Raw genomic sequence first — 128156 nt, 5'->3', positions numbered from 1 at the left:
CACACGCACACGCACACAAAGGCACACAGGTACTGTAGAGGAACTGGGACAAGCCACATGCTGCTTCACAGATTTCTCTGCACCTGGGACAAGCACAAGACCTTCACTGTGTGTGTGTGTGTCTGTGTGTGTGTGTGTGTGTGTGTGTGTGTGTGTGTGTGTGGCTCTGAAGGTGAAGTGCGGGTAAATCTCACAGGATAAACAAGATGTCTGGGTTCCACCACACTGGCTTTTCTGATTAGTTTTGAAGTGCATACAGTATAAACACACACACTCACACATTCAGAGAGAGAGAGAGAGAGAGAGAGAGAGAGAGAGAGAGAGAGAGACAGGGCTAAAACAGAAGCCACTCAGTGTGAAGGGACGGTGAGGAAACATTATGTCGATACGTTTAAATGCAAGCTGCAAGTCATGTAGTGTAGTCTTATAACGCAGCTCCCAATCCCCTGCACTGAGCCGCCCACCCCGGTCCTCCCACAATGCACTAGAGCAAGGCGGCTCTGTGGGGGATGAGTAATATGCTCTTTGTGGGGGCAGGCTTTCGTCCAAGTGATTCTTTTTTTTTTCTTTTCTTTTTTAGACACTTGATTACAATTTGCTCTTTTAATGAAAGCACTTTCGGCGCACTGTACAAAGAGGTTGTAATAATATTCATTCAAACGCCTGGAGATGTCAGAAGTACAGTTTTAGAGAAAAGTCACGTTGGCCTTATTATTCCACGTCGACCTTTCGCTGTAAGTCTGCCCTGTGTTTAAATTACAGTACATGAAGTGTTGTTGTGTTAACATTTTGCGGCCTTAAAGCGGCAGTACGCAGAATGTTTTGGCATCATTGGGCATAAATTTCATAATAACCTTTCAGCATATTGTCATTCAAGTGTTCTGAGAGAAAACTAGGCTTCTGCACCTCCTCATGGTTCTGTTTTCAGGCTTTAGAAAATCTAGCCCTTGACGGGAGACTTTGGCCAATCACAGGTCATTTTAGAGAGAGAGAGCGTTCCTATTGGCTGTTCATTCAATGGAGGCAGTTGTCAATCACTCGCGAACTCTGATCAAAGCGGTCAAACTAGGCAGCTCTGATCAAATATTAATCAATATTCTGCTACTGTAATGCCTGTTTCCCACCTCAAATGTTTTCAGAAACATCTTGTAGTGTACTGTTTAGCTGTAAAATTAGAAAGTTTGCTCCGGCTGGTAGGCAGTGCTTGATATTTCCTCAACTGATCTCAACATGGCTGCCGGGTCACAAACTTTCTGAGCACTGGAGGACACCAGAGGACTTAGAGGCACATGATTTTGATGACCGTTTTATAAAAATAACTTTTTTTTAATCATGTTTGCTCTAGTCCTTCCTACTGTTGCTTTAAATGCCACGCTGTGCACGGAGCGCTAAAGAATTGCTAGAGGTTTCTAATTTAATTTCCGTCATTGTACTCTTTTGTGGCTTTAATGTGTGCGTGTTTGTCTCCGATACAGTTTGTCCTGAGATTCCTTGAAGCAGGTTCTTTTGCTTTGTAAGCTATATGCCCCGCAGCAGAAATAACTGCTATGATAACCTAGTTTTGTATCAGTGTTGAGCGCATGAGTGTGTGTGAGTGTGTGTGTGTGTGTGTGTGTGTGTGTGTGTGTGTGTGTGTGTGACGGAGGAAGGTAGACAAGGTGAGGCATACTGTACTGAAGCTCTGTGATGGCTGCTGTCTGTGTGGTGAGGGGGTTTAGGGGCACGGCAGCAGAGGGTCATTGCATTACCTCCTACTGTATAAGGATCCATGCGGGGCATGATGGCAGTCTTCAGAGTCTCCACCTGATGACACACACACACACACACACCTACAGCTGCTGCAGCAGAGCTTGTTAGCTGGAGCTCAGCGCACATGAAAGACTGCTGTCTTTACGTTTGGCAGCTACAGCGAGATCTCATTATCTTTGCAGATACTGATTTCTAGACGAGCAGTCCGATAATAAGCCTCCTTATCATTCTTTTGTTCAGCGGTAAACAGACATTTACTCAAATACAATTTTGAGGTACTAATACTTTATTTACGTATTTAAAGGAACAGTGAGTAACATTTAGGGGGATCTATTGGCAGAAATGGAATATGGGCGATAATGAATAATTGAAATATTCAATCAAACAAAGGTAAGTGAGGATAAATTAAGTTCTGGCAGGTGGAGGCGGGGGGCTTTTAGAAGCTTAGATGTTATGGCCAATTAAAAGCATGTAAGTGAGCACGTAAGTCAAACCGTAAGGTAATAGCTGTCCCATTTCCCTCTTGCTCAGTATCAAAATAAAAGCTTCTGGCGGCTGTTCAGCAGGTCACTGCATCTGCCTTGGTGTGTTGGATCAGCTCAAATCTGCAGCCCACACTGTTTGTGCATGAATGCAACATGTGCCTACATGAGATACCAACATCAGTTGTCCTCTCTGATATAACTTGGAATAGCCTAAATGAGTGAATCACCGTCAAAAAATGCTCTCACTTCAGCATTTATGAAAGCGTTTGTGTTATTTATTCCCCCTGCATGGAGCCGAGCCGCTCTGTTTCTGGGCTGTGTTGTTGAGGAAAGAGAGCCATAATGGCCAGGTAGGGAGGAAAGCAGCTCTTTAGCGCCGGGGGTTACGATTGATGAGGCTCATTGTGGCAGAGCAGGAAGCTAATGAGTCAGAACCACAAGTCAAGCTGTCGGGAAATCACACCGCCCCAAAAAAAGCCCAACGTTACATCTTCAACACCAAACAAATGCAGAGGGAGAGACAGACTGGAAATGAGACACCAGAGAGGAGAGCTTATGCCACTGATTTACTTCAACTGTAATTCATTTCTTCAACATGCATTTCAGCTTAACCATGCACAAACTGCTATCTGAAAGTGAGTGTCAGCACAATTACACACAGACAGACAATAGGATTATGGAGCTTTTAAAACAGTAAGGAACACCTGATGGAAAAAATATGCAGACAAAAGCACAAAAATTGTAAAATGTGTCCTTTTTTAAATTTTCTTTAACAGTTAAGACTAAAATAAATCACATCTTCTTCAATCCTCCTCCTTTCTACTTTAAATGGCGAACAGTTCTTAACACATCACGGACCAGACTAATGGACTTCCCTTTTCAGTGCCATATTACACCACCTTTGGTCCTGATAACAGCTACTCCAAAACATGGCACTGAGTCAAACATGTACACCTGTAGCACCCCACTGTTATCAGTGCTTTTTGCAACTTCCCAAGTTTGATGGTAGAAGTTTAAAGCAGCATTAGTTAGCAGAATAAGCTGTCAAACTCCCAGCTCCTGAGAGGATAACTTTTAATAACTTTGGCGAGAACCTGACTTTTCATCCAGCGCAGCCCCGTCTCCTAAAAAATTACATTCCCATACAACTCGACTGCATTCTCAATTATGTTTGGAGGGAAACCTATTTTGTTGCAGATTACGTTTCTCTTTGACATATCACAAATACATTTGTAATAGTACACGGAAAGCCGCAGCAAGTGACGTAGTACAATGAGCGACGCGCAGAGCAGGTGTAGTAGATTGAGCGATATATGGTATAATAACGTTATTGAAAGTTGCGTGGTATTGTAACGAGTTTAACAAGGGGGAAGTCCACTATAGGGTCCAACAAACACAGGACTTTCCCCTCAGTAGACCTGCTGTTTGAGTCCTGTGTGGAACTAAAGGTCCATGTTCATTTATTGTTCTTGCCTAAACCTAACGAAGTATTTATGTTGCATTGTTGTTTGGTTTTGTGTCAATTTACAACATTAACCACATGTTTAAAACTGTTTAGGACTGTAACCGTAATCCAATAGAAAATATGGTTTCCTCAAAACATAATTGAGAATGCAGTTTAGTTGTATGGGAACGTCATTTTGTAGGAGACAGGGTTGTCCAGCGCCATCATCAGGTCATGATTTCAATTTGTCCAAAACTTCTGTTTATGACCAAATACCTGCAAAACTAATGATATATCACACTTTTTTAGAGACTGTGGGATTTATTCAGTCATACGCTACTTGTGAAAGTAGAGCCAAAAAGTATAGAAGCAAAGAGACAAAAAACACTTATTATATTTATAATATTTTATTGTTCAACACGGGCCATTTTGTTAGAATATGACAAAAGAACAGAAATAATTTAGTTTTACTTTGATGAAGCACTTTTTAGGCGGATGTTTTACTGGCATCCGGTAGTCACTTTCAGTCCAAAATGGCGGAAGCGTAGCTCTGCTTCTGGGCGCTGATGTTGCAATAGAACGAACAATTGACTTTCACTTCTTGGCAATAAGCGTTCTTTGCTATCATCTTGCATGGCAGCTGCATTCTCACGATGTCATAAGATCACGCGAGAATTGCGGGATTACATATCACACGAAAACACGTCTTGTCAGGCTTCAAGTAATGCGTTTGTGTCCGGAAAGCCAGAGCACGGACCAATCAGCATCCTGTGAGGCGCTACGGGCGTGGCTTCTGTGTATGTGTGAGGCGACACGGAGAGGCGACTGTTCGTTCTAAACAACAATGGCGGCTCCTGAAGTGGTTAGCGTCAGGGGCACCTTAATATTACTTGAGCCCCAGGGCGCTACAGAAGTTTTGGAGGCCCTTCACAATATACTACGGCAACTTTGATTCAGAACCTCCTGCCAATCGACAGCGATAACTAGTAAATGGAGTGCCCTCCACATCAGTAAACAGAATATGAAACTCATATAAGACAATACGGCAACTATCAGTCAAGACAAAGCTAAGTTATTGATCCTTTAAAACAAAACTAGCTATAGGTAAATTATTATTGTATTATTTACACATATCACATCCTTCATCTGAACATTTAATTTTTTTGGAAATGTTTACTCAGTAAAATCATATTCTGTAAATCAATAGAGCAGATTCAGAATCAGATAAAGCCCATGCATTAAGGTGTCATTGGTTAGCATAGATGCTGAAATAGCATCAGTTATATCACAACTGGAGAGTATTTTCTTCATTGAAAGAAGAACAAAGAGTGGCACTGAAGGCTTTTCTTGATGGAAAAGATGTTTTAGCTCTTCTCCTGACTGGCTTCGGCAAGAGTTTGATTGACAGATGGTTCATCCAATCGCCTGCCAAGTATTTTTTGAAAGAGCCTGCCCTTTTCCAAACAGCTTCAAATGATGGCTTCTCAGATGGTTCTGTGTAACAAACCATCTGGCAGGGCAGTATGTAAAACTAATGGCATGTCACACTTTTTTAAAGCCTGTGGGATTACGCTATATAGTTGTACGCTAGGTAAAAGCTGAGCTGCTGATACATTCAACTCTCTATGTAGCTGCATGCTTACATGCCAATAACACTGAATATTCAGTTTGCATAATACTAATAATGCAGTGGGGAATGAAATGTCATTTTTGGAAATCAAGAACAAAAATGTTTCTTTTACTCTGCTTCTGCAGTTTCACTCATCAAATAAGATCATTTCTGCCTTTAGAGCAGCACTGCCTCTGAAAAATATTTGTCAAACCAAATTGCTAGTTAATCCATTCCCCATGTTACACTTTGGCTCACGTCCACCAAGTTTGCACTGCACTTCCACTCACTGAGCAGTTGGAAAATCCAGCTGGTTTTATACGTGCTGAGGCAAACATGAGCAGGAAGATCGTCCTTCAGCTGGAGGACAGGGATGTTGTTTTGAAGATGACCATGACCTCTGACCTCCCAGTAGAGGCGGAGGTGGAGCCAAATACAGAATCTCCCCTCAGGGTTCAAACGACATAAAAAAACAAACACCTTCACTGACATACAAGTCTATAAAAATAACATAAAATTTCACTCATCCATGTTCAGAAGAAAGAATATTGACATAAATCCTTTCCTGCAGGGATTCTAGTTACCTCGCAGCCCACAACTTGTTGTTGGTCTGTTTCTTCCTTTATTATGACTTTGTGGAAACAATCGAAAGATGTGACCAAAACAGATGACATACAGGCTATAACCAGAATATGATTGACAAATGAATATTTGTCTTGTGGAGCTCCTATCCCAAATTTCTTCCTGATCTGAAGGCTCTCTAATAACCAAAATAATTAAAAGTGTGATCTTAAGGCACTAAGGAGTCCACAAAAGAAGATGATATTTTCAAAGAAGCATTCAGAAAACAGTGGCTTAAATATCTTAAATCTCATTTAGTACTTTTTCTCCGGTGCTATTGCTGCACACAATCACGGGAAATGAAGTCGTTCCATCCAAAGGAAAGCATCCTCCTGAATCATTATCCACTTGTGAATCTGATTGGGAGTCATTTATGCTCTGCAGTGCCCTAGCAGCCTCTCATCTACCTCGGTGAGCCTGCCCACCCATTACATGCAAGCACTTGACAACACTTGAGTGCCCTATAATGTGCAGATGACAAATTTCCCTCTTTCGAGACAATTCTGTCACTCTTAAATGAAGTTCAGGTCCGGGTTGTTGAGCAACTCATTTAGAAGCGCACTGCATCGATCACCTCAAAAGTGCTTCATGAAAGGTAGAACTTTAACTTTATTTAATATTCCCTTCTGTCATCAGTCAAGTCAATAAAGTGTCCATAATAAGAAGCATCCAGTTTACCTTAATGTCCCACAGCCCTGTTTCGTCTGACGTCCCGGCTTCTAAGTATAGACACTTGCCCTGATTTAAAGGGTTTGGTTTTGGGGGAATTGTGCTATTTTTTTTCCATCTGGAGTGAATCTCATGCATGCCTCTATTGTGTTTCTGTGAGAAGTTACAGTGTGCTGAACAGTAAGATCGGCCTGTCTCAGCTCAATTATTGACAGTGTAAATCCCCCCTCTCAAATGCATAGGGTTTAATGCTGATTGATATACATTTCTTTGTTAATGGTGAAACTTCATAAATGCTTAAATTACCACATGTAAGTTATAGTTCAACCAGCTACCAATTTCTGGAGAAGTATAAATGCGTATACTCCCCTATCTGAGTGCCATAGGAAATACTGTCTTGTTTGTACTGAGTGATAATTGGATAGTGCATCTTGGGAATAGCTCAATATTTTGAGAAATACGCTAATTGGCTTTGTTTCTGAAAGTGAAAGAGGAGGATTGATACCAATATAAAGTTAAGCTGGCATCAGAGGGCAGTTATCGCAGCTTAGCATAAAGACTGGAAGCAGGGAGAAAGAGCTATAGCCTATCAACAACACTAAATAGTTCAGACAATAGAAATAGAATCAGAGTAGAATGGACGGTTCCATTCAAAACAACGTAGCAGGATGGTCAGGGGCCGGACATTTGTATGTGTACTGTTGCCATTGTGACCGTTGTAGCGGACTAACTTCCATATAAACTATAGCGACTTAGTGGATTGCATGCAATGGAATGATGCGTCCGCGTGAGTTCAAAATGTTTTCTCAAAAAATGTGTTTGAGCAAATAATTTGCACTTTTTGTGTGGCTTTATGAGTCTGCTTCATAGACACGCAAAGATGAGAGGGAGAAGATACTGAAGTTTCTGAAAAACACACATACACAGATACACTCCCATACACAAGGTTGGTGCATCCTTGCGTTCCTTGTTGAGTTAACGTCTGTGCGGAATGAATCAGTCAAATTCGAACGAATGATGCTTTCTGTCTGAACACAACTCTCTGTTCAGTCCGTACACAGTTTGAGGTTTCAGAGGGAGTTATGTGGTAACTATTTCATGATGAAAAACAGGTCTACCTTCCCACTACTTCTGAGAAAGTGTCTATGGCTGGCATGCAATGTCACATAGCGATAATCAGTCTTATGCTAAGCTAGGCTAATTACCTCCTGGCTGTAGCTCTCTATTACATAACAGGAGAGTGGTTTTGATCTTCTTTATCTCACTTTAGGAAAGAAAGCATATTAGTGTGTATCCAAAAATGTAGAACTATTCCTTTTGATGAAATGAATAAATTATTGTGTCTGTGTGAGTATCTCAGCCCTCCATCCGTTTCAGCTTTAGCTCTCTCTGTACGTTACTCTGTTCCAATATGTTTTGCCCAATTATATTTTTGACCAAGGGACCTCCAGTAAGAAAAAACATCACAGACGGCGTGAGAGATTCTTTAAATCTAAACCTTAGAGAGATCTAATTTCTCTAAACCTCATGCATTTGGTGGGAGGTAGAGTAAAAGCTCTCACCAAATGTGTTTTTAATGTGTAATATCAAACTTTTCTTAAAAATAACTTTGTAAATCATTGATTTATTTAATCCTAGCAACAAAACAGACACGTGAACATACAGTATTCACCATGCAGGGGAGCACAGCTGTTGTAGGCGGTAGCCCTTTTTTTTTTTTTTTTTCTCCTTAAACACAGGCGGAAATGAGGCGTTCACACATTTATAGATCATTTCTGGTGATGATTTTGAATCCGTCTGTGGCCGATGGGAGATGCAAGAAGAGGCGTAAATGTTGGTGGGAGACTGTTTGCCCCGCAGCAAATGGTGTGTGAGCGTGAGTGCATGTGCGAGCGTGTGCGTGTGTGTGTGTGTGTGTGTGTGTGTGTGTGTGTGTGTGTGTGTGTGGTTTTCATGAATAAATGACTAGTCTTTGCATTAAGGTTTTAAAACAAAATTATAAAGGTGAAGAAACAACAATGGGAGCCAGATGTGAGGGGAAAAACATTCCAAAATGGATAATAATCACCTATTTACCAATGAAGATAATAGTGATACGAGTCAGACTAAACTAATCATGCTACGGAAACCATGTTCTTTTATTCTCACAGCTCACAGTCCCAATTTGCTCCCGCCCCCACCCCACCCCCCACCGGCAGCAGCAGATGTAGCCACAACACTTTACTGAGCCGTTCTGCTGAGCCATGAAAATCGCAACAGAAACAGGGGTGACACCAGATAACCTTGATATCATTGTCACATAACATGCGCACACACAAGGACAGACTCTGCATGTCACTATATGGCACCTTTTAATCTCTGCAGGCAATGAAATATTAATCCATCAATAAATAGTTCAAATTAAAAAGGGATTTACAAAAACACCATAAAACAGTCAATAAGTACATCATTTAATAATTTACTTTTTATTTTTGAAAATACAGTTATAAATAATAACAAAAATAAATAACTGGATTCACAAATTGAATTAAGAATACAGGTTTTAATCAGGAATTTAAAAAGGCAACTTCCTTTCCCATTTGCAATTGCACTTCCTGGCATTTTCCCTGTTGCTTTTTGAACGTACTTACGTACATACATACATACATACATACTTACATATTAGCTATTAGGATAAATGCAGAGGCTAAATGGAGAAGCTAATAGCTAATGGGTTTTGTAAAAGCAGCAGAGAAATGCAAATGTGAAAGGAAGTTGCCCTTTTAAATGCCTGATTAAAATCTGTGTTCTTAATTCAACTTGTGAATCCAGTTATTTATTTCTCTTTTAGAACTGCATTTTCAAATACATTTTTAAATTCCATTATTTGTTTATGAATTCATTAATGTATCTTTAATGATGTACTTATTGACTGTTTTATGGTGGTTTTGTAAATCCCTTTTTAATTTGAACTATTTATTGATGGATTAATATTTCATTTGTAAAATCTTTTAATAATTCTTCTCTTTATTGCTCATTAAAATGTCAAATAATTAATTACTTTGTAATTAAGTCCATTTATACATCGATTAATAAATTAATTTGTAAACAAATTGATCATTGCCTATTTTTATTGTACAATTAGTTATGAATCAAATAAATTCTTTATTACTATTTCCGTGACTCTTGTGGTCCTCCATACACTATGGGCTCTTCCAAAAGTCTAAAAGCACGCTATATACAGATGACAACATGACCTTGCAGAAAGTCCCTTTAAAAGGACATTTTTTATACCTGAGCAGATCTTGTGATTAGAAACACAAAGCAGACTGTTCCAGCACCCTCCAGGCATTTTAGCAGCAGTAGCCCGGAGCACACATATTATCCAGCCGTTAGAGAATTCAGCGGGGAGAAAACAAGAGAAGATTAGGCTAATGAATTCAGCATCCATCCTCTAATGTGCACGTTTCAACTTTAAGCCAGCACCTGTTTCTATGATGTTTTCCTTATTAATGGGATGAGAACAACTTTACATTGTTATTGTTTATTGAACAAACAAAATGTATGTGACAGAAGTCGACATGATTCAACATCTTCATACTATAAAAACAGTTCACAATGGGAGATTTTAAAGGCAACAGATTTATCACTGGCTGCATGTGGATGGCATTGTTTTCACCTTTAGACAGATTTATTCACCGTGTTAGCGTCACAACCGTGCAACATGCAGTCAGGAAACTTTACAGATGTGTAGTTGAGATCAAAATGAAGGCCGAGTTCGGAGTTGGGTGTGGTCCGAGCAAGGGTGCCGTAAGTATGGTGGTAAGAAGTGGGGAAGGGGCCCACATCTGGTGTGATCCCATCACAAGATGGTCTCTTGTGTTTGATTAGTGATTTAAATTCACTTGTGTACCTGACTCTCAGGGTGACAGATATGAATACATATGCATGTGATGTGTATTTGCATGCACAGGGTGCCCTTTTTGTGTGCCAGAGTGCCTCTGTTCCAAAAGTTTAAAAAAAACTAATTAAAAATGATATACGATGTATTTGTAATAACCCAAGTTACTAAAAAATTAATCTCTATATCGTCCCATCGTCACTCCATTTGTCTAGGCATGAATGGGAAGTAATTTAAAAGAAATATGTGATGTCGTTGTTTATTTAATATTTCTATTTTTTATTCTTATATGGGAGACTTGCTTTATTATGCTTTATTGTTGCCCAAATTGGGCACTTAACCTGCCCAGGTGTAATTCTTTGGGCCAAAATGTTTTTTATTTGCACCCCTGTGCATGCCACTGTCACTGAGATTATCCTTATAAACCAGATAAACACTTCCTATGTAACTTCAAAAATATAGCTTCAAAATGAACCTTCACCAGAGAAAATATGGAATACCTGAGGATCCCTTCTATGGACCATTTCACCGGTGTAAAGGTAAACACTCCAAATGTGTCCCAGTTTATTTCCTGTTGCAGTGTATGTGATGGTGCCTTCACATGAAACTCGTGAACTTGTTTTTACAACATGGGAAGTCGTGTACACGATGTGCTCGACGTGTTAAGTCATGAGAACACCGCTGCTAAGCAACGGCTAGCAAGCGGGTAACATAATGCAGGAAATTCAAAGGCATAATGACAGAGGAAAAAGATTAGGCCGTTTCAACATTTTCCTCACATATTATAAAATTACCAAGAAAAACTTACAATATATTAAGTTATTATGCACCGAAAACTGAACTTCTTTGGCCTTCGCCATTTCTGACAATGTCAACAAACACTTCACAACTCGTGAACTCTGAGCTTTCAGAAACTTTCCACTTATGAGGTTGTGAATATCACAAGAGGAGGATGTTCATATGGACTCTTCTCGTGAACACGGTAAACACGACCACATTTGTAGGCACCATTAATACACAAGGAGAGCAGGATGATTAGACACAGGTGGAACAAATCAGGGCGGGGCAGACAATTGGTGCTTTCAAATTGGGTCGTGTTTACCGTGTTCACAAGAAGAATCCATGTGAACGCCCCCCTCTTGTAGTATTCACGACCTCGTAAGTGGAAAGTTTCTGAGTTCGGAACTTGTGACGTGTTTGCTCCATGTTGTAAACACGGGCTCACGAGTTTCATTGGAAGGCACCTAGTGATACGAACAAGAACATCCTGAAGATCCTATAAATTAGGACAGGACTGTGCATTTTTGCGGGGGGGGGGGGGGGGGGGGGGGGGGGGGGGGGGTTACCCCTTCTGTGCCTTTTTTTTTACTGTATTTGTGTATTTTAAAATGAAAATGGAAAAAATAAATGTTGGATGTTTTGTTGATCACTGACACCAATTTCATGTTGCTAATACAATGCTTTTACTGCAGCTATTCACTTCCTATTGTTTTCTACTGTACATTCTATTTCACTATCAAGGACCACACCATCAACAAGTAACAACTTACTGTAATAGGCAAAGCCAATGCTGAATGCATCATTACCTATAATACCACTTGCAATCTGATGCTAAGCTTGGGGGTATTGACCACCACACACTTCCATACAAAAACAGTTAATGTTGCATCGATTATATTGATTTGGTAACTGGGATACGTTCACATGCCTCACAGTGAAAATGGGATTTTGATCCCTTGAAGCGCTCAGTTTCCTTGCCTGATTGCTGGGAAGATCTTGCTTCATTTCGCCTCTCTATTGAGGCGGGCGCTGTATAAATAGGCACACTGGAAATAGACCCTCACTCTCAGAGGAGCATCTCAGGAGAGGGCCTGGACCAACGGCCAGATTTCTAACACTGAGATATAGGCCATACATTACACACATCTGGACGCTAATGATGTTTTGCGGAATCCCTTCACATTTTGAGTTGTAAACAGTAGTTTAAAATCTTTTGAATCAGCATATCTGCCAGATATAACAGTAGTCTTTAGAGGAAACTTTGATTCAATGAAGTTGTTTTAAAAATAATTTTCCTCCTGCAGCCAAAAACATGTATTCATTTACTATCCATTTATTCTTTTATGCCTCATTTACTGTGTGCCATGACGTCCAGCAGTTATCCTCAACAGTGTGTGCAGGTCTCTTTACTTATTCTTCTCCATCGCTTGTTCTGAGTAATGTTGTCACAATTATACGTTGTACGTGAACAGACATGTTTTCCCCAAAGACTTCCATGTTCCTCACAAGGCGCTAATGAATCATGATCTCACAATGTCTTTCCATATCTATCAGATATCTGATGACTATCTGACTCCTGGATATAACGTGAACTTTCTTATTACATTTTTTATTTTTTGATTAGGCCTGAGAAACTTCACTTGTCACTGTCAGAGTGATATACACAGTAAGAGGACTAAACCTATCTACAATATAGTCTTTGATTCAGAGTTATTAGGGAATCTTAGCTATTCATTAAAAATTGTTAAAGGACCAGTGTGTAACAATTTGGGGGATCTATTGGCAGAAATGGAATATAATATTAATAAGTATCTCTTCTTTACTGTATAATCACCTGAAAAGAATCGTTGTGTTTTCGGAGCAGGTCCTCTTCACGCAGTCCGCCATTTTGCACCACCATGTTTCTACAGTAGCCCAGAATGGCTTGGGCCACTTGGGCCGGTGTCGATAACGTTACTCGCTCCTGACGCCGCCGCTCTCTCTCTCTTGCTTCATTACTCACTTCCCATTGTACACTCTCACTATAAGCACTGGCTCTGTTCAAAATGACCAACACTACTCCTATAGCTTGCTCTAGAGAGGGTCATTCACGTTTTTGTGTCGGCCACCACAGCTTTTGGCACACGGGAGAGGCTTCAGTTGTTTGTAATCTGCCAACTCACTGTTAGATACCACCAGATCCTACACACTGCTCCTTTAAGCAGTTATTTTTTTGGCCACTTGGGGGAGGAGAACAAGCTGCAACTAGCACAACATCGACATATAATCATTTTTGATGGCAAACCTGTTAGCGGTTAACGGTTACCTATTTACATATTGAACAGACACAGAGCAAAATTCACATTCATTTGGGGTCATGGAGTCCAATATTAACTCTCCTTTTAACTCTATTTTGGTCTCCACCTTGTCCTTTAGCTGCTAAATGCTCCACTATGTTCATCAGTTCACTAGTTTTTTTGTCTGGGTACCATTAGTGTGGGTCAACGTATCCTCATTCAACGGTTCATATGATATCTCACGAAAAGTCTGCGTTTGCATTTTCCAGCAACACATGTTAATTTCCACTCGTTACATGCATACAGTCTTTTCAAAATATACTTCTGTCTTCACAGGAAACTACATGGTTAGGTTTAGGCAACCAAACAACTTAGGTTTAGGAAAAGACGGTCTCTATGAAAGTACAGTGTTTTTTGACCCACCCATCCACCCCAACCTCCTTCCTACATGTCATTTGTCATTCTTTATACTTACTGTTTCAGGATTACATGGATTACATACTAATTGATTTTGTGGAATATATATACGAATTACAGTGCATTAGTTTCATAAGTACAGCTACGAACGGTGTATGAGACCAGACGATTTGGGTAACATGTAGTATGTTTCTCTGAGCTTGAAAACAGCTGAGTGCTGCTACTGTAAACAATGCTGATGAAAGCGGTGAGTAACAACCAAAACAGTTAATTTGCAGGTCGTAAAACCAAAACAATGAACTAAAGGACGCTAAAACGCTCTGTAGAGCTGAGGGCAACAAGTGACTCCTTTCATTTCATCCATTATTGATATAAAAATATCAATTAATGCAGCTTTAAAAACATTTTCATCCAGTTAACTTCAGTCAAGACGTAGAGGTTTCTGATATAATTCAGCACTTTGGCAGAATCAGACTTTATATGGATCCAGGAGAAAAAAAGCCAGCCCAAACAGTCACAGATTTTCGCAACAGGATATATCATTTACTGCCAGGTTGGCTCTCATTTTTGATTAATCATGTTCCACTCAGAGCGTATGGATATTTTGACTGCAAAAATGTATTGGCAGATGGGTTTGGAAATAGCTAAATGTGCTCATGTTTCCTGTATCTCACAATAAAGCTCGCTATTTGAAAGATGTCCTATACTTGATGAGTCCAAAAATGTGATGAGACACTGACAGGGTTTGAACACATCCGCTGTGAGTTATTGGGGGGATGAGGACTGATCATCATGTCAGATTAATTTACAATGGTCCAGTAACACTACCCATACACACACAGAGGTCGCTGATTCTGATACTGGTGGAGGGCCTTTGGATATTTATTTATTTATTTATTTATTTATTTATTTATTTATTTATTTATTTATTTATTTATTTATTTATTTATTTATTTATTTATTCATTCAGTAATCAACATTTCAGTTCCCATCTCAATGTAAATGTGCCAGAGCTAATGAGCTCATTTTCATCTGTAGTCCCTGGGCATGTTGGCCTCTGACATTTCAAAATGGTGCTTTTATGCCAAATAATAAAATTGTTTTTAATAATGAATGGGGTATTTTTTAGCATTAAATGGAGTATATATGGTGTCATGTTGGCAGAAGGAGATAGAGACGGAGATGGAGAAAAAAAAAACATAGGAAAGTCTCAGAGGAGTAAAATGGCTGCCGAAAGGAATCTAACCCAAATCTCCTTCATTTTCCGTCCCTTGAGTGGCACAGCACTTCAAGGGAAACTGATTTTCATGCAATTGTCTTCTGATTAAATCCTGATCTATTTTTACACCTCAGTGATGAGATAATCTTTGTTATAAGTCCTATTTTAACCTGAGGACTTTCAGCACTGGCCCATACGTTTGAGATATAGACTGTATATAAAGAGGGACGACATGACAGCTCCCCAAAAGTGAAGCCAAAACATCTTGATCACCCCCTGGTGGCTGGCTGCAGTATAGCTCAAAAATCCCGCCCCCTTCATGTTAGCGGATGTCATTTTAGGTAGTTCTTATCACACTGATATATGTTCAAGTGTTCATTTTTCTGATAAGTTTGGTTTTAATCAGTTGATGCTAATAAAAAGGGGGTGAGACGTCATGATTGACAGCTGTGATTGACAGCTGCTCTGAGTGAAGTAGTGGCAGCTGGAGGTTTGGGAATTGTACGAGAGAGGAGATGTAACTTTAACTTTCCATAACCATCACAAGTCTGTGTAATAGAACATGTGTCAATTTGATCATAAATGTAGTTATAGAAATATTATGGTTAGTTTTTGTGTTTTTCTAGCCAAACAGCTGGCGTGGTGCTAACGTAGCAGTTAGGTGGCTCATGCTAGCAAGCTGCTCGTAATTGGCTCGAGCGGGTGTGTGGGCGGGACCTCGATACCGTGGCTCCAGCCCCCTGATCACTACTGCGCAGGCTCCAAATGACGTCAGAATCTCAAGATGGCAGTTCCCGTATCCGGGATATTTTGGCTTCGCTTTTGTACAGTGGGAGATACTACGTCCATCTAAAATATATATACAGTCTATGGTTTGAGGGTCAGCAGCACCACCTGATGTAACCATAGATGCTTACGAACTATTCAGCCATTACAAACTGGAGCTTAGCACAACTTCTTTGACACCGAAATCAGGGTGCGGCTTTAGTTCGGGTATAGATTGGGTCAGTTACTAATTGCAGGGTTAGTGGTTCAATCCCCAGCTCCACATGTCCTTGCAGCCCAGTCACACAGCAGTTCGTGAAATTTAATGTGTTGATTCGTGTACATAGACACAAATTTTTTCATAATGGTCAGCACAAAATCAATTCATATGTAATCCACATAATTGTAAACAGGGAAGTATAAAGCAAATAAAGGGAAGGCCGCAAAGGGAGTAAGTCGGGGTGAATGGGAGGGTCAAACAATCACAGGACTTTCACCCAGGAGTCCAGTGTTCATGTCCCGTGTGAAACCACAAGTCAAAGTTGATTTATTTGTCATGTAACTTCCGTACTTAAGTTACGCCACTTGCGGTGTTATTTTAACCCAAACCACCATCTTCCTCTAAAGCTAACTAAGTCGTTTTTGTCATATAGCTTCCGTACTTAAGTTACACCACTTTTATTTAAACTCAAACCGCAATCTTTTCCTAAGCCTAACTAAGTAGTTTGTTTCCTAAACCTTACCAAGTCGATCCTTTCCAAAGCCTAACTGTAGTTTGTTGTCTAAACTTAACCAAGTTGATCTATTCCTAAACCTAACTAAGTCGTTTTAGCAGAAATTGACATGCTCCTCACGTATTGCTGGACTTTCGTAGAAAAACACACTAAAAATAAGTTTTTGAAAGTCGTGCCATGTAGTGTCATGAAAAAAACGGAAATTGGTGTCTATGTACACAAATCAAATAGATTTGTGACTATTTCGTGAACTGCCGCGAGACTGTGTTGGTACTTGAGCGAGACACTGAGCCTCAAATTGCCTCCCAAATGTAAGTCACAGGACTGTTAGCCTCCTTTTAATTGTCCTGTGGTGACAGAACTCAACTCTGGAAAAGAGCGATGGAGACAGTGGGTGGTAAATTAACTTAAATGTCCAAAGGAGCGCTATTTACAACACCACTTTATCAATCACATTATCTCTTTAATCCCACCGGTAAGAAAACAAATATATACGTTTTGATTAAATCATTAAACACTATTATTAGTATCCTCCCAGAGTAAATGAATCCAGATTTGGGATGATAACTGGGTTTAAATGAAGTACATTTGTGGGCCAAGGTGAAAGAGCTCATTATCCTTCGTCATTAGTGGTTTAGTCCAAGAGGTGGATCCCATAATTCTCAGTAGTCTCAATGGCAATTAACTTTCCTGGGGTACAATCCGTGTAAAAAGTACTTCTTATGGTAAACTCAAGAGGCTAATAGGAACAGTATATAGCCTACTGTGGGCATAGGTCAGTGGGTTTGAAATACCTTCACATGTGCCTCAAGAGTAGTAGTTCCCATAACACTGCCAGATGGAATACAAAACTCTATTTCATAAGTTAAATCTTTTCCCCTTAAGATGTCCTTTTGCTGCCAAATCGCCACCCGAGTATCCAAATACAGACGGCATTTTCTCCAGACAAGACCAGGCGTCTGTCTGCTAACGAGTTTTTAATTATATGAGGATTAATTCTGCTGGGATCAGAGCCGACAGGCATGGACGGATCCCCCCAAATATGCTGTTGTTCGTTCCCACAGCCTGAAGAACACATCGTACACAAGTACCTCAATTTGCAAATGTAAATGTAAACAACAAAGTATTAATTCATTCTGGCTTACAGAACTAACAATATTCATAGATAGACTGAAAGAAGTTGAAGGTGTATTTGTATGTCTTCAACAGCATGTTAAAGAGATAATCTGTGACTTTTCTCAGAGTAATATGACTCAATAGTGATTCAACCCACAGCCAGTTTCTTATGGCGTTTACATTTCCTACCATACCTCTCTGGAAAGACGTCCTAGCACACAGGAAAGGAGGTATTTGTTTTGTTTCAGTCAGGACCACTTTAGTCAAAGAACTTTATTTCCATTGCAGTAATATATACATTATATTTGGCGGTATGGCTCTGTTCTGGGACCTCCCTGCCCATCCACGCGCATACATGGATCCACGAGCCTACGTGGTAGCATGAGGCAAGGAGAGCACTCCTCCTTGCCCTTCCATGTGCATACATGGAAAGCCAAAGGCAGGGAGAGCAGCAGCAAAGACCCCCCCGGGTGCAGAACAGAGCCAGCATCAATAACACAGAATGATATTGGTTAGTTACACACAGTATTAAAGGAGGTGGTGGGGTGGAGGTGGGTTGCGAGCGGCTTTGTAGAAGAAGCAGCACAGGTAGCCAGGTTGAAGGAGCTTAAATAAGGCGCCCTGTATGAAATTTGCCAATGAATGCCTAGAAGGGAATCAGCTGATCTGTCAGATGATGCATCAGCCGATTGGCCGGCCTAAGATCGGCCGCCATCAGCTGACAGCTGTCATATGAGCAGCGCTTGACTTCATGGCCTGCCTGAACTAACGCTACGCTCGATTTTTTAAAGTCGCAAACGTTGGTTTATTTAGCCACTGGGGGGCAGAGGGATTCAAAAACAGACATATTCTCCTGTTAAATAGCTGTTATGTATAATCTTATCAAGTAATGCGTTTCTGTTCAGCAAACCAGACCACAGACCAACCAGGAGCTACTGGCAGCTACAGGCGTGGTTTAGTGTGTGAGACAACACGGAGAAACAACTGTTCGTTCTGGTGGCTCCTGAAGAGATTGGCGTAGATGTTGCAAAAGCAACAGTTATATTAGAACTGGAGAGTATTTCTTCATTGAAAGGAGAACAAAGAACGACACTGAAGGCTTTTCTCGATGGAAAAACATGTTTTCATTCTTCTCCCGACTGACTTTGGCAAGAGTTCGATTGACAGATGGTTCATCCAATCACCTGCCAAGTATTTTCTGAAAGTGCCTGCCCTTTTCCAAACAGTTTCCAATGACGGCTTCTCAGATGGTTCTGTGTAACAAACCATCTGACTAGTCAGGTGAGGTGTATTGCTGAGAACCCGAGGAAGTGCAGTGTCGAGTGTGAAGCTGTTTGGAAGAGCGGTTCCTTGAGAAAACTGCAAGCAGCAACACCGGAAGCCAAGCAATCGGCCCGTTCCGAACAGGCACGTTTTCAACGGGCACTGCACTAGTAATGTAATAAGACAACTCTTTATAATCCCTTACACTACTCTTTCCTGGGGAAAAAAAGTGATCACATTACTGTAACAAGTTACGAAGTAATGTGTTAACAAGTTACCATATAATATACATTGGTTCTCAGCTGAAAAAAGTGGTTTGGGGGTTTAGATACTCTTTAAGTAAAAGTAGTACTACAATGTAGTCTTGCAAAAGTTTATGTTTAAGTGAATTTATGTAAGTATTATTAGTAAAATGTACTGTAACGTGACTATCAAAGTACTCATTATGAAGAGCGGACCATGCCAGTGTATTATGATATATTATTGATTCTGATACATAAGCAGCATTTTAATGCTGTAGCTGGTCGTGATGGTGCAAATGCTAATGCCTTATTACTGTTTGGTGATTTAATCAGTAGACATGCATCATATTGTATCATTTGTATGTAAAATATTAAAGGCCCTGTGAACCCATAGTCCACCCACACAGGTGTTTTCACTTATTGCCTAATTAGTGCTGTGCTTGATTGACAGCTCCCTCACCCTCATGTTGATTCTGTTGTTGCTAGGAGGGGCCGCTCACTCTGTTTGTTTTAATACTGTCTTTATTGTACACATGTTCATATACAGAGGTAAAAACAGATACATAGATGATTAAAAAAAAAAAGAAGACAAAGCAAAAATAATGCCAGAGTTTGTGTTAATATGCTTCATATTATATTCATTTAATAACTTATAGGTCATAATGGCTTTTTTGTTTTTAACATTAGGTAAGATGGCACTATATTGTTTGAATTCATTAACAAAGTGCAGGAAAGTTGGCTTCTTTCTAATGAATATGGAATTTTCCAAAAAATAATAAATAATTGTATGATACACAGCATGTCATTTTAAGTATTATCTTGATTAAAATATAGCATTACATCAAACATATTTATTTCAACATACCTCTTAAGTTCCTTTTGTAGAAAGATGGCTACATCAATCCAGAACATTCTTGATTATGTACAGTGAAAAAATAGATGGGAAATACTCTCTTTTTCATAGTTTCAAGTCCACAGAAATTACACTTATAAACAATATTCAGCTTGAATCTTTCTAACACAAGTTTCTATGTAATATATTTAAAGACACTTCCTTAAGTTTGTTATTGATACAGTATTTATAACAAATTTTCCAAGTTTTCTTCCACTGTATATCATTAAATAAGGACGACGAAAAACATCTAGATGAAGGGACAGTAACATAACTGAGTGTGTTCCTAATTTACGTTAAAGTGCTTCTCTTTCAATATATTAGTGGCACCAATATAAATATTTTCCACACATTCTTCAGAAGTAAAAGGTCGATCAACAGTACCAGGGTTTTGTAAAAGGACACTTTATGCTATAGCATCAAAAACAATAGCATACTCCTTTGGTTTTAGGGCAGCTCACCCTGTTAACATTGGTGTTGGTACATTTGGTGACATCATGCAAAACTCAGCATTGCTCCACCCAACTTACTCCTAATTAGAGGTCTAATCAGCCAGGGTAATTGAAATCGAGTCTTTAATTTGCGAAGTAACTATCTGTAAAAGCAACAAGGTGGTTTGATTTCCAATGCTGCACAATGGCCTGACTCGACAGAAACTGTTGTCTCTGCAAGACTTTAATTTAATTTCCTTTCCTAATTTAGTGCATTGAGCATGTGTGTAAAAAATTATGTTGTTCCTTTTGGTTTATGTCCTCTTTAAAGACTATTTTTATAAGTACAGGAAAATGAAAATGTTAATACTCTTAGACCTTTCATAGGACCTTCTTTGCATGAAAAACAAGTGTGAAGTGAGCTGGCTCTGCTGATAGACAGACATTTGGAGGATTTGAATAATGTCTCAATTTCCGAGCTTTATGTCAAGCTGAAGACTCACTCATTTCCCAGTAAATAATTATTCAGTGTAAACTGGCATTAGACATGCTTCTGAGTGTCCTATATTTAGAAAAACGTCTTTCCAAATTCCCAATTCACAGTGAAATAATTCATTCAATTAAACAGATTGTCTTTGAGTACAGAAAAAGGAACATCATAATACCAAATATAATTGATTCAGCATATTCATTACATTTCGAGGCTTTGCCAATCACGGCCCTCCAGTGTGAATTTAATATTTAAAACTGACGTGATTATTGTTTGAAATACATGTACGAGTCAGAAAGTGAAGACTTTCCCAGCTATGCAGAGGCCTTTCACTTGGAGCTGTAGTTCTTTGGTACCAGGCCAAAGTTAGAGACAACACAGTTCACGGTACGGTATACTGTGAGTGGATGCTACATGCTATTAGAGATGCTGCATTGCTAATAAAATCAAATGAGAGCACAGGAACAAATGTGCCTCTGCTGGCTGTGTGGAGAAACGGCAGGTTGTCACACAGATAATTCAGTTTCCACAATATTTTATAAATCAAATGTTATTGGTTTAGTGATATGGCAGGACGTTGGCAGCGGTTGATATTTACTGAGTCCTCATCACATGATTCTGAGCTCATGACTGGGAGCTCTGCAGTGTCTGATGTTATTAGACTATAAGTAAATAAAAATACCACAAATCTATCTTCTTATCTTGTTGGTTTCTTATTCTGTCAATATGAAGATACAACAAGGTCGATGTTATTCATCATTACAATAAATTATTAGTTCTATGTTATTATAAAAAAAATATAGATGCATTTCTAAGCCCCCTGAACCAATGCAAACTGCGCCTGTGCCGCTAGATGCCGCCAGATCCTACATACTGCACCTTCATACTTGCCAACCCTCTCGATTTTCCCGGGAGACTCACGTTTTTCATTGTCCTCTCCTGGTTTCCTCCCAGGGTCCCACTTCTCCCATATTTCTCCCGATTTATGAAAAATGATCAGACCTTTTTTCCTTTTCGTTATCAAGACCTGGTGCTGTACAGTGTTTATAAGCCCTACTGTTTCCCCCCCAACAACACTACAGCTACAACTAATGTTGTTTACTGGCAAAAGAGAGCTGCTCACAACACAACTTGGTTTGAGCTGCTCGACCTGCAGCGCCCAAAGTTTGACCATCGTGGCGCGGCACAAGCCATTGGAAATAATGGGTTTCAGAGTACAGTAGTTCTTTTGTCGGGTTGTGTCTCAAAGTGAGTGAGAGACGGAGAGAGAAATGGAGAGTACTAAGAGAGTGAGTCCTCTTCACGGAGTCCGCCATGTTTCTACAGTAGCCCAGACCGGACAAATCAAACGTCATTAACTTTTCCTGCTTGGACCGGAGTGATAACGTTACTCACGGCCGTCGCCACCACTCTCTCCCTCTCTTGCTTCACCATTCACTTCCCACCTCTGCTCCAAATGACCTACTCTTACAACAACTGGCTCTAGATGGGGCCATTTCCGTTTTCGCGTGGCCACCGTAGTTCCTCTACACGCTTGGCACACGAGAGAGGCTTCAGTAGGTTTCAATCTGCAACCTCACCACTAGATGCCAAAAGATTTGCAAAATTTGCATTTGCAGGTCCCCATAATGCCTGACTGTATTGTCAAGTCATGAACAAAGTATTCCGTAACATCACTTGTAATCAAGAGGCAATCGATATTTAAAACTGCAGTAGGCAGAAAGTTTTTGGCATCACTGGGCAAAAATTCCATTCTATTATGCGGCTGGAGCCGACCCCAGCTAACATTGGGCAAAGGCAGAGCAAACCCTGGACCAGTCGCCAGATTATTAATAACCTTTCAGCATATTGTAATTCAAGTGTTCTGAGAGAAAACTGGACTTCTGCACTTCCTCATGGCTCTGCCATATAGTTTATTGAACAAAGTTGCAGCAGACTATATGAAATGCTTTCTGCCTGACAGTGTGGCAGCTCTAATGCTCTAATGTCTGTTTCATGACACAAGGTCAGTGCTGTTTTTGACTCCACCACCTAAACTCACTGTAGACATGAGGGAGAGAATTAGCCTTTAAGAATCATCTCTTATTTATTTTTAGCTGACTCAATATGAATATGTTTTGCTTTCTGTTCTGACTTTTTCTGTGTATTAATTCATCTTTTCCCATTGTGTTCATTGAAGGTGGCGGTGTTAATTATGTTTAAAGAAAAGCTGTCGATGTCATTATGCATAGAAGGTTGAATGTTCACCTCTTATATAATACCAAATATCCACTGTCTTTGGGCTACAAAGCGGAGGAGGCGGAGGCAATCTGTAATGCTCAAACAACCCATGCAACGCTGCAAGAAATCAGCTCCTTACCAGCTTACCTCCATTGTAAGAGAGTGATACTGTATGCAAAACAACTTTCTGGGACTAAAGGACTGGCTTTAGAAACATTGTTTTAAATTAAACTTGAGCCACAGATTTTGTGAATCAGGGACAAAAAAATATGGAAACTGCTTGCTTTGTGTTTCCATCCCTGACAAGCATCAAACTGTTCCTTCAAATCTGACTATAACACCATTCCTCTTTCCTTACACAACGTGCCCTTTTTTCTGTGGCGCGAGCCAACACTCCCCCATGTGTTTGCATTACTTTAGCCTGACAATCTGACACTGGGATTTCCTACAAGCAAGTGTAGTGTGTGGGCTGCTTTGTTGAGCTGAGATGTGCAGGGTCATGCGTGAATGCGTGGGAGGGATGTACAGTATCGGCTTCTAAGTATATTCACTGGTACACATTGAACTAAAAGAAGTATTGGCAGCCAAGTCAACTTAACTTAGGAAGAAATTATCACTCACATAGATGCACTGTTCACTGCAAATATGTCTACATGTCTCTCAACGGGATCTCTTAATAATCCTGAAATCTGGGTTTCTCTCCTTAAGAAGGCAATACAACACTGGGAATATAGGAGTTCTGCTCTAAGACAAATTATGTGATCTGTCTATGCCATCTAGTGGAGAATTAATATGCCTGCCCCACAGAATTGACTCTGACAAATGTTAGTTGGGCAGCCATCCGACCAATAAATTTAAATAACCAAGAGGCCTATTGTTATTTTACAAGCCTTCTGTTATTAATATTATTTGATGTATTTTTTTTTCATTCTTTTTTTCTAGTCACCAAATAATCAATGAAAGACTTTACAATGTTTACCATCAGTGTTATAAAATATATAAATGATAACACATTGACTTAAAAAACAGCTACATACATGTTTAGGGTACAATGCATCTTTGTATAAGCTATGAAATCCAGCTTTACTAGGCGACCTTGAAGGCAACAGTTACCATGACAACAGTACACAAACGGAACAGCCCAGCCTGAAGAGCCTGAAGTTAAACAGTCTGTCTATGGTATGTAGCTATATATATAGTATGTACAGCATCATATCAGGCGGTAGGTTGGGTTTATTTTATTAACATTAAATTAAAGAAGTGTTTAAAACAGTTAGCTGTATTCTAACCTGTAGCTGCAGCAGCTAAACCCAGTTTGTTTATCATGAGAGACGGCTAACAGCTGTTTAGCCCACTTCCTGGATACAATGTCTAATGTAATGTAACACGTGATATGTTGCTAAAGTACACAGACGCTCAGTTGAAGGAGCTTAAAGAGAATATTCAGGAAAACAGCTTTTCTGTGCTACATGTTATCATAAAACCAGCAATCAGTAGTGTATGTACCATGTTGCCTTCAGTTACCCACCACCATACACGCAGTTAAATAGGCATGGCAACTACTCAGTCTACAGATCAGTAGGCCTGCTCATATGCTGCAATACTACTGGTCCCCAGGTTTGCTGTGTGTCAGTAATTATATATTAATAATGAAATAATATAATATAAATAAATACATTTAAAAAAAGAATACACGTAAACTCTAAATGTAGGCCTTTGTATTGTATTGTATGACAGTAACCTGGTATTTTCAGGTGGAATTTCATTCATTCATTCATTCTCACTTTGCAATATCATTTTCCACTTGTGCAATTTTGTTAATAGTCTGTTTATTGTCAATACTGTATATACTGCTCCTATTTTTATACTTCCTTCTATTTAAATGGTTCATATTTTGTTACACTTTGTTTAGCTCAAATTTCTTCACTGCGGGACTAATAAAGGAATATCTTATCTTATCTTATCTTATTGTAATGTATTTAAACTAGTCTGACATTGGGTCCCTCTACAAGACAAAATGGATAATAACATAATATAAACAATACATAATAATAAAGATAATATAGAATAGGATAATTTAACCCATTTGTGGCCACAACTGACATTTTGAATTTCCTCATACTATATTTAGTTTAGTTTTTGGGGCACATGTGACTATTGTTTTTTCCCATATATTTTCCATAGGAACATTTTTTTTTTTTTTAAATATGCTGATGACACAACAGTAGTAGGATTGATTAGGAACCGTGACGAATCAGACTACAGAGCTGAAGTCGAGGCCTTAGTGGTATGGAGTAGGGAGAGTGACCTGGTTTTAAACATTGAAAAGACAAAGGAAATTATCATTGATTTCAGGAGAGGTGAGGTAGTCCACCCTCCGCTGGTCATTAACAACCAGGTAGTGGAGAGAGTGGCTAGTTTTAGATTCTTTGGCACCACCATATGCCACACTGTGAAGTGGGAGGACAACACTTGCCTTATTATCAGCAAGGCCCACCAGAGGCTTCACTTCCTGCGCCAGCTTAGAAAGTTTGGTGTGTCTAGAGAGGCAACGCTCCAGTTTTATAGAGCCAATGTGGAGAGCGTCCTGGTCTTCTCTGTCACAGTCTGGTACGGCAGCACAACCGCCTTGGAGAGGAGACAGTTAGAGAGAGTGGTGCGAACTGCCTCTAAAATCATAGGATGGGACATCCCATCTGTGGCCTCCATCTACGCCACACGGATCAGCCGCAGGGCGCAGAAGGTGATTGCCGACCCCTCCCACCCTGCTGGTTGTCTCTTCCAACTCCTTCCTTCTGGAAGGAGATTTCAGAGTCCTAAGGTGTAGGACATCCCACCTCAGGAACAGCACGTACCCTGATGCTATTAGGCACCTCAACTCTATTGCATAGGCACTTTGCAGGAGGAAATTAAGCTCCAGCTGAATTTAAACCCACACAATGTTCCAACCTGCAGGCGTTTTCACTTTTGCCTGAGTGGACCTCTTCTAAAGATCTTTATGATTCTTATTAGCAAGAAGCCCTTTTCACTGCAGCCATTTTGACATATAATAGCAGGGTAAACACAGGTGTAATTGATAAAGTTAATTATGGTCCCATTCTATTTAGTGTGTCTCAGCCATTCCAGTGAGCCAGCATGCACAATAGCAGGGCCTTGGCTCACCTAAATGAAACAGGGCCATAATTAATGTTATTAATTACACCTGTGTTACCCTGTAGTGCAATGTCAAAATTGCTGCGGTGAAAAGGGCCTTTGGGGGTGTGTAGAGTTTTTAATACTAAAATTAGGGCTTTCAAATGATTACAATATTTAATCGCGATTAATTGCATGATTGTCCATAGTTAATCGCAATTTATTGCAAATTAATCACACATTTTTTATCTATTCAAAATGTACCTTAAAGGGAAATTTGTCACGTATTTTATACTCTTACCAACATGAGAGTGGACAAATGTGCTTGCTATATGTAAACGTATGTATATATTTATTATTGGAAATCAGTTAACAACACAAAACAATGATAGATATTGTTCAGAAACCCTCATAAAAATATGCTCAAATCATAAAATGGTAAACTGCAGCCCAACATGCAACAACAGCTGTCAGTGTGTCAGTGTGCTGACTTGACTATGACTTGCCCCAAACTGCATGTGATTATCATAAGGTGGGCATGTCTGTAAAGGGGAGATGCACATATCTTGAGATCAGAGGTCAAGCGACCCCTTTGAAAATGGCCATGCCAGTTTTCCCTCGCCAAAATTTTTATTTTTTTATTTTTTTTTACTTTGGAGCGTTATTTAACCTCCTTCCCAACAAGCTAGTATGACATGGTTGGTACCAATGGATTTCTTAGGTTTTCTAGTTTCACCCGATACCAGTATCTTCACTCTAGTTTTAAAACTGAGCGAATTTGCGGTAATGCATTATTATTGAGTTAACTTTGACAGCCATAAATAAAATACATTTTAAACATGAAAACAACAAATTGCCAATTGAAAATTAGAGGTTGTAAACAATATAAAATGCTCTCTGTAGAAATATGTATTGAAGTTGACACTGAAGCAAAAAGCAGACAGGAGTTCCAAAGCTGAGGAGCCTTGACATCACAGACTGAGTCACCTTTAGTCACAGGCTATAGGTGGGAACAGCCAGGGTCCCACTGCCGAAGGAGGTCAGGCTGCAATCTGGGTCATATAACGTTTAGATATAAGTTTAGAACTATAGTTCTGTACTAGACCCAGTTTTGCCGTGAATGACTTAAATAGCTTTAAATTTTGGGTTCATGCTGTTTGCCATCCACAAAAAAACATAATTTTTTTTTTCTGTAACCCGCAGCCAAATGAAACACTGAGCCAGACGGCAGAAGTAACCACATCCCAGTAAGTATTTGTTATAATGCCATGCGTCACACATAATACACATTGTACATACAGTCAGTGATTGATCATGTTTTCAACAGAAGGACCAGAAATTTCTTCATGCAGCATTGTTGCTTCAGAGACTGATAGTGCTGCCAAGTCACGTAAACCAGGTACAGTGGGAGAAACAATGAGAACATAGCAGACTCAATTTTAGACTATAGAAGGGTTTTTTTCAAACACATTTTCTTTATTATGTTGTGTGCAGACATGAGGAGGAGGGAGATTCGACCGAGCCCATTCAAAGTGCCAGACGGTAACAGCATTTTCCTGCTGAGTGTAAATGAAAGAGAAGAACGAAAAGAGGTTGGTGTGTGTATTTGAGTACAACTCTGTAAGTTATTTTACCTCCACTGCATGCTATTCGTGTGACACAGTGACTTCAAAAAGAAACAAATGTATCGCTATGTTTAAAGTCCTGTTGCTGTTCTCATCCGTGCCCAGGAGATGCGTAAATTCCTGGCTTTGCCAATTGGTGAGAAGACAACCCACGCTGCACGAATGACGGCCAAGCTGAGGAAAGAGCTGAGAGAACAAGTGGAAGAGGAGGAGGAGGAGGAGGAAGAAAAGGAGAAGATGAAGAAACAAATTAAGAGTAGGACAGTTCTCCCTAAACGAACACATGGCAGACATGAGCTGAAGATGGCCATGTTGAAACGAGGTGAGTGGAGAGAGAGTAGAGTGCACGCCATGGCTAACCTGCTAATGTAAATGATAACTGTTGTCTGTCCTCCGTCTCCAGAAAACGTTACAAAAGACAGCAAACATGACTTGATCTCTATGGAACGACAGAAGGCAGTGTTGGAGGTAAATGATTTCAAGAGTTGCTAAGATCTTAAAGGTACAGTGTGTAGGATTTGGCAGCATCTAGAGTTGTGGTTGCAGATTGCAACCTACTGAGTACCCCACCGCTCATTCCTCCCTTTCCAAGACTGCGGTAACGTGAATCACTGAGTGCAAAATCGTGATAACGCCGTTCACCTCGCACACAGGTCATCCTAACCATAATAACACTACTTTAGGAGCAATGGAAGTCAGACGGCGGCTGGCGGTGCCACGGTTTTGCACTCTGCAGCTCACGTTACCGTAGTTTCACAAGCGTGTCAGAGAACGTAAGGTAACGTAAAAATGCGAAAGGCTCTCACTAGAGCCAGTGTTTGGTTTGTCCGTTCTGTGCTACTAAACATGGCGGAGTCCGTGAAGAGGACCCGCTCCCTATGTAGATATGAAGGGCTCATTCTAAGCTAACGAAAACACAACGATTCTTAGTTCAGGTGATTATACACTAATGAAAACATAGTTGTGAATATTATATTGCATTTTTTCTAATAGCTCCCCCTAAATGTTACACACTGTTCCTTTAATAATGGGGAGCCATGTCAACAATCTGGATTCAGAGAGCGAGCGGGCGAGCAGGCGGGTGTCAGCTCTGTACAAAGCACTGGAACAAAAACACTGATACATCTCCGACAGTATCATAATAATTCCCTTTGCATGCCTAGTTTGATAGTCTGTACATATGCAGTCTATAGATAAGATATATTTTAATAAAATACAGTTGTACCGACAGAATACAGTAGAGCACAGAAGCCGTTTCCATACCACGAGGCAGACAAACGCTTGCGTCTGCCTGTCTATTCGCATGAGGAGTGCAGAGACCCGCGGATCCCAGCAACATCAGTAGAGTAGGCGGTCCTTCATGTAGCCCAGGACACATTCGCGTACACACTGCTAAAAGAATGTGGTCATAAGTGGCCCAGACGACCTCTGAATGTGGTCTGAGTGATCGGATCTCAATGCGTCCTCAATGCATCTTGGGTGCGTTCACACCTGTTCTTAGAGCTGTCCCCTTGTGATCCGATCACTCAGGACGCATGTTAATGCCAGGTCTGAACAGGGAAGACAACCTTTTTTTAAAGATATACAGTTGGCCTATATCTCAGCATTCCATTCATTTCTGTGAAGAAAACTAAATTAAACTGTTATTTTTAAAGTTTGGATTATTATTTACGATATAAAATCTCACAGGATAAGGACACGGTGAAGACCAGAAGTTATATTCACAGAACCTTCCCTCTCTGCTAAACAGCCCCATCCTGCATTAGAAAAGTTAAAACAACCAAAGAGCTAATAGAACAATGGTCAAGCATCAGGGAGAAGAAAACACTTAATTTGTCAAAAAAGAAGCATATTAAGTATAAATGATTGTTAAAAATAAAAATAAATACATAATACATACAGAATTGTATTGAAAGTTCCTAAAGATAACAAGAAAACTCATGTCTGAAATAATCTGCTCAAAATTCATCCAAATCACTCGTTTTACACAAACTTCCTGCAGTTATTGCATTCAATATTTGGGTTAATTGTACAGTTTATCTGCTGTGCTGTACTGTTATTGTTATGCAGAACATATGATATGAAATATCCATAAAATGTGTCACTTCGTCAGTTTACCTAATGATAGAAAAGGGGTCCCTTAAGGAAAACGGTTTGGAACCTCAACAGGTCTTGTGGTGGTGTACTACTGCATATCTGAAAAAGCCTTTTGTGGCTATGTGAAGTCTTGAGGCTACATTAGCCGCTACTAGCAGAACACATCCGAATATCTGGGTAAAGTTGCCGCCAGGAGGAAAATTGTGTGAAATATAAAAAGTCTGCTTCGTTTTCTCCCTTCCTCAGTTATCTGTGATGACGAAGAGGTCGGAGATTTTGAGGATGGACAAGGCCATCGCGAAAGAGGAGGGACAGCTGAGACAGCTCGAGAAGATCATTGAGAGAGACAACCTCAACTTTGAAGAGTTCCTCAGGGACAACGAGAAGAAGTCTGTGGAGGCCAGGACGTTGTAAGATATGACATGTTGGCTGCAGATTGGACGTTTATAAAGAGCCACGTTGCAAACAGTTGTCTCGTCTCTGTTGTCAGTTTTGAAAAGGAGGCCAAGTCCAAGCACCAGAAGAATGCTGAGATCAAGAAAGTGACTGCTGAAATAGGGGCCATAAGAAGGTAGCACTCTGATAATATTAACATGTCTGAGTGTGCACATTACCCATGGTTTAGTGCATAAAAGGTACAGTGAGGGGAACTATAAATAAAGGTGAATAAATTGGGAGGGACAGTTATGTCATGTGGATTTAAATCTGGTCTTTGTTTTCCATAGTGACCTCGAAAGGTTAGAAGAAACCCTGATAGACTACAAGAGATACAAGGAGCTGCTGTTCCAGTTGTCTCCTCCATTGTGGCAGGAGGCCCAGAGGACCAAAGCTTTAAAAGCTGAAGTCCCGTCTGATGGAGACGCTCAGGACAAGCAGAACAGGGAGCCTGAGGAGTCTGCTATTAGGAACGGCAAGTACAAAACCAAGTGAATCAACATGGAATAGATTATGAGGACCATTAATATCCTGATATTGTTGTTATTAATTCCAATTTAAACGTACGGATGGTGCTGGTAGTGTGATTTGAATGATATCATGCTTGCACACAGGTTTGGAGAGCAAGGACTCCGGTCCAGGTCGAGAGCTGCCGTCCATCAGAGAGACCAGGATGTCCTCAGCCTACAGCGACACACTGTGAGGAAACACAAACACACCCTCCTCCGTCACAACATTGATGGCTGCTTTGCTGCACATCCAGTATTATCCTTTCCATTCATACACATTGATGCAGTGCTAAGTAAGATGGGCCATTAAAGGACCAGTGTGTAACAATTAGGGGGCTCTATTGCCTGAAATTGAATATAATATTAATAAGTATGTTTTCTTTAGTGTATAATCACCAGAGCTAAACTAACTCTGTCTTCTGCTCCACTGGCTCACTTGTTAGCTCACACACATTCTCCGCCGCTCTCTCTTGCTTCAAAACTCACTTCCTACGTACACACACACACTCTACCTCTGTTATTGTCCAAATGACTTACGCTACAGCTGGCTCTAGATAGAACCATTCAGGTTTTTGCTTGGCACACAGGAGAAGTTTCAGTTAGTTGCAATCTGCAACTTCACCACTAGATGCTGCCAGATCCTACACACTGCACTTTCAAGTGTTCAGCATGAGGTGAAAGAACCATTAAAGCAGCGTTGCGTAGAAATAGAGCAAATATGATTAAAAAAATATTTTTATAAAACGGTCACTATATCCTGACAGTAGTGCATGAGACAGATAATCTGAAAAAAAACATGTTCCTCTGTGTCCTTCGATGTTCCTAATGGCATCTGCAAGATTTCACAGACCAGAGGAAAACAACCAATCAGAGCCGAGCTGGAGCCTTGCTGTCAATCACTCACAAACTCTGATCAAACGGTCAAAATCAAACAGTCAAACTAGGCAGCGCTGATCAAATATCAATCAATATTCTGTTACTGTAATGCCTATTTCTCTCCTCAAACATTTTCAGAAGCATCTTGTAGTGTACTGTTTAGCTTTAAAATGAGAAAGTTTGTGATCCGGCAGCCATGTTGAGATCTGTTGAGGAAATACCAAGTACCGACCACCAGCCGGAGCAAAGCTAATAGGAACCCTCTCTCTCTGAAATGACCTCTGATTGGCCAAAGTCCCCCGTCACGGGCTAGATTTTTTAAAGCCTGAAAACAGAGCCATGAGGAGGTGCAGAAGTCTAGTTATCTCTCAGAACACTTGAATTACAATATGCTAAAAGGTTATTATGGATGTTTTGCCCAATGATGCCAAAACCATTCTGCCTACTGCAGGATTAATACAAATAAAAAACATAGCTGTAGAAATCATTTTACCTATTAAAGAATGTCCTTGTATAAAGTATATCCTTTTTTTCTTGTGGCTATACAGTATCTTTATGTGATAATATAAACATGCTTTCACAATTCATTTTCACTCTGTTGAAACAAACAGCATGCTGGTATCAATTTAAAGACCTTGCAGTAAATTGATTTGAAATCCTGTTTACATGCTGCTGCAAAAACGTTCTCCTGACCCCGAACTCCTTATTTGTCCTTTCAGGGTCACAACCTCTAAACTGGATAATGACAGCTCAGAATATGAGGTCAGTTTTCCCAAACTGAAAATCTAGTTCTCTGACTTAACATCTCTTTTCATCTTGAGTATTTTTTTTACTGTACTATCTTGGCCACCTTATTTGTATCCTCTGCAGGATGAGCCAGAGCTGTACTTCACCGATCCTCAGCAGCTAATGGATCTGGTGACAGAGCTGACGGAGCAGAACTTGTCCCTCATTCAGAACTCCACGAGGGTGGAGGAGACACTGGAAGAGCTCCAACAGTCCATGGAGACAACCAGGAAGGAGATGTAAGCATAATGGCTCAAGGGTCAAGGCTCTGTGAATTAATTTTGTCTGTTGTGTTGGCAGACTAATTTGCTCTCCTGAACTCTGCAGGTGTCTCACTTTTTTCAAACCTATGGTATTATTACCCTTGTTTTTTATTATTATTTACTCCCGTATCCCCTCCACTTTCCCACATCCATCGGATGCTGAATCCTTTCAATCTGAAGAGAAAAGGATGAAGAGCAGCTAACACTGCAGATAAACGACATGAACCGGAGAATCGACACAGAGAAGGCCAGAGGCGCCAAGGTCAGACAGAAAGTTCAGCTCCACGTCTCACTGAACACAGAAGATCAGGTGAGGAAGCACAATGTGTTTGACTTCATTTTAATCAAAGATCTGAATGGTAACAGCTCCCAGAAATCATGTACAGTGGCATTAGTAGTTTGAGCAGTAGATATGTGGTCTTGTCGCCTCTTCATTTCTTGCTCCTCTTGCTTGCAGGATGTGATGTTGGATGCTCTGGGCGAGAAGATGGTGGAGGTCCACCACTGCTGCGTGGATGACAGGATCACCAACCTCAGCACCTTGGAGAAGCTGGCCAGCATTGAGAACCGCATGTCTTTACTGCTGCAGGACCTCGAGAGCATTCCTGAAGAAAGCTTAGAGATGATGAAGAAGATCAAGGACAGCGAGAGGAGGACCAGGTATGTCTCAGTGAATACACTTTCTCTTGACTGCAAGAAAAAAACATTTGAGAGAGCAACAAATTCAAGGTAATGTCAAATGGCATTCTTCAAAACATAACTCCGGGAAGGCTTTGCATTGCTTGTTGGGTTTTTCCTTCAATATGTTGTTTCCAAACTTGATTTAAAAAATACAGTAACGTGTTATTTATGACTTCATCTTGTTGCAGGCAGCGTGAGGAAAAGCAGAGAGAGCAGAGTGAGAAACAGCAGGAAAGGATGAGGAGGTATTTGGAGAGGTCTCTGGCTGACTCCAAGAAAACAGTAAGTCATTTGTAATATGTGGCACTGAAATACATTACAGCTCATTACAAAAAGACAAAAATCGTGTCTTGCTCTATTTTTTTTAATACATTCTCTTTTAATGAATTAGAACATTAACAGAAGCATGCGGTGTATCCCTGATTCAATTGCACACTTTGAAATGAAAACCTGTTCATAAAGACTGAAATTAAATTTACATTAAAAGCAAAACAACAACAACAAAAAACAGGAGCAATGCTTAAAGTCGTGCACATTTTCTTTCAGAGCGGGAGAAAGCTAATGCCCAGATGCAAGCCTGTTCACCAGAAAGTCCAAGTCAGCCACGTGGACAACACCCCCGCTGAAGATGAGATGAATTCCTACCTCTTCACCTATGACGACATGGAGTAAAAAAATAAAATAAATAATGTTTAAAATGTTGGATATTTGGTTGCCTACACCACATTTATGAATCAAATAGAATCAATAAATCATCAGCTGGAATTATTAATTAACACAACTGTTGGATATTAGCACTTTAAATGTTTGGATTATTATGATCATATGCGCATTCATTTATCAAACACGTTTCCCCTACTACAACTCTGTTGCTACAGGTCTAAATTATTACAGTGAATACACACATCAATGTATGGAGGACGGAAACCGCCAAAATCAAAAATAGATGACTCGATAGATAATAAATAAATGACATTAAATGTATCAAAAACAATATTAAAGGGACTGTTTGCAAGAATCAGAAATGCTTGTTAACAGCCACACCTGTGGCCGTTAAGTCAACGATAGATATAACTTTGCGGTTTTGGTGCTTCCGTATAGTTTGTGTTGGAGTCTTGTCTGAACAGTGTAGCCACATGCAAGTACGCATGGGACACCGACCCGGATTGATTTATACGTGTAGGAAGTTACAAACAGTCCCTTTAAAAATACATTTTGACATTAATTAATTGATAGAATGTGACATAAATTGATATTTCTGTTTTAATTTGATTTGCTTATTTATTTATTAATTTATCTTTGTATTAATTCCCCTTATTTATTTACTCTTCTGTTTAATTTTCCCTTTTATTTATGTATTTATTTGTATTCTTTTAATTATTTATTTATTTTTGCATGTATTTATTTATCTATTTATTTATTTATCTTTGTATTAATTCCCTTTATTTTTTTTATTCTTCTGTTTAATTTCCCCTTTTATTTATGTATTTATTTGTATTTTTTTAATTATTTATTTATTTATTTTTGCATGTATTTATTTATTCATTTATTTCTGCACGATTTCCCCAATAATCTGATAGCTTATATTGAAATGTGCCTCTATCTGTGCAATGCAAGAAGCAATATGATCAACAACTGTCTCTACATTTGGCTCCAGGTCATAATTTAGGTCATAATTTATCCAGAATGACCTGAACCCTCCAGTAGGTGGTGGTGTTGAACATTGCTCTGTGCTCTCTCTGGGTCTGTCATCAGCCAGAGAGGAAGGAGGATGAGGAAGTGGCTGCTGGAGATCTGTGGACTTGGAGATGTAGCTAGACCTCCACCAGCAGCTGTCAGGACATTAACTAGCTAGGCAGCTAGATAACAGTACTATCTGACAATGCGATGGGTAACTGCTGGGCATACTGTGTGGGGCTCTTCAGGAGAGAAGCCAGCCGGATCCAGAGAGGAGGCGGGTGAGTGAAACATGGCTTTAGCAGCTAGAGGAGCTAACCAGCTAGCATTAAAGCATCACATGAACCGGCGGATCCGGTTACTGCTAACGTTAGCTACAAGTTGGTTAGCCGGTCAGTGGCACCCCTGACTGTCTGATCAGACTTACTGTCCACTCTGTGTGTGTTGGCCTGGTAGTGATGTTGATAACCAGACATACAGGTCAGTGGGTTAGCTGACTGGTTGGGCTGGTTGTTTGGTCTCTGGAGGGTCTGACCTGCAGCAGTCAGAGACAACACGACTCAAGACCCCACCCAACAGTGTCAACAGAGGGCACATGGAGCTAGTGTAGCGACCTCTATTAATAACACCAGCATTCAACATTCAAGAGTTTTATTTCCCATTGTCACCTAATATAAATACATTGTAATGCTGATCAGTTTACAACAAGTGAGCTTTAAGACAAGAAAAAAGGTAGAAAAGGCACAAGGTAATTACAGTACAAAGTAAGTAGCACATTCAACTCAACACAATAAATAAATAAATTATTAAAACATCAAAATATAAAACGCCCTCAGTGTAGTGAATAAATAAACTAAACTACCCTCTGCATAGGAACGATCCTCCAGAATACAAATATACAGTATATATGCTCCATGACCATGTTAAAAGAACTTGTAGCTCTCATGAAAATATTTAAAAAAAGAAATAATTAATATATTTCAGACAATTACACAGTGGAAGGAAGCATATTGCACAGCATTTCAGTCCATTCACATTGAGCTACAACTGGTTAAGAAGTAATTGACAGTGATTGCAGACTCATATTTGGACCTTGTAGTTTGGTTCAAAGTCTTTTTATTGGTATTCTGTACAAAATCCAATAAATCACAGAAATAATTGTATAAACAAATTACCCCTCCCACCCACTAATAACAATCCCTATAACAATATTACTGCCTTATTAAATAAGCAGAATTAATGTCCTAAACAATTACATTATACATATAGATGAATTCAGTCCGATAGAAACATAAACGAAACATACAAAAAAAGGAAAGGACCAAAAACACAAAAAGATAAGTAAATTAAAAAATAATAATAATAATGATAAATAAGTTAAATAAAATAAGTTTTTTTTTTTTTTTTTTGGACCTTGTAGTTTAATGTGTCTTTATGCATAAATACTGGGACTCAATTGTCTGTTTCTTGTGTTATTTTGAGGCCGTTATGTCATCAAATTTAAGGTTAATAATTTATGTTTTTTAGTCTTTTTGCTTAGGCCTGCTCACTTGGTTATGTTATGTTTACATATTGGCGCTGACAGATACAGTGCTGTAGTAGTTAAGGTATTAGTCTGGGGTTGGCAATCTGGAAACATCCATTATAATTTTGTAAACGTCCACTTAAACCATAAGGTCATGTTTAACATTGATAATCAAATGATTGTGATTGATGATTGTGAAATAAAAATATTTTTATTTGACCAAAACATGAGGTTAACATGTTAAAGCTTAAATCAATCTTAACTTAATTAAAGGCCATAAGCCTAACGAGAGCAATAGACCTATTTCACTGCAGACATTTTGACATGTAGCACACAAAAAAGCACAGGTGTGATCAATAACGTTAATTATGGCTGCTTTGATTTAGGCCAGTCTGTTCCATAGCCCTGGTATTGTACATGCATCACTAAACTGAACCATTGTTAATATTATTAGTTCCATCTGTGGGGGGTTTTTTTTACGTTACAAGTCAATAATCAAGGAGAGGAAAACATGCACATTCTCAAAATTGTTTGTGGTGCTGGGAGTAGATCCCCTCCAATATGTACTTTTTCAAACAAGTCGAACAAGTCAAATATCTGCCATGAAAAAGGTTTTTTTCAGCAGTAGTTTACACTATAAGCTTCAGTGTTTATTAACCCATTAACTCTTAAATTCCTATACACCTAACCATCACAGATTGAGCTACAAATGAAAATACCATTGCATGTAAACTTATCTAAAAGTGATTAACCACAAAACAAATTTTTGTACTTAATTTATTTTCCAATCATTTTTACATTTCAAAGTTATTGATAATGAGTTAATGAATTTTATTTCTGAGACTTAGGGCCCAAAAGTTACAGGCCAAAATGTAAAGTTCTTTGTTATGACGGCGCGACACCATCAGGCCAAATTGCACCACATTTGACACTGCATTCTCTTGGGTCCTGAGCAATACACCCCGGCCAAGTGTGAAGTCGATTGGATGAGCGGATATGCGAATAACACACAGAGGGACGGACGGACAGACAGAGACTCCTTGCCTTATAATTAGATGATGTTGTGTAAAACATCTTCACATAGTCTGGCATCAGATAACCTCCATACAAACGGATTAAAAATAAAAAAGTACAAATAAATGATCATAATGTTGGCCAAAGCTACTGATCTACCTGGAACACTGTAGCTGCTGTGTTGTTTCTGATGACAGTAGTGTATAATGTAATCATCATACAACTCTGTGATGTGAAATTTCAGCTTTTCAGATTAAATGTTTAAACCGTCGTCTACTTTTTCCGAGGTTTCAGATTATTGCCAGCATGTTCATACTTTCTTAATTTATCCAACAGGTCAAAATACTTCCGAAGCAGTACCACAGGGGAACATTACACAATAGAGGTATGAGTCATACATTTACTAGTATTGTTTTCTGTTCTTAATGATGACTAATATCTAATTGTGTCTTTTTAATTTTGCAGTTTGAAAATCTGGTAGAGAGCGATGAGGTAAGTCTTATCATGTTATGATGATATGTTTAAATATATAAGAGCTTTCAGTACCTAAATTGGGAAAATATTTTTAGTGAGATTTCTCTCTACTCTGTTATTCTACTGTTTAGGAACCAATGACATTGTAAAAGACTGAGTGAGTGTTTTCTAAGACGTATAGTCTAATTAAAAGCTGCATTATGCTGCTGCTCCCAGGATACAGTTTACTTCCAGACTCTCCATCAGACAGTTAGCCTTCCTCCAGTGATGGATAGAACATGATGGGTGCAGCGGCAACTGCGCAGCATCACTGTGGGAGTAACTCGATTACTGTCTACAGAGTCCCAGACTAGAAGCACTTGAGTCAAACAGTACTGTAGCAGGGAAGATGCATTTGACACTGATTGTCCATCGCTGTATGGTGAAATGTTGTGTTTGTTGCATTGCAGGCTGAGAGCCCACAGCCTTGCCCGAGGTAAGAGATCTGCTGTCAATCTAAAAAATCATCTTTGACAAAAGAACTCTTTCTAAGTGTGTTTTTTTTCTTAGGCCCATCAGCGAGGATGAGATCAAGCATCTCAAAGAGCACCGCTACACTGCGCTGTCAGACAGGCAGATCCTCATAGACGAGAAGCTACAAGTGGAGGTAAGACAAAAACCTGTCTTTGTTAGATTAACAGCCACCGTTATTTCATTTTGCCTTATTTTTTTAATTTGCTGCATTGTTTATTTCTGTTTTGTAATTTTCTGTTCTGTGTTTTTTGTGTTTTGTTTCATTTTCGTTATTTTCTGCTCAGTTAGAGGCACAAGAGGAGAAATTGAGGCTAGAAGAGGAGGCTAGAAATACCGCCCAGCGCGAGACCGCCAGGTTGGCGCGTGAACGAAAGTTGAAGGAGGTGAGGCGGCACTGAGCGCTCCCTTCTGCCACTTTGACTAAAACAACTTCTCCTCTAAACCCGCTGGCCCCTGTGCAGAGGCTTCCCAGCGTCTCAAGTCCTCGGCCTTCTGTGTCTTAAAGGGACGCAGTGATATTTTCTCTGTTCAGTCCTCTTTTTGTCCTCATTAACATGTCCTAGTTATCCCAGTCAGGGAAACTGTTATCTGTTGTCTCAGTGCGTCATTTAACTGACAAACAACTTGTTAGCATTCCTAATCATCCTTTTGACAAATAAAAAAAAATCAAAAGGTACATCATAGCTGCAGTGGAACAATGCTAACTATCAGTATTTCAGTTGGGCACTTCAGGATGGAATAATAGCCAGTAAATGATGTTTAATATACAGCAAGGACTAAAGTGTGAACCCCCTGAGACCCACGATCCAGAACGACTTTACTGTCTTTCAGAGGCTGTAGCAGGTTCAGTTTTAGAGCTAGGAATCCATTGGTACCAGCCATGTAATGCTAGCTTGTCGGGAAGTACGCTAAATAACGCTCCAAATTTAGGCTAAATATTGGCAAGGAAAAACTGGCATGGCCATTTTCAAAGGGGTCACTTGACCTCTGACCTCACGATATGTGAGTGAAAATGGGTTCTATGGGTACCCACGAGTCTCCCCTTTACAGACACGCCCACTTTATGATAATCACATGCAGTTTTTTTTAATGTAGTATAAATGTGTTATTTTCGTAGTATTTAAATATTTCTGCATACTGGGGTCCCTCAACAGTCTTGGAATTGCATAAATTTGGTATCACAGTAAAGCTGAGACTCTTGTGGATCCAATGAGCCCAATTGTTTTCATGTGTGATGATGTCAGTCCCCATAGTAGCCATTTCATTTTAGTGAGACCATTTTTTGAAACTTGGTTTCACTGTATAAAATGACCTGTGGTGACCTCTAGGATAATCACAGCCTCATGAAACTTTACAGCCACAAACTAATGACCTAGATCATTCAGCGGATGGATGGCTTTCCTACGTAGATTGACAATGAGGGGGTTTCTGAACAGTTTCCAGAACAGAAGTGCTTGCCATCCATTTGCCGAAAAATGCAATTCTTGCAGAAATCTCCAAATGTCAAAAGTTTTTGAAACCAAATCACAGCATGGCTTTTTCTATGGTGTTCCTCAAAGTCTTGGTGTCTTAATGTGCTATTTTGGAGGGTTATTGATCATTTTTTAATCGATTCTCAAGTGGTAAAAAATGGTTAAATTTAGAACCAAATCTGTGTAACAAACGTTATCAACCCCAAAATTGCTTCAACAACTTATGAGACATAAGTGAGCATGACGATGGACATCATATACCTCTATCATAATGTTCTAAACACTTATACACTTTTACAATTTATTTTAATTAATTGATTAATTTATTCATGTTTATTTCTGATTTATGACTAGAACCATTTAACTAACAAATTAATCTTCAAGTTCCCAGCTTTCAGATGATGTACAACACTTCTATGTGACATCTACTGCTGACCTGCTATCTCCCCCTAAAGACCCCCTGTGCCACCTAAAAAAAGGACAAAAACGGGTCTATTGTGGGTCTCAGAGGGACAGAGACATTAAACTTGCAATGACCCACATTCATAGGTACAAGCAGTGAAATGAGGAAAAGACGAGGCCCATGCTGCAAATAATACCATTACTTTTGACTGGCTTTTACAGTCATTACAGTCCCCACATCATGAATATAGAAAGGTGGACTATTGGAATATAATAGTATTGCAGCGAGATTAATGTCATGGCTATACTGTATATTTCCTATACTGTTTCAGGGAAAGGCCTGCTGCAGGGAAATGGCTTTTCATAGTGTGTGATATAATGAAAACGGGACTTGTAAAGTAAAACAAAAACCTGCTAGGATTGAGAGTTCTTTGCTTTTCATGCCACATTCCACTGCTTCTCTGCTGTTGCTTTGTTTTATGAAAGTTATTTGCTCACATGTTTCCTTAATAGCACCAAAACTGATAAATGTTTTTTTTTTTTATTATTAATTTAGTCTGTATTTCATCACGGGAATACGGGACTATCTTTTGACTTGATGTGTGGGTTTATTGTTAGCAGCTGTCTGCCCAGAGGACACGGGGGAAAGCAGATGGCTCCGGCGGTGAAACTCAGCAAAGAAAGTGAGTCACTTCAGTTCATTAGACAACAGGATAGCTGTGTAGCTGAGGACAAGCTGCGGTCATGAGGCTCTGCATAGGCTTTAGTAGGGGTACTAAAGGAGATATACTTAGTAGACTGTAATGCTGACAATAAAGTTAAGAGTCTTTAATCCATGGCAGCTGCAAAGAGAAATTTGAGAACCAGAACTAATAAGTATTAATCAACAACTCTATCAGGACCTCAGATGTATGATATTTACATTTGTTGCTATTTGGCAGACAGAATCTTGCATTTTTATTTTTTAACAGAAACATTGATTTAATGATCTTTGTTCCTGCTGTGTGTAGGCTGCAACACAGATATTAAAGAGGACCTATTATGTGTTTTCCCTTTCCTTTAGTGTGTTATATAGTTGTTTGTGCATGTAAAAGGTCTGAAAAGTAAAAAAGCCCAAAGTCCACGCCAAAGGGAGTTACTCCCCCCTACAGAAACACTGCGCCTGAACTGCTTAAAGCGCCTTAATTGAAGTCCCACCTTTTCTTCTGTAACATGGTGATGTCACCAAGTAACACATTTGCATTATACCTGCCTAGTGGCTAGTTTGGCACGCTCTTAAACAAAGCTAGTTAGAGCGGAGTCCAAAGAGTTGGTTCGGTTGACCAATAACAACAGAGGGCAATTTAGTATTACACTTCCATAAAGTTGAGGAGACACAATTTAAGAAGAATGGTCAAAATCAAAGTAGAAGAGTTCGAGATATTCTGACTTCTTGTCCTTCGAAGCTTCAAAAACGCTCGTTCCTAATTTCCCATAATACAACCAATTGTGTATACAGTGTTCCCTCAGACAATTATTCCCAACGGCTGGAAAAAATTAAACTAAAAACCACTAAACCTCTAAAAACCTTAGCAGGAGGTATTTTATCCAGAGCCACTGCATTTTGTGTAAAAGCAATGAGTGACTGCTGTTACAGTTGTGTTGTTGTGTTGATTGTTGTTCTAGACCAAACTCTGGGGAGGATTTTGACGTCTACCTCCAGAATGTAAAAGCCCAGTCAGATGCTTTCAGGGGCAACAGTAAGTTAACCATCTGTCCTTGATTATATTACCTCTAATAATATATAGGTGGTAAAAGAGTTACACCCTTTTGTAATAATTCTTATAATAATTCTTTGTTTCTAGGACTGCCATCCGACACAAACGTGGTGACTCCCAACACAGAGTGCAGCTGGGACTTCACCACCAAGACCCGCTCCACCAACGATGACGGGACCTCGCTGGATCTGGAGTGGGAAGACGAGGAAGGTGAGTTACAAACATTCCTGTAACATCCTCATTGAAGTTCGATCACATCGGGGGACCAGGTCAGAGCATTCTCTGCCTCCAGAAAAGGGCTGTGGTTATTTCTCAGCCAAGATCGATTCTGTTTTTCACTGACACTGCAGCAAAGATGGGGAAGAAGAGGCAGAGCAGGCAGTTTGTGCACAGTGCATACAGTAAATCTCATATGTATCAACCCTCGTCAAATGTTTAAATAACAGGTGTGAAACCAGTCAGTATGTAAAGGATTCTAGTTTGCCATTCAACAGAAACACATTCCTAATTGTGGGCATATTCAGTGCAAACATCAGTGTTATTTAGGAGGGTTGGCATTAAATTCTGCTGATCTCTTTTTGGTCACCACTCTATTCGTTTCATCTTGGTCATCTCAGTGCTTTCACCAGACGTGTGGGGATGTCACTGAGTTTTACTGATTAAAATTCCCCTCCTGATATTGGACCAAAAGTTCCTGACGTATAGGAAAATATGAATCGGCAAAGATTTTAAATAATAAGTATTTTCTTTTCACGTCAATTTTGTCTATTGAAATACACTTAATATCAAAATGTGCACCCCCTATTTCATTTTAATATGATTTATACAGGTTTATTTGTATTATTATGCACTGTTTGAAAGCAAGGCACTGTGGGACTGCTGGCCTCATGGAGACCACCGGTATAATTTACATCCCAGGGAATATTCACATTTATTTCTCACTACAAAAGCTACTGTTTTACCTCTGGGTCTTGCAGAGGTTGGACCAAGTCATTGTTTTACAAGTCAAAAGTATGTCTCAAGTCTTTGCACTCAAGTCCTAAACTTTGAGTTTCAAGTCCTAAACAAGTCATAATGTGCTCTTCACACCAAATGTAATGCCATTTTAACAACAGCATACAGTAACTGGCGCCAACTGGTGTTCAGTAACATAACATTAGGTCTTCTTGGTTTTCTCCTGCAACTTGATCGGATGCTGGTGGATTGGTTCAAACAAAGTGGATCTGGGGAATTTAGTAATCAAATGCAAGTCTCAATAATATTCATCAAAAATAAAGAGTCAACAAAAAACACCACTTTTTGGGGATTCAGCAATAAACAACAAAAGATACAAATTCAGTTTGTTCAGTTCAGTTATTTCTTCTGGCAGCTGACCATCTACGTGCACAAGTCATCAAATTTGTGACTCGAGTCTGACTCCAGTCCAATTCCTGTGACTCGAGTCCTCAACAGTCAATTCAGCTCTGACCATAAAAAAGATCCTGTATATAGATATATGGCATCTAAGTTAGGCTCCATAAAAGAAGTGTAATATGTAAAGTTTTAATCTTGGGTTGGAACAGGTTATTTCTAACCAGATTACTGCCTGCAGCAGTTCTTGCCTCCTGCCGTCAGAATGAAAGCTTGTGTCCTTGCGTTGCAGGAATCAATCGTGCTCTTCCAGCCTGGGAGAGGTCTCGGACGGAGGAGGACATCCTGCGCGCAGCCCTGAGGCCCGGCGCCAAGCAGTTGAACAGCGGGCCGACCTCGGCCTCCGAGGACTCCAACGCGCTGGAGTGGGAGAACGATTTCGTGAGTACCAACCCAGAGGACAATGCAGACACTGAATTCGAAGGGTTTGTCAATCCCGTCCTAGACACTCCCTCTGAGGACGCCTCGGACTCTGGCCTCAGGTTGGACAACCAGGACAGATAGTGTCCAGCACCAAAGGAGACGTGTTCTCTTCATGTCAGAGCTCACCAGCTTTTTGCCTCATGAAATGGAAATTTACTCTTCATATTCTGAGACTCTGATGCTGCTGGATAGGTTGTGTATCTCTGCACTACAGTACAGTGTAGTGATGTTTTAATCAAATACTCATTTTATCAGTGCCTTCATTTGCCATGTTAGCCGACCATTTATGCATTGTAACTTCAACAGATCAGTTACCATTTGACACATTGTTCAGTAAGTGCTTATTTTCAATGCACAGTGCCCAGGTGGTCATAGAGAAAATGCCAAGATACTCTGAAGTGAAACTTTGTAAAAGCAGATGGCAGCAGACAGTCACAGTGCCTGGTCAGTATTCCAGCATGTCTTTCGGTGTGTGAGCATCAACAAACAGAACAAGTCATCTCTCAGCCTTGAGTCTCTCACCTTTCTCACCCTTTCAGCTCTGCCCTTCAGTTTTATAAAGTTGTTGCATGATGGCAAAAAAGGAACCAAATTCCATATAAAGGAATAAATATTTGACTAAATCATTTTGATGAATCGGTGTAATGATCAGGGGGGTCGTTTCTTCATTCGCTTGGGGGTGGTGATGGGTTATTATCATCATCTGAGTCATTTCAGTCATACTTTTGTATGAATTCTCTCACTGATTGGTTGACAGTGATCTAAACCTGTGTGCACAGCATGTCATCAAGCAGCAACACCCTCAAATAAGGCATGGATGTGGTGATATGCCATCAGTGCATGCACTCTGACAAGAAAATGACCTCCACTCCTGTCAGGCAGGCCTAAGAGTGATGTTGTCAATATGGGACCTATCAAATGTAAAACTGCATAACTGTAATGTGCATTTTCTGATATTTGAATAGATCAACAAATAGGGTATCTATGAGACATGAGTCAAATGAGTTATTTACATTCAAAACGGCTTTCATATCTGATTAAATATGTCGATCTTTCAGGGGTAACAGCCTCGTGTTCACAAAATAAAAATAAATAAGACCAATATGCTCAGTAGTTTTATGTTTCTAAATATGCACATGTCCATTAATGAACATCTGCCAACAAGAGACCTTTTCTAAAACTACATAATTAAGCACATAAAACAACTCCTCTTCAGAGGCCCATTGGTCCATCATAGGACATCTGGGTTTAAAACTGCCGTTTGTCTTTATTTCTGACACTTCCATTTTATTAGAAGATCTTTTTTATGTCAAATACAATAGCACAGAATAGCAACATCATTGCCAGGCACCATGACATCCAAGCCACAAACACATTATGGATTATTAAGGACAGCAGGTCTTTATGCATCTTTACATTATTTGCATACAATTATCCATGATTGGCAAAGCATTCAGCAGACCACAAGCCACGTTCCTTATTCCAACACATATATGATATCAATTGGCCTTTTTCATAGACGGCCAGCTTCTAAACGACATATTTTGAAATACCAGTCATTCTCATCAACCGGTTCTCTGGATCATTATTCCCACAACAGCCTGGAGAGTATAGAACTATATAGAAATGGAAAAATCCTAACATTTAAAGGGGACATATCACTTTACTTTTTCAGTTCTTGTGCACACACATTGGGTGTCTTGAGTGCTTACCAACCCACAAACTGTGAAATAAAACAACCCAGTCAGTTTTTTGTGGGCTGCCTAGATCAGAAAAAATGTGATTCAACAAGCCAATCAGATTTGGCTCCCCTTCCTATGTCACATGCAGGCTCATTAAAATATACCGTCCTGCATTTGGGTATCTCCAACCACAGCTTGAGAACTATCTTTGCAAAGGTGCACCATAGTTTACTCGTAAACCAATCAGAGCAGATTGGGCCTTTTCAGGAGGGGGCCTTAAAGAGACAGGCGCTAAAACGGAGCGTTTCAGACAGAGGTTGAATACAGGTATATTCAGACAGTCAGTATGAGAAAAATAATGTGTTTTTTGAACATTAAAGCATGTAAACATGTTCGAGTAGAAACACAATTTACAAGTATGAACCTAAAAATGAGCATAATATGTCCCCTTTAAAAAGCTGCAATAAGCTATGTTATATATTGGTAGCACTAATTCTGGCTGTTATTCTCGATCATTGTCACAAATCGAAACAACTGGGTTAAAGCTAAATTATTAAACTGTTAATGTGGATAATGACTCAAATACCAGGGAATAACTGCAGAATATACAATTTAGGTGGGACACAACAGGAGACAATCTTCACTAAAAACTCAAATCTACCAAAATTTATCAGCTTAAAAAAAAGGCAGATTTCTGATTGGTTGCTGGCATTTGGTGTTCGGCATGTATTCAGGAGACAAATCATTTTTAAGTGTAATGACTTTTTATTTAATCTGATATGAAATCCAAACCAGTTACTCTGAACTAAAAACATTCATAAATCCATAATCCAATTGTTGTTTACTGCTTATAATGAAAGCAATATTTAGTGTGAGTCTGGATGAAAAAAGATCAAGGTCACTTTGTCATGAACCTATAATAGATCCAACGCTGCTCTCCCAAGGAATCTGTTGTATACAATATTTATATCCTAATATTTCATTTATTTTTGATTGTGTTTCACATTGATTATTCAATCTGTTTGAATCAAAAGTAGCTCACTGATTGCACTCCAGCGTGTGGATTTGTAATTTGATGTTAGCAGCTCTTAGAAGACATTCACTGAAATGAGTCACGTGTGTGAAGAGGAAACTGATCTGAGCACTGCTGTTGAAGTGTGTAGACGAGACACGGGTTGATTTGCAAGACAATTTCCTCCTTAATATTTGAGTGTGTAATTTTAAAATAGTCTTGTTTTGAACACATTTCTATATTATGTTTTACTGTGATATTTCTGATTAATCACTGCAACTTTCTGTAAAAACAAACTGTAATTTAACATTCCTTGTCACACTGAGCCTGAGAGAAAAAAAATAAAATGTAGAAAAATGTATCAGGCATCACATGCACTCACTGTAATGTCCACATGTACATGGGGTATCAAGGACAGCTGGGATTGATACATTTTAACAAAAACATCACCACCTTAATCAGTCTGTTGCTGGAAGTAAATTGTTTATGTGAATTTTGTAATTTTCAAGGTGATATTTCACAGTGGCAGAATGTTTGAATGTCTCTAGTGCACACACTTTAAGTACAGGACTCAAGGGTAACAAACCAAAGTAAATGGTGACTTCAGAGAACCGCAGGCAGCACCTAAACCAAGTCAAAGTTGTATCACAATACAGATTTAAAGGGGACATATCGTGGAAAAACTCACTTTTTCAGCGCACACACATTTGTGTATCTGGAGTGCCTACCAACCACAAACTGTGAAATAAGACAACCCAGTCAGTTTTTGTGAGCTGCAGATATCAGAAAACATGTGATTCAACAAGCCAATCAGATTTGGCTCCCCCTCCTATGTCACATGCAGGGAGGGGGTCTTAAAGAGACAGGCGCTAAAACAGAGCGTTTCAGACAGAGGGTGACTAAAGGTATATTCAGACAGACGGTAGGAGAAAAATAATGTGTTTTTGAACATCAACGCAAAGGACGTATATTGCCAAGAAGTGAAAGTCAATGTCAATTGTTCAATCCATTGCAACATCAACGCCCAGCAGTAGAGCTACGCTTCCGCCATTTTGGACTGAAAGCGTCTACTGGACACCAGTAGAACGTCCTCCTAAAAATTGCCATATAAAAGTAAAACTAAATTATTTTGATTCCATTGTCATATTCTACCGAAACGGCCTGTGTTGAACAACACAATATTATAAATATACTAAGCGTTTTCAGTCCAAAATGGTGGCAGCAGGTGTTGTCAAAAAAACACAGGAGTTTTGTCTCTTTGCTTCTATACTCTTTGATCAAAGCATGTAAACATGTTCTAGTAGAAACCTAAAATACAAGTATGAAACTGGAAATGAGCATATGTCCTCTTTAAATAGTTAGTTCTCTACTAAGAGCTTGGGATGTTCCACAGAGGTGAAATATCATTTTAACAGGAGGTACTATATGGATGCATTATAAGACAAGAGATGGGGCTGCCCTTAATTTCTTTTCATTGCACTGTTTCCTTGATTGTGTTTTGTTGCAGCTCAGTTGGTTGAACATGGCACCACTGTGGTTCAGGGGTTTGAGTCCCTTTCTAGGAACCCATACTGTTCAAAATACTGTAAGCTCATCCACCAAAGGCTATTTACACTGTACAGCTAATCATTTTTTATTAAAGTTGGTACTAGTATCTTATTCATGATTTCTGCTCATTCGTATGATTCACAAAATCATATGACTTTAGTCGCGGACAAACAACCTGGAAACCTCCTCAATTTCTGTTGAATGTATTTTTCCCTGTAAAGACATATGGTGCAACTGAATTTAACTAGCTGAGAGTTCAGTGTCAGTACATGAGATGCAGTGAACATACAATATATAAGGAATTAACAGATCATTTTTAAATAACTGTCTTTAGGGTTTTCACACCGCACAGGTCACATGTGGCACAGACTCATTTTAAAAGCTAAAGCAGAAGTTACATACAGCAACATACAACGAGCATTAAAATTAGTGTTTCTTCTTGAAGAGAACCTATTATGCTTTAGTGCTTTTCCCTTTCTTTTAATGTGTTATATAGTTTTTTGTGCATGTAAAAGTTCTGCAAAGTTACAAAGCCCAAAGTCCAGGCCAAGGGAGTTCCTCTCCCCCACAGAAACACTGCTCCTGAACTACTTGAAATGCCTTGCTTGAAGTCCCGCCTTTTCTTCCGTAACGTGGTGATGTCACAGAGTAACACACTTGCATAATACCTGCCTAGCAGTTAGTTTGGCACGCCCTCAAACAAAGCTAGTTAAAGCGGAGCTGGAGCGGAGTCCAAAGGGTTTGGTTCGGTTGACCAATCACAACAGACTCGGGTTTGGAAGCATCGCTAGATGCTTCAAGATGCAGGAATGGTCTGTTGATAATCTGTAACTTAATGTTCCTTTTTGCTGCTCTGTGTTTAAAATACAACAGTGATTCGACAGTTCATGATCCAAGTGTTACTCATTGGCTGCTCTAAACACTCTGTGCCTGGTAAAGCTTTGCTGCCAAAAAAAATCCTTTGCGAACAGGAAGTGATGCATTTCATATTTTGAAGTAAGTCGAGGAAGACGTGGACACCGTGGCTGAATAGTCAAAGAAAAATGTGACCCATAAAAATACTCAACTTGTTGGATTACTCAATATGTTTGTTCGGTTAAAGATACAGTAAGTGCCCTTCTGATCCTGAAAACAAAACAAAAAAGATACAGAAAGTGACACCCTTTATGAAGCAACAATGACCAGTTAATGCAACAATGTGATGTAGTTTATCGCTGTGCATTTTAATCACATTGCAACAAGATATTTGGCAGTTGATGCACAAACGGTTACTAAAGCGTTTTTTTTGTAAGATCAGGAAAAAAAAATTTATCTGTTGTAAACACTCCTCTGTCCCTTGACGGTGGTCACTAGGAGGGAATTTGTTACAAAACTAGACTAGATTGTGCACATATATAACATGAACATGAACTCTATAAGGGTGGATTATTTTTCTTTAAAACTTTGCACCAATAGAGACCGAACAGTTTGACAAGATGATATGTGCTTCATTTGCAGCTCTGTTATTAAAAGTTGTCTTTGCATATTTGCGTTATAATGGCATATTTATTACAAGAGATTAGGTGGGTGAGAATAGATTTTTGTACATATAATAATAATATATAATAAATAAATTAAAATATTTGATCACTTGATACCAGGGGTTGGGTTTTTGTATGACAAACTTTGCATTAGGAGGCATGAGTATATAGAAGTGCAATTCCCAGAATCGACTCACCGTCACTATGTGTTGTTCATTGTGAATATTTAATCGGATCAATGTAAACTAAAAGCTGCATTGCGGCAACGCAGTGGAACTGTGGTTGTCACAACCTCTTCTGTTATGTTATAAAAATAGCCTCTAAATCAATTCTTCTCCTTCTTATATTTGAACATTTGTGTCTACTTTCAGAGGCTACTGTAATGGGGATGGTGACTAAAAGAGATTTTGGAGATTTAAAATAAAATAGAGTACACCTTTGTAGATGGAGAGGCAGAGATGAAAACTGAGTCATCTTGTGTGGTTTAAATATGACACATAGTCTGATGACTTCAGATTGTGTCATCCACGGTGAACTACTGTAGTAAGGTCACGGATGCACAGAGAAGCATCAGTTCTTTCCATCAAAGCTCAGCCTGACATGCAGTTAACAGTAAACCTACCATAATTTGTACAGCCCCCTTTTTATTGGCAGAATAGTGTTCATCCACCTTTTAACAATAACATACCGTAGGCTACAGCTGTACAATGAACATTTCAGTAGACGAGACTCCTACACAGGTTTGGAAAGTTGTGAGAATACAACTCTTGCCTGTATAGAATAATTCTGATCTATAGAGCGCTAATTTATGAGAATAAATTAACTTAAAAATCAACCAAAATGTTCTAATTTTCAGTCAACTAAGAGTGTCAAGGCAGGAAAAATACTTTGCTAAAAATAGAGTTAATTGAATGGAAGTCTGGTTTAGCCACATAAAGCTTCAGTAGGCATTATATTTTTAGCATCATTGGGCAAAAATTCCATAATAACCCTTCAGCATATTTTAATTCAAGTGTTCTGAGAGATAACTAGACTTCTGCACCTCCTCATGGCTCTGTTTTCAGGCTTTAAAAAATCTAGCTTGTGACGGGAGACTTTGGCCAATCACAGGTCATTTCAGAGAGAGGGCGTTCCTATTGGCTGTTCATTCAGGGAGGCATCTGTCAATCACTCGCGAACTCCGATCAAACGGTCAAACTTTGGGCTGATCAAATATGAATCAATAATCTGTTACTGTAATGCCTATTTCTCTCGTAAAATGTTTTCAGAAAGATCTTGTAGTGTACTGTTTAGCTGTAAAATGAGAAAGTGTGCTCCGGCTGGTGGGCGGTGTTTGGGATTTCCTCAACGGATCTCCACATGGCTGCCGTGTCACAAACTTTCTCATTTTACAGCTGAACCGTGCACTACAAGGTGTTTCTGAACACATTTGAGGTGAGAAATAGGCATTACAGTAACATAACATTTATTCATATTTGATCAGAGCTGCCTAGTTTGACCGTTCAATCAGAGTTTGCGAGTGATTGAGTCTGTGAAATCTTGCAGATGCCATTAAGAGCACCCACAGAGGAACATGTTTTTTTTTCAGATCACCTGTCTCATGCACTACTGCCAGGATATAGTGACCATTTTATAAAAATACATTTTTAAAATCATTTTTGCTCCATTTCTACCCACTGCTGCTTTAATCCCACATGTTACATCTCTGCCTGCAGGGGATGGGAGAGGCCAACACTTCAGGGATGGAATCAAGAGAATAAAGTTGTATTACTGTAATAGTGCATTTTACTACTTGGTAAATTTGGATGTTGTAAATATACCTTTAACAGCCCTAAAGTGTGTGTAGGTCTCCCACTAGTGGTTGAACATGCACACCACATTTCATGAGGAATCTCAAGACTGAATGAAGACTCCCAACATTGTCCTGCCAGAGAGAGAGAGAGAGAGAGAGAGAGTAGCGGTTCTTCTTCTACGGAAATGGGTGTGGAATACCAATTATTAATTAGTTTAATTAAAGTCAAATGGGTTAATAACGCTTGGTAGTGTTGAAGCGTGGAACAAGTGAGCACAAAGGACAACAATACAACAGACCGCAGAGCTCCAGACTGAGTGGAGCCAGCAACTTGTGAGACGTCCCAGAGCCGCAGCACGACCACCGTAAGAATCACAACTTCATGCACTGAAACGTGATTAAAACGCTTTTAAAAGTTTAGCACTGATGTTTGAATTGTTAAATTTCCAGTTGTTATGGAGTTAATAGCCGTGATAATCTAGCTATTAACTGTCAAAGGTGGAAAAGGTTTGTTCAATCGGAACATTTATCTTTGCGCAAGGAAATCAATGTTTGGAAAGGTTCGCCATTAAATATACTGCTTTTGGAAAAAAATATATATAAAAGAGCTGTTATAGCTTTATTGTAGTACGTTTTAGGCAATTAAATTGTTACATTTTCCGCTGTTATGGTGTTAATAGTCGTAATAATCTAGCTATTAGTGTGAAAGGTGGAAAAAAAGTTTGTCCACTCGGAACAATCTTTGCGCAAGGAAAGCCATTCAATGTTTCCAAAGGTTCGCCATTGAATATACTGCCTTTGGAAAAAATATATAAAAGCTGTTATAGCTTATTGTAGTACGTTTTAGGCAATAAGTAACAAATCCCCTCTCTGCTGTAGCACCAAAGCGAGCACTAGTTTGTCAGTAGCGCGGAGTGATCTGCACTCCGCCTCCCCAGCAGTCTACTAGTGTGAGGGGTCTGGAGGACATGGCACGGAGAGACGGAGGCAAGAAACCGGGGAAAACCAGAGAAAACCTTTGAGTAGGGACTACAAACACTAAACCTAACAAGAAAACACAATTGCCATGGCTTGTGTGCACTGGTAAAGGTATGTGACTAAGCGAGTATGTAATTAGTTTCATTATAAAAGAGTGTAAATGAAGTGCAGTGAGCCTCATCAGCAGAGGCTCACTGGGCTAACGGCTAGCTTAGCTTAGCTTAGCATTAGCCTCGGCTGTGAGGAGTTAGAAAAGTTTGAGGAATGGAGGAAGAGGAGGAAGAAGAGGGGTGAAGTCACTTTAACTCACCCTTCAGAGGTAGAACACGATAGGTAAAGTTACCTTTTAAAGAGGAAACAACGTCTTTAAGAGTAAAAGTGTTGAACTAGATGTTGAGAGTTGAGATGTAAGTTTAAGTTAAACTAGTTTAACGATAGCTCAGCTAGGTAGCATTAGCATGCTACATACCAGGGTTAGCTAACTGAAATAATGTGTTTTAGTGGCATAGTTACATTAGAGAAGCGTTAAAGTATATCTTTGTACTAGTGTTTGTGTAGTGTATTGTTGGGTGTTTCTGAGTCTCTTCTCTGTGTTTCTCTGGGTGGGGGTGCTCAACGTTACTACTCCATATTGTCTGTTCACTTCAGACTTGTCAAGCATTTACAGGTAGATCTCACACCGAGAAAGTGTTGTTCTTGAGTTTTTCCCAATGTGTAGACTTTGTTAAAGCATGAATGACGGCCTTGTTAGTTTAGCTTACTCAGAAGACACCAGGCTGTGATAAACAACTCTTTAATGTCCTGATGAAGGTCCTTGTTGACAGAAACGTTGACTAATAAAGAAGAAAAGTGTGTGCAGGAGCAGGTCATGTTTTCTTAAAAGTACATATTGGAGGGGATCTACTCCCACCACCACAAACAATTATGAGAATGTGCATGTTTTCCTCTCCTTGAAACAACGTATTCAGGCCAATATAACAGCAGATGTTTGGATGATATTTGTTGAATTACCACTACCAGTCTGCTTCTTTTCCAAATAGCATGGAGTGGTTTGGGCTTTTTGGAAAGGGCTGCAGATGAGTATTGATTCTCAGTGTGATAGTATATCACATGGTTTCCAAAAACACTTTGCCTCTCTTTTGGACTGTAGTCCTATTTATTTAGCAAGGCTGTGATTGAACAATGTGTCAACATTTTTTTTAAACATATAATAATATAATAATAAAAAATAATAATACAACTTTATTTGTATAGCACATTTCCAAACATAGTTACAAAGTGCTTTACATAAGTTAAAATAGTGCAAACATCAAGATAATAAAACAGTACAGAATAAAAACATACTCTTTGTTGTAAGTTTATATCACACATGCTCAGGAATTCTGAGGACTCAGTGATTTTTGTAGGACGGATCACAAACCATCTTTAATCACGTTACAGTTCATTTAGGCAATGATCAGTAAGTCAGGGGCTTCACTTACCCCAAAACCCCCTTTCAAAATGTGGCCATGTGGAAGTATGTTTGGGCCAAGATTGATTTTATTTTCAGCCTTTTGATGTCTTTGATGGTGAAAACACAAAGAGCTATCAGTGTGAACTGTTATCAGCGTGTAGAGATGATCAGCTTTATCTGAAGGGTTAGTCATTCAGATGCAAATCGGCATGTCCATTCAGGTTATATCTACGACGTGTTCGTCAAACAGTTTGTTTCTGCTCGTTTCAGGAAGATTGGACATGTCCTTATGTCGAAATCTATTATTTGGCATTGCTCACCCTTTACAATGAACTGATGAATCACTGCCGATCCAGTCTAAAAGAGGCCTAGCTGCATCCAGATCTCTGACTGATCAGGATATGTGGAAACAGCTGCTGGAACATAGTCTGGTAGTGAATGTCAGAAAAAAAACCTCACAGGCTGGTCATTTTTGTGTATGCCTACATGTTCCACTTCAGGAGGTTTCCCTCCGCTTTCATGTGCATGTAGAACAATGAGTAGTGGAAGTGGGTGCAGTGCTGTTGGACAGCTGTGTGCATGGAAGGGAGGGATCGGGGCAGAGATGGGATGAGGGAGGAAGCAGCTCTTTGTGGTCACATCCTTTTTGACTAAGGCCGGTTTCACAAGCCCCCAAACAGCTGCTGCTGCTGCAGGCTACATGTGTTTGACTGTCTGCTGGGGCTGCATGATATGGACTAAGTGTCAGATATCACAGCATTTCATTAGTGGAGTTGTGCGTCAGGAAGATGGTTTGAAACACTCAGTATCTCTACATGAGTAGGTGGAAACAGTAGTTTGTTGGGGGGCAATCATTAGACATCCTGAAGCAATACTACATACATTTTTATGGAGGTGATTCAGTGATACATTTTTGTGTGACTCATGGTTGCGCAATGAGACATGGCTGATGGATACTTTTAACCATAATTCATATTATTATCAATATAGTAAATAAAGGGAGCTTTATTTATTTCTCACTAATTTGAGTTTAAATTTTATTTATTTAAGGTCAGATTAGTTATTTTATTTTCCTGTCTGGCGGCACACAAACCAGGCAATAGGTTGCATCTTTTGCCACGACAGCATTTACAAATGGCTGTACTTATTAATGAATAGATATTTAATGTAACAGGTGCTTTGTCTCTGCTGGCATCCTCACTATTTAATATATATTGTCATATTGCCCAGCCCTAATATGAACCAAATACGCTGACCAAAATAGAGATTCTGGTCATTATGGCATTTTAAAAATAGTGCCGGGAACAGTTTATGAATTAATGAATATCTATTCCCCCTTATCACCCCAAGCACCATGAGAGAAAATGTGTTTTACTAGTTACTTCACATTAATTCACAAATCAATCGCAGTTTAACTGTTTGAAATTATCCATTCCACATTTTGACACTACAGCGTTTCATATTGCTGAATACATACAGTTCTCATATTAGACGCTGTCTGCATGCATGTTGGTTGGGGCCATTTGTTTGGCTGTAAGAGTGTTTCTCCTCATGTTTGTCTTTTCATATGTATGACTGTCTGCAAGTTCTACATGCGAGACCTATCAGATAATTGCGTCATCCAAGTTTCAGCAAAGACTGAGTCTCTTTATGGAAGAGATGTGTCAGATCAAAAAGGGGACAAAGGGCTTTTTCATTATCCCGTTTGTCACATACTGTGCTGAGATTCAGACTTTATTTATAATTGGATCTAAAAAATTTAATATTATTTACAAATGTTAGGAATATTTGCTTGTTTATCAATATAATGCCAAACAAATGCATGTGTTTCTGATCTTTACACGCGTCTGCTCTCTTTTCTGTTTTGCAGAAGGCTGGTGGAGTAGAACACTGACTGTGCTCTGGTTGGAGAAGACAACCCGGAGAGGAGCTGGGACTTGTTGTTGTTGAGAAGCAGCGTCTTCCTTATTTTAAGTCTGTCATCTTGCACCGGTGAGACCTGCTGCATCGCGTCAGTTCGACAGAGGTCCTGATCTCCGCTCCTGCAGCCTGCACCCCCCTCCCTCCATCAGCGGTGGTGACCCGACTTCGGACCGCTTGCTGCAGGGCCCTTCCTGAGCAGCAGCAGCTGCGTCCTGCTTGCTGACTCCCCTCCCTCCCCTGCTTCCTGTCCTTGGTCAGACAAGGCTAAAGCCTCCTCTTCCCTACCCCACCCCTCATCTCTGTTGGCCTCTCATACTTACACACACTCACATTCACACACTCAAGTGGTTTCTCTTGTTGACCACACGTTCCAACATTGTTGTAGGCTACTAATTGAGATCATCAGCAGGGGACTCCTCGACCCCCTTGGTCCCCCCTGGAGTGAGCACAGAGGTCCTCCCTTTTTCTCTACACTGCAGCATCCAGCATGACCACCATGTCCAGTCTCTTCTCCTTCACGAGCCCCGCAGTCAAGCGCCTGCTCGGCTGGAAGCAGGGAGACGAGGAGGAGAAATGGGCGGAGAAGGCGGTGGACGCGCTTGTGAAAAAGCTGAAGAAGAAGAAAGGCGCCATGGAGGACCTGGAGAAAGCTCTGAGCTGCCCCGGGCAGACCAGCAAGTGCGTTACCATTCCACGATCACTGGACGGCCGGCTACAGGTTTCCCACAGGAAAGGTCTGCCTCATGTAATCTACTGCCGAGTGTGGCGCTGGCCGGACCTCCAGTCCCACCACGAGCTCAAGCCCCTGGAGGTGTGCGAGTACCCGTTTGGCTCCAAGCAGAAGGAGGTCTGCATCAACCCATATCACTACAAGCGAGTGGAGAGTCCTGGTAGGTACTCGCACTTTCTCCAAATAGGGTCAGTCAAAAAATATCGACTTAGCTTCAGGTTATTTTTTAATTCTGGAAAGTTAATGTAATTAACACATACTCATAACGACATTATTTGTCCAACTGAAACAAATTATATTTAAATTCTCAACTCTAGATGAAAGACTTAAATGGCAAGTGTTCCCATTCACATTAACTTTTGCAAAAAGGGGTGTTCATTAAGGCACAGTCATGTAATGTAATGCAAAATATGAGACCTATTAGACCAGTGTGGAGCTGTGCACTTCCCATAGCTGGAACTATGAGTAAACTGGGGAGCTGGTAAACAAATCCACAGAGGTCAGGAGGCTGTCATCACACGAGCCTGTTCCCCCACCCCCTCCATTTCACAGAAAATCAATATCACTAGCTCTTTTGGAGTCTTATTAGATTATATGCTTCTAGGCACTCCAGATGGGGTGTGGCATCAGAGAGTGGCTTACTAAATGCATAAACCACTCAGGCTAAACTCCCAGCACTTTCTCATCACTACCGCTTCTCTCACTCTCTTTCTGTCACTCACACACATCACAAACACACTCCCGGATGACCCTGAGGGGACAGCCTTTCTGACATTAGACTGGTTTGGGACTGCCAGCTCTGTATTGAGCAGTTCAAGGATATTATGGATCTTATGTCGGTCAGGAGAGGCCGCACGTCGTATCATTTAAAGCAAAGCTCACTGGGTAGTTTGGAAGGGACAGCCTTGGAGCCATGACACTTAAAGTCACTTTGGAGATGATAATCAAGGCTGGGGAAACACACTCTATCCTAATGACGAAGTTGAAAATGAAAATAAATGTGGATGACCTCTGTGGTTATATCTTTACCAAGGTCTAAAGTGGCTTTTGAGGAATGCAGAAGTGTTGGCGTTTGGCATTGTTCTGTATTTCAAGACATATGTTGGGATTATGTGTATTTTTTTTGTTTATCAAAACAAAGAACTGCTACTGATATTGGCTGTATGTTAAAAATAAATGCTTCAAAATTTGATGAAAGTAGAATTATATTTCAGAAATTGTGAGGGGCTGTTTTCTGACCTTTTTATTGGTCAAATGGTGAATCAAGAAATAAATTGGTAGTTCCATCCCTGGTGTTACACACAAGTGTGCACAGCGGCTACTTTTCTGAGAGCATGCCCATCAAGAGCTTCTCAGCACTGGCAACGTTTCCTTGTTAATAATGGAATGGATACATTATTAACATGGAAACGCATTTAAGTACAATAAAAAACATACTTCAAACAGGTTTTCTGTTCAGACGTGTGTGGTAGACATGGGCTCCTTGCATATAAAGATCCCTTAGTTTTCTAAATGATAAGAAAATACCTTTGCTTCATTCCCACGCCATTCACGCCCAACTCATTTTCCTCCCCTGCCTTCTCTGCTCCACCATCCAGTGCTCCCTCCTGTCCTGGTACCGCGGCACAGCGAGTTCAACCCACAGCACAGCTTGCTGGTACAGTTCCGCAACCTCACCCACAACGAGCCGCACATGCCCCTGAACGCCACCTTTCCAGAGTCCTTCCAGCAGCCACACAGCGGGGGCGGCAGCAGCACCGGCGGTGGCGTTGGAGGTGGAGGTGGAACTTTTCCCATCTCTCCCAACTCTCCTTATCCCCCTTCCCCAGCCAGCAGCGGTACTTATCCAAACTCTCCTGCCAGCTCGGGGCCCTCCAGTCCATTCCAGCTCCCAGGTACGCCAAATACACTCATGTACCTGACCCTGGGCACGGTGCCAAACTATTGTGTTTTTCTGGATTGTTGCTCTCAAGTAGCCAACAAGAGGACACGAGTCTCTGGTGATTTTTGTTTTTAAGTTGTGTAATGTAAGGAAAAATGATTTCATAGTGTTGTTACTTTTATCAGAGAAATTTCATTTTAATATGCGTATCATTTACAAATCTCCCAGTCTAGGGAAATTGTGGGTGTAGCACATTGAAGCATTGATATTAGTGAATTTTTTACTAGAATATCACACAATTCCATCTTCTATAATTACTAATGGTTTTAAACTAGGGCTGTCAATCGATTAAAATATTGAATCGTGGTTAATCGCATGATTGTCAATAGTTAATTACGATGAAGTATTTAATACTCTTATCAACATGGGAGTGGGCAAATATGCTTGCTATATGCAAATATGTATATATTTATTATTGGAAATCAATTAATACAAAACAATGACAAATATTGTCCAGAAACCCTCACAGGCACTGCATTTAACATAAAAAATATGTCCAAATCATAACATGGCAAACTGCAGCCCAACAGGCAACAACAGCTGTCAGTGTGTCAGTGTGCTGACTTGACTATAACTTGCCCAAAACTGCATGTGATTATCATTAAGTGGGCATATCTGTAAATGGGAGACTCGTAGGTACCCATAGAACCCATTTTCATTCACATATCTTGAGGTCAGAGGTCAAGGGACCCCTTTGAAAGTGGCCATGCCAATTTTTTTCTCGCCAAAATTTAGCGCAAGTTTGGAGCGTTATTTAACCCTCTTTACGACAAACTAGTATGACACGGTTGGTACCAATAGATTCTTTAGGTTTTCTAGTTTAATATTATTCCATATTAGATAGTCTAGATTTAGAACCAGCTTTAAAACTGAGCCCACTACAACCTAAAAATTGCAAGTTGTGTTGATGTGTAAAAGAGATTAGTGGCGTTAAAAGGAATTTTTGTAAATGCGTTAACTTCATCACTATGCAAGGAAACATGCTTTTAACAGTACTCTAACCAGGTCAAATTCTTATATTCATCCAAATCAAGCTAAACCCCCAAATGAGAACAAAGGAAATGCCAGCTAAGCAGAGTCCTCCACAGCCAGCACTGCTGGCTGCTGGCAAGGCACTAACTCAGTGGACCAGGCAGCCTCTCTTTGTCATTGTTGCTGACTGGAGACAACAGATGCATCTAACATGAAGACTTAACTGAGACATTCCTTTTCTGTCATGTTCAATAGTCTTGATATATTGGAGAAATACCTTTTGACTATTTGGGTTGTACTTGTGTGTGTGTCTGGTGACTTGTGCTCTATTCTGCGCAAGTCCAGATCTGCTGACGCATCCGATGGCTGCAGGCAGTCGGGCAGAAAAAGTTTTTCACTGCAATTTAGGATTTTAGGATTTGTGCTGAAAAGCCCTGATGGTTATTTGTCTATACTCGTAATCATCGAAATTTCCTCACTGCTATCTAAGTGGCGGTTTACTGCATTGTTTTTTTCTGTGTGCCTCACTATGGGCTTGGAAAGCTCATATTGCATCTCTGTCGGGAATGGGTTAGCATGTGGCTTAGCAAGTGAGGGATATGTGAAATCTGACACCATTTCCGGGGTACAGATCCTGTGATGATTGTCCGAGTCTAGGGAGATGTGTGTTTGTGTGTGTGTAAGACTATTTGCCAGCAGCAACAACTGGTCTCATCCTCACTAACTGCTCTCTTAATGTCTCAGCTGACACCCCACCCCCAGCCTACATGCCCCCTGACGAGCAGCTGGGCAAGGAGAGCCAGTCCATGGAGACGAGCAGCAGCCTGGTGCCACAGAACATGGCCAGAGGAGGTGAGGAATAGCACTACACCAGTAAAATACCCGACTGTGAGAGGATGAAATACCAACCGGGAAGTACAGTTTGAAGACTCATGGAAGTCCAAGATGCTGCACAGCAGTTATGGGGCTGTACACATGCCGCGACTTAAAACATGTGGAAAACACCAGCCGGGGTTTTTTTGTTTTTTTGTTTCCAAGGTGCTTGAGGGGTTGCGCTCCTGTTATGCCTGCCATTACTAAGAAAACAAAACCTATGTGCTGCAATGACGACGATTAAGTCGCAGTAATTTAGCCGTAAAAGCTTCACTGACTAAGCTAAACATGGTTAAAACAAAAATGGCTTTGCAGCACCGTAAATCCCTCACAGTAGCTTTACAGCTCCATTTGTATGTGTCAATTTGGCTCACCTTTCAACCAGATGTGACGTCCTTTGACAGAAAGGGTGAAGCCAGTAAAATAGTCCTTGGGACAGATGTAATGCTCTGGGTAGTTCTGCACTAAAATGATTAACTTCTCCTCCATATATCTACTATAGACTGATATTTACAGAAGAAAGAAAAGATATCTGCCGACTGTGATTGGTTGTTCCTCGTCACATGACGTGCGCTGCAGCCTTCCAAAAGTTGAACGGTGTCGCTCTCGTGTTTGAGCGCGCCTTCCACGCGTCTACATTGATCTTGACAGTGGATCTGAGGGCGCAAAAAAACACGGCATGTGTACGGCCCCTTAAAGAATACTTGAGGCACGATTCGACTACTCTGGAAAATTGATGTAAAAATGTTCCCTCCGTCTCGACATATTTGTTCCTGCATCTGAATGCCGGGCACTACCCATGACAATGAATTGCTGCAAAAGTAAAGCCAGTACCGGCTGCACCACTGCTGTGGTCTCATTGAATGAGGGAGTTACATTTTAATACCACATATGCCGTTATTTGGTACGTTCCATGTCTAAATGTTTGTGAGGACAAGAATGTCCTCATCATATTTTTTTGCCCCAAATCTGAGGCCTTTAATATTGAATATTTGCCAAGTCTGATCAAACATTATTATTTTTTCCCCACATTACAATTTGCAAAGCAGTTCAGATGTGTCTGACTGCTAAAACCTCTACATTAAAAAGGTCTGCCCCCTCTTAGTCGACTAATCTGTCGTTTTGGTCTTAGTCAACTAAGGTTTCTTTAGTTGATTAGTCTGCTGAATTATTTATTTCCAAGAAACTTATGAGCACATCTCTGGCAAGCACAACATTTAAAATGGTGCTTTTGTGTGATTCTTTGTGGAGAAATTCAGTTTTACAGATCTGTTGATTAAATCAAATAACCGATTTGACGACAAAACCGTATGAATTTTAGCTGACTAAGAATCTCTTTGGTCGAGGACAGCCCTACTATTTTGTATTCGCGGAGAGAAGAGAACTATATAACGAACTACAAAAGTCAAAATTAAAAAATACAAATTGCAAATCTTGTACCATATAGTTAAGGGATTTAATTGTCTTTAATTAAATTCTCTGCACTGTATGAAATAGTGTTATCATGCCGCTTCGCTCTTGTTAAATACAGTTTAACCTGGTTAATTAATGAATCCTGTCCCAATGGTGTTAACAAGGCTTTATACGTGTTTATATGCCGGTATACTGTATGATTTTTGTGTTAAGTTTTGTTTGAACTGTGAAGAATTCAATTTTTTTTAGTAGTAATAGATTCATAGTGCCAGTTAAAAGTCCCACACTGCTTAAATGCATTCTCTGTAACTAAAACCATATTGCTTTGTACGATACATCTCAATCAATGTCTTATGCCAACTAGAAGATTTGTATGTGATAATGATGTCATCAGCTAAGTTTATGACTCATCTGTTGTGCAATTCCCTAGACGTGCAACCAGTGGAGTACGAGGAGCCGAGCCACTGGTGCTCCATCGTCTACTACGAACTCAACAATCGCGTAGGCGAGGCATACCACGCCTCGTCAACCAGCGTGCTGGTGGATGGCTTCACCGACCCGTCAAACAACAAGAACCGCTTCTGCCTCGGACTGCTGTCCAACGTCAACCGCAACTCGACGATCGAGAACACCCGCAGACACATTGGCAAAGGTACGACTAACAGTCACACATGCAGCAGCAGAGGAAGCAGGATGATGAGGCGTAAATTTTTTTTCATGTGGTTTGAATGTCCTGACCGTCAGTTGTGTGTCTCTGTTAACCAGGAGTGCACCTGTACTACGTGGGAGGGGAGGTGTACGCAGAGTGCCTCAGCGACACCAGCATTTTTGTCCAGAGCCGTAACTGTAACTACCACCACGGCTTCCACCCCACCACCGTCTGCAAGATCCCCAGTGGATGCAGCCTCAAGATCTTCAACAACCAGGAGTTTGCTCAGCTTCTGGCCCAGTCAGTCAACCACGGCTTCGAGGCCGTCTATGAGCTTACCAAGATGTGTACCATTAGGATGAGCTTTGTCAAGGTAAGGGCTTCGTGAACTATGTAAAGGACAGGGGAGGCACAGCTGTACATGTCTCATCCTTTCTTTTAAAGCTGCAGTGGGTAGAATTGGAACAAATATGATTTAAAAAAGTTGTTTTTATAAAACGGTCACTATATCCTGACCATATTCCATGAGACAGGTAATCTGAAAAAAATCATGTGCCTCTGTGTCCTCCGGTGCTCCTAATGGCATCTACAAGACTTCACAGACCGGAGGAAAACAATCAATCAGAGCCGAGCTGGAGCCTTGCCGTCTCTGAGCAGCTGTCAATCACTCGCGAACTCCAGTCAAACGGTCAAACTAGGCATCGCTGATCAAATATGAATCAAGATTCTGTTACTGTAATGACTATTTCTCACCTCAAGTGTTTTCAGAAACATCTTGTAGTGTACTGTTTAGCTGTAAAATGAGAAAGTTTGCTCCGGCTGGTGGGCGGTGCTTGGTATTTCCTCAACTGATCTCAACATGGCTGCCGGGTCATAAACGTTCTCATTTTACAGCTAAACGGTGCACGACAAGATGTTTCTGAAAACATTTTACGTAAGAAATAGGCATTACAGTAACAGAATATTGATTCATATTTGATCAGCGCTGCCTAGTTTGATCAGAGTTCGCGAGTGATTGAGAGCTGCCTCTGTTGAGTGAACAGCCAATAGGAACGCTCTCTCTCTCTGAAATGGCCTGTGATTCGTCAAAGTCTCCCATCACGGGCTATATTTTTAAAGCCTGAAAACAGAGCCACGAGGAGGTGCAGAAGTCTAGTTTTCTCTCAGAACACTTGAATTACAATATTCTGAAATGTTATTATGGAATTTTTGCCCAATTAGGCCAAAAATATTCTGCCTACCCCCACTTTAACTAGAGGCAAACATCATCATAATCAGTGTTAAATGTGTTGTGTCTCCTTACAGGGCTGGGGAGCCGAGTATCACCGACAGGATGTCACCAGCACCCCCTGCTGGATCGAGGTGCACCTGCACGGGCCCCTCCAGTGGCTGGACAAGGTGCTAACACAAATGGGTTCGCCTCTCAACCCAATCTCCTCTGTGTCCTAATGATGGACTTGTGGGAGCTTGGGAGATCCTTTCTACTTTTTTGTTTTACTTTTCTTTCCTCCCCCCCTCAGTGATTTATAATTTAAGGTGGTCTTAATGGCTGAACTGTTTACACTAACTTTGGGAAGGGATATTGAACTCTTGGCTGTAAATTCAACAACAGCAACAGCCGTTGAGACAGAGTAACGTTACAAGCAAATACCTGGAGAAAGAGAGGAATAAGGAGCGCCCAAGGAGCAGTAACGGCATGGACACACTACTGCTCGACAACGTTGCAACACCTGCAAGAATCGAGGGCCTCATCGTCACATTTGAATCTGTCAAATGTTAATTTTTGCATCAAGTTTTTATTGTTTTCTCCAATGTTTTTAATTCTCTGTATGTGTAGTTTATAATGTAGCAAAACTGTTTCACTACTCTACTGCCTTATGTCCGACAGACAAATTGAAATTTTACTGAACACTTTTCTTATATTGTTGTCTCAACGTCAGATATTTACAATTTAAGATATAGACACGATTATGTTTACCGTTAGGCTCAGATATAACAAATGCTTTCTTTTTATAGTCTCTACTGCTAGAAATGAACACTGAGCTACTGCCTTTTAACAAGGTTATGTACGCCAACCTTTTGATATGGGAGATCAATCACTGAACGTGTTTAACATGCCATAAGCTAACAACATTGTGAATGTTACATCTATCGCAATAGAAGTAGTCATTTATGATATAATCAGACAATGGACATCATCATTATTGATTCTTGTTTGTGCTCTCGAGTTCAAGTAAGAGGGGACTGTATTTTCCATACTCACTGTATTAACAATGTTGTGCACTCATGGATTTTGTGGAGGCATATTAAATTTTGACGTGGGTACCAAGGCATTATGTTGATAGATAATTGACTTAATTAGCTCAATGAAATAAACAGGTTATTTGGTAACAATGATTTGTTTATTTTTTTCTGTTTGTTCTTTACATTTTAGTAATACTTGGCAAGATGCAAACGGTAAATGCATCTTAATTGTGGAAATGTCAGGATAAATCAACAGTAACGACAATAATACCAGGCATGTGTATAGTCATTTATAATGATAGATTTTCAACACTTTACCACCCAATTTTCTCCATTGAATATTGGTCTACCTATGCTTATACTTGTTTGAATAGCGGGTATTAGATGTAGACGTTGTTAAAAAATACAAGCAACACTGATCACAGTTTTAAAATGTGTTGTCGCCATGGCAAACCCATAAAAGCATCACAACAAACAAAGACGAGGGAATTTTAACAACAAAGCCTACAGCTTGTTTCTATTTGCTGTAAAGCTTTCAGAGTATCAAGAAATCTACTGTGGCTCTCAATAATAGTGTTCTTTATGATTATCAAATACATGTTTAATTAAAAACATGTATTGGTTGCAATGGAAAACTTGAATGATGAATGGCAAAACAGTCACATTCTCAGTGTAAAGTCCTCATTCAAAGGAGATGATCCTGCTGTGTGGAGAATTACAAATGCTGATCAGTTATATTCTGTAAACAAATGGGGGAAATAAATCATACTGGTATAACACATATCAGCCTAACTGCTTGATGCTATATTTTTATATATATTTAGTGTGTTGTGGGGCTAGATTTTAACTACAATAGAACCAACAGATACTGTCATTGTGATATTTTCCTTTACATCAACTTTGGGTTAATTACCAATTGATGCCCATTGCCCATGTATTTTGTTATATTTATTTGAATGTTTGATTTTCTGCTTCTATTGATTTGATAAGGAAGTTGACATTGGTTGATCTTTTTATTATTATTATTATTTTAACTAAGAAGTAATCCTAATCCAAATATAGAATGCATGTTTCAGAAAGCCACATTCGGTGCTAGGGTTAACTATGCTTGATTAGCTGAAGAACTGAAGAAGCCTTTGGATGAAAGCCAACCCTTGATTTATCACTTGTGGATCTGCTAAATGATGGCCTACTACTGGTTTAATGAATGCCTTGACCCTTCATTTACATTACTGATTACAAACAGTGTCTGGCGGAAAGACCAAACCTTAACCCAGTAGATATTCAATTATAAATTCCTGTAGTTAGCAGCGTCAGAGACAGAGACTCATATCTACATACACTACTCAAAAAAATGAAGGGAACACTTATTCATCACAGTATAACACCAAGTCAGTTAAACTTCAGGGATATCAATCTGTCCATTTAGGAAGCACAAGTGATTGTGAATCACTTTCACCTGCTTTGGTGCAACAGGTGCAATGAGACAACAAAGGCAAAAGCAAGACAACCCCCGAAAAGGGAATGGTTTTGCATGTGGTGGCCACAGAAAATTGCTCTCTCCTTCTCTTTCCTGACTGATTCTTCTCTAGTTTTGTGCATACAGGCACTCGGGGGGCCATACACACTACTGAGTCACATTATGAGTTGCTGTGATGAAATACACGCAAGTTGGATCAGCCTGTGAATTTCTTATTTGGATTTTTCTGTGTGATTTTGAATCCAGCCCTCAATGGGTTGATGATTTTGGTTTCCATTGACTTTAGTGTAATTTTGTTCTCAACAAATTATACAATGTACATCAATTGTGTTCACAATTGTGCTCATATTTGCCAATTTCATATTTCATAACATCCTAATATTTCTACTGGAGTTATTTCAAGACTTGGAAAAAAGAGGGACAAAACATACATATTTAAATATTTTCTTCAGCCACTTTTGTAAACTGATTTGTGCTCATATTTGCCCATTGCATATTTCATAATATCCTAATATTTCTACTGGAGTTATTTCAAGAGTTTTGGGGAAAATGAGGGACAAAACATACATATTTTCTTCAGCCACCTTTGTAAACTGATTTGTGCTCATATTTGCCAATTTGATAATATCCTAATATTTCTACTGGAGTTATTTCAAGAGTTTTGGGAAAAAAGAGGGACAAAACATACATATTTAAATATTTTCTTCAGCCACCTTGTAAACTGATTTGTGCTCATATTTGCCAATTTCATATTTCATAATATCCTAATATTTCTACTGGAGTTATTTCAAGAGTTTTGGGAAAAAAGAGGGACAAAACATACATATTTAAATATTTTCTTCAGCCACCTTTGTAAACTGATTTGTGCTCATATTTGCCAATTTCATATTTCATAATATCCTAATATTTCTACTGGAGTTATTTCAAGACTTGGAAAAAAGAGGGACAAAACATACATATTTAAATATTTTCTTCAGCCACTTTTGTAAACTGATTTGTGCTCATATTTGCCCATTGCACATTTCATAACATGCTAATATTCCTCCTGGAGTTATTGTGCTGTGTGCAGCATTCCCACCACGGAACGCAGAACCGCCCTGACAGCTTCCTATTGGTCCACGTTGGTCCTTACCGTAAACCTCCTAGAAGCTGGGTCAGGGGGTCACCTAACGTTTACACAACACAACACATTACAATAACAAATATAACACTGAAAATGTGCAAATTTCAAGCAAAATATCGATTAATTAAACATGTAAGACTAAGTCTCTTTCTAACTGCTTTTTTTACACAAAGTAAATGATAGAAAACAAGCAATGTAGTCAGTGAAACTGCTCTTGCGCTAAATTACCGTCAGCAGCCGGAAGTGATGTGGCTCCAAAAGGAGCAAGCCAAAGATAAACACGTAGCCGGACGAGCAGGGTGGAGGATAACACAGATTATAAAGAGGCTAGCGTGAAACCACCGACATGGAGTAGCTGCTCACAATATAGAGATATTAGCAGGCAAGGAGACGTCCGTCAAACTAACCGAGGAGCAAGTCTTCCGCAGACATCGAGTCGGTGAGTCTGACAGCTGTAACATACCTGCTAGTGTTAGCTAACGGTAGCTAGCAGCAGCTAACTAACCCAATTACCTGTGTGTGACAGATCACCAGCAACTAGTAACCTTACTAATACACACACATGTATTCAGCTTTCTGAGGAGTTATTAGCTTAAGTAAGTTTCCCTCTTTGTTTGAAAGCTCTCACAAAGGTTGGTCTGATTATTAAGACTTCATTTAACCATGTTAGCTTTAATGTTAGCGAGCTAAGTTAGCTACAAGAGCAGCCTCTTCTTTAGGAAGGTACACCTGGGTGTTTAGCTACTTTAATATAAGAGGAAATAAGCAGATAAGCAAGGTTATTAGGTTGCATTTAATGTGAGAAATGTAACATAGGAGGGAGTGATTGGGTAGCTGTAATAGTGGGAGTGTACACCATGCTAACCACTGCTTAGCATCCATGCAGGAGATTAAATGAAGTAGTAGTTTCATTTTGATCATTTGACCTGTATTGATGTATGATACACTGTTGTTCAAAGGAAATTCAAAGCATAAACAATACAATAGGTAAATAATGAAATATATGCATATACATCCACACACAAGCATAACAAACTCCCTATGTCAGCTGTTTGGGAAAAGCCATTCTATAAAAGTAAGTTTTAAGACGAGGTTGTCTGGCCTAATAAAAGACCATATTCACCTGATACTCCAGCTGTGACTTGGAGATTTATTGTAATGTAATGTATCAGTTGTAGCCTTTCATACAGGGTCTGAAAGTAACCTTTTCCCTCACCTGCCCCTGTGGCAGGTCACTGGACATTTCTACTGGCCACTCAGTTTCTTTTGTCTGCCACTTCTGAGATCTAGGTAGAACACTTTAAAACTGTAAACACTGAGTCAGTGGTACCAGACTGTAGAATTATGGAATATATCATGTAACCTTATATTATATAAGTAGTATAGATTAATATTTAATTCAGGCTTTAGAATTGCTTTTTAAAAATAATATTTCTTAATATAAGGAAAACCTGTCTGCCATGGTGGCAGGTGACCTGACATTTTTACCTGCCACAGCCAACATTTACCCTGTTATTTGGCAAGTGGCAGGTGCTAATTTCATTCCCTGCTTTCATTATAATAGTATTCCTTTTATTAAGCACGAAGTATTTACCAAGGAAATTCAAAGCATAAACAATACAATAGGTAAATAATGAAATATATGCATATACATATACATCCACACAAAAGCATAACAAATGACTCCCTATGTCAGCTGTTTGGGAAAAGCCATTCTATAAAAGTAAGTTTTAAGACGAGATTTAAAAGTCATAACGTAGTCAGCTGATCTGATGCTCAGTGGAAGGCTGTTCCAGAGCCGAGGAGCTAGATCACCCTAACCTGGACTCTGGAATAGTTAGAAGTAACCTGAGGGACCTGTTTGGACAGTACGGTATGAGGAGATTAGATATATACCACGGCGCCAGATCATTCAGAGCCTTATATGTGATTAAAAGCACTTTCATACATCAGTTATTTTAACAAAAGTGGTAACGGAATATTGAAAAAAAAGTTATATTTTTTCTTGAAGTCATATTACTCAAAGCTCATTCAGTTTGAAAAGATCGACACTTGGGTTCTCAAACTCATCACTTTTGTTCAGCTGACAGATTGACAGCTCTGTGTTTTCTCTGCAGGTCTTACTCAAACAGCTCTAAAGTCCTTCTGTTAGTTAACCATGTGTAGTTAACACTTGAGAACAAGTGTGGTTATTGTAAAACATTGGAGGAAATCCTTACACTGTTTGTTTGAAGACTCTCACAAATATGCTACACCAATCAGTAACAAGCACATCACTGCCTTGCTTTCACTGGAGCCAATCATTTGAGTTGTGAAAATACTGCTTTGCATTAGTGAGATTTCCACATGAGCAGTCAAATCAAATCAGTGTTGTCTGAGATATGGGACACGATGCATACAAGGACTAAGCAACTTAGGTCTGGATGAACAGTGTCATTTTTGAAAATGCCAAAATGTATTGGTGAGATGCACAATTTCTCCAAGTCTTCTCAAAATCCAGCCATTAGTGTTTAAGACATTTTATAATGAATGAAGACATGAAGAAACCAATCTATTTTCCTCATATAGATTGAATTATCAGAGCACTGGTACATTTTAGTATATAGTATATTGTGCTAATCAACAAAATTACCGTGAATTGGGAAATTGAAAGTTTTGCAGTTTGTCCTGGTTTATTGTTTGAATGGATTGGCTTTGACACAGTTAATGCATAACCTACTGTTCAGAAAGCAGCGACACGAATGGGAACAAAAATAAACTTTAGCTGTTAAGCTGTGGATGGATTGTAAATGGATGATAACCCTGAAATGTATTTTTAAGTTTCAGTGTCAGCTGTCTGCGCTTTGTGACACAAATTTGAGGGAGATAAGGGCATTGCCAGTAACATTGGACCGCTATGAGACACTCCTCATTGCGGCTGCATCCTAATCCCCCATAAACCCTCAAATATCAGAATTATGTCTTTTTGATTTTTATCATTCAACCTCCTAAAGGTTAGGCTTGCTGGATGAGAGGCACCATTTATAAATTGAGAAAGAGGGGGCACATGATGGGGTGGAATGATTTTTCAAAAGCTTTCTTTATTTGTGGATGGCGGCGTAGTTTGCAGAGCAGATTTCTCATTATGGATGACTGACAGGCTGTCAAGGCTTTGTGACCACACATGTTTTCAATATAAATTTGCAGATGATTAAAAAATATGAAGCAGTTTTGCTGAAAATGAACATAGGAGAGAGATCTGACCAAAATGATCCAGCAAAATGCTACCCTTCATTTGCATGCTGCTCCGCTACATCAGTCAGCTTTCACCTGCAACAACTTTCTTCTTCCTTTCTCCCTTCATCTGTCTCCCCACCACAGTATCTGTAGCTGAGTCCAAAATGGTGCGATCGACCTTGGTGACTGCCACCAGTCTGGCACTGACTGGGGCTGTGGTGGCACATGCTTACCTCCTCAAAAACCAGTTCTACCCGACGGTGGTCTACCTCACCAAGAGCAGCCCCAGCATGGCGGTAAGAGCACGGCTTAAGTGAAGTCAAATCTGGAGTTTGGTATATTGAAATATTTTACCCATAGTAAGATCTCTTAAATATGACAATATTTCCTCAAAAGGCCATATCAGAGATGTTGTGACAAATCAGCTTTTTGTTTCTGTTTCGTTTCTGGTATCAGGTGTTGTACATTCAGGCCTTTGTGTTGGTGTTTCTGCTGGGAAAGTTCATGAGGAAGGTCTTCTTTGGAACACTAAGGGCTGCAGAAATGGAGGTAGAGTTTTTTTTTTATATTTATGACTCACTTGACTCATCATAAAACACTTTCAGTTTAAAGGGATAGTTAAGGTGTTTTTTAAGTGGGGTTATATGAGGTCAGTGCATTACCTACAGTAGATTACGGTCGGCACGCCCCCAGTTTGAAGAAGCAGACAGGAGTTACCGCACGCAAGCAAAGCAATGTACTGCAGTGGACGGGAGCAGTAAAACATATTTTAGCCACCTGAACAAAAGGCTCACCTGAAAAAATCAATATCAGTTCAGTATACGCTATATTTAGAATATTTACATCGGTTTACCTTGTTGTGAGACAGCTATACAGTCTATGTTTCAGATGGGGATCTAAAGCCTTAATCTATGTTCTCGCCAAAGCCGCCAGACTCTATTGGAAAAAAACAGTAATTTTACCCCCTAGAACACGGGAGGTTCTTGTCTACCGCTCCCTCGATTGGTTAGTTTGTTTGTGCTGTTGTGTGTGTGTGAAGCCGAACTAACCAAAGTCACACAATAACACAAACAACCTAACCCTTCAGACAACCCTTTCCGACGGGGAACTGAAAACGTTACCTATGCTCTCGCCAAAGCAACCAGACTCCATCGGAAAAACTGTAATTTACCATGTAGAACTCGGTTAGGTAAAATCACTGTTTTTTTTTCAATGGAGTCTGGTTGCTTTGGTGAGAGCGTAGATAACGGCTTCAGTTTCCCGTCGGAAAGGGCTGTCTGATGGCAAGGTAAAACAGTGAAAAGCGTACACTGAACTGATATTGATCTTTTTAGGACAGCCTTTCTTTTAAGTGGCTAAAATAAGTTTTGCTGCCGGCCCCGTCCACAGCAGTACATTGCTTTGCTACCGTGCGGTAACTCCTGTTTGTTTCCCCAACCTGGGGGTGTAGTTAATACATTGACTATGGATAAGTACCTCATACAACCCCACTTAAAAACACCCAAACTATCCTTTTAATATGCAATGCGTGGTCTCAGTTGTAAACAACAACAATGTATCTAATCAGCCTCTTTGTTTGTGTGCATTCACGTGTCTTTCCTCTCTACCACCAGCATCTCATTGAACGCTCCTGGTACGCTGTGACCGAGACGTGCCTGGCATTCACTGTGTTCAGGGACGACTTCTCCCCGCGCTTTGTCGCCCTCTTCACACTCCTGCTCTTCCTTAAGTGCTTCCACTGGCTGGCCGAGGACCGGGTGGACTTTGTGAGTGATGAGAGAGAAACTACTTCCTTATCTGACATAGTACACGGTGTACTTAATCCACTGTATCCGTATGAGGTACATTGTTTAAAGGTAGAAAGGAAACGCAGGACAAAGGATGGGACAGATGGTGTGTGGCATACCAGAGTTGAACAAACATTGTTGTGTGATATTGTGCAACTAATAATTCAGTCACAAATTTAGTGAAAAGGGCCCTTACTGTGACATACTGTGAGTTGAAAAGTGTGGCTTGGATGAAGAGAATATTAGAAGCTTTATCAAACTGCTATTACTAGACAGATATGTACATGTTGTATGTAACCTGTAAATAATTTGTTGTTTCTTTCAGATGGAACGGAGTCCAAACATATCCTGGATCTTTCACTTCAGAGTATTATGTAAGTACACGTTATCATCTGCCACGTCAGGGATCATTCTCCCCGCCCGTCTGGGTTGGCTTTTTTTTTTTTTTTTTTTTAATCTTTGACTTCTGTCTCTACCTCTTTCTGTTGTATCGACTCTACTTATGAAACAAGTCTTAAGGCTAAAAGAAACTGTATGCAAATCATTGCTGTTTGCACATGAGACCAGGTGCGCCACAGTTTAATGCACCCCCACAACAGACCTTCAGAATGGTTGACATTAACACACCATAGTAACACCATTTTCTAAACACTGCTACAAAATCCATTCAGTCATCTTGTCTGATGTAATTTGTGTAGTAGACCTTTGGTTACATACAATCTGCTGTTTTTAATTTGAGGACAGCTGTTAGCTCTATCAGGGCATCCTGGCCATATCCAGTTTGATTTCCAGAATCAGGCTCAGTAGCTATTAGTTTTAAATACTGAATGTTTATTTTGGGCAAAATCAAAGGTATCGTTTTCTACATTTCTACAGAGCTTCTACTTTTGCGTCTGTTTCTGTCTATACTGCAACTCGTCACAGAAGTGTTATTCAATGTTCTTTATTTCCTGCAGCTCTCATGGGACTGCTTGCTGTCCTGGACTTCCTGTTTGTCAACCATGCCTGTCACAGCATCATTACCCGCGGAGCCTCAGTCCAGCTGGTTTTTGGATTTGAGGTTTGTCATCATTCTTTAGTTGAAGCTGAATAGAGTGCTACAGGAATGAGTCCTAAAACCCAGACAATGAGTTAGCATTTGAGCACTTCCGGTTCTGGTCTTCTGGTCTCAAAGTCAATGGATGGTTTGAATGGGTTTTTGGTTAGATGCCTGAAATAAAGTCAGTGGTTAATACAAGCTGAAGAGATTTTAACATTTTGTTCTACTATATAATATGCATCAATAAATACCCCACTCATGAATTTTGAAGCCTTTATCTGCCATAAAAAAAGATGGTTGCCGAGTGGCTAAATGAGACTACTAAACGTTATCACGTCGTCTCGTCCGCCTTTACAGTGTATACTTGCGCTCATGAAACCGTAGTGTAGTTTGTTTATAGCCTAAAGTTAGCTTTTTACTTCTGGCAACTGGATTCACACTTCAAAAATCATAAAATCAATGGAAAAATCCCATTGGCTTTTTTGTCGAGGGAACCAGGGTTATGCTAATTTTCTGTTTGGCCTATAAAAATACGTCATTCCTGGAGCACTCTATTTGAGCTCTGTGTTTTATTCAGCTGTAAAAGGCTTATTTAAAGGAACAGTGTGTAGCATTTAGGGGAATCTATTAGCAGAACTATGTTTCCATTGGTGCATAATCACCTAAAACTAAGAATGGTTGTGTTTTCGTTAGCTTAGAATGAGTCCTTCATATCTACATAGGGAACGGGTCCTCTTCATGGAGTCCGTCATGTTGCACCGCCATGTTTCTACATTAGCCCAGAACGGACAAACCAAACAGAGAGAGCTTTTTGCGTTTTTACTTTACCTGAAGGCTGCTGTAGGTCTCCGTCACGCTTGTGAAACTGTGGTAATGTGAGGCACAGAGTGCAAAACAGTGGTACCGCCAGCCACCGTCTGAAGTTCAAGTTCAATTTTATTTGTCCCCGCATGGCAATTGGTTTTGCAGCATAAAGTGCGACATAAAACATAAATACGACATGAAATCACACTGTAAAAATAGCACAAAATAGCCATCTGACTTCCGTTGCTCCTATAGTATTATTATGGTAAGTTTGGCCTCTGAGCAAGACGAATGGCTTACCACGGTTTTGCACTCGGCGGCTCACGTTACCGCAGTCTTGGAAAGGGAGGAGTGAGCGGAAGGGTACTCAATTGGTTGCACTCTGCAACCACACCACTAGATGCTGCCAAACCCTACACACTGTCCCTTTAACCCACTTTTAGTTATTTAAAAACAAGATAGAATACCCAACAATAATATAAGATTAAAACCCCACATTGCTTCACCACAACCTCTTACTTTAATCCTTTTCATACTATGTTCTTGTGTCCCCACACGGTTGCAACAGATAACACTTGCTATTATACACACACAACATGGAATCTTTCAACGGGATACCTCTTCTCTTTGTGTCCCTCAGTATGCCATCCTGATGACCATGGTGCTGACGACCTTCATCAAGTACCTTCTGCACACTATTGACCTGCAGAGTGAGAATCCCTGGGACAACAAGGCTGTCTATATGCTCTACACTGAGCTCTTCACAGGTACTGCAATCAGCTGGAGGTCATGATGTGATGCAGGAATATATTTCTCTGCTGTTTTCTTCTAGTGTGTGTGTGTGTGTGTGTGTGTGTGTGTGTGTGCGTGTGTAGTTCAAGACAAAAATGGTGGCAGCCGTACTCAAATATTAGTTGGTGTCTTTATTCCAGGTTTCATCAAAGTGCTCCTGTACATCGCCTTCATGACCATAATGATAAAGGTCCACACCTTCCCCCTGTTTGCCATTCGGCCCATGTATCTAGCAATGAGGTGAGCAGCTGTGTGCCTTTGTGTTTTTGTCACTTCCACTACTCTGACATTTAACAACAGAAAGTATAGTTCTCACAAAGGTCTAAATATTCTTAAATCTATGGATAGGAGTTTGGTCACTTGATATTTTGAATTCATATTGAAGGCATTGTTTTTGCTTTGTCTCTCAGGCAATTCAAGAAAGCTGTGACGGATGCCATAATGTCTCGGAGAGCCATCCGTAACATGAATACACTGTGAGTAATGTTAAGCCTTTCCTGATTGCTTCCCTATTTTATGTGTAAAAATCATTATTTCCCTGTGCAACTTTCTTATTAACTTATACATCATTTGGTTTGGACAAAACATGGTCAAGTGGGATTTTAATTATCATCTAATGACATGGACTACAGCCTACATGTAAAGTAGGGGTGTAGGAAAATATCAAGTATCGTGATATTATGTTTTGTGATACTGTCTCAAAAATACTATCGACTTTTAATTCATAGTTTACACGCAAAGATGAACTCAGTCAATACTTATTTCAATGGCAAAGAGACGCGCTCTCTCAGTTTATGTGCCCTCTTAAAATAGTGCTATGATGTTGGATGTTACAGCAACTGTGATAAATGCACATGCAGATCCTGGCTCTGATTGCATAAAAAAGTCAGATATTTGAAAGCAGACAATACATTTAGATATATAGTACAAGTCTGAATAAAACTTTAGCTAATACGTTTTCTGCTGTTCATTTCTCTTCTAATCTTTGCCTGTGTTCAGATACCCTGATGCGACTCCTGAAGATCTGCTGGCCTCTGACAACGTCTGCATCATCTGTCGAGAGGAAATGGTCACCGGAGCCAAGAAACTACCCTGTAATCACATTTTCCACTCCAGGTACGTAAACGTTGGACATAGTTAGCATCTGCAGTAAATGATGGCACACACCATTCCTTAGTTAAACAGTTAACAAGTCAGTTAAACACGACTTCAAATAAGAACCTTTGGTATTGCATTGTATGTTAAATGTTGCTATTAGTTTGTTATAGTAGTGTGTAGTATAATAGTGTTGTCGCCCTCATCTCCTCCTCACAGCTGCCTCCGCTCCTGGTTCCAGAGGCAGCAGACCTGCCCAACCTGTCGCATGGACGTCCTCCGCGCATCTAATAACAATCAGACTCCAGCCCCGGCCCAGGTCCCGCCCCCTGCTCCCGCGGCCCCCGCCAACGCACCCGCAGCCCCGCCCGCCAATGGTGAGAGTCCAAACCAGCACTCATTAACGCAAGCCCCACCTTCCTCCTTCTAGCAGCGCTACATGACGCCTAGCTACGCCCAAATTATTGGCCGTGCGGAACGCATGTCATGTGGGTGCCCTCAGCTGTAAAACAGCCACAAGTACTGCGCATTCCAATACCGGAGAGTACATTTACCTGTTTTCGCAGACATAAGGTACCCTTATACCTACTGCTATCAGGACTGTTTCCATTCATGGGCTTAAAGCCACTATGTGTAGAATCTTTATTGACTAGAACATCTTCAGATGGCACAAGCGTTTGTAGAAAAATTAGACAATCCTGGTGAAAAATGGTGCAGTCTTTTGGTGCTTTCACACCTAACTTGTTTGCTTCAGTTAAAACGAACTCCTTGTCCGTTTGCCTGGTCAGTATGGTTTGTTTGGGCTGGTGTGAAATCTGTCAATGAAACCCTGGTGTGGACCACATATCATCATTTTATGATAGCAGATATGTGCAGATTTCTAGCATGATTTCAAAAGCTACTCTACTAATATATCCATTTGCTGATTGTGAAATCTGCTCAGGAAGCGATCTGTACTTAAGGCCATGTATATAAGCATGTCGGATTGTGTATTTTCCCTAATTAATAGGTCAAAAGCTGTTAAAACTGCTGTGTCTGTATCCGACTTTGTGTACTTTGTCAGCTCATTAAGTCCATTAAAAAGTGTGACAGCGTTCCCACAGTACGCCGATCATGCGTGTGTCTGTGCGCTCCCTGACGTTGGGACTATGCGTTGGCATCAGTCATCTGGGAGTGTTAAAGTGCTGCATAAACTTCTGTCACTCACCGGGATTTGATTTCCTTACCACGTGGGTCCTGATGATGCAGGATGACATTCGCCAAAACAGTCCAATAAACAAGTTACTTGTCAGTCTGTATAACTTCATGTTTACTCATCTGGTTCGTTTGTAAAAAGTCAGTGTGAACAGGAACCGGACCAGAACTAAAATGCATCAGTGTATCATGTTTTCCCTCGGTCTGGACCAAATGAACTGAACTACAGGTGTGAAAGCACCCTTATAGTTACACACGTTTAAATTCCACCCATAATGGCTTTACGTTTTGAGATACTAGTCCAGAAATCTTGGTTCAACATCTTTTTCACTCCAACTTTTCATGCTTAATTAACAAGTGGTCTTGCTGGGTCACGTCGACCACTTTGCAGAGCAGATTAATTTGTTTTCAAGCGTTATCTGGTGAATACATATTTGGTCCCTTTTCCAGGGTTGGTAAAAGATCTCTTCTGTTTCGTTTCCTCTCCAGTGGCCCCGGGCATGTTACCTGGCTTTCCTCCTGGCGTCTTCCCCTTCTGGGGTCCCTTCCCTGCGGTGCCTCCCCCTGCTGCAGCAGCTGGAGCTCCTGGTGCCACCGATGCTCCACAGAGCGGCACAGAGGCTACACAGGCAGCTGGTAAGGGTAACTCGTTAGCCACTCCAATTTACCACACCACAAAAAGGAAATCAAACCCAACGTGTCTGAAACAGTTCGCCTATTTCATGTTACAGATAGTATCTGAGCACCTCTATTTGTTTTTAAAATTTCATCTTATACTCTGGGATAGCTTGACCTCAACCCAAAATGTTGTGCGTTTGTTTCATCAGGTAGCAGCCAGGCCAGCCCGTCGACTGCAGACGCCGCTGCAGGTGCTGCTGCTCCCGGATCAGCTATCCCAGGCTTCCCCTTCTCCTTCCCCCCACCTCCCTTCCCCACTGCACCATGGCTGCCCATGCCTCCACCTCCTCCCTTTGGTAAGCACCAAACACTCTACTGTCCTGCAGACTAAAATAACTATACGCTTGGTGACTAGACACTGCATAAAAAGACGGGAAAGTCAGGTTCTGTAAGTGTTACTCCTCTATAAGAATAGAAATAATAAGTAGTGTGGACTTTTAAATGCATGTGGACGAGTCATGTGTATGCTATTGTCTGACTTCTTTGTTCAGCCTTTGTTTAAGGAAGTGTTGAGTATTACTATAGCAACGTACTATCTGATCACACTGTGTGAAAGTCCCTGGCATTTCCCACTACATGTACAACACTTTGTGGTTTTACAGTAGAAACACATATTGCTGTATCCTGTAGTGGAGGCTTCTCAATGACTGCAGGTTTTTAAAGATGTTTTCGTTCGACACTAAGCTGTGTACGGAATGATTCACTCATTCACTACTCCCTACTCACTATCTAGGGAGTTCTATGTAGAGGACTATATAGTAAGCTCATCGGCAAAATTAAACACTTTTTGACACTACTCAGGTCATTGTCTTGCCACCGTTAATTACGTCATTGCTGTCGCATAATTAAAACATGCCAGATCAACGTCTGCTGCATCCATGATAAATACTGACATGTATTTTTGTGTGTGATAAATACATAAAGTATTTTGTTGAGTTATCTCTTAGCGAATTTAAGTTCCCCTTGGTAAGTAGTGATGCAGCGTATATGTCTAGTGTTTTTATTGTGAAAGATAAGAATTAACGGCCATTGTGAATGTTGGGGGCAGTACGTGTATGTTCCCAAATTAATAAATACAAAGTACTTCCTTTTTGCGCAATCAAAGTGCAATGCATGATGGTATACTGTATAGTGCTCGGTTAGTGACCATCGTTGTACACTACTTTTCACAATGCATTGTGGGATACTTTTGAGTCCACTACTACATTCGGACAGCACTACAATATGGCAAAACTCTCTAGTGGACTATATAGTGAGTAGTGAGTGATTTCGGACACAACCACAGTGTGAAGTAGTTCAAGACTGAAGTCTGAAAGTAATAATAATTTATATATAAAGATATATTGTCCATTCTTTAATAACGTACTGCCCACTTCAGTGGTGTTGTAGCTAAGTTGAAGTTTGTTTCACCTGGACCAGTTTGTGTCAATGCCTCTCCTCTCCTCTCTTCCAGTGTCATCGATGCCTCCTCCTCCTCCCTCTCTGTCCCGGCTATCAGAGGAGGAGCTGAGGGAGCTGGAGGCAGAAGGCCGGCGGGGCCTCGAGGCCAGGCTCCAGTGTCTCCAGAACATCCACACCCTGCTGGACGCCGCCATGCTGAACATCCACCACTACCTCAGCACCGTTGCCACACTCGCGTGAGTGAGACTCCTCTAGTTGAAGTCGAATTAAGCTTGAATTGCTCATTAAATGCAGCCAGCCTACTCATGCTATTGCATTATTTCCTAATTAATACGATCTACAAATGTTTGACTTAAAGAGGACCTATCATGCTCATTTTCAGGTTCATATTTGTATTTTGGGTTTCTACTAGAACATGTTAATGTTCAAAAAACGCTTTATTTCTCTCATACCAGCTGTGCTGCAGCACCTCTATTCACCCTCTCTCTGAAACGCTCTGTTTGAGCTCCTGCCCCCCTCCCGAAAAGCTCAGTCTGCTTTAATAGGTCAGCTGGCCCACTCTGTTGTGATTGGTCAACCAAACCAAACTCTTCGGACTCCGCTCCAGCTCGGCTCTAACTAGCTTTGTTTGAGGGCGTGCCAAACTAGCCGCTAGGCAGGTATTATGCAAATGTGTTACTTGGTGACATCACCATGTTACGGAAGAAAAGGCGGGACTTCAATCAAGGCGTTTCAGGCAGTTCAGGAGCAGTGTTTCTGTGGGGAAGAGTAACTCCCTTTGGCGTGGACTTTGGGCTTTGTAACTTTGCAGACCTTTCACATGCATAAAACACTAAAGGAAAGGGGGAAAAGCATAATAGATCCTCTTTAAGTTATTTTAAGAATTAAGGGTTTTAATAGAATTAATGTGTAAAATATTTAAATCCTTTTTTTTTTTTAAATAAGTTGAAACTTAAGTGAGTAATACAATCAAGTTTTACAATTCAAAAAGGAAAACAAAACAGCTTAGAATGCAATTTTCGATTGAATGCGTCATTGTCGCTCTGCTGCTGTGTTCTCCACAGTCCTCCTCGGGCTGAGGGACGCGCTGGAGAAGCCAGTGGGACAAACAACGCTGCTTCCCCTCCTGCAGCTGGCAGTAGCAGCACGGACAGTCCCAGCGAGGAGAAGGACACGTCCAGCTGTAAGTCAACTGACAGTTCACATCAACTACGATTAAATCAAAAACCTTGGACACTGATTCAATATTTTTTCTTTCTGTTTCCAGCTGAGCAGGTGGACGGAGCTACGGTCTCCTCTCAGCCAGCCGACTCTACTTCCACCACGTCGGACACGGAAAGAAAAGAAGAGCTGGACGAAGGAGTGGCGGGGGTCGGGGAGGAGGACGGAGAGCCCAACGCCGCTGAGTTGAGGCGCCGCCGCCTCCGTAAGCTAGAGACGACACCCCCTCCAGACAACTGATCCAGATGTGTTCGGACTCGGACGTGTTGCTCTGGACCAACAGGAACTCTGAGCTGATCCATCGTTGCTTCGGTTCTTCATTGCCTCTCTTCCTCGTGGCTCTCGCCTTCCACAGGCTCAGGTTTCTAACTGTGTCAAGTTGGACTCAGGCTACCTGAAGACGCAATGATCGGTACTGCTTATCTGGACTGTTTCTGTGTCAGAAAGCAATAGCACGACTTTTTTGTTTGTTTTGTTTTTTCACCACCTTTCCCCCCCCCCCAGAATGACTACTGCAATAAGAGCACTGCAGGTGTAAGTTGAATCAGGTGGAAGAGGAATTTCAAACCCATTTATTCGGTCGATGTCAGAGACGGTGTTTGGATTTGTGTTTGGTAGTTTTACTGTCGGTGAGGTCTTTGCCTGCACTTTGATTTTTTTTTTTTGTTTAATTCATCTTTCTTCAGTATAAAGGTGGTCCCATTCACCATGTCAACATGTTACACAGAGCACTTGGATCAGCGTCAGATCCAGTGAGTTAAAATCAAGGGAAGACGATCAACTGCTTTCTGTTTCTTTAACGTTCATCACTCTTCTGTTGCCACTGCAGTCGTTGTAACATACTGATTTATTTGAATGTGTACATACTGTATAAAGAGTTTTAATAGGATGATCTGTACATAATGCAGAATAAACTGTTTGACTGAAGTGGCAGTGGGATAACACGTATGTTGGTGTGTAAGTATGTTCATAAACTGGTGTCATAGAGATGGAATGTGAGCACTTATCTTTAGGTTTTCTGTGGCAGAGCTTTAATGTTGCCTTTAAATTAAAGATTGGGATGTAAAATGAAAACTCACTCATACGTACGAATCATTTTAGTTAGTTTTGTAGGAAATATAAGGGAAATGTAGGAAAATATTTTGGAAAAAAAATAATGTTCTCTTGCCAGGAAAGCAAAACAAGAATCCCAGTCAGATTATCTGTCTCAGAAATGACCATGTCTGCTTTTATTGTTGTAAAAGTAATGTTATTGTCGTTAAGTAATGCTTTAAAGGTGCTAAATCCATGTATCCAGAGCATTAATATAGCAACAAACAACAATTGTCTATGTAAAGATATAGAGCAGTAATGTCTACCTGAGCAGAGAATGAAGTCACTCTCCCTCTGTGTGTGTTGTAATCCGAGCTTCTCTGTGCTTTGTTGACATAGCCGGCCTGGCCGCGCATGCTTTTAGTGCATGTTCATGCAGGCCGCTGCTCTGCACCGCTCTCATATAGCAGTTACAGAAGATAATGAAGCGGAAGCGTCGCTGCTAGCTCTGTCTGCACTTTCACCATTTTTGCACTGTTAGCGCTGTTAGCACCGTTAGCTCGAGAGCGGTCGTTTCTAGAAGGTAACTTCCATATTGCGAAACTCTCGAATGGTTATGGTTAGGATAGGTTGTTGGGTAGAGAGTCTAGCGAGAGTTTTTTGCAAGTTTTTGCAGGTTTTTGCAATTTGGGGTTTACCTTCTACTTATTATAGGGAAGATAGGAGTTTCCTTTTAAAGAAAAGCTCTTTTCAAACCAAAGTACATTTTCATTCAGTATGCATCATTATGTATGCAATATTATTAGAAACATTATTTGTTGAGTTTTCTTTTACATATTTTTCAAAATTATTATGTTCAGCTGACCTGTGTGTACCAAGCAAATTATTTCCTTCTATAATTAGTACCAAATTAAAAAATTTTTTCCAGGAAACTTCCTTGGAAACAATTTAGGAAATAATGGAGAAATCACAGACCTATAAAATAAAGTATATGAAAGACCAAAATAAAAGTAGACTTGATGTTCACCAATGGCTAAAACATTTAAAAATCTAAAACATTGGCACTGGAATATGTAGAAAATAAAACAGGTGAAGACGCATCTACGTTTTCTGCTTAGCAACAGGCTCAACAAATTCATTTAGATTGTTTTTATTGGTGTGTTGTTTACACAGTAAATATCAATCATGTGGTATAAAAGCAGAGTCACATGTGAGTGATTCGCTACGAGGAAGCCTCATTCCAGTAGAGACATAAAGGAGAATAACATTTGATTTTTAGCTACAATTAAAAGAGAACCTTTGTTATAAAATAAGTTAAACTTCCATCAAAATACAATTGATACAGGAAGGGAATAAGAAATCAACTTTTACAATTAAAATGATGAAACTCTTTGCAAAAAATAGCAGAAAACAATTCAGCAATGTGACTATCTGCAGTAATGTGTCGGTCCCACATTAGAAGAGACACAACCTGCTGGTGTGGAATTACTTATTAACAGTCTCAAAAGACAAAAGAAGGCCAAAAGATACCCGTTGATAATTTGTATGTCAGTTCATTTCACACTTGACACAGTGTCAGAGAAAAGTTATCTTCTTCACAAAACCGCAAATTAGTATGGTCAGTGGTTGTTAGCTTATGAACTACATTATGTGCATTAATTTCATAGGGAATGCTAATGAAGCTACATGTGCATTTTTTAGGAATTGTACGAGCTAGTTTACCTTGTTTCATCAACAATAGGACTAAAACTCATTTAAAATAAGCTAACACATTGTGACATCCTTCATAAGGAGATCACTGAGCACAATTATTTGGCCGTTGCCGTCCGTCGGGGCTTCTCCCACCAAGTTTGTTCCCTTTTAAAACATTGTCAATACCTTCTCCATGTTCAAAAAACTACAAAGTGCATATTCACTGTTTGTTGATGAATTCCTGAGGTTTCCAGTGTAAAAACATCGACCCCGATAGCGGAGAGACGTCGGGGTCAGTTCTGGGGGGTGGAGTAGAACGAGTGGTGCTGGTGGCTCTCGTCTGGAGGCTTGCTGGCGAACAGGAGAGGAGCGGTCTCTGATCCGTACCAGCTGGAACAGAGTGAGAGGAGGCATTAAAAACCTAATCTAAAATCACTGTTCTACATTTATTAAGGCCCTAAGATTATTTTGCTTCTGTGTGGTAACTCCTGTCTGCTTCTACAAATTGGGGGCATGTCGTCCGTCATCTACTGTTGGTATTACACTGACTATAGATAAGTACTTCATACAGCCCTGCTTCAAATCACCCAAACTATCCCTTTAATCTATTACTTTTTTGGTCTACAGAATGGTGAGAAATGTTTGCCAGTTTCCCTGAGCCAAGAGTGACGTCTTCAAATGTCTTGTTTTGTCCAACCAACAGTCCAAAACCCAAAGATACTCAATTTACAATGATATAGAATGAGAGCTGAAAAAATTAATTGATACATCAGCTTGCAAGAAAATAATAATCCGCAAGAATTTTGTTAATTGATTAATCGTTTTAGTCATTTATTAAGCAAAAATGTCCAAAAATTCTCTAGTTCAAGCTTTTCAAATGTGAATATTTGTTGCTTTTGTTAGTTTTCTATCACAGTAAAATGAATACCTTTTGAGGTTTTTGACTGCCGGTCGAACAAAATAAGCCTTTTTACCATTTTTTCACAATTCTTTCAAACTAAACGATGAATCGAAATGAAGTGTGAAAATGATCTGCAGGTTAATCAACAACTGAAATCATTGTTTATTTGCTGCCCTATAAAGAAAAGCAGTAATAAATGATAAAATAGGAGAAGCTGGGACTAGGGAATGTTTGTATTTTTTCTTAATAACTAACTTCAATCATAAATCAAATATCGCAAGTTGATGAATAACTTTCTGTTGACTAACTGACGAATCACTACAGCTCTACCTGTGTGATGACAGACAATACCTTGTGTGTGGATGTGAGCTGCGTGTCCATGGAACAGGTGCGTCCTCATCACTGCCTTGAGGGTCATCGAAGAAATATGGCCGAGGTAGGACCCTGTTGTTGACCGCCATGCTGCTGGTCTGACAATCAGAAGAAAAGAAAAAAACAGGTTGAAATGACATCTGCTGCTTCGGTAGTACTCATCCTGTGTCATGTTTCATGTCTAAATGTCTGTATTTAGTTGACATGTAGTCCAGTTTCTGTCCGATGTGCTGTGACTACCTCTTGAGCGGGCCGGCGAACTCTGAAGATGAGGATGAGCAGACTGGTCGGGAGCAGCTCCCATATGAAGAGGATGGCGCCAAATGCCATGTAACCTCGGTCACCCAGTTCACTACGCAAGTCAGCCTACAAAACAAACACACACAGGGTTATCAAGTAGTGTTTGCCACGGCTATCAACCATATCGTGACGTTCTGATATATGAAAATATTTACAACCATTACTGCCAACTTGGACAACGCACTGGCTAAGATAAGGTGCTTTTGACTTTAGATGGTTACCTGGTCAGAGACGTTGTACCAGTCAAAGTTGAATGACTCCACTCGGTGGTTCTGGGACAGAATGAGCACCGTCAAGTTGTAGCAGGCTCGACTGGCACACAACAAGATCACTGCTGCTCCCAGTGTTGCTGTCCGGCACACTGTGGTCCCCTGGTCAGGCGTAAAAAGACACTGTCAGCCTACAGAGGAGGGGGAAGTATTGCACTTCCATAAAGTTAGGGGACTCACAAGAGCTACAAGAATGGTCAAAATAGATGCAGCAGAGACAAGATATTCTGACTTTCACCCCCTAGTACAATTCTCATAATGCAACTCAATATTGCCTTTCAATAGACCCTACCCTGATTAGTAAACACCCACAATTCCAGTTATAAATGTGCAGTCTCCAATAGGAATGTCACGATACCAATACCAGTGAAATTCCATGATTCGCAATACCAATTCGATACCAAGATAAAAAATAAAAGTAAAACAATAAATCCAATGGACTTCAACATCCACTCCTCGATTACCATTTGCATCCTGGTTTTTGTGAGGAAGTTAAACAGGACATAATTCCCTCTGTATTATCTTTTTTATATTGCTGTGAAAACATCTACTTCAAACAACTTGATTTATTCAAGTTTCTTGCCAAAAAACTACACTACATTTTACAAGATTACTTTTGAACACATCATGATAACAATGGAATTTAGCAGGACAAGTTCCAGAGCCACAGAAGACAAAGGACTTGAACTAATCAGGAGGAGTAAACTAATCATGATGTGTAAAATCCCCTTTAACTTGTGTTTGTTTAGCAGACCTTGCTGATCAGGTAGGGGCTTGTGGAGCGTGAGTGTCTGGTCAGGAGCAGCATCAAGGCGGCCAGTAACACCGCGTCCAGGATGAAGAGCGAGTCGTTGACTAGGACGCGAACCAGGACCAGATTCCAGGTCCGCTCCCTTGACTCCGGGCCTCTGTCCGCGAAAGCCGCACAAACCACGTTGATGCAGAGAAAGACGGCACTCAGTGCGCCGTACATGCACCGTGCCAGCCACCTGAGGAAGACATTATTATTTATAGACATTTATAGACATTATTATTCTTAGTCTTTACTGTAGAGTAAAACTTACACTCCTTTCTGCACATCTGAGCTATAAGTGTCTCTCACTTTGAGCAACACCTGTGGTACAAGAGAGAAATAAGCAACAGAGTAAACACAAACATCTGACATTAAGGAATGAAGACCGAAAGCAAAAGAAGTCTTTGATAAGCATCTTGTCTCTTCAGTTTAGCGCTCCACAACGTTTCATTTGAATAGCTGTTTGGCAGACAGCTAATGAAAGGAATGCCCCTACTAAAAGATTATATAAAAGACATTGATACTCAAAGCTTTTTTTTTTATTTTCACTTATTTAATTATGACATGAGATCTTTTTATCACTATGGTTTTTATCACAATTCTTTTTACAATCTTTAGTCAGTATTTCCCTCCTCATTACAGCTGGTGTAACTTAGCTTCAAGAAAATAACCCCTGCCCCATTCTCCCCAGTCTTACCTGAGTGAAATACAGGTTAATAAGGCTGAGAGTGAAGAACTGCAGACAGACAGGGAAGCAGTAGAGCATCCAGTAGACTGCAACAGGTAGGTGGTTGGCCTCCAGGGCGTTACAGAAGTAAAAGGAGAACAGGGTGGTGCGGAGGGCAGCCCACAGCAGGCAGAGGAACAGAAAGACACTCTGGTAGCTCCATCGTTTGTGTCTGTAGAGGTAGAGGAGCCAGAGCTGTACGTACACCACCAGGAACAGTCCGGCGTACAGAGTGGTGTAAAGGATGGTGAAGCCGAGCTCGACCGATGGGGCGACAGCCGGAAGCAGTGGGACCGGGACTGGGACCGGGACCGGTGTGGTGGAGGAGTTGGGAGATGGGGCAGCTGTGACTGGAGCTTCCATTGGAGTAGTGACAGGACTGACTAACTGTCCATCATCACAGAGAAACTGCCAAACCTTCTCCTCTCAGCTCCAACGGTTTACATGGGAGAGCTGAAACAAAATCACCAGAAGTCAGCAGTTCATGAGCAGAACACTGAGCGAGAGATGGGCAATAATATAATATATATATATATATACACTGTATATAATACATTAATTTGCATAAAGCAAGCATATTTGTCCACTTCCCATGTTGATAAAAGTATTAAATACAAATCTCCCTTTAAGGTACATTTCGAAAAGATAAAAAAAATGTGTGATTAATTTGCGATTGATCATGATGAACTGTGGACAATCATGCGATTAATTGTGATTAATTATTTTAATCAACTGACAGTCCTAATTCCTATATGATCATTTGAAGCGTTGATAGTTACTCAATTGATTTTCCAAAAAATGTGCTTGGTCATGAAATTATATGAATCTAATTATCATTTATCCTAATTGCCCACCCCTACCAGACCACTTTTTTTGTCTTAAAGGTCCCATATTGTAAAAAGTGAGATTGTCATGTCTGTTATAGTATAAAGCCGGTTTAAGTGCTATATAAATACCGCGAAAGTATTGAAACATTCAATATACGGAGAAATACGCACAGCCCGTATTCAGAAATTGTGCGTTTGAAACAAGCCGTCAGTATTTTTGTCCATTTGTGATGTCACAAATATAAAATATTTAGACCATTACACGGTTTTAAACGTAAACACTCTAAATGTGTCCCAGTTTATTTCCGGTTGCAGTGTATGCAAATGACATCAGCTGACAGAAAGTAAACATGGACCCAAACTGTTGCCTATCAACGCAATTCCGTTGCAATGAGCTAAAACTGAGCGTTTCAGACAGAGGATAAATACAGGTATATTCAGGCCGACAGTATGAGGAAAATAAAAGTTGTTTTTAACATTACAGCATGTAAACATGTTCTAGTAGAAACACAAAATACAAGTATGAACCTGACAAAGACCATAATATGTGACCTTTAAAATATTCTGAATTGATATAAATCATAGTCATCATGGGGTTTAAATCTGGCAAATCCTGTAAGAAGTTGTCCAGCTGCTATTCTTCCCTCTGCACAAAATGGTGAAGGGAAGTCAAAACTTGAACTTTCATTTTAAGGTGTATTCTTTAGTTTTACAGAACAAATTCAAGCAGAAATCTGACTTTACAAATGGTTCACCATTGATGTCAATGTAACAGCCCCATGATGTAATCACAATGATATACAGTATGGTATACACACGTTATCTAGCTGTGTCAACCTTCATATTGATTAGACTGAACATTGTGACCTTATTACAACAGTCACATTGTGGAGCTGTCCCACCACTTACAGGGGATTTAACACTTCACTACAACGTTTCTTTCATATTCGATATTAACATAAACATTTAGTACTGTTATATTCGTGGGCCATTATACTGTACATGTTTTCATGTGTCCTGTGTGTTGTTCAGTGACCTTTGAGACACAGTAGCTCAGCTAGCTGGATGTCTTCACTCTGCTCTCTGGAACATCAACAACTGAAGTTCAAGCTGCTCAACAACAGCGGCTCAAACGAACTGAAACTAACTCTGTTAACTACAATGAATGTCAACTTCTGCGTGCTGTCGTTCAGTTATGCCTCTCACAACAACAAAACACCAATGTATAAACTGTCATGAATCATTTGAGGAGAATAACAGACCTTGTTTTAAGAGAGAAACTCCAAAGCTCCGGGGTAAACAGCCAGACGACGGTAATCCCTCGTTTCCGGGTTGTGTGATCTACGTCACAGCTGAGGGGCGGAGCCACTGCTTTAATCATTTCGAAATGACAGTATCCATAGTAACAGCAGACAACATTAAAAACATTTACATACAGAAGAAGCACAGCGTAAACATCAACAAAGAGCTGTGCCAAACATTAAAGGACAACAGAAATGACACAAAACCAACATAAAATATAAAAAAAGACCATGCAAGAGTATGAAAATAATTTCACTTAAAATCTTTAAAGATATTGCATACATTCATTGTTTTCATTGCTCTTTTGTTTTGTGAGGAATAAATTGTTAACAGATATATTTCCATTTCTTTCATAAATACAAAGAAGTTAGGCTTTTTTGTGTGGAAAATTTACACTTGTGAATGTGGAACTTCACGAGAATTAAAATTAAATTAATAAGAAAAAATGCATTACTGTCTTTGTCACTGTAACCATAGCAACCAAATATAATATTTCTATAGTACAGTGCAAAATCTGAGAACATGTTAACAAGTATAAAATTATAGACATCTTTCCACAATTCACATGTAAATTTACAGGACCAGAATAAATGAGAGCAAGTTTCAGGATGTGATGCGCAGAAGGAACAATTTACATCTATGTCACTCTTTAACTTTTGTAAGAAATGTTTCACTGGATAGAATCTGTGGGTCAAATGACTCCTCTTTTACCTGATTTGTTAGAAGGAACTTTTGCATTAAGGACCTTGTGGACAATCATCTCAGTGCTTTAAGACTAATGAAAGGACAACATGCAAAGTGTCTCCTCAGAGCTTGTGAAGAACTGAACATATATGATGACGACCCCTAGAGCTACTATGGAAGAGTGCAGTCTTATTATTATTTATTTATTTATGCATTTCTATTTTGTTCCTTGAATTATTTTCTACCCCCTCTTTTTATATAACTTAAGTTATCTTTCCTATCCAATTGTGACTTGTATGTTAGAAGTATTGGGTTTAGATTAAAATGCCTTAATGTTTGTAAATTAATTTTCTTCAATAAAAAACAAAAAACAAAAAAATATATAAATATTTCTGAACTACATACCATGGAATATTGCAATCTCATTATTTATTTATTTATTTATGCATTTCTTTTTTAGTTCCTTTAATTATTTTCTACCCTCTTTTATTTTTGTTATTATATTATTTTTTATAATCTAAGTTATCTTTCCTATCCAATTGTGCCTTGTATGTTAGAAGTATTGAGTTTAGATTACAATGCCTTAATGATTGTAAATTAATTATCTTCAATAAAAAACTAAAAACTAAAAAAAGCCTAAATATTTCTGAACTAAATACCATGGAAGAGTGCAGTCTTATTATTATTTATTTATTTATTTATTTATGCATTTCTTTTTTGTTCCTTGAATTATTTTCTACCCCCTCTTTTATTTTTGTTATTATATTATTATTTTTATAATTTAAGTTATCTTTCCTATCCAATTGTGCCTTGTATGTTAGAAGTATTGAGATTAGATTACAATGCCTTAATGTTTGTAAATTAATTATCTTCAGTAAAAAAATAAATTAAAAAAAAATGAATTAAAAAGAATCCCTTGTTTCCGGGTTTTCTGATCTACGTCACACTTGATGGGCGGAGCCACAGCTTTGAATCCACCAACCGCCAATCAGCGATGACAGGATATCGCGGTTTGTTCAAGTTGTTGTTTACTAGACTGTTATCTCTAGACGGACGGTGGCGCATTCAGACCAGATTAATCATGTTTAAATCAATGAGAAAGCTGTTTTAATAACCATAGCAGCCGTCCAATGCAACCCTTGTTTACTCGACATTAAAGCAGCCGGAGTGGGCTCTTTACGTGACTGCTCTTCACGTCCAGTCCGTTAATCTCAAGGTGCCGCATCGTGGTCAAGATGCCGGTGGTGCTGCGCTCCAGAAAACCCCTCCGCCCGAGTCCGGCCAGTGAGGTAGAGCTACTGGACACACCGGAGGTAGAGCTAGTGGACACATCCCTGCAGAGAAGGTCGACCCGCCTGCTCGGGACAGCCGGCGTTACGTACGAGGTGGGTCTGTTTATTACTCAGCTTTTCCTCCTCCTCTTCTTCCTCCCTCCTCTTCCTCTGCTGCTGCTGCTGCTGACAACTTCGCCGTCGGCCACGTAGCTTGCTGGGCTAACTGCAGCGACGTTAGCTGGCAAAACCCGAGAGAAAGACAAAAGGAAGGTTTATTATCTTAATATGTACTGCTATTAACACGTTAACGTATGTATTACGTGCTCAGCTGGTTAGTAGAACTGTAGAGAGCTAATAATAACTGCACCGTGAGTGTGAACCTCTGCGCACAGCTAGAAGTTATTAACTCTACCTAGTTAACTCTGCTGCATTATGGTAAGGGAAGTTAGTTTTCTGCGTATTTTCTTTAGTTGTGGCGTTTGCCTTTTGTATATTAAGATACAACCGCTGCGTATGTTACAGGGTGGGGTATAACCGATGCTTTCTTAGTGTTTCCTCCTTGTTGTACATTTGTCTGTGCAATATAGCCTTGATGCAATATACACCTCAAGTGCAACTACCTTTGTTTATATGTATTACATCTACCCTACCTATTTTACAAGTGCAATTACCTCTGTTTTACATTACATCTATTTTTATATTTTATACTTCTAGTGTAACACTTCTGTTTTTTATTTATTTATTACATATACTGTACCTGTTTTATTTGCTTTATAACTGTGTGTGTTTTTCCTGTTATATGTTTTATTTGCCTCGTTTAGTCTTGTCAAGTATTGTGTTTTAAAGCACTGACCAGAAGTGGCAATCTGTGAATCTCGTTGTATTTAATACAATGACAATAAAGCGTTCTATGCTTTCTATTCTATTGTTAACTGTGAATATAACCCATATTGTCTCATCAGGAATCAGATGAGTCAGACTCTGCGTCCGTCCAGAGCCAAGTGATGGAGACACATCACCAGAGCCCCCCTGCTGAGCCCGAGGAGGAAACCGCTGAGGAGGCTCATGTAATGGTTAGTCTCACAGAAAAACCCACCGAAAACAAACAAACAAACACACCTCTTTGCTGTTTGATGTCATTCTTTAGGCTGGGAAAGCACAGCTGACCTAGAAGGTCGGGGTGTGGCTCAGCTCTTTATTTACACAGCCATGTGGTGAGATGAATGATGCTCTGTTTGTGTGTCTGTGCAGCAGTATGTAATCATCAACAGGACTGGCAGGCTACTGTGTGGAAGTGTCTTTATCTCATTTAGCCTGCTGAAGAGCAGTAAAGCTGATTTATATTTAGCCTATGAGTTAGTTATTTATGTACAAGGGGAGCCGATGTAAAACTCAATATTTGTAGGTTTATATTAGGGCTGTCAAACGATTAAAATATTTAATCGCGATTAATCGCATGATTGTCCATAGTTAATCTTGATTAATCACACATTTTTTTATCGCTTCAAAATGTACCTTCAAGGGATATTTGTCACGTATTTAATACTCTTATCAACATGGGAGTGGGCAGATATGCTTGCTTTATGCACAAATATGTATATATTTATGATTGAAAATCAATTAACAACACAAAACAATGACAAATATTGTTCAGAAATCCTCACAGGTACTGCATTTAGCATAAAAAATATGCTCAAATCACAACATGGAAAACTCAAGCCCAACAGGCTAAGTTTGGAGTGTTATTTCGTTTTCTAGTTTCATATGATGCCAGTATCTTCTAGCTTTAAAATTGAAACCTAAAAATCACCAGTTGCGTTAATGCGTTAAATAAATTAGTGGCGTTAAAACTAATTTGCGTTAACGCTTTATTGTTGCATTAACTTTGACAGCCCTAGTTTATACATTGTCTTATATTTGTTTTTATGTAAACGTTAAGAATCCCTTAAATTCTAAGTCTAGTCAAATATATATGAGACTTGAATTAAAAATATTAAACATGACTTTAGCTTTTGCGCATCTGCCCACAAATGTACTGTTACTGACAATAAATCAGTCAGGCTTTAAGTTTCCATATTTATATATAGTCACTTTCAAGAGCAGATGTCACAAAGTGCTTCGCTTCAGTGAAGTTCATAAAATATATTATGTTATTAAATTATTCTGTAGTATAGTTTGACTTTTTTTCTTTACAGTAGACAATTTGTCTTGGTGTCAGTGTTCAGGCTGGCAGATAATTACCTAGAAATTGCAGTATATACAGTAAATGCCAAGACATGTTTATGGTAACTCAAAAACAGTGTTTAAGTTAAATTGTTTGTTGTATTACATAGTTTATTTTTCAACTACAAAATGTCCCGTTTGGTATACAGTATATATCATGGGCGCAATTCACTCAATTCATAGCAGACATTTTGTCTCGTCATTGTAGGAAAAGCACAGGTGTCACTAATAACATTAACGATGGCTCTGCTCTATTCAAGTGTCGCTGTGAGCCGTGATGGTGTGACAGTGAGCCAGCATGCACAATACCAGGACCCTGAAACTGTAGCAGCTCAGTGGAATCCACCATTAATTATTTACAACCAGGGGTTGTCCTCTTCTGACAGGAGAAGGGATTCGTGTGTAGGCAACAGTAGATCAGTGCTGAATCAAAGTGAAAACAATAATCAAAGTCTGCGATTCCCTACATAAAAGAAGCAGCTCTCGAGATGAAAAAGATAAATTAGTTCCTTGTACACACCCGTCTGCAACTTTTTTGGTCCGTTTTAATTTGTGCACTGTGAAATCAAACCAAAAGTATCAATTTCACTCTGATTCGGACTAGCTAAACGGACTATGGCTTGTGATAACGCCCTTAAAGAGGACCTATTATGCTCATTTTCAGGTGCATACTTGTATTTCAGGTTTCTATTAGAACATGTTTACATGCTCTAATGTTCAAAAAACAATTAGAGCTTATAGAGCTACCGCTCAGAATGACTTACCAACACAATGTGCACATGTGTAGTGCGTTTCAGAGGTGAAAAATAAATATTCCAGAGGACACGCCCATAATTCTACCAACATTTATTGAGGTAATAGGTCATTCTGAAAGATCTTTTCTAACTACCTACAGAATGAGCTACTCTACTTGACTACATTTATAGAGGTCCATCAGACTGACAGGATGAGCTACTGGTAGGTCAGTCTTAGCGGGTAGCTCCGTTTGTCAGAACACTGACTGTGCTGCAGCACCTTTTTTCACCCTCTGTCTGAAACGCTGTGTTCGAACTGTTGTGATTGGTCAACAGAACCAAACTCTTTGGACTTCGCTCCAGCTCCGCTCTGACTAGCTTTGTTCGACGGCGTGCCAAACTAGCCGCTAGGCAGGTATTATGCAAATATGTTACATTGTGACATCACCACGTTACGGAGGAAAAGGCGGGACTTCAAGCGAGGCGTTTCAGGCAGTTCAGGAGCAGTGTCTCTGTGGCGTGTACTTTGTAACTTTGTAGACCTTTTACATGCACAATAAACTATAACACCCAAAAGGAAAGGGCAAAAGCAAAATAGGTCCTCTTTAATGAAAATTAAACGTGAAGCAAAGCAAGTTGAATGTTCAGCTTTGACTGCCATCTGAATGTAAAGTTAAAGAATGCTGTAGCCATGGTAACTCCTGTCTTGAGCATGTGGCCATGCTGAGGTTTATCAGACAGGAGTGCTAATTTGACTAGGTGTGGCTATTCTAACTACCGCAGTGCTACAGAAGCCTCTGGAGGTAATACGCAGTGTTATAGTACTGTTGTTAAACAGTAACAAGACGAGGAACAAGGAAGACTTCGTGGAGTCGGTGAATGTCTTTTTAACTTCTGTCTTTTTTAAAGGTATTTCAGGTGTTTTGTGCAACTAAGGGTGTGGTCATGAGGCTATTCAGAGTCACTGGGTTAACACTAACACAGTGTGTGAGAGGTTATATTGATTTGCTAGACACAAGTCTTTTTTCTAATGAAGTGCTGTCTTCCTCAGGAACTGAAGTATTGTAGCGTTTTGCTGGACCGTCTTGGGGCTGACAACAAGGCAGCAAGAAAAGAGCTCGAGGAGAAAGAAGACATGAACCGCAAAGGTGGGAAACCCGTCTCCCGAATCCCCACTTTCCATAAACGACCCAGTGGTGCGAGCCAGACCGCGGAGTTGCCCGCACCCCAAAAAGATCCCCCTGTCCATGGAGCTCAGCCTCCAGAGAAAGCTGGAAGTGTTGAGGCCTCGAAGACCAAGCCACCCAACGTCAGAGAAACAGCACTCCCTCTGCCGTCGGTCCATGTCCCCAAAACTGTCTTCGAAGCCCCCTCTCCGTTCAGCGGCGCAGATCAAGCCGCCACAGCAGCCTATAGTCCCCTAATTACTGCACTCAAGAGTTTGCCTGAGTCTGTGCTTTACTCTTCTATGACTGCAACCCCCAGGCCTGCCCTCAAACGGGACCATGGGTCGGATGTACCAGAGCAAGACAAAAGGTTTGATATAGAAGATGACACCATAGAGGATGCCCTCATATCCCACCTTCCAGGCGAGGACTCAATCAGCCAAAATCCACCGGAAGACACGGAAGAGAAGTACAACGGTGAGGTTAAAGGCAGGTTTACCCCCACTACCTATGGAGATAACGAAATGTCAGCGCCTGCAGACATCCTTCACACAACCGAGGTCAGCCAAGAGGCCTCCTCTCCTATTATGGACGAACAGCCGCCGTGGCAGACGGAGCCAACAAACGTACTCGAATTGAAGGACAGTAGATCTTCATCGGAGGATGAATGTGAGGATGCAGATGACAAGTCTGAGGGCCATGATTCAGAGGAGGAGGAGGAGGAGGAGAAGGAGCATCACGAACCACTCATAAGTCAGTCTGAGTGTTTAGATCTGGCAGAGGAAAGAGCCGATGTTGATGACTCGACTTCTCCTGTAGCGCCAGAGAAGCCTGCCAAAGCCCAACCAACCAAGTCAGCTAGGGTGAGCTATGTTTTTCTACTTGCCCGATAGATTCCACAGTCATACTGTTTTCTTGGTGGTCTCAGCTGAGTCTGTCAAACAAACAGGAATCTCACCACACCCTGCAGTAACAGCTTTGGTATGCAACGCGATCCTCAGCTGTTCTCCAGTCTCTCGTCACAGCCGTATCTTTACACATTTGTTCACCAGTTAAAATTGTGCTCGTCTTGTTTTGTAGAGCTCTGGATGCTCCAGTTTTGCCCTCTACTGCTTCCTGCCCACCACCTTGCTGCTTCTAGGGGGGTTCGGCCAGCATGTTTGGCACTACGGGCTTCCCATGTCTGTGGCTCAGCTCACAGCTCAGCTGGAACTGAACATGCTGGAGGGGTTTGGCTTCGTTCCAGAGCCTTGCAGCACTGATTGTCGGTAAGACATGATCAGCAAAAGTGTGGATCTCTCCAATTGATTTTGTTTTCTTGAGCCATTTACTGCGACAAAAGTAAGAATTTGTGAAATTGATCAGAACTCATGAAAAAAACATTGTGAAAGAAACAACGTTGCTTTGTGAATGTTCACCTTTATTTACACCAGGGGTTCTCAAACTTTTTGGGGCCAGGGACCCCTTAAAGGGCGAAAACCTTCCAAGGAACCTCTCATAATCGTAACACTGATTAAGCATATGCTTACTACGATTTGTACTCTGTAGTCCCGATTTTTTGATGGTTCTAAAGACTATCTTTCCATACAGTATATTCCTGCGGTGTGAGGTATGTTAAGAGTGTTTTTACATCCCCCGATCGGCAGGATGGAAGTCCATCCTGGCCGCACCGATTTCAAATCGTAAATATTAATCATGTTCAATATTTACGATCGGATATCCTGTTATGTGTTTGGGGAACCCCGAAGACAGCCGATGACGCAGTCGCGTAGGAAAGAACGATAGCCAATTGAGAACCAAGCTGACTGAAGCGGAAGGACAACCATCGCTGTCATGGCGAACGCGGCTAATGCATGAGCGAATGCAAAATGTGAAGCATAAAGTAGTAGTAACTTGAAAGTAGTAGGATCAACCTGTTAAGTGTTTATTTAACAAGTCTCCATGACTTCATTCACATATTTTTTCTTTTTTCTTTGTGAATTTTCAGTCCAATGTAGTGCAAAAACTAACATTGATAATTCTTCCTGGACGTCATAACAATGTCGTTATGTGTGGGATGTCTCACATTTTCAAAATCTGTTAAGATTTGAAAAATCTTTTCGTGTGGGCCAGCCTTTAGATGCCATTGGAACTATTTGTATTCTAAAACTTTTCAACCTAAATACTTCAGACCTGTTTGATAGTGATAAACAGAAACACATTTCAATTTGAATCATGTTAGTATCACTTTGTTTTGCCCCGATATTCCGTCTGCTTTGTAATCAGATGTTGCTTTAGCTTGGTCGGCTTCGCGGCTTCGTTCGCTAGCACCTGAAGACACATGACGGATTTTAGTCTCCCGTCGCTGTCGCTCGATATAACTGTCACGTCACGTCAATCACATCAGAGTTTCTATTGGCCCAAAGCTGAGAGTAATGGACACAATATGCTTGTTTTATTGGCGCAAAAGGTCCCCATCTGTAGATATGTACTTTTTAATGATACAGCACAATTTTATAATTTAAAGCAAATTATTTTGGGGTCCCCGGATCCCAATTTGAGAATCACTGATTTACACAGTTAGCTGTTAGACACATGATGTTCATGTCACTGTTTTGAAGCGGACATATGAGCAGCTAAAGGCATGCAAGCTCTGCTAAATCATTATAAACCAGCTCTTCTAGTTTAAGATGATGACTGGGTTCTGTTTGTTGTGTAAGTGGTTGTAGCTTAGTGTCTCTCTCCCTTGCTCAGAGTGCACCTTGTGGAGAGCATCCCTGTGGGCCTCTACCAGTCCTCCCCCTCGTCCAGACGGAGCATCGCAGACAGCTGGTTACGTCTGCTGGACAAGGCCAAGAGTTCGGTCCACATCGCTGCTTTCTACTTCACTCTGCGAGGCAGCGACTTGGCGGACTCCTCTGACTCTCAGGTTAGTTCAGTGGCATGCCCTGATCTCACGATGCAGTAATCTCTTGAACGTGTGCGTGATATCATTTCAACATATTCTGCAGGGAAGAAAGGTCTTTGAGCAACTCAAACAGCTTGGATCCAAAGGTGTGAAACTCCAGATTGCTGTCAACGCCCCCCAGACCTCAACTCAGGATACGGCAGAATTGGCTGCAGCAGGTGCATCATCAGCTGACAATATGGAGCTCATTGTGTTGCCTCTCTGTCCTGTGTCACTAATTGAGGCTGTAGACAGAAAACAGCAACCCATCACTACTAACTATCATCCAACACGTTTGGGTTATAACTGCAGTGATTTCTGATCATATGTCTGTTGTGTTTTCAGGTGCAGAAGTCAGAGAGGTAGACCTCAATGCTGTAACTGGAGGCATTATCCACACCAAGCTGTGGGTGGTGGATCAAAAGCACTTCTACCTGGGTAGTGCTAACATGGACTGGCGGTCTCTAAGTCAGGTAAAACGGAGAGGGACATGTGCATTTTCAGATGTATCTGCATTAGACTTAGCCGTCATTATGTTCACCCCATATAACCCTTTGGGTTCGGAGGAAGAGGTTCATTACTGTCCGCTTGTAAATTAATTACTGTATAGTAGAGTTGTAGAATTGATGTCCTAGCTGGTTAATAGCATTAGCCTGGCTACCAGGTAAAAGCTCTTTTTTTACAGACAAAATGTACTGTCCAGTCTAGATTTAAAGGGATAGTTTGGGTGTTTTTTTGAAGTGGGGTTGTATGAGGTACTTATCCATAGTCAGTATATCACTTACAGTAGATGACGATCAGCAGTCTCCCAGTTTGGACAAGCAGACAGGAGTAACCGCACGGAGGCAAAGCAATGTACTGCTGTGGACGGGGTCAGTAGCAAAATGTATTTTAGCCACCTAAAAGAAAGGCTCACCTAAAAAAGTCAATATCAGTTTAAGTGTACACTATATTTAGAATATTTTTGCCGGTTTACCTTGCCGTCAGAAAGCTATGTAGTCTATGTTTCCGACAGAGAACTGAAGCCGTTATCTATGCTTTCGCCAAAGCATCCAGACTCCATTGAAAAAAACAGTAATTTTACCTCGCAGAGCACGGGGGTTGCTGGTCTACTGCTGCCTCGATTGGTTAGTTAGTTTGTGTTATTCTGTGACTTTGCTTAGTTGGGATTCACCAAAGTCACACAATGACACAAACAAACTAACCGATTGAGGCAGCAGTAGACCAGCAACCCCCGTGCTCTGCGAGGTAAAATTACAGTTTTTTTAATGGAGACGTGGCTTTGGCGAGAACATAGATGGATACAACAGCTACAGTTCCCCGTCGGAAAGAATTGACTCATAACATGTGGTGAAAATATTTTAATATAGTGTATACTTAAACTGATACTGATTTATTTTTTTTAGGTCAGCCTTTTCTTTTAGGTGTCTAAAATAGGTTTTGCTGCCGGCCCCGTCCACAGCAGTACATTGCTTTGCTTCTGTGCGGTAACTCCTGTCTGTTTCTCCAAACTGGGGGCGTGCCGACCGTCATCTACTATAGGTAACACACTGACTATGGATAAGTACCTTATACAACCCCACTTTAAAACATCTGAGCTATCCCTTTAGACCAAAAGTAACTGAGCAGTAAGTCACTTTTATTTAGAAACTTGTTTTAAAACACAAGTGAAACTAACTGGGCTATAATGAGACAGACATTTTTAGTTTAGCTTGAGGGCTGGTGTACTACTCAGTGTAACAGACTTTAAGTAAACTTTCAAGGAGGGCTGCACAATTGATTGTATAATAAACGTAAACAGCTGCGATATTAAAGCCTAGACTTTAGAGTGCCTGCCTGTTATTATGATGAAAGCATTTTTTGTCAAGTTAGCTCAACTGCATATAAACAATGTTGTTGAAAAGGTGGATAAATAAATGTCCTGATCTATATATCAAGAAAAATAATCTGGATTATCATCTGGGTCTTAATACTGCAACATAATTGTGTTTTCATAGTCGTAGTAGTGGCTGTGACAGAACTGACACATCTTGTCTGTGTGCTCTGTTGAAACAAGGTGAAGGAGGTGGGCCTGTCAGTGGAGGACTGCAGCTGCTTGGCAGAGGACGCCTTTCGGATCTTTGGGGTGTACTGGAGCATCGGCGGTGCGATCAACGGCTCCCTGCCGCCGTACTGGCCTGCTCGTCTCTCGGCCCTTTCCAGCTCCCAGAATCCCCTGCGCCTGAAGTTCAATGGAGTGCCTGCTCAAGTCTACCTGTCTGTAAGTTCAGAACTACTTCCTTCAACAGGCATGCTTTAAAGATCTGCTTTTTTAAATGAGATTGTTGGGTTGTTGTTTTTCACATTGATTACTATGTGTTTTTAACGGCTGTTATCTAAAACTGACATATTGTACAGATTTAGGATAAATTGCATTCTTGTCTGAGTGGAAGAGGATATGAAACAGCATTTAGATCATCTTATGACAAATTAGCAAAAGCCTATTTTGAAAATGAGACATCCCTATTTAAAAAGAACCTATTGTGCTTTTGTGCTTTTCCCCTTTCCTTTAGTGTGTTATATAATTTATTGTGCATGTAAACGGTCTGCAAAGTTACAAAGCCCAAAGGGAGTTACTCTCCCTACAGAAACACTGCTCCTGAACTGCCTAATACACCTTGCTTGAAGTCCTGCCTTTTCTTCCATAACATGGTGATGTCACCAAGTAACATCTTTGCATAATACCTGCCTAGAGTCTATTTTGGCACGCCCAACAAACAAAACTAGTTAGAGCGGAGCTTGAGCGGGGTCGAAGGGTTTGGTTCGGTTGACCAATCACAACAGAGTGGGCCAGCTGACCAATCAGAGCAGACTGGACTTTTCGGGAGGGGCGCAGCAGGAGCTCAAACGGAAGTGTTTCAAACAGAGGGTGAAAAGATGGGCTTCAGTGTTTTTTGAACATTAAAGCATGTAAACATTTTCTAGTCGAAACCCAAAATACAAGTATGCATCTGAAACTGAGCATAATAGGTCCTCTTTAAAATGCAATATCCTTTGATAGCATATTGATATAATGATGTTCATGGACCCAGCTGGGACAGAGCCCTCTCTCTCTGGTTGCTCCCATGATTCTCACCTGCTGTGTTCTATCCGTTTCCTACAGAGTGCCCCTCCGCAGATCTCAGCCCGCGGACGCTCAGACGATCTCTCCACCATCCTCTCTGTCATCGACGACGCCCAGAAATTAATTTACATCTCTGTCATGGACTACCTGCCTCTGTCTCAGTACTCAGAGCCACCCAGGTGACGAGTGCTTCAAACCCAGTATTTACTACTGCATTGATACAACCGTAGACACGATCATCATCAGACACAAACCCATTCCTCATACATGATAATGTACCAATATGAGTTACTTATTTATTAGGTACAGTATTAAAGTAACAAATAATGCAATGCAGGATGTCTTAATGTAAATGTAAATAGATAGACATGTTAACAGTTTGCAAACAATGATGACGTACGTAAGTGTGAGTGCAATAGCTTGTCAAGCTATGCAAGGGCATAAACCACCAAAGATCGCCATTGACAAATTGACTTTCCAGATTTGTGTGCTTTCAGTGAGTGAGTAGAAGACATTAGCATGTGGCCTAGTATTCAGTGGCCAGATACTTTATATAAAAGTATTTGGAGGAGAAACCTAGCGTGTGACGTCACAGAAATTCTGAGCACACATGTCACTAGAGGCTTACAACTACATCGTCTGTGGTCGTGTACATGACATGGACAAACACAAGTATTTTTGATAGTGTCCTCAGTCCATTGGCAGTCGACACGTTTAATCGCTTGCGGCCATAGCTGGTGTTGTGGTTTAACGAGTGACCGTGTTTACTGGTGACTCTCAGCCGAATGCGTCGTGGTTGCTCGTAGTGACGGCAGCTGTTGAAAACACAAACGGAACATGTAGGTGTCCTCGTAAAAGCCTTTTAATCAATTTTAAATACATGCTCATCTGTGGGAATTCCCCCTGTTGCAATTGTCATTCTCACAACCGACTACGCAACAACAGGACATTTTGATGCAGGTAACGGTTTTAATTCGATGTCTAAAGCTTGCTAACTTGTCCGGATGGCTAAGGCAAAACAGAAGTTCCGTTGTCAACATGCGCGCACATATTTTGGATGATGTCGGTTGTAAATGGGTCTATAGACTAGTTAAAAGGGTATTTATGGAATGAACAGTCACAATACTGGACCCTGAGTGGCTGACACATCAGCTTCTCTGAGTAAGATGAGGTTCCCCTGCTGACTGGTGGCTCTCTAATGCTGCAGAATGGCATAACTGGAAGAAAGCTGATCAGTCGTCCTGTGATGCTTTTAGAAGTGTCCAAACACATTACAGAGGACATACAAACAGAGAAAAGTGTATTATCCTGTATGGTCTTTTTTTCCGTAGTACACACAGTAGTGTACACAGATTGCTGTGTTTCCCTCCCTCACTAGCACCACAGACATTTTGATATTGACGGTATCGACCTGTCTTCTGGTAAGCTGTCCCTGTTGAAGGGTTCAAACTGTGCATTGGTCTCCTTCTCTCAGGTTCTGGCCGGCCATTGACACGGCCCTGCGCGCTGCAGCGTGCACCAGAGGCGTGAAGGTTCGACTCCTGGTCAGCTGCTGGAAGCACTCGCCCGCCCCCATGTTCACCTTCCTGCAGTCCCTGCTGGTGCTCAACAGTCCTCAGCTGAAATGTGACATTGACGTGGTGCGTTGGGAGATTTTTATTTCCTGCAATATGACTAAGACATAGTGACCATAACAGAATGGTGATGCATCCTAAACTCTTCTTTCTTTCTGTGCAGAAAATCTTTACAGTGCCTTCAACGGCAGAGCAGATGAAGATTCCCTATGCACGAGTCAATCATGCCAAGTACATGGTTACAGACAGAGTGGTCTATATAGGTATGATATTACCACTTACTACATTTTTTACTCCTCTTGGACCCTTCAAATAAAAAAAAAAGATCCACTGTGACTGCGGCTCAGACGTGAAATATAACTCCTATATATAACTAATAATAAAGTAAGTTTACACAAGTGTTGTACTTATGCCCCACTGTCAGTTACCAACTTCAGCTATGAGACATAAAAAAGTGTAAAGAATTCAAAGAGTCAAAGGAAAACAACCAATCAGAGCTGAGGAGTCTAAAGCAGTACTGGAATAGAAGTATAAAGTACCAAGTATCTCAAAACTAAACTTTGGTATTTTTCAATCTGGACTTTATTTTCCCATGTTTTTGTGTCTAACTAACTAATGGGGATAACACTTTTTCACAAACTTTCTGATTTTACAGCTAAACAGTACACTACAAGATGATTCTGAAAACATTTGAGGCAAGAAATAGGCATTACAGTAACAGAACTTGTCTCCAGAAAACTCTAATTCCTAAAATCCTCTTTTTCTTTAATGGTAGTGGAGGTAGTGGGCGTATAAATCTTACATGTTAGTCTTCTTATTTCCTGTGACTGTCATGCAATCTAACTGATGTGACTGTTTTCTGTGATCACAGGGACATCCAACTGGTCAGAGAACTATTTCACCAAGACAGCTGGAGTGGGCTTGGTGGTGAACCAGACCGGCTCTGTGGTTGGAAAAGGCCAAGAGACCCTGCAGAGCCAAGCAGCGGAGCTCTTCCTCAGAGACTGGACGTCCGACTACGCCGGCCCCCTCTCTGTGGACGACGTGGACGTCTGCCCTCGCGGCCCACACTGACGGCGTTGTCGTTCAATAAAGCACATTGCATCGTAGATGAGCATCTTGCCTGCTCTTGCCACTAGAACTTTATTTCACTTATGCAGAATCCTCTTGCTGTACTGTGTGAACGATCACACTTTATTTTATTGCCGTTTCCCGATTGGCTGCCTGCTTTTTTGTATATAATTGCAATTTTGTTTCAAGACGTGTTATTTTTATACTCCGTATTGTTCTGAAGATTTTCTTACGTGAGTTAAGGCGCAAGGGAACCCGCTTTGTACAATTAATTTCATGCCTGGCGCATTCTGTATATTTTCCCTTAAAATGCCAGTGCCAAGCTTCAACAATCTCACGCAGGAAATGAAACGTTTCCAAAGATGTGGCCATGTTTACAGTGCTGACGCTATCGGCTGCTAATGTTTGTGTGTAGCGAAACCATAAATGTCAGTCCAAAATTCTTGTAAATACTATACATTTTCCATTCATAACTGATGGCTAGCTCACAAAGAAATCCAATTTGAATGTGTCCCACTGCAGACAGAAAATAACTGACTCAATTAAGAGTGGGCATGCTTTGTTCTTTGATCGAAATGTTCTGTATTTGAAAAAAATCATTCTTGTCTGGCATCTCAGTTTTACTGTATTGATATGTTTACTGCATCACTTCATTACCAGGGTCATCTATTGTATGCTTTACATCCAGTTCTCTGACTAACAGAGCAGTATACTGGATGTTTCAGTATAAATAAAAACCTTCGTGGTTGGTGATCTTCGATTGCTTCATGAGAATTATGAAAGAACTTATGTAGGTTTTAAGCGTTGTCTGTGTACTTTTATTACCAAACCTTTTTCCTACTTAAAGGTACAGTGTGTAGGATTTGGCTGCATCTACTGGTGTGGTTACCAAGATACCAAGTACCAATATGATACCAGTGTGATAAAAAAAATATATATATAGTTATCAGGCTTTGTAACATACATTTTCAATTTCTGGTTAAACAAGTTGATTTTTTTTCTGGTTAATAAATGATGGTATTGGATCGGTGCCTAGACTGGCGTACTCGCCGATACCTGATGCCGAATTTCGGGCAGTATCGGACGCATTCTCTCACAACTCTTACAAAAACACAAATCTTACTTTACACGTTAATGAAAACATAGTTATTAATATTATATTCCATTTCCGCTAATAAATCCCCTGAAATTGTACACGCTGTGCACAAAGTCAAATAAAAACTCAGACCAATCATGACATTAATTCAGGTCTGATAAACAAGGGATTGGCTGACTCAGCTGCTTCAGGTTTGTGTCTTTATTTTCACATATGAGAATTTATATTTTACTACTCAGCTAACACAAAACATTTAATAAACAAGTAAAAAACAAAATAGAAACCAACTAACACCTATGTTAAATTTTAAGGATCTTGTTCTATGTGCAAAAAAAATCTTCATGATGAACTTTTGTTTTTATCTCACGTCATACTGCATGTATCTCTGTGACATCACATTTATCATTCCCAAATCCAAGTTAAGAGTCTCTGCTGCTTCTCCATCCATCCAGCTGTACCTACTCCGTGCGTAATGGACGAAAAAGAGACAACAGAAGGTGAATGAAGATGCTTTTCATTCGAGGAGCCAAACAGAATCAACCAGGATGGGAGTAGCATCATTTGCGCTCTCTGTGATCATGAAAGCCGTCTGAATCCTTTCCTATCCACGCACTGAGGCGTCGAAGGCTCAGGAGCGTTTGATCTGACAGAAAGGCCTGAGCTCCTTTCTGCTCTCATTCCATGGAGAGCTGCACACTGTCCGTCTGGCCCTGCTGCTGGTCAAATTTCCTGGCTGAAATACAAGACAGAAGAACATTTTAATTTACCCAAAATGTCAACATAAAATACAGGTTGCCTAATTCTGATCAGATCATCAAGACTAAAACATCATATACATTTGTCAGTTATGAGGGGTTTACATTAAAAAAAATATGTTGAAAACATTATTTAATTATTACAGTACATCCCTTTTCTATAGATAGATAGATAGATAGATAGTAACTTTATTGATCCCGAGGGAAATTCAAGTTTCCAGCATCACACTTCCATAGTGCAAAACATGTTAGTAAAAAGGCAGTAAAAAAGTTAGCAGTGCAAAGTACAAAAAAAATTACCAGATATAAAAATACAAGGAGATGAAGAAAACTGTTAAAACTGAATATAGTACAGGGAAACAGCTGTGATACACAACTATTAAAAAGTGAATATAGTGCAGAAGAGACTGTTACAAATGAGTATAGTGCAGGTTAACTCCAGTAGCTTAGTCTATAGCCCTGATCCAGGCTGTTCGTTGTTGTTGTTGTTGTTGTTGTGTGCAGATGCTCACCCAGAGAGTACATCTCCAGCTGCTGCCGCAGGCGGACCTTCTGCAGGCTGTCATAGAAGTTGGGCTCCGGGGTGCTGCCGGCGGTGGGAGGCAGAGTGAAGATCCGCATGATCTTCCTCTTGTTTCTAAGTTAGAGGTGAACAGAAAGACAGACAGAGATAATGCACAGTAAATTGACATTACATTAAAATACATTACGTTTAGGGGATTATATGAATGCCGAATTAACCAGGAGACCCAGCAAATTATTAGCATTACTAAAGTACTGCCACATGATGTGCGCTTATTTCCCTGCGACCAAGGAAACATTAAAATGTGAACATGTCCAGTGGAGTCTGGCGTGAGTTTGAATATTGTGAGAAAGGACGCGGAGGGAGACTCTCTGACTGAACCAGACTCCTTGTGTTGTAGCTCTACTACTAGTATAAGCCGAGTGATACAGTGAGGAGTTAAATGCAAAGTGCAGACTGTGCTTACTTTCTGGCGTACATGAGCAGGCCGAAGCTGACCAGGATCACCAGCAGGTACACATTGGTGGCCTCGTTCCAGGCTTCATGCACCGAGTAGTCGATGGACTCCGGCTCGTTACCCAGGACACCGTGACCGCCCATTGAAACACGACAGGCTTTAGTGAATATGTGAAAGAGAAGTTATATCATATCCGCTTTAGCTCTCGTTCACTCTCAAACAGGGATGTAGGATGTACTGCAACTCAACAACAGAACGGTGTAAACACGACGACGTCACATCCGCTGTCTTCGTCTGTTCTGTTTCCGGGGAGCCAACCAGGAACATGCTGCCCCCTACAGGCCACATGGTGAACTGCAGACACATGCACAGTTACAACATGCGGGGTTGCAGAAGCAGCCCACACGACTGCTTCGTATTTAAAGGTCCCATATCATGCTCATTTTCAGGTTCATACTTGTATTTTGTGTTTCTACTAGAACATGTTTACATGCTTTAATGTTTAAAAAAAACTTTATTTTTCTCATACTGTCAGCTTGGATATACCTGTATTTACCCTCTATCGGAAACGCTTCGTTTTAGTACATTTAAATGGAATTGCAACAGAATTGCGTTGCTAGGCAACAGCCTGGGTCCATGTTTACTTCCTGTCAGCTGCCATCACAAATGGGCAGAAATCCTGACAGCTTGTTTCAAATGCAGTTTCTGAATACGGGCTGTGTGTATTTCCCTGTGGATTAAACGTTTCAATACTTTCATAGTATTTATATAGAACTTAAACCTGCTTTATAAAAGCCATGAAAATGTCACTTTTTACAATACGGGACCTTTCATTTTAAAAGAATAGCAGCTAAGAATTTAGCATTCGCAGTTGAAAACACTTGAAATAATAAAATGGAACACTGTCTCTGCTTAGGATCTTGATTTAAAGGTCTCATATCGTGCTCATTTTCAGGTTCATACTTGTATTTTGTGTTTCTATTAGAACATGTTTACATGCTGTAATGTTCAAAACACCTTTATTTTCTTCATACTGTAAGCCTGAATATGCCTGTATTCACCCTCTGTCTGAAACGCTCCGTTTTAGTACATTTTGACGGAATTGCAACAGAATTGCGTTGCTAGGCAACAGCTTGGGTCCATGTTTACATCCGGTCAGCTGATGACATTCACATAGACTGCAACAGGAAATAAACTGGGACACATTTAGAATGTTTACGTGTAAAACTGTGTAAAGAGTCTAAATATCGTATATTCGTGACATCACAAATGGGCAGAAATCCTGAGTTTGTTTCAAATGCAGAGTTTCTGAATACGGGCTGTGTGTATTTCCCTGTGGATTGAGTGTTTCGATACTTCCACAGTATTTATATAGTACTTAAGCCTGCTTTATAATATAAAAAACATGAAAATCTCACTTTTATATAATATTTCCGCTTCTGTTATTCGAGGCTTGATTACAGCCTGTAACGTTGTGGCCTTATTTTGTAAATGTGATAAAATGTGTGTGCGCCCACACTTGAAGAAAACGCCACCATAGACGACAACAATAGGATGCAACAAAGTAAGTTTATTTCACAAGTTTACAGTCGATCGTAACCATTGAGCGGACTGCACACGGTCCTGCCTGAAGCATCAACGTGGCATCTCTGGTATTCCATATATTTCAGCCAGTGATAACACAAGGGACAACTGCAGGCAACACTGCTCCATAGTGGTTGGTTAGGAACTAATACATGTAATACCACTGTTATTATTGTAGCTCATGGTTAAAATCTTCAACAGGTGTGAAATAATTCTGAGGGAAAAACAAAAAGTTCAGTTAACACTCAAACTTTTTTTTTTAAACCATATTTAATCAGTTCGTTCATTATCAGAAATTACATGGTACCTTATATACACAAATACCTTTGTTGCATCACACTGGCTTATTTTAATTTTTTTTTTCAAAATTATCTTATTTTTCAAAATAGAGTTTTACTAATTCATAACTACAGAATACATAAAGCTGCATTTAACATAATTGCTGCAATTAATATACATGAGACAGAGACAAGAGCCAAAGCTCAGTACACAAAGTATTAGAAATGACAGCCGATAGCTGCAGTGGTTCATCACGTTACAGCTGAGAAGCTGCGGGAAAGTGTTTCTTACACGGTAGACAGGGAGAAAAAAACAAAAACAATATCTCTGGTTGCAAATATGAAAACGGCATGGTAGGTAGCTATGACTCCACAAAATGATGAGGTGCTTTTTCAACACTTTGTTGCAAATTTTCAATCTTTTAACTTAAACTTAATGGCTCAACGTTAGATGCACATGCTTAAGAAACCAGCTCAAGTTCAGCACCAAAACCAAACCAGCCATACAGTACGTGGACAGACACAATATGATCTGTAAAAACTTCTTATAAAGACTTTAGCGATGCTCGAATGCTTGAAAGTTATCATGGTGGTCAAATCATTTAAAAGAAAAAAAAACGTACACAGAAGTAAATGATGGAGAAGATCTGTGATTATTGAAGTCAAAATATACAGTAGGAGTGCTGGCAGAGAAACAAAGAGACGATGAAACTCAAGTACTTGTGACAAAACAGTTAAATGCTTCAAAATAAGACTCAAAATATAGCGAAGAACCAGTGGCAATGGACAGCATTTAAGCTACGATAACCAATTAGTTCACTACCTTATAACATATATAAGTATATACACATAGAGGGGGAAAAAAACTTTAAATCAAACCTTTATCACCAAGGAAAACCTGAAAGCAAGCGGTAAATATGCTGTTATTTATCATTTATTTACAACACATATGCTATTTTTTAAACAGGTGTATGCAAATAATGAAGCGACTTTGTTAGTTATTGGACCACACGGAGGGGACTCGGTGTGGGTGACGGTTTTTTAAACATGCAGATTCAGTGCTCCCTCTAAGCCTTCAGAGTGAAAAGGGACCGCGACACTCAGCGGGTAGAAAGACAGACCAGCTCACTTCCTTTCACTTCCACATCAGGAACCTCTTAATCTCACATGTATTAGTCGGCTTTGGAGGATGGCTTTTCAGGAGTATCAATGACTTCCCCCCCTGAAATTACACTTCATTCACCATGTAGAGAAATTGCTTATCAATGCAATGTTTTAATCTTAATACTGTTCCCCCAGTCAGATCTCTATATTCGTGCTGTAACGTCACCTTCAGCAGTTTAAACCAGAGCTGCAGATGAACAGAGTTTGGCCAGTGAAGATATAGCCCTGTAGAGCATGAATGTAAAATACAACCACCTTGCATATAGACCCCTTTTCTGTTAGTAAACATGATGGAGGTGTAGGCGGCTGGCTAGTTAGCTAGCTAGCTTGTCGGGAGACTGACAACTAACTATTAGCAACGTTTTCTCTCCATCTCTGAAAGGATTTGACAATATTGTAGCTCGCTAGAGCCTCAAATCACAGTCTGTCATCTCAAATGTATGTGATGTGATATCTCGATTGTGCCACCCGAGAATACAGCGAGATGATATTTTCCAAGTGTAACTTTAGCCCACTGCCGGTGTTTGCTTCCGGTCTTTCCGTTGTTTTGCCTCCAGCTAACAACGTGATGTAATCATGACGTCGACACAAAAAGGGTCTATAGTTCCCCCTGGGGATGTTATGAAGAAATAAACACCTGATTTTCATCTGCATAATATGGCCAAACTCTGCTCCTCTTGCCTGATCTGTCCTTCTGCCAGTGGTGGCTGTATTAGTAGCAGTGGATGTATGCTGTTACAGCATCTAGAAGCAATCCTCTTGTTAACTGTATTAAGCTGAAATAACAGTATATTTGTGTGTATCTGCGAGTGTCTAGGTTGTTGCGGCGTTGGAACTGTCTATAAGCAGGCCGGACTGAGGTCAGCGTCTAATCAAAGCATTAGCGGTATTTTAGCATTATTCCTATAGCTAGTGTAGTGATTGTAGCGGCTGTCGGTTTTAGCACTAGCGGTATTGCACTAGTTTAGCAAGCGATATGTCAGAGGCTACTACAAGCTATTGCTGCCTATCAGACATTACACAAAGCCAAATGCATGCAGTGATGTGGAGTAGCGTGGTCTATGAGCTCTATGGCGGTGGCTGCGTAGTGGGGGAACAGGCGTAGAGGGAGCACTGATTGATTCACTGGTGTCACATCAGTATGTCCAGGTCGTCGCTGTGGTCGTCCTCCTCCGTCACTCGCAGCGCCAGCACCTCCTCGTTCAGAAACAGTCCGCTCAGACGCTCCTTGCGGGCCTGTCGCTGCTCTTTCAGCTGCCGCTTCCGGAGGGCTTTCTGCTGGAGCTTGCGCTGCTTGGAACGTTTCTGAAAGATGGCGTGGCGAGAGAGAGAGGTTAGAGATGATGCCAAGGTGAGGATCAAAGTGTTGATGTGATCAACTAGTCTCACGTGCTCTGTGAAATAATTCAACAACAAATTTAACCAGAGTAAGATCAAAAAATAGTAGGGTCCAGAGGCAAATATACACCTTGGGTATACTTTCCTGTGTTCCAGTGATCAAAATGGAAAAGTCAAGAACAATAACAACATCTTCAGGAAACTAGAGAATAGGCTCGTTCAGGATGAGCCAGGTCTGCGCAGAATCGATCACCGGCAATCGCCGCCAAATGCATGCCGGTTAGATTTGTGTCCGACCTGCACTGACGTCATGCACACGTGGGAAACAACAACCTCGCGAGATCGAGGCGGCCGCAGTTTTTAAGAGCCAGGTGCCGCAGGTGCTCTAGCGACTGCAAGACCCCAGGAAACACCTGCCTGTTGCCTGATCAAAGAGCTGATTGGCTTAGTTTTGACAACAAACACCACGTGTTGTAGACAACCCTAACTTTCTGTATAATTGTAATATTTAAAACTAGATTGTAGGATATTAGTCTCATGTTGTGCAATGAAGGTTTCATCTGTTAACAAACATATCTTGTGTGGTTGATAATAATATTAATGAAGGTTATTTATAAGCACTTATCAAAACGAGTGCTCTTTACAATGTGCTGTACAAGGCGGACATAAAAAGAATAAAGGATAGAATACAATGCCAGATACACGCACATTTCCACATATATTTGTAAACAAATATAAATAAATCTGAATGTGGTCTGAAAACTACAACAAACCACTACAAGTAGTCTACAGATCGGATCTAACAGGGTGTGTCTTTTCCTGTGACTTCCTGTAAATTCGATGAAGGCCACCGGAAACAGCTGGAAACTGTCCGACATGTCACCTGCTGCTGCCGCCTGATCTCGGCTACTTTCCAGGTGAAGAGCAGTTCATGTCGAACGAGCCTATTGTCTCCATTTTCACATGCACATGTTCATGTTTCTTACTTTAGAGTCTCGTATACGTTCTGCAGCACTGGAAAGGTTGCCATCACTGTGAGCTCTGCTAATGTTGGCCACGCTGCCTCCACTACAGGCTGATGCTGGACCACCTGGAACACAAGGAAATGTCAACAGTATTACAACCAAGAAGATTTCAAAATAACTGAAACTGAGCTGAAAATTTAACTTAATGTTACAATTTCTTATTATTTCACTAATAAAAGTGCCTTTCTGTCGCAGTTCAATCACAACAACTGAGCTGACATGGCCCCGTCGCTGCAGGATCCTCCGGTGGTGGCACCATTACTGCTACTTAACTTGTTAACCGGCCAGCTAACATCTTACCTGCTACAGAGTTGGAGTTTGTGGAGCCAGTGGAGGAGCTATTGGAGCTGATGATGCTGGCGTTGCTGCTGCTGGCTGCGCTGACCCCGCCGGTGCTGGCGCTGCTGTGGCTGCTCCTCTTCCAGCCCTCTCTGGTGCTGCTGGCCCGCTGCCTGGGGCTGTGCTCTCTGATGTAGTTACGCACCTGATGACATCACAAAGGTAATAGTTGACATGCAATTTTAACTTACATTTAACTAATTAACAAGTGGAACAGCTCATGCTATAATCACATACATTTTAAACTATGTGGCTTTAAATAACCAAAATGCATTTATATTTATGCTTCATTTGCATTTAATATATTAATTAGACTGTCATGTCCATGGAAAACTTTTCACAGGAAATGATATTACTTTGCAGACTTACTGAATCCCCAAAGGATGGCAAGAATGCAGCCAATTAAAATCTCTTTTCTTATATCGACTTTTTGACAGGCTGCTCACACTTTGGTTTAGAGTGTGAGATCTTGTGTGAGATCATGTGTGAATGAAAATCTGCTTTGTTGACTGGTTTACATGACTTGTATGGTGGTGTATGTTGGTGTGTTTCAGGGTCACTGCTCACCTGCTTCAGCTTCTCGTCTGTGAGACAGTTGAGCTCTATGATGAACTCGCTGTCGGTGGGAGAGATTTGAGCGCAGGGGTCTATGATCTTGATGATGTCCAGCTGCTCTCTCAGGCCCATCTCTGTGCTGACCTTCCGACTCAGGTACTCAATGTACTCCACCTGGAAGCAGAAACACAGACACATGTAGTTTTCAGGTTTGTTCCTTGCGTAACGGGGTGTTTTTGACTGCTGGAGTAATTAAAGAAAACCACCCATGGATGAAATTGGCTGCTTTATAATAGGGCTGGGACGATTCAGCTATCTCCAGATTTGATACTATCACTATACTTGGGTGCTGATTCGATATGTGTTGCGATTTTTAAGTAGTGTGATTCTACAAGTATTGCAATTTGATTATGATTAACTGCATTAATTCATTTTTGTTAACTTTTTTAACAATAGACCATGAGAAAAAGTTGAATCATACACTTCTAGGGACTTTTACTTTGGAAAATATCTAAATTAAAACAGTAAAATGTTTTGATTTTCGGCATGTATACATGTACAAATATATCAGTCATTGTCAGGAATTATTTATAAAAAAAAATTCAGCAACCAAAAAATAAAAAATAAAGACATTTCCTTCACAAATTAGTGGTATTTGATTCTTAATGTATAAGGGACGTGTAATGTTTTATTCTTCTGGTGAATATAATCCATCAATCTTATTTCCATATATGTATTTGTATATACAGTTCCCTTTGTTAACACCTTATTTTGAAAATCGGATGAAGTCACACGTGTATACTTCAGCTCCGTTCTCTTTATACATCCATGATCAGCTCCATCGGGGCCGTTAGAATGCATTTAACATAAATGTCAGTATATGGGTGCTCTACAGTTGTAGCGTCGGCTGATTTGACCACGGAGATGCGAGTGACGGCCGGCTTGACCGCACGTTACCTGTCCATGACAGAGTTAGCATGCAGCTTTAGCAATCATGTCTAAATCTGCTTTTCCTGGCAATGTGTAAAACCCAAAGTGTTTCATTACTTTACTGTATGTGTAGTGTTTACCACTCTGGATTAAAAAATGTGAGGGTGCAGGTCGTATTTATGCAGACCTTCTGCCGTTTTCTGCTTTGTTGTTTTGGCTCACTGCGGTTTGTTTTGGTTGCGGATACAGAATGGATATGACATCACGTTACTCTGACTACAACAATAAAGGCGGTAACTTCCTTCTACCTCCGCATAAACTCAAATGAAGCAAATATATCGATTCTGACATTGAAAAAATCAATTTCAAAATGGTTAAAAGAAAATCTGGATCAGCAATCTTGTCAGTTAACTGTTCATTCTGAGCACTCTGATAGCAGAGAGGCTGCTAACTTAAAAACACCGTAATACAGAAAGATGTGTTGGCTCTGTTTACTTGTTCGTCGTTGGTCATGGCACTCCATGGTAACTCATCCAGGTTGCGATGAGGGTGGGGCTTGGGCTTCCTCTTGGAAAACAGACAGGGTGAACTCGGCACGCTCGGGATGATGTCAGAAAGGACATCGCTGCCGCTGGCGATATCACTTCCTGGCAACTGCAATGACAGAAGTAAGACCGGTAAATAATGAGGAGCAGAGAAAACACTAGAGGAGGACAGATTATTTGGAATGGACAAGCTATCCTGCTAATCACTGTAACACCCACAACCTCTGATGCAACTAGGTTCTCATGACTTCTGTCCTAAAGCGCCTGAATGAAAGTCAGCCGTGTTTGCAACCAACCTGCCACTCAAACTCGCTGTCGGACCAATCCCAGTAGGTGCTGATGGAGGAGGAGACATCACTGCAAACGCTGCCCTCTGGAAACAGGTCCAGAGATGTTAGTTCTTGGTCGTCCAGAAGGGAATAGCAGTCGTCCTGATCCCCCACAGACACAGAGGAGAAGAGCTCTTCGCTGCACTCTGAGCTGGCAACACTGGTCCCACAGGAAGTGAGGTTCCACCTGGGGAGAACAGTGAGTGAACATCAGAGTACATTCTATGAGCCCTAGGTTTCTTCAAATTAGGAGAATAAAATGCTGCTCTTTTACATTTTCTAATGGCAGCAACTTTCAGTGCCAGTGCCATGTGACAATATAGTTAAACACTGTTACTCTTTCATAGTGGCAAGAGGTATGGATCATTTGATAAGCAACTGCAAAACATGTGTTACTACTGGCCTTGTGCTCTAGATTTGGATGTGAGACAACGCAATCATAGAAATGCGGTGTGAAATACATCAATACTAGTGCACTGCCACAGTTGTAAACAACCTTTTCTGGCACTGTCAACCAGAACATGTGCAACTTGACAAGCCCATTAACATTTGTCAATAGCAGTGTAGTGAATGCCACCAACAACAGCTGCAATGGCACATCTTGCAGCAGTTGGTGGTAGGTCCAACTGTTGTCCCTTAGGACAAACTTTTCCATACCAAGGCCACCCAAATAGCATTAGCTTATGACCGGGCCCCCTTTTTTGCAAAATGTTTTTAAAAACCCAATTGACAATACTACAGCAAATGTTCAAAAAATAAATAAATAAAATAAAACCTATGAATAACTTGCCTTACTTTTATTAATGCAATAATAATTACATTTATATTTCAACATTCCATTAGATTCAATATTTCTGTTTTCCATTATAAGCATTGTTTGTCAGTTTATTTTAACAACATTTAACAACATTGTGTGTGTTTGTGTCTGCTCGTCAGGTCTTTTCCCTTTCAAAAACGTGTCCACTTTTGTGAGTTAGAACTAAATTTAGCTAGATGCTAGCAACTAAGCTAGCTGGAAAAATTTCAGGAGCAGCAAAATAATAATAATAATAATAATAAAATAGTATTTTTTAAAATATATATATATATATATATATATATATATATATACATTTTTAGCATTTTTCCTTATCTTCCCTGACGGCAGCCCCCACTATGAAAATCACTGCCATAGGATACTACGGTGGATATTAGGGGTGTCGCAATATACCGGTATTAATAATAACCATGATATTTAAAAATGAAATATTGATATCATGTTAATAATATACATATGATAATATAGGGTAAATAATCACCTCTTAAATCATTTTATATATACAGTTATGGTTATAGACTTTCTCCACCTCCCTACACTTTGAGTGTTATTAATTTGCCAAACAAGAGACATAATGCACAATAAACAAAGTTAGAGATGAATTTCACCGATTTATTTTAAAATTTTCTATAAATATCGCAATAAGATCGTTATTAAAATTCCTCGTGTATACCCCTTACACCTGGCAATAAACACCTTTCTCTTTCTGATTCTGATTCTGATTCTGATTCTGATTCTGATTGTGAATTCTTTTGGCCACGATAATCGTGTAATGAAAATCTGATATCATGACAGCCCTAATGGATATCTTAAATAAATTTCCAAAACAATTATGACGATTTTTTATTTACAAATAAACTTTGAAAATACATTCTGCCAGTCAGTCTACCTCACAGACAGCTGACACACACATGTGAACACAAACACAGTCTCTGGTCTCTACTTGCCTGTTACTGTGGAAGCGATGTAGAGGATCTGTTCTGTGACAAGACGAGAGTTGACAGCCAAAGTCACTGACGTCCAGGGTTCCCACATCACTGAGGTTGGCCCTTTGGGAGAGGAGAGGGAAAGGCTCCTCCGGGGCTAAAAACTTCTCATACAGAGAGTCTGACATGGCTAGATGTAACTGCTACAAAAACGGAGACAAAATAAGACAAATACATCAATAACAGGGCACTTTTTAATAGAGCTATGGTGTCAATATTTACCACCAAATTAAAAAACACATCTGACACACTCTCAAAAAAAAGCTTTACAAAAGGTAGAATGTATCGATTGCAAAGATATTGTAATTAGATTGCACTGGAAAGATAAAGGCAAAATAGAAACAATCTTTGCAATTTTTATTAATGATTAATTATATATTTAATTTAGGCATTCTTTTTCCATTGCTTACACTCATATGCGGATATTTATCAATAGGAAAATAGGTACTAATGTGCAGATTACTGTATTTTTAAGTGATATTGTACCTTCTGTTCTGTGGGGTGGAAGTGAATATTTCCTACATAACTTAGTTGCTTAACATTTGGGGTAAATTTCACATTCAAATGTAATGTTATGCTTTTAACGTTTTGTTAACTTTCTCCAGCTGTATGGCCCATACAGTATGACACCTTCATTTACAGACATGATGAACGAAAAAGCTATGACGACTTTAAATATTTAAGAAGGATTTCATTAAATTTTAACTGTAATGAATGTTTTAAAAGTCATACTTGTACAAAGTGTACACTGTTTGTACGTCTTTGTTGTAAACAGGGTCTGAAATTAACATTTTTCCTCACCTGCCACTGTGGCAGGTCACTGAACATTTCTATCGGCCACTCGTTTTTTTTGTCTGCCACTTCTGAAATCTAGGTAGAGCGCTTTAAAATTGTAAACACTGAGTCAGTGGTACCAGACTGTAGAATCATGGAATATATCATGTAACCTTAATCCAATACTATATTTGTTAACACTTAATTTTACAGGTCCGCAAATTTCATGGTAATGAGGTGATAAATAGCAAATTACCTATTTGAAATTTCTATGGAATTACTGCCAAATTACCCCAATATTTACCTCAATTTATCAAAAATGACTTTATTATAAACATAATTTAATAATTATATGCTAAAATAGTATATAATTGTTAAATAGGGCCTATAGGTTCTGCTCTTCATCGGAGGTGGAAAACCATAACTAATAGAAGACACTTCTGATCAGGCACAAATCTCACCATTGAGTGACTTATTGTCTAAACTAATTTCATTCCCTGGTTGTAAATAAAGGCAGTTGAAAAAAGACAGTCCTACAAAAACTTCGTACACAAAGCAAAACTTTCTTTCATCCAAATACTAGCAAGTAGTAACACTGTTTGTAGATAGATAGATAGATAGTAACGTTATTGATCCTGAGGGAAATTCAAGTTTCCAGCATCACATGTCCATAGTGCAAAACATGTTAGTAAGAAGGAAGTAAAAAAAGTTAGTAGTGCAAAGTACAAAAAAATATACCAGATATAAAAATACAAGGAGATGAAGAAAACTGTTAAAACTGAATATAGTGCAGGGTAACAGCTGTGATACACAACTATTAAAAAATGAATTTAGTGCAGAAGAGACTGTTGAAAATGAGTACAGTTATATTGTACGTCTTTGTTGTAAATAAAGGCAGTTGAATAAAGACAGTCCTACAACATTTCGTGCACAAAGTAAAACTTTCTTTCATCCAAATATTATCAAGCAGTAACATTAATAGCTACTTGAGTTAATGTACATTGTGGGGGCTTTGCTGGTAACATTAGTGACGTTAGAGGGTAAAACTAGTTAATATACCAACTGATCATGTTTATTTAACCTACTAAGGATGTTAAAGAAGCTGCTCATATTAATTGTTGACACTAGATGTCATCCACGTGAAGCATCCAACTCCCATCGTTGTTATTCTTAACAACAAACTGAGATGCTAGACTGTAAACAGACCCTTTAAGAGGCTAAATGATAATCCAGCTGTAAAGAATGTGTCTGTATTAGTGTGGATACACTTTAAGGCTGGTTATATAAAGCTTTTAGTGTTGGTGTTATGTAAAGACGAGCAGCCTGTTATTGGAACACAACACACGCTAGCACCGTTAGCTAACTAGCTAGCTGCTAGCTAATCCTCCAGATGCCCACGGAGCGTTTCCACCGCCACTAAACATCACCGAACTCACCCTTTACGCACAATAACACACCCGGGCGGTTTATAAACCTGGAGAAGTTGTAATTAATAAGCTATCTGCGATAAAACACCAACCTTTTTGTCGTTCACAGATTGATCATTTCTGCCACCTCCATTTGCAAAATCCTTTCTCTACTGCCGATGATCCGCGCTGTCACCGCGAGACCTCCGGGAGCGAGCGCAGCGTCATGTGACGCGGAGGCGGAAGCTGTGGTGAAACTACAATGTTCTGAAGATGGACTACAAAAGGCGCTTCTTCCACCTGTACTACCAGGTTGTTGTTGCCCCAAACTGCATTTCATTATCATAAAGTTGGCATGTCTGTAAAGAGGAGACTCGTGGGTACCCATAGAACACATTTTCATTCACATATCTTGAGGTCAGAGGTCAAGGGACCCCTTTGAAAATGTCCATGCCAGTTTAATTAGTTTAATTAGCTCTTTCAATGACAGACTGCTTCTCCCACGGTGTGTTAAAGAGAGATACCACAGGTCCTCCAGCTGCTGGAACACTCTATCAACATATAATCAACATATAATCTAACTGGCACACTTTACATTTACTTTACACTATACATCCTATATACCACTTTATAGACTGCACATATGTACATATTACATTTATTTATTGCACATACTACATTTATTTATTGACGGACTGCATACACTATGTTCACCCATTCACTCTGTATCTCTATTATTGTTTTTATAATTTTTGTATACCTTTACCTCTTCTGTGTTTCACTCTGTTTGCTGATGTTGCTGCTTTGACACCTGAATTTCCCTCCGGGGATTAATAAAGGTTCATCTTATCTTATCTTATCTTAATAAAGGATCATCTGACCTAACGATGACAACCGGGGAAAAATATAACTTCATTACCAAGGTTGGAATTGAAATAAACAAAGGAATATATGATAAATATTGAGTTAATTGTTGGAGTTATGGAGAAGGTGCAATTTCTTTTTGGACATGTAATATTTATTTATGTTGATTATTTTTGTTAATTGATTGTTTACTGTTCATTTTATTTGTTATTCTTGTTTTGTTTTTTACTGAGGTATTTGTTACATGTTCGAAATAAATAATTAATTAAAAATAAAGTGAAACGAAATGGCTGTCACTGTCCACTCATATTAAACATGAATCCCAATTAGTGTATGAAAATAATATGCAAGATAGGTGTATAGTTTGTTATTATGAACGGCCGAATGGTGCGTCGCTTTAAACACTGCGGCCGCAAGGAATTGTGGGATGTTATTATCTCCTTTCCTTTGGTAAAGGATGCTCCAGTGTATCCTCTGCTAAAGGAGATAATAAAGGAAGCATTGAAGCTCCTTTCCTTAACATTTGGCGGAAGTTGTCACCGCGAGACTCCCGGGAGCGAGCACAGCGTCATGTGACGCGAAGGCGGAAGCTGTCACATAAACAGAGAACTAGCTTAAAGAAGAGCACAAACTGTCAGTACAGAGATTTATCATTTTACTATCTGTTATCTCAGCATACTAGTTCATGGTAAGTCATGTCTTCTAGTCATACAAGGGACTCCAGCTTTCTGGGAGGCAGAATACCTCCAGAAATAGAGTCAATGTCGAAAAACCTGAAAGATGTGGACCAAGAGATGTTCAGAAGAATACTGAAAGGTAAAATACTAGTTGTGAATGTTTCCAGCTAATTGCAGACCTGTTCAGCGGTCTGTATAACATATCTGTGTATTGTACATGCACGGTAAACCCGCTCAAATACCGGTATCTGCAGGAGACTCGTGACCTGCCCAGTGAGCCTAGCTTGTGCATGCTCTGATATTACCCAGCAGCCACTGAGACCCAACAAGACAAGACAAGATAAGATAAGATATTCCTTTATTAGTCCTGCAGTGGGGAAATGTGCAGTGTGCAGCAGCAAATGGGATAGTGCAAAAAACAAGATGCATCAGCTAACACAGTAAAAAAAGAGCTAAACAAAATATGAACCATTTAAATAGAAGGAAGTATAAAAATAGGAGCAGTATATACAGTATTGACAATAAACAGACTATTAACAAAATTGCACAAGTGGAAAATGATATTGCACAGTGAGAATGAAATGAAATTCCACCTGAAAATATCAAGTTATTGTCAGTTTTTGGTGTGTAAGTGTAAGTGGTCTACTGGGAGCAGTGCTGGTTGTGGAGTCTGACAGCTGCAGGATGGAAGGACCTGCGATAGTGCTCCTTCACACACTTTGGGTGGAGCAGTCTGTCGCTGAAAGAGCTGTGTAGTGCTGAGATGGTGTCCTGCATGGGGTGGTAGTCATTCTCCATCATGGGTGACAGCTTAGCCTTCATCCTCCTCTCTCCCACCACCTCCACTGGGTCCAGGGGGCCTCCCAGGACAGAGCTGGCCTTCCTGATCACTCTGTCTAGTCTCTTTCTGTCCGCAGCCGAGATGCTGCTGCCCCAGCAGACCACTCCATAAAAAATAGCTGATGCCATCACAGTGTCATAAAAGGTCTTCAGGAGTGCCCCCTGCACTCCAAAAGACCTCAGTCTCCTGAGCAGGTAGAGTCTGTTCTGGCCTTTCCTGTAGAGTGCATTTGAATTGGCAGTCCAGTCCAGTTATTGTTCAGGTGAACACCCAGGTACTTGTAAGATGTCCCCATCTCAATGTCCATTCCCTGGATGTTCACCGGTGTCGGGGGGGAGTTTGTGCGTCTGCGGAAATCCACCACCAGCTCTTTTGTTTTCCCCGCATTGAGCTGGAGGCAGTTTCGCTGACACCAGACCACAAAGTACAGTACTAGCAGTTGAAGCCATTAAATAAGTGAGTTAAATGTGCCTGTGAATTACTGTGTGTCCAGCTGTGGTCAGCGCCCTGGAGGGGAAGGACTGCAGAGATGTGATGAAGTCGATAGCAGAGAGCAGCACCATCCCCCAGGAGAGGCTCAGTCACATCGTAGCTGGGATGTACAGAGTGCTGTCTGAGGCCATCCGCATCCCCACATCATCACTGAAACAGGAGGTATGTTGGTGTTAAACACTGGATATTATATGTTGGACCGTATTGGCCTTTGCCTATTTCCTCAAGATGATTCTGAAAACATTTGATGTGAGAAATAGGCATTACAGTAACAGAACACTGATTCATATTTGATCAGGGCTGCCTAGTTTGATCAGAGTTCCCAAGTGATTGACAGCTGCTCAGAGACAGCAAGGCTCCAGCTCAGCTCTGATTGGTTGTTTTCCTCCGGTCTGTGAAATCTTGCAGATGCCATTAGGAGCATTGGAGGACACAGAGGCAATTGATTTCTTTCAGATTACCTGTCTCATGCACTACTGTCAGGATACAGTGACCCTAAAAAAAACAAAAAACTTTTTTTTAATCATATTTTCTCCAATCTGCCTACACTCAAAAACGTACTTATGCCAACTAAAAACACCCGATGATGATGGACACCATAGAGGCAATATGTGGGTATCTAGGGCAACAAATGCTAATTGCCTCCTTTTCATAAGCATTGAATTGAAAGGACCCAGCTGCTAGGCAGGTATTATGCAAATGTTTTACTTGGTGACATCTCAACGTTACAGAAGAAAAGGCGGGACTTTAAGCAAGGCGTTTCAGGCAGGTCAGGAGCAGTGTTTCTGTGGGGGAGAGTAACTCCCTTTGCCGTGAACTTTGCAGACCTTTTACATGCACAAAAAAGCTACATAACACACTGATTGAAAGGGAAAACACATAATAGGTTATCTTTAAGATGTAAACATTTTGAATCTCATGCAAAAAAACAACTCAGTCTTTTGTTTGTGTCCCTGTTTAGGCCTTCAGAGAAGATCTTAAAGAACTGAGGCAAGGCTCATCATTTTATCACACCCTTAATGTTTTGATGCATTATCACTCCCGTTTATATAGAATACAATTTCAACCTCAAATGCTAATTTTTGTTGTTTTCTGTTTTGTCAATTAGGATACCTGAAGACTTCATCACAGATTTCTCCAGTGTGGTTTTTGGCAACAAGTATGTTGCATTCACAGCCTCTAAATTTAGACCTTTTTATACATTTAGTCTCTGTTTTTGTGTCTTCTCATAAAAGCACAGAGCTCCCTTGGTCAGTGTCAGAACAGCGCTGCTGCTGTGGATGGCATTCAGATGCCGTTCGTGGAGAAATCATTGCTGTGTGACACCTCTCTTTGTTTGCAGGCGTGCAGCTCTAGATGCATCAACCTCCCAGAAAGATCCCCACCTCCCCTCATTAGAAGACTTTAAATGGAGAGTGGATGTCGCCATTTCAACAAGGTAATGTACTGAGGGAGAGAAGCTTCAACCTATAACCAGTTCACTGAAGCTTTTCTATTTTTGTTATTTGGTGTCTTTCCTGGACAAAAACTCTTACAGAAAGCGAGGTGTCTTATGTTTATATTTTGTTTGTAATAAATACAAGAAGAAGAGGGTAGTTGGACTGAGCAGTAATGGTCATCATGGCAGTCAAGGTCCATCAAAAGAAAAAGATGTGACAATATTGGACACATTTTTTGAAGAAATGTAATTTCCAACTTAGTGTAACGAAGTCCTTGTGGTTGTGTGTCTCCTCTGTCTCCACAGCTCTTTAGCCAGGGCCCTGCAGCCTTCTGTTCTGATGCAGATGAAACTATCAGACGGGAGCTTTCAGCGCTTTGAGGTACTTAAACAATTGATTTGTTCCTGATAGTACAGGCAATTTTCCATTCTCTTCAAAATAACCTGTTTTCATTCTGAAAATATGTGCCCAGATCATAAATACAAAACCTACTCAGTCTAATCCTTCCATTTAAACACCAGTAGTGAAGGTATATAAACTAGGGCTGTTGTTAATACAATAAAATTGACTTGACTTGTAATAACCGCAATATTGACAAGCCCAACCGCAGGGCAAGCAACCGCCACAACCGCTATGTTCACATTTTTTCTTTTTAAAATCTTTGAAATGGGAGCGCCACATATTTCGCGTATATCCAGAGCAAGTACTCAACTTTTTGCTGGCATTTTTACTTTTGCGGATGTTCCGTATCATAGCAACCAGACGCAACTAAAGCGTCTCAGCTGGAAAAAAAAAACGCTGCCCCTCATTGCCCTTTTGTGTTCTGCATTTAACAATAAACAAGTATTTCATTAGTTTTAAAACTGTAATAAAATAAATTTAAAAAACTGGATAAATTAAGTAATTTGCAAGAAAAAGAAATGACAGTAATATTGCATACCACACTATTGAGCAAACCATTATCACCGCGGGGGAAATTCCTTCACCACGACAGCCCTATTATAAACCAACGTGCTTAAATTCTTAAAAATCATAGAAAGGACAGTGGTGAGAATCACAGTTGGCCATTTTGTCCAGTGGCTGGTGTTACCTCTGCACTGTAGTGTGTATTTCCAGTTTATCTTCAGCCTGTTGGTAGAGAGAGAAGTTGGTTGTTAGCCAGTGGGTCAGTTTCAGTTGTTACATAATAGGATCACAGTGGAATAATTGACGCAACATTTATAAACTATAGTCTGACCTAGAACCTGCAAAAAAAATAAAACATGAATAAATATATAACTCGATTATCATATATCATTAAATGTAGAAACAAAAAAATAAAAGTAATAATAAATAAATAAATAAATAAAATGTTACATAAATTGATATTTCTGTTTTAATTTGCTTCTTTATTTATTTGTCTTTGTATAAATTCCCTTATTTATTTACTCTTCTGTTTAATTTTCCCTTTTATTTATTTATGTATTTATTTGTATTAATTTTTACAGTTATTTATTTTTACATTTTTATTTATTTATTTATTTTATATTTATTTTTGAATTCATTATTTTCTCTTTGCATTTCACCCTTTTATTTATACCTCTATTCTTTTCTTTATACATGTCTTTTCACATTTCCTTTTACATTTCTGCCTCATTAAGCAAATTAGGGGGCTGTCACTCAATTTATCATATTTATGGCACCTTAAATCAATTAATTAATGGCTACATTTATTTTTGAAATTATTTTTGCCACATTTAATGGCATTTATTTATTTATTGAGTCATTTTATTTATTTTGGCAGGTTCCGTCCTACATATTGGTCCTACTTGTTACACTTATTGTATAACAACATTTATTGCAAATCAGAATAGAAATGATACTGTAGAACTGCTCTATTTCTTGGCAAATTGGCCTTTTCTTAAAATAATTCTAGCTGGACCTCTGACTGTGTTTCTTCTGTCTGTTCTTACAAACCTATTAGTTCAAACAACAGTAGAAAAGATCCAATCCTCAGTTCAGAAATAAACGAAAGGTACAACAAAGTATTGTAGTTTCACTGTGTAGCAACCGTTCTGCCTGCACAACCCAGAAACAACCTTTATAATATTAGAATAACATTCATAACTTGTATTATACACATACAATGTGTTCATTATAAATTACTGCAATTAGTTATGAGTGATTCAGAAATAACACAAAGAGTGAGCAGACAAAGTGAGAAACTCAACAAGTTAGTAAGATACTGTACTCAGCAGGGGGCGCCATACTCCATACCTGCGTGATCATTTCAGGAGAGACGCTGCTTTAGTAAGTAGGCTTCTAATGTGGATTTATACTACGGCTGTCACTGTACCTGCTGCAGCGTTACATAATCAGATTACAGCAGAATTAGAAGATAAGTAGCAACAACATCCGGTGTGCAGATCCTATAGATGGATATACCTTATGTCTCCACCTGATATGTGTTCTCAGGATCTGCTCCAGACTATGACTGAAGAGTGTACCGTATCTGCTGCTGTAACCATGAAAACAAACAGAAGAGATGGCTGCACTTTTATTCTAGATATTTCCCATATTTACGTTAGGCTACCTTAAAAACATTAAAAAAATGGTGAAAAATCATACTGATATAATTTCTCCATTAAATATATAATGGAATAACATTAAATAGATGATATTAACAACAGTGAATGTTCATACGTTTTTTTTATTTCAGAAAATTGTAAATTTAATATCCAAGCATCACTACCTTAGACGTAGAGCATGTTTTTGTCTAGTCTTTAATACTCTTATCAACATGGGAGTGGGCAAATATGCTTGCTTCATGCAAATGTATGTATACATTTGTTATTGGAAATTAAATAACAACACAAAACAATGACAAATATCACCCAGAAACCATAACAGGTACTGCATTTAGCATAAAAAATATGCTCAAATATTAAAACATGGCAAACTGCAGCCCCAACAGGCAGCAACAGCTGTCAGTGTGCTGACTTGACTATGACTTGCCCCAAACTGCATTTCATTATCATAAAGTTGGCATGTCTGTAAAGAGGAGACTCGTGGGTAACCATAGAACACATTTTCATTCACATATCTTGAGGTCAGAGGTCAAGGGACCCCTTTGAAAATGTCCATGCCAGTTTTTCCTCGCCAAGATTCAGCGCAGGTTTGGAGCGTTATTTAACCTCCTTTGCGACAAGCTAGTATGACATGGTTGGTACCAATGGATGAGCCCGTTACAACCTAAAAATAGCAAAGTTGCGTTAAAGAAATTAGTGGCATAAAAACAAATTTGCGTTAATGTGTTATCACGTTAACTTTGACAGCCCTAATTCTTACACAGTAAAAAAATTATACTTGTGAAATTATTTCAGCATAAATATAATGGAATAACATTTAAAGTATCATATTAACAGCACTGAATGATCAGAAGTTTTTTATTTAGTTGATAAATAGTCAATTTTACATTAGCTTAGCTTCACTACCTTTGAACAATGTAATTGGCTTAGCCACTACTTACAAACGTCTCAATACTGGCCATCATCTTATCGCTATGGTATTTTGTATGCCATCGTTATCACATTATGCTCTATAAACATTTTAGCTATGCAGTTGTTTTCATGCTGGACACCTTGTCTGTGTTACATTGTCAGTGAACTGTTGTTATCTCGTTTCAGGTGCCCGTGTCTAAATTCCAAGAGCTGCGTTACAACGTGGCTCTGATCCTCAAAGAGATGAACGACCTGGAGAAGAGGAACATTCTCCAAATCCAAGACTGATACACCACGCAGGCCTGGTATTTAATTCAGCTCCTCTCTACTTAGTTTTTTTTGTAAATAGCACTGAATGGCGCTCATCTAAATCATTTTTGATATAATATAATGAAAGATAAGAATAATCTGCCTGTCATGATGTTATGATTTGATGGTGTTGGCATCCAACATACTTAACTGCAGTGCAAAATGATAAGAATAACTGGCTGCACCACAGGAGTACCTTATACTGACCATACTGAAGACAAAAACACAAGAACTCACAGCCGATATTTAAAAAGAAATCTGTAAAATCACTCTTTACCTTGCCTTGTTGTAAACTGCACATATTAGCATCATTAAATTCAGTGATAATTGAGAGATCTGAGACGGCTGCAAAGCCTCCATTGTGCCAAAATACAAATGCAGTCAAGTGAGCACTCTTTTACTAAATAGCCAGTTTAACTGGTGTCATGTGATCTGGTCTGTTTGAGACTGAACATTTTGTCCACATGGTTCCGGAAACATGAGGATGTGCAAATCAAAGAATGAACCAGTCAACCAATGAACCATTTGTTTCTACTCATGTTTTTTTATATGTATGTAATTCAAGCCAGTGACAGAACAAAAGGTTTACTTGTCTTTTGGGTTGTAGCACTATTGTATAAAAAGTAAAATGGTGAGTTATTTTGTATGTTTGCCATAATAACATCAAGAATTTGTACCTCTTGAACCACATTTCTCTAATAAAATCTGTTTATTCCTGTATTTGTGAAGAATGATTTGTTGGATTTTAATACTATGTCAGAGGTAACAATGCATATGACTTTTTTTATAGGCTTAACACTTTTTACCAATACAACATCATCAACACATAAACAACTAAGGTATAACTGAGCTGACAAATCATATTACAAAGTTGTTTCAAATGCTCTTAATCAAAAAAGCCTTCAATCATACAGTGACTCAAGGCTTATACAGTTTATTGTAAATGAACTGAAACAGAAAGGGAATGTCTCTAAAAGCCTGCACCCAAGGGCTGATTTAGCACTGCCATATAGAAATTATTCTTTACACTTTAAGAATTGCTCTCCAAATTGACCCATTTAAAATTCACTTAACTCTCTATTAATATTGTCTGAACATATGGTTTGTCAAATTATGGGTCTACCTTAGAATCTACTTTGAAAAAGTTTGAACAGCATTGATTCTAAGCCGTGTCAGTGGCTTCGCTATATCTGCGTTTTTTTCGTCGACATGTCCGCGATTTCTGTAGCTTCCTCTTGGATGCAAATGCG

The 128156-nt window shown here is 40.0% G+C and overlaps 9 protein-coding genes across 20 annotated transcripts; 6 read left to right on the top strand and 3 right to left on the bottom strand.

Annotated features, from left to right (window-relative positions):
- Window positions 1–27676: 27676 nt before the first annotated feature.
- On the top strand, window positions 27677–34409 carry LOC141775004 (cilia- and flagella-associated protein 100-like). Its single transcript, XM_074647904.1, has 15 exons — window positions 27677–27681; window positions 27762–27833; window positions 27929–28026; window positions 28165–28381; window positions 28463–28527; window positions 30403–30566; window positions 30647–30727; window positions 30882–31066; window positions 31206–31290; window positions 32696–32738; window positions 32847–33001; window positions 33206–33335; window positions 33483–33685; window positions 33895–33988; window positions 34253–34409. The coding sequence occupies exons 3-15, from the start codon at window positions 27931–27933 to the stop codon at window positions 34376–34378; spliced, it is 1644 nt and encodes a 547-aa protein (XP_074504005.1). The 5' UTR covers window positions 27677–27681; window positions 27762–27833; window positions 27929–27930; the 3' UTR covers window positions 34379–34409.
- Window positions 34410–35448: 1039 nt separating this feature from the next.
- Window positions 35449–47428, top strand: ap1ar (adaptor related protein complex 1 associated regulatory protein). 3 transcript variants are annotated; one of them, XM_074647874.1, is made up of 10 exons: window positions 35450–35664; window positions 38259–38307; window positions 38388–38414; window positions 38846–38871; window positions 38946–39042; window positions 39194–39292; window positions 41405–41466; window positions 42449–42522; window positions 42628–42750; window positions 44183–47428. In XM_074647874.1, the coding sequence occupies exons 1-10, from the start codon at window positions 35594–35596 to the stop codon at window positions 44452–44454; spliced, it is 900 nt and encodes a 299-aa protein (XP_074503975.1). In that variant the 5' UTR covers window positions 35450–35593; the 3' UTR covers window positions 44455–47428. The 3 variants fall into 3 exon arrangements, with proteins under 3 accessions (XP_074503976.1, XP_074503975.1, XP_074503974.1); XM_074647873.1 differs by having other exon boundaries at window positions 41402–41466; XM_074647875.1 differs by lacking the exon at window positions 39194–39292 and having other exon boundaries at window positions 35449–35664; window positions 44183–45475.
- A 4584-nt stretch (window positions 47429–52012) lies between these two features.
- Window positions 52013–65257, top strand: smad5 (SMAD family member 5). Of its 3 annotated transcripts, none has more exons than XM_074647902.1 (7): window positions 52013–52292; window positions 56229–57171; window positions 58610–58906; window positions 60670–60777; window positions 62642–62863; window positions 62977–63233; window positions 64166–65257. In XM_074647902.1, the coding sequence occupies exons 2-7, from the start codon at window positions 56769–56771 to the stop codon at window positions 64307–64309; spliced, it is 1431 nt and encodes a 476-aa protein (XP_074504003.1). In that variant the 5' UTR covers window positions 52013–52292; window positions 56229–56768; the 3' UTR covers window positions 64310–65257. The 3 variants fall into 3 exon arrangements, with proteins under 3 accessions (XP_074504003.1, XP_074504002.1, XP_074504004.1); XM_074647901.1 differs by lacking the exon at window positions 52013–52292 and adding an exon at window positions 52867–53016; XM_074647903.1 differs by lacking the exon at window positions 52013–52292 and adding an exon at window positions 53102–53238.
- A 2696-nt stretch (window positions 65258–67953) lies between these two features.
- Window positions 67954–81878, top strand: syvn1 (synovial apoptosis inhibitor 1, synoviolin). 2 transcript variants are annotated; one of them, XM_074647893.1, is made up of 17 exons: window positions 68022–68150; window positions 69272–69333; window positions 71068–71219; window positions 71380–71472; window positions 72537–72689; window positions 73036–73084; window positions 73667–73770; window positions 75194–75320; window positions 75486–75585; window positions 75756–75821; window positions 76345–76461; window positions 76660–76817; window positions 78124–78270; window positions 78462–78608; window positions 79766–79949; window positions 80778–80896; window positions 80981–81878. In XM_074647893.1, exons 3-17 carry the CDS (start codon window positions 71088–71090, stop codon window positions 81172–81174), a joined length of 1890 nt encoding a protein of 629 aa, XP_074503994.1. In that variant the 5' UTR covers window positions 68022–68150; window positions 69272–69333; window positions 71068–71087; the 3' UTR covers window positions 81175–81878. The 2 variants fall into 2 exon arrangements, with proteins under 2 accessions (XP_074503993.1, XP_074503994.1); XM_074647892.1 differs by lacking the exon at window positions 69272–69333 and having other exon boundaries at window positions 67954–68146.
- Window positions 81879–83100: 1222 nt separating this feature from the next.
- gpr137 (G protein-coupled receptor 137) lies at window positions 83101–89239 on the bottom strand. 2 transcript variants are annotated; one of them, XM_074647897.1, is made up of 9 exons: window positions 89110–89233; window positions 88884–89003; window positions 86991–87473; window positions 86565–86614; window positions 86255–86489; window positions 85453–85602; window positions 85172–85297; window positions 84911–85029; window positions 83101–84048 (listed from the first exon to the last, which is right to left on the bottom strand). In XM_074647897.1, exons 3-9 carry the CDS (start codon window positions 87381–87383, stop codon window positions 83952–83954), a joined length of 1170 nt encoding a protein of 389 aa, XP_074503998.1. In that variant the 5' UTR covers window positions 87384–87473; window positions 88884–89003; window positions 89110–89233; the 3' UTR covers window positions 83101–83951. The 2 variants fall into 2 exon arrangements, with proteins under 2 accessions (XP_074503998.1, XP_074503999.1); XM_074647898.1 differs by lacking the exon at window positions 88884–89003 and having other exon boundaries at window positions 89110–89239.
- A 1592-nt stretch (window positions 89240–90831) lies between these two features.
- Window positions 90832–104686, top strand: pld7 (phospholipase D family, member 7). Of its 5 annotated transcripts, none has more exons than XM_074647887.1 (12): window positions 90832–91218; window positions 92070–92180; window positions 95116–96093; window positions 96311–96498; window positions 97964–98138; window positions 98221–98335; window positions 98502–98629; window positions 100213–100416; window positions 101299–101438; window positions 102734–102899; window positions 102997–103096; window positions 103705–104686. In XM_074647887.1, the coding sequence occupies exons 1-12, from the start codon at window positions 91069–91071 to the stop codon at window positions 103905–103907; spliced, it is 2658 nt and encodes an 885-aa protein (XP_074503988.1). In that variant the 5' UTR covers window positions 90832–91068; the 3' UTR covers window positions 103908–104686. The 5 variants fall into 5 exon arrangements, with proteins under 5 accessions (XP_074503988.1, XP_074503992.1, XP_074503990.1 ...); XM_074647889.1 differs by lacking the exon at window positions 90832–91218 and adding an exon at window positions 91263–91377; XM_074647888.1 differs by lacking the exon at window positions 90832–91218 and adding an exon at window positions 91408–91542.
- A 455-nt stretch (window positions 104687–105141) lies between these two features.
- smim19 (small integral membrane protein 19) lies at window positions 105142–107022 on the bottom strand. Its single transcript, XM_074647900.1, has 3 exons — window positions 106745–107022; window positions 106268–106392; window positions 105142–105733 (listed from the first exon to the last, which is right to left on the bottom strand). Exons 1-3 carry the CDS (start codon window positions 106876–106878, stop codon window positions 105675–105677), a joined length of 318 nt encoding a protein of 105 aa, XP_074504001.1. The 5' UTR covers window positions 106879–107022; the 3' UTR covers window positions 105142–105674.
- Window positions 107023–108285: 1263 nt separating this feature from the next.
- On the bottom strand, window positions 108286–119054 carry fam199x (family with sequence similarity 199, X-linked). 2 transcript variants are annotated; one of them, XM_074647895.1, is made up of 8 exons: window positions 118919–119054; window positions 116587–116768; window positions 114790–115009; window positions 114444–114602; window positions 113031–113192; window positions 112425–112608; window positions 112086–112189; window positions 108286–111066 (listed from the first exon to the last, which is right to left on the bottom strand). In XM_074647895.1, the coding sequence occupies exons 2-8, from the start codon at window positions 116751–116753 to the stop codon at window positions 110893–110895; spliced, it is 1170 nt and encodes a 389-aa protein (XP_074503996.1). In that variant the 5' UTR covers window positions 116754–116768; window positions 118919–119054; the 3' UTR covers window positions 108286–110892. The 2 variants fall into 2 exon arrangements, with proteins under 2 accessions (XP_074503996.1, XP_074503997.1); XM_074647896.1 differs by having other exon boundaries at window positions 116587–116765; window positions 118919–119022.
- Window positions 119055–120222: 1168 nt separating this feature from the next.
- On the top strand, window positions 120223–126922 carry commd5 (COMM domain containing 5). Its single transcript, XM_074647872.1, has 7 exons — window positions 120223–120485; window positions 121681–121841; window positions 122641–122669; window positions 122788–122838; window positions 123022–123117; window positions 123424–123499; window positions 126784–126922. The coding sequence occupies exons 1-7, from the start codon at window positions 120365–120367 to the stop codon at window positions 126883–126885; spliced, it is 636 nt and encodes a 211-aa protein (XP_074503973.1). The 5' UTR covers window positions 120223–120364; the 3' UTR covers window positions 126886–126922.
- Window positions 126923–128156: the final 1234 nt, after the last annotated feature.

This window comes from Sebastes fasciatus, chromosome 10, assembly GCF_043250625.1.
Source record: "Sebastes fasciatus isolate fSebFas1 chromosome 10, fSebFas1.pri, whole genome shotgun sequence".
Classification (NCBI taxonomy): Eukaryota; Metazoa; Chordata; class Actinopteri; order Perciformes; family Sebastidae; genus Sebastes; species Sebastes fasciatus.
The sequence above is the reverse complement of the archived record's forward strand: the minus strand, read 5'-3'. Positions and strand labels throughout refer to the sequence as shown.

Bases quoted from the DNA above. Each gene is read 5' to 3' on its own strand.
- smad5 (XM_074647902.1), top strand. From the start codon at position 56,769: ATGACCACCATGTCCAGTCTCTTCTCCTTCACGAGCCCCGCAGTCAAG. The intron at 58,907-60,669 runs GTACGCCAAATA...TTAATGTCTCAG, and splicing joins CAGTCCATTCCAGCTCCCAG to CTGACACCCCACCCCCAGCC. The intron at 63,234-64,165 runs GTAAGGGCTTCG...GTCTCCTTACAG, and splicing joins TTAGGATGAGCTTTGTCAAG to GGCTGGGGAGCCGAGTATCA.
- commd5 (XM_074647872.1), top strand. From the start codon at position 120,365: ATGTCTTCTAGTCATACAAGGGACTCCAGCTTTCTGGGAGGCAGAATA. The intron at 122,670-122,787 runs GCAAGGCTCATC...TTTGTCAATTAG, and splicing joins GAAGATCTTAAAGAACTGAG to GATACCTGAAGACTTCATCA. The intron at 122,839-123,021 runs GTATGTTGCATT...CTTTGTTTGCAG, and splicing joins AGTGTGGTTTTTGGCAACAA to GCGTGCAGCTCTAGATGCAT.
- LOC141775004 (XM_074647904.1), top strand. From the start codon at position 27,931: ATGAGGAGGAGGGAGATTCGACCGAGCCCATTCAAAGTGCCAGACGGT. The intron at 30,567-30,646 runs GTAAGATATGAC...CTCTGTTGTCAG, and splicing joins TCTGTGGAGGCCAGGACGTT to TTTTGAAAAGGAGGCCAAGT. The intron at 33,336-33,482 runs GTGAGGAAGCAC...TCTTGCTTGCAG, and splicing joins CACTGAACACAGAAGATCAG to GATGTGATGTTGGATGCTCT.
- syvn1 (XM_074647892.1), top strand. From the start codon at position 71,088: ATGGTGCGATCGACCTTGGTGACTGCCACCAGTCTGGCACTGACTGGG. The intron at 76,462-76,659 runs GTACGTAAACGT...TCCTCCTCACAG, and splicing joins AATCACATTTTCCACTCCAG to CTGCCTCCGCTCCTGGTTCC. The intron at 76,818-78,123 runs GTGAGAGTCCAA...TTTCCTCTCCAG, and splicing joins CGCAGCCCCGCCCGCCAATG to TGGCCCCGGGCATGTTACCT.
- ap1ar (XM_074647873.1), top strand. From the start codon at position 35,594: ATGGGTAACTGCTGGGCATACTGTGTGGGGCTCTTCAGGAGAGAAGCC. The intron at 39,293-41,401 runs GTGAGGCGGCAC...GTTTATTGTTAG, and splicing joins GTGAACGAAAGTTGAAGGAG to CAGCTGTCTGCCCAGAGGAC. The intron at 41,467-42,448 runs GTGAGTCACTTC...TTGTTGTTCTAG, and splicing joins GGTGAAACTCAGCAAAGAAA to ACCAAACTCTGGGGAGGATT.
- fam199x (XM_074647895.1), bottom strand. From the start codon at position 116,753: ATGTCAGACTCTCTGTATGAGAAGTTTTTAGCCCCGGAGGAGCCTTTC. The intron at 113,193-114,443 runs GTAAACAGAGCC...TTCTGCTTCCAG, and splicing joins CCATGACCAACGACGAACAA to GTGGAGTACATTGAGTACCT. The intron at 112,190-112,424 runs GTAAGATGTTAG...CTTGTGTTCCAG, and splicing joins AAACTCCAACTCTGTAGCAG to GTGGTCCAGCATCAGCCTGT.
- smim19 (XM_074647900.1), bottom strand. From the start codon at position 106,878: ATGGGCGGTCACGGTGTCCTGGGTAACGAGCCGGAGTCCATCGACTAC. The intron at 106,393-106,744 runs GTAAGCACAGTC...CCTCTAACTTAG, and splicing joins CTGCTCATGTACGCCAGAAA to AAACAAGAGGAAGATCATGC. The intron at 105,734-106,267 runs GTGAGCATCTGC...CTTGTATTTCAG, and splicing joins GCTGGAGATGTACTCTCTGG to CCAGGAAATTTGACCAGCAG.
- pld7 (XM_074647887.1), top strand. From the start codon at position 91,069: ATGCCGGTGGTGCTGCGCTCCAGAAAACCCCTCCGCCCGAGTCCGGCC. The intron at 98,336-98,501 runs GTGCATCATCAG...TTGTGTTTTCAG, and splicing joins GGCAGAATTGGCTGCAGCAG to GTGCAGAAGTCAGAGAGGTA. The intron at 100,417-101,298 runs GTAAGTTCAGAA...CGTTTCCTACAG, and splicing joins CTGCTCAAGTCTACCTGTCT to AGTGCCCCTCCGCAGATCTC.
- gpr137 (XM_074647898.1), bottom strand. From the start codon at position 87,383: ATGGAAGCTCCAGTCACAGCTGCCCCATCTCCCAACTCCTCCACCACA. The intron at 86,615-86,990 runs GTAAGACTGGGG...CTTGTACCACAG, and splicing joins TTAACCTGTATTTCACTCAG to GTGTTGCTCAAAGTGAGAGA. The intron at 86,490-86,564 runs GTAAGTTTTACT...TGTCTTCCTCAG, and splicing joins TCAGATGTGCAGAAAGGAGT to GTGGCTGGCACGGTGCATGT.